This window comes from Gadus chalcogrammus, chromosome 12 (assembly GCF_026213295.1).
Source record: "Gadus chalcogrammus isolate NIFS_2021 chromosome 12, NIFS_Gcha_1.0, whole genome shotgun sequence".
NCBI lineage: Eukaryota > Metazoa > Chordata > Actinopteri > Gadiformes > Gadidae > Gadus > Gadus chalcogrammus.
In genome coordinates this window covers 26,925,298-27,066,841 of record NC_079423.1, presented here as the reverse complement: position 1 = coordinate 27,066,841, position 141,544 = coordinate 26,925,298, and the positions used below count along the sequence as shown (strand labels likewise).

At 44.4% G+C, this 141,544-nt stretch overlaps 10 protein-coding genes across 19 annotated transcripts in view; 6 read left to right on the top strand and 4 right to left on the bottom strand.

The window, feature by feature from the left end:
- LOC130393534 (salivary glue protein Sgs-3-like) overlaps positions 1-29,711 on the bottom strand; it is a 40,725-nt gene extending 11,014 nt beyond the window's left edge. For 2 of the 5 annotated variants that reach the window (XM_056604206.1, XM_056604205.1), the window contains exons 1-5: positions 29,382-29,706; positions 28,930-29,136; positions 28,677-28,825; positions 28,439-28,533; positions 27,256-28,040 (exon numbers count right to left, since the gene is read on the bottom strand). In XM_056604206.1, the coding sequence (XP_056460181.1) occupies positions 27,256-28,040; positions 28,439-28,533; positions 28,677-28,825; positions 28,930-29,136; positions 29,382-29,490 (1,345 nt within the window). In that variant the 5' untranslated portion in view covers positions 29,491-29,706. The other 3 variants (XM_056604211.1, XM_056604207.1, XM_056604208.1) reach the window with 3 other exon arrangements.
- A 1,593-nt stretch (positions 29,712-31,304) lies between these two features.
- Positions 31,305-33,563, top strand: LOC130392787 (uncharacterized). Its single transcript, XM_056603284.1, has 3 exons — positions 31,305-31,337; positions 31,597-31,695; positions 32,274-33,563. The coding sequence occupies exon 3, from the start codon at positions 32,442-32,444 to the stop codon at positions 33,561-33,563; it is 1,122 nt and encodes a 373-aa protein (XP_056459259.1). The 5' UTR covers positions 31,305-31,337; positions 31,597-31,695; positions 32,274-32,441.
- A 3,602-nt stretch (positions 33,564-37,165) lies between these two features.
- Positions 37,166-51,311, bottom strand: LOC130393392 (salivary glue protein Sgs-3-like). 3 transcript variants are annotated; one of them, XM_056604073.1, is made up of 6 exons: positions 48,805-50,420; positions 48,552-48,700; positions 48,314-48,408; positions 47,279-47,913; positions 38,063-38,151; positions 37,166-37,657 (listed from the first exon to the last, which is right to left on the bottom strand). In XM_056604073.1, the coding sequence occupies exons 1-6, from the start codon at positions 49,052-49,054 to the stop codon at positions 37,583-37,585; spliced, it is 1,293 nt and encodes a 430-aa protein (XP_056460048.1). In that variant the 5' UTR covers positions 49,055-50,420; the 3' UTR covers positions 37,166-37,582. The 3 variants fall into 3 exon arrangements, with proteins under 3 accessions (XP_056460048.1, XP_056460047.1, XP_056460046.1); XM_056604072.1 differs by lacking the exons at positions 37,166-37,657; positions 38,063-38,151 and adding an exon at positions 50,427-51,311 and having other exon boundaries at positions 44,300-47,913; positions 48,805-49,023; XM_056604071.1 differs by lacking the exons at positions 37,166-37,657; positions 38,063-38,151 and having other exon boundaries at positions 44,300-47,913.
- A 415-nt stretch (positions 51,312-51,726) lies between these two features.
- On the bottom strand, positions 51,727-54,091 carry xcr1a.1 (chemokine (C motif) receptor 1a, duplicate 1). The gene is given in 2 exon segments (XM_056603956.1): positions 51,727-53,905; positions 53,994-54,091. A coding segment is annotated over 1 exon segment (984 nt). The 5' UTR covers positions 53,898-53,905; positions 53,994-54,091; the 3' UTR covers positions 51,727-52,913.
- A 1,781-nt stretch (positions 54,092-55,872) lies between these two features.
- fyco1a (FYVE and coiled-coil domain autophagy adaptor 1a) lies at positions 55,873-71,486 on the top strand. Of its 2 annotated transcripts, none has more exons than XM_056603612.1 (18): positions 55,873-55,947; positions 56,996-57,111; positions 58,172-58,278; positions 58,415-58,540; positions 58,906-59,012; positions 59,419-59,562; positions 60,128-60,221; positions 60,735-63,209; positions 63,326-63,418; positions 63,505-63,623; positions 63,704-63,871; positions 64,835-64,987; positions 65,745-65,977; positions 66,898-67,051; positions 67,982-68,074; positions 68,347-68,557; positions 69,100-69,209; positions 69,865-71,486. In XM_056603612.1, the coding sequence occupies exons 2-18, from the start codon at positions 57,051-57,053 to the stop codon at positions 69,938-69,940; spliced, it is 4,524 nt and encodes a 1,507-aa protein (XP_056459587.1). In that variant the 5' UTR covers positions 55,873-55,947; positions 56,996-57,050; the 3' UTR covers positions 69,941-71,486. The 2 variants fall into 2 exon arrangements, with proteins under 2 accessions (XP_056459587.1, XP_056459588.1); XM_056603613.1 differs by lacking the exon at positions 55,873-55,947 and adding an exon at positions 55,954-56,062.
- A 215-nt stretch (positions 71,487-71,701) lies between these two features.
- ghrhrl (growth hormone releasing hormone receptor, like) lies at positions 71,702-84,322 on the top strand. The gene is made up of 13 exons (XM_056603614.1): positions 71,702-71,792; positions 76,379-76,484; positions 76,963-77,070; positions 77,749-77,840; positions 78,752-78,855; positions 79,485-79,617; positions 80,231-80,384; positions 81,548-81,608; positions 81,779-81,848; positions 82,320-82,411; positions 82,686-82,815; positions 83,772-83,813; positions 84,209-84,322. Exons 1-13 carry the CDS (start codon positions 71,739-71,741, stop codon positions 84,308-84,310), a joined length of 1,248 nt encoding a protein of 415 aa, XP_056459589.1. The 5' UTR covers positions 71,702-71,738; the 3' UTR covers positions 84,311-84,322.
- Positions 84,323-85,385: 1,063 nt separating this feature from the next.
- Positions 85,386-99,505, top strand: si:ch211-221n20.8 (neurogenic locus notch homolog protein 1). Of its 3 annotated transcripts, none has more exons than XM_056603930.1 (22): positions 85,386-85,582; positions 86,374-86,536; positions 87,052-87,340; positions 87,484-87,612; positions 87,999-88,133; positions 88,501-88,626; positions 89,004-89,036; positions 89,332-89,454; positions 90,209-90,331; positions 90,704-90,826; positions 91,148-91,270; positions 91,679-91,801; positions 92,087-92,212; positions 92,778-92,906; positions 93,573-93,665; positions 93,886-93,981; positions 94,255-94,350; positions 94,528-94,623; positions 94,887-94,988; positions 97,645-97,750; positions 98,060-98,176; positions 98,762-99,505. In XM_056603930.1, exons 2-22 carry the CDS (start codon positions 86,396-86,398, stop codon positions 98,841-98,843), a joined length of 2,511 nt encoding a protein of 836 aa, XP_056459905.1. In that variant the 5' UTR covers positions 85,386-85,582; positions 86,374-86,395; the 3' UTR covers positions 98,844-99,505. The 3 variants fall into 3 exon arrangements, with proteins under 3 accessions (XP_056459905.1, XP_056459907.1, XP_056459906.1); XM_056603931.1 differs by lacking the exon at positions 85,386-85,582 and adding an exon at positions 85,656-85,685; XM_056603932.1 differs by lacking the exon at positions 90,209-90,331.
- Positions 99,506-99,662: 157 nt separating this feature from the next.
- On the top strand, positions 99,663-103,197 carry LOC130393297 (cytochrome b-c1 complex subunit 6, mitochondrial). The gene is made up of 4 exons (XM_056603947.1): positions 99,663-99,815; positions 100,149-100,181; positions 100,435-100,596; positions 102,152-103,197. Exons 1-4 carry the CDS (start codon positions 99,771-99,773, stop codon positions 102,182-102,184), a joined length of 273 nt encoding a protein of 90 aa, XP_056459922.1. The 5' UTR covers positions 99,663-99,770; the 3' UTR covers positions 102,185-103,197.
- A 1,484-nt stretch (positions 103,198-104,681) lies between these two features.
- LOC130393296 (vitamin D3 hydroxylase-associated protein) lies at positions 104,682-116,900 on the top strand. The gene is made up of 16 exons (XM_056603946.1): positions 104,682-104,879; positions 105,105-106,475; positions 106,562-106,675; positions 106,860-107,000; positions 107,383-107,516; positions 107,614-107,820; positions 110,909-110,949; positions 112,171-112,295; positions 112,552-112,677; positions 113,000-113,097; positions 113,740-113,839; positions 114,268-114,311; positions 114,405-114,444; positions 114,764-114,872; positions 115,195-115,340; positions 116,760-116,900. The coding sequence occupies exons 2-16, from the start codon at positions 106,242-106,244 to the stop codon at positions 116,880-116,882; spliced, it is 1,782 nt and encodes a 593-aa protein (XP_056459921.1). The 5' UTR covers positions 104,682-104,879; positions 105,105-106,241; the 3' UTR covers positions 116,883-116,900.
- An 8,346-nt stretch (positions 116,901-125,246) lies between these two features.
- On the bottom strand, positions 125,247-127,861 carry LOC130393677 (diencephalon/mesencephalon homeobox protein 1-A-like). Its single transcript, XM_056604388.1, has 4 exons — positions 127,708-127,861; positions 127,373-127,551; positions 126,455-126,935; positions 125,247-125,725 (listed from the first exon to the last, which is right to left on the bottom strand). The coding sequence occupies exons 1-4, from the start codon at positions 127,859-127,861 to the stop codon at positions 125,247-125,249; spliced, it is 1,293 nt and encodes a 430-aa protein (XP_056460363.1).
- Between the last annotated feature and the right edge of the window lie 13,683 nt (positions 127,862-141,544).

The window sequence follows — 141,544 nt, the reverse complement described above, 5'->3', positions numbered from 1 at the left end:
TTCCCCATCCTGATCTCGTGTGGTATTTAAAGGGCGCACATACCACCGTCTATCTCTGCGCTTCATCACTCTTCTTCCGTAGCCACTTTGATCGGAACGTCACCCGCGAAAACACCGGTGACTCTGCTGCCCACCATGGCGTGAGTGGTCATGCATTGCCCGCGACGTTCGCGTATGCTGTGTAGACTATGAAAGGAAGCGCGTCGCTCGCGTCACTCGCGTCACTCGCGTCACTCGCGTCGTTTACGCGCGTTGCTCGCGTCGACTATGTAAGGGCCCTTAGTTCTCTTTCAAGCAATCGTGAGGTATCTCACATATGGGATATGTTTACTCCCATATTGCCGGACAGGCCAACCTCAACGATACGTGACCATTCCAATCATGACAGAGCATCCTGCGCTCCCCCTGAGGTCACACTCAAATCAGCGTGAGCCAAGCGAGGCGCAGTAACGTCAAGTCGGTAAAACCTCATGAACGTAGTGGGTGAAGCCCAAGAAGCGGATTCGCACACCTCCTGCAACGAAACCCCTTTAAACAAGGCCCACGACGTGGCAACGCCCCTTGTTGAATGCGCATGCAAACCAACAGGCGCCTCCAGCCCTTTTGCTGAATAAGCCAAAGCTATAGCCTCAACAACCCAGCGTGATAAACGCTGCTTTGGAATAGGCTTACCCTTGTGAGGGCCAGACCATGAAACGAACAATTGATCCGCCTTCCTCAACGATAGAGTCCTTGACACATAAGCTCTCAGAGCGCGCACAGGACACAACGTATACAGCCGCCGTTGCTCCTCGGAGGTGAATGGTGGAGGGTAGAAAGCACTAAACTCCATGGAAAGGCACGAGTAGGACGTGTCCATGACTTTAGGAACATACGCCGGATTCGGCCGCAGCGACACCTTGGAGTCCCCAGAGCCAAACTGCATTCACGACGAATGCACCGATAAAGCGTGTAGATCACCAACTCGTTTTGCTGAAACTAACGCCATGAGCAACGCCGTCTTAAGGGAAAGCGTTTTTGCGTCCACTTCTGACAATGGTTCAAAAGGAGGCCCCGATAAAGCCCCCAACACCAGTGGCAAATCCAACCCAGGTGATAGAGGCTTTGACACAGGGCGCAAACAACGTGCTCCCCGTAGGAAACGACAGACCAAGGGATGCTGTCCCACCGTCTTACCGTTAATACCCACGTGACATGCTGATATGGCAGCGAGATACACCTTCAGCATAGAAAACGCCCTCCCCTTGTCAAGGAGAGACCGTAGAAATATCAACACAGTATCAACAGAACACTGGAAGGGGACTTCATCAGTACACCAATCCTCAAAGACACGCCACTTAGCCTCATACACAGTACGCGTCGAAGGCGCCCTCACGCTTTGGATGGTCATTATAACATTCTGTGGCAGGCCACATGATGTAAGATTCATCCTTTCACGGACCAAGCCCAGAGAGCCAGACGTTCTGGGTGGGGTTGAAAGATTTCCCCCCGAGCCTGGGACAACAGATCCCTGCGCAGCGGGAGTCGCAGCGGTTGTGAATAAAGCATTTGCGTTATCTCCGCCAACCACTGTTTCTGAGGCCAATTTGGCGCTACCAGAATAGCAATTAGACCCTCGGTCCTTACTCTGTCTAATGTGGGGGTTATCAGAGCCAACGGGGGAAATGCGTAAAGGAGTGTGCGCGGCCACGCGTGCGCCAATGCGTTCACCCCGAGCGGAGCCTCTGGATCGTTCAGAGAGAAGAACAGGGGACATTGTGTGTTCTCCCTGGAGGCAAACAGGTCTACTGACGGGCACCCGTAGCGGTTCCGAATCAGTTCCATCACCTCCCGGTGAAGTCTCCACTCTCCATAACGAGGGTGCCCTCGTGAGAGTAAATCCGCGCCGTGGTTCATCACTCCAGGCACATGCGTTGCCCTGAGTGAGAGTAGATTGGCGCTGCTCCAGAGGATCAGTTTGTGTGCCAGTCTGTGTAGTTGAGGGGAGCGCAAACCTCCCTGCTTGTTGATGTAGGCCAATACCGTCGTATTTTCTGTCCTTACCAGAACATGAGCGCCTGTTACATACGGCAGAAAATGTCTCAGCGACAGGAACACTGCCATAAGTTCGAGAACATTGATGTGAACAGAGCGCAGTTCCGATCTCCATCGGCCGTTCATCGATCGCCCTTCGTGGGTGGCACCCCACCCCCATAGAGACGCGTCGGTGGTAACCACCTTCCTCGCACATATCGTGCCAAGTTGCACGCCTTGTGCAAGGAAATACGGATGTTTCCACTGACGAAGCGCCAGCGTGCAGTCTACTGGAACACATATGCGGCGGTGTGCATGAACTCGTGGGTCCAGACCGAGACTCGACACCCAGCGTTGAAAACCCCTCATATGCAGCCTGCCAAGGGGAACCGCCATCAGAGCTGATGCCATCAGACCCAATAATCTGTGGCAATCCCTCAGTGTGACATAATTTCCCCTGCGAAACAAAGCGAGACATGCATGCATCGCCTTCACTCTGTCTGGAGTAAGTTGAGCACTCATTGTGACATTAAGTCCAGAGACAGCCCGATGAAAGTTATTGACTGGGAAGGGGTCAGTACACTTTTCTTCAAGTTGAACCTGAACCCCAGCGATGACAAGTGTGCCATCGTGTGTTCCGTATGAGCAACTGACCTCTGTGCTGAACTCGCAGCCAGGAGGAAGTTGTCTATAAAGGTTGCCAGACGAATCCCTTTCGTACTGAGTGGACCTAACGCGGCCTCTGTGCATTTCACAAAGACTCGCGGGCTTAGTGACAGGCCGAAAGGAAGAACCGAAAACTCGTAAATCATCCCTTGAAAGGCAAATCTGAGATACTTTCTGTCCGGGGGCAGATTTGGATATGGTAATATGCGTCGGCCAGGTCCAGGGTGGTGAACCAATCGCCTGGATGTACGAACCTCAGCAGTGCTGAATGTGTCAACATCCGAAATCTGTATCGTCTGAGATGCGTATTCAACGCCCTCAGATCCAATATAGGTCTCATGCCCCCTCCCCTTTTCTTTATTATGAAATATCTTGAGTAGAACCCGCTCATTGCTTGAGCTGGTGGAACCACTCAAATCGCGCGTTTCTTCAGTAGAGAATTTATCTCTGCTGCAAGAAAGTGAGCCGCTTCCCCCACTGCCTGCGAGTGTATTATTCTCGAGAAACTCGGAGTGGAATGCATAAACTGGATTCTGTACCCTTTTTCTATGGTTTTCAGAATCCATTCTGATTTCACAATTGGCCACCAGTGCTGCATTCGCTGTGTGAGTGAGCCCACTGCCGGCGCCAGCGCCACAGGTGGAGCAACGCCGCCCGCTTGTGGCAGGGAGCGTTGCGTCCCCCTGTTTATAGCCTGCTCCGACAAAGAGCTCATATGGCTTATGTTTTGTCTTTTTTTCAAAAGCAGTGCCCTCGGCCCTTGGCCTGGATGCACTAGGGGGTACAATTTTATTGATGAAACATGTTTGTGCTTTCGACAGTGGAGGGGTTCTGGAACTGTAAACCGTCCTGAGTCGCAACGGCAGACCCTTCGGACATACCCCTTTGCTGTGGGAGAGGAGCGTGCGTCTGGCAGACACGTTTTCCCTCTCCCGACAGCGAGCTAGGCGGACTGCTTAGGCCTCTTGCCCGGGCGTGGGCGAAGTGGTGCTGGCTTGCCTCCACGCTGATCCACCGGTGCAGCTGGTTTGTTGGCCCACGCAGTCCCAGCCTCAGTCTTGGGTTGAGGTGGAGGTCTGGGGTGCGAACCGGGGTGTCTCGGAATCCTGTAGTTCGGCGGAGGCCTCGCCACCGCCTGTGCAAAGGATGGCCGGGCAGTCGGAGCGGGAGGAGGCTGCGTCTTCCTGGGCATGCAGGTCTGCAGAGCCTCCCCCTCCCGTTTCTTTTCCTCACAGCGGCGTTGCATGGTGGTCATAGCGGGGCCAAACAAGCCCTTTGGATCCACCGCGACGTCGAGGAGCTGGACTTTCTCGCGGTGACAGAGGCTGGATAAATTGAGCCAACGTGCTCTCTGCTGCGCCACCATGGTGCCCATAGCCCTTCCAGAAGCCTGCACGGCGCACCGGTGAAGACGGAGGCATAGGTCGGTCACGACACACATCTCGTCCCAGAGTTTGCGGTCCATGTCACCCGATCCTGACATCTCGTCCTGTAGCTCCGCCTGATACGCCATCAGCATGGACGACACATTCAGGGCCCGCACACCAAGAGCAACAGACTTGTATGCCTTGTCGGTCATAGAAGACTGGAAACCGTCCGTCTTCGACGGGAAGCTCGGTGCGGACGATGTGGACAGGGCCTTCTGACCCGGGGGGAGATGTTGAGCGACCAGCGGTTCCACAAGTGGTAGCTTGAACAGACCTCTTTCCTCCATGTCCACACATTCCAGCGCGGCTCCCCACTGGATCGGGCTCTTCGATGAGAACGGCTGCGATCTGGTGCGGGTAGCCTCTTCCACACACTCGGGGAACAAGGGGAGAAGTTGCCTCTCCGCGCTTTTCACCTGGGGTAAACGCTTGCCTTCTTACCGGAAACCGGTCCTTTCGGGCGGAGCGTTGGGCCATGGGATTTCCAGCTTGGCGGCAGCGCACCTGCACACATCATGTAGGCTCGTGCCGATAGTCGGGGAACTGCTGTCATCGCCTCTCGCACCCTCTGTGTGCAGGTCAAGCAGGGTTCCTCGCAATCCAGCCTCTTCGACCGGCTGGACCGGGTCGGCGTCGTCCTTTTCAAATAGGACCGCGTCGTCCGAGCCATCGACCGAAACCAGTTCATCGTGGGCCTCGCAGCCATCAATGCATTCGGACTCGGTCATCGCCCTTAGGTCCTCTTGCTCCATCCTTTCACCCCAGTCGGTGCTCGCGCCCGCTGTGGCTACTTGGATATGGTCGCTAGGAAGGGGGGCCCACGACAGCAACGGGTCATCGTCTGTCAGGCTAACATGGCGAGCTAGCCGACGTCTGAGACTTTTCATAGGGAGCCGTGCGCAGTGGTCGCAGGTACCCATAGGAGCTAGTGCTTCTCGGGCATGTCTCAGCCCGAGGCACTCATTGCAGGTGAGGTGGGTATCTCTCTCCGAGATATGGTTCCCGCAAACGCACACCCGTCCAGGCTTCCCAACCACCGTGTCAGGAGGGGGAGAAGCCATGGCTTAACTGCAGTTTGGAGACTGGCCAGTTATATTTTTATTTATTGCAGCTTTGCAGCTGATTTGGTTTAGCTTCCCAGCAAAACGTGTCAGCTTTCCAGCTAGACGGAGTTAGCTTTGCAGCTAGACGTTCCCAATGACTAATGTTTGGATACTAGCTAGTCACTGTAGAAGCGAGTAACCACTGTTTGGAAACAGGCTGGTTAAAGATAGATGTTTGGTGACAAGCCTATCTGTCGACAACCGCTTAGTAGGCACTAGCGCCCGGCAAGCGAGTGGTAAGCTCACTCTGTGGACAGTAGCATATAACCTCGGCACTTCTCGTCAACATTTACTTCTGAGCGAGAAGAGGTAATTGAATGACGCTGTACGCACGGTCAGATACTTATATAGGGGGCTGTCCCGGGGTGTGTCAGACGTAGCCAGCCAATCATAGCTGGCGTAGTGATAAAGTGCTTCTGAGGGATACGCGGGGAGGCGTACCCATATGTGAGATACCTCACGATTGCTTGAAAGAGAACTACATGTCCCTTTTCAGATATCTTAAATTAAGTTTTGACTAGGCGAAATGACGTTGTAGATATCTCTAACTGGAGTTACGACTAGTCAAAATGACGTTTTAGATATCTCTAACTGGAGTTACGACTAGTCAAAATGACGTTGTAGATATCTATTATGAAGTTATAGATATCTTGAAAGGAATTTTGATTAGAGATATCTAGAATTGTAGATATCACTTGAGTTTTGACGTTTGAGATATCTTTAACTTTCATTCTGCCTAGTCAAAACTGAATTACAGATATCTGCAATTGTCATTTAAGATGTGTGACGAGTTGAATGTCTTTTTCCGTGTCGTCATTAAAGATATCTGTAATTCAGTTTTGCCTAGTCAAAACGATAGTTATGTTATTATAACTCTAGTTCTATGATTGTAGGCGTAGCCGTCTAGGCTTTGCCTTATGGGCTTGTCCCGTGCGCGCAATGAACATTTCATCTATGCACCTATCAGCGTGGGCACCGCCCACATTTCCCACGGTATCGTGTCTATATAATCTACAATCATAGAACTATAATTCTACAATCATAGAACTAGAATTATAATAAAATCTATCGTTCTATTTCATGTAGGCTACGCCGTCTAGGCTTCGCCTTATGGGCTAGGTGAAGCTTCGAGCAGAGCCCGATCAATGTACTCCTGCTGGACCCCATTCAAAACGACTTAAGTCACCAGAGCACATTAAGACTCAAAAAGCCAAGGATGTGTAAAACACAACAGCTTAATAAAAAACGAATTCATCCTAGATCAAACACAGCAATGATCAAGAGAGAAAAAGTGAGTCTGTAAAGACTCTGGCTCTAATCCGTGCTTCATGGAACCCATGAAAAGGAAAAGAAAAACCAGAGTAATACGGTTTCCATTAGGTCCGCTACCCCCGGGGGCAGAGCTACGGAATCCGGCTCTTCAATAAGGGGTCTCTCTCAGCCGTTTCTTATTTGAAAGAAACGGCGGGAGTGCCATACTGGCAAACACAACCACCTGACAATCGGCGGGCTAATAGAAAAGAAAACCCTAGCCTGTTTTTCATTTGAAAAAACGGTGGGAGAGTAGTCAAGTCCAACTCGCCAGCCGGCGAGAGGAAATCCAACCACGCCGCTTTAAAGAACATGTCTATATTCTTAAGCCGTAAAAGGGGGGAAGACCAAGACGCAGCCGTGCAGATGTCTTCCACCGAAACGCCCTTGAGTAGAGCCGTTGAAGCGGCCATGCTCCGTGTTGAGTGAGCTTTAACGCCCAACGGTGGCGCCAAGCCCTGCCGAGAGTAGGCTAAGCAAACACCCTCACATATCCAGCGAGAAACCGCTGCTTAGAGAGAGCGCGGCCCCTGCTAGTGTCGTTATAACACACAAACAACTGTTGTGTGGAGCGGAACGCGGCCGAGCAATTCACGTACATAGCCAATGCCCGCACCGGGCACAGGAGATGCAACTCCGCCTCCGCCACACTAGAATGAGGCGGGGGGTGAAAAGCCTTAAGCACAATATCCCTCGACCGAAAATAACTATTAATGTTCTTCGGGAGGGACGCAGGATTAGGTCTGAGCAACGCGAAGGAGCTGTCCTCGTTTAGCAACAAGCAACTGGGGCTGACAGACAGAGCGGTTAGCTCACCGGCCCGCCTGGCAGAAACCAAGGCCAACAAGAGCGCCGTCTTAAAGGACAGGGCATCCAAAGGGGCCTGAGAAAGAGGCTCGAATGGATCCCTGGACAATCCGCGCAACACGGTGGGGAGATCCCAGCGTGGTGTAAGCACGCGTGAAACAGGCCTAACCCGTCTAGCCCCATGCAAGAATCTCTTGACCAGTGGATGGCTGAAGATCGGTCCACCATCACAGCCTGCATGGCCAGCCGAAACGGCTGCCGCATAGACCTTGATAGTGGAGAAGGCCAAACCTTTCTCCAATAAGTTTTGCAGAAACGAAAGCACGCTTCCCAACTCGCTTTGAGATGGGACAGCGTGGTTCCTGTCACACCAATTAGAGAAGGCGCACCACTTCGCCGCATAGAGGGAAGAAGTCGAAGCACGAGCACTCTGAATAGTGTTGATAACCGTCTCAGGCAAACCTTTGCCCTGCAGGATCAACCTCTCAGGAGCCAAACCAACAGCCGTCCCGAGACATCGGGCGGGTGGTGCACCGTCCCGTGGGCCTGTGAAAGCGCATCCAGCCTGAACAGTACCGGCCACGGCGCCGACCGCGAGAACGCAGCCAGCTCTGGAAACCACAGAGCTGAGCGGTTCTCCGGGGCCACTATTATCAGGGACAATCTCTCCTGCCTGACCCGTTCCAGAAGAGGAAGGATCAGCTGGAGCGGGGGAAACGCATATAAGAGAGCCCGCGGCCAAGGTGTGTGTCGCATCTACCCCCAACGGGGGAAGATCCCGAGGGCTGAGGGAGAACCACCACCTGCAGTGCGTGTTCTCCCTGGATGCGAAGAGGTCCACCTGCGCCATCCCGAACCTCTGCCAGATCAGTCTGACAATGTCGGGATGTAACCGCCACTCGTCTCGGCGGGGACCGCCGCGAAACATGAGGTCCGCCCCAATGTTCTGGGCGCCCGCGATATGCAGGGCTCTCAGACTGAGGAGATACTGATGAGCCCAAAGCCAGAGCTCGACCGCCTTTCGGTGGAGAGCAGGGGAGCGTACTCCCCCCTGTCTGTTGATGTACACCGCCGCCGACACGCTGTCTGTCCTGATCACAACGTGGCGGCCGCGCACCAGGTGAAAGAAATGCAACAGCACTTTCCTCACAGCGGCAAGCTCCAACACATTTATGTGTGCTGCAGGGGGCGTGCGCCACTCGCCTCCGACCGGGTGAGAGAGGCACGTTCCTCCCTAACCCGTCAACGAGGCGTCCGTGAAGACCACTACGTAGGACGCCACCCTGCCCAGGGGAACACCCCTGAGAAGGGCGGGGGGGTTTTCCCAATATTCCAGGTCTGGGGACACTGAACGGGGAAAGAGGAGCACCCTGAGCTTGTGTCGCCTGGGGTCCAACCGTTGGCGAGCAAACCACCGCTGGAGTCTGCGCATAACGTGGTCCCCCCCTGTGGTCCCCCCGTGGTCCCCCACCCAGGGGGACCACGGGGTGGGCAGCTGCCATCAGCCCTAACAGGCGCATGGTGGACAGTGCGGTTACGTTTCTGCGAACGCGAAAAAGGGAGAGCGCCGACAGGATGGTGTCTCGCCGAGGAGGCGAAAGCATCGCAGTCATGGTGGCTGAGTCTAGGCAAAGCCCAAAGTAGACTGTCTGCCGGCTGGGGAGCGGGGAGCTCTTTTCCCAGTTGATGGCAAAACCCAGGAAGGAGAGATGGTTTATCACCGTCATGGTGTCCCTTCTCGCGGTCTCCTCTGAGTTGCTCGGAATAAGTAGGTCGTCTAGGTAGAAGAGAATCCTCTTTCCCTGACGCCTGAGCGGTTCCAACGCCGTCTCCACACACTTTGAGAAGGTGCGCGGAGCCAGGGAGTAGCCAAACGGCAGACTCTGGAACTCGTACGCCATCCCCATAAAGGCAAAGCGGAGAAACCTCCTGTGCGCCTGCCGAACAGGGACGTGGAAGTAAGCATCCTTCAGATCCAGGGATGTGAACCAATCGCCCTCTCCAACACACCGGAGCAACGCTCCGACAGTGAGCATTCTGAGTTTCCTCACGGCAACGAATCTGTTGAACACACGAAGATCCAGAATAGGTCTCTTTTCCCCTGACTTCTTGGAAACCAGGAAGTAGCGTGAAAAAACCCCTAGGTGAGACTTGTGGGGGGGAACGACAGTGATGGCCCCCTTCACCAAGAGACGGGCCACCTCTGATGCCAGAACCGTGCTCGCAGCCGGGTCCCGTAGCGTGGTCTCCACCAACCCGGGTGGGGGACAACGCTTGAACTGTATGGGATGGCCCCATCTCAACGTGTTGTCCAACCACGATGGTAGAACGCACCGCTCTTGCAAACACGCATAGCGGTCGGAGAGAGGGCGAGCCGACAGCTGAGGAAGACCGTCCAGGAATAACCCGTATTCCTCGGCCCCAACCGCCTCCACACTATGTGTGAACCAAGGGGGACTTCCCTTGAAAGGGAGGAGGGGGCCGCCATAGCAGCCGCGGCGTGGTCGGCGCCGAGGCACCAAAAGCACGCCAAGTGCCCGTCACTCGGTGCCAGGGAGGCGGGACAGGAGGTGCATAGGGGCCCTGAAAAGGGCCTAGCTCTAGGAGCGCTCTCAGGTGGCCCTGAAAAGGGCCGTTTGTCCATGGCCTCGCCCGAGCCGCTGCCACCGGCTTGGGGGATCCGTGTCGAAGTCATCTTAATGTTCTCGATTTTCCGCTGATAAGCACAAGGGCTGAAAGAAAAGGGAGGATGAGCGACGGTATACACCGCCTTATATACACACGAAACCGTGGGAAATGTGGGCGGTGCCCACGCAGATTGGTGCATAGTTGAAATTTTCAGTGCGCGCACTGAGGGACGGGACGGGACAAGCCCATAAGGCGAAGCCTAGATGGCGTAGCCTGCATGAAATAGAACTGAATTACAGATATCTCTATCTGTAGTTTCGACTAGTCACAATTACGTTACAGATATCTTGAATCAAAATTCCAACTATTCAAAATGTAATTACGACTAGTCAGAAAGAAGTTGTTGATATCTGCAATGTTAATTCCGGATTGGTTCAGAGTATCTGTAACGGCAGGCAGTGTTTTCCTGCTCTGTGGGGTATTATATGTAATTCGGTCTTTGACCTCAAGGTGGACTCGTGTTATTTCTCGTAAATGTGTCTGTTTTATTTCTTGTTCATTGGTTTGTCGTGAAGCTTCGAGAAGCTGGTGTAGCAGCTTCAGACAAGTCAGGTTCTATATACGTTCTAAGGTTTTATGTTTCAAGCAGGCAACAAGAGATATTTAAGTTAACCCCGTTGGCTACAAGCAGGCAAAGTGGTTAGTGTTGTGTTTTTGTTTCCTTTTTGTTTGCCGTGGAGGATTTGTGTGTTCTTTGGTAATTGTTTGTGTGTTAAACTAATTCCATGTCTGTATTGTATTGTAGTTCTACGGTGTGACTAAACTATCAGTAAAAGGAGCCGGTGCCTCGAGTATTTCTATTGGCGTTACAGTAGAACACTACAATGCATCGTGAAGACTCCAAGATGGACGTAACACGGAGCTGCGCGCGGATGGACGTAACACGCCTTGCGTGCGGACAGAAGACGACGTCACCGCACACTATTAAAAGGAGGTACCGCAATAAGAACTTATGGAAGCATATATGTAGCAAAATTCAAATGGCAATGCAATTTGCAATTTGCAATTCAATATGTCATTAAATTATGCAATTGACAATTCATTATGCAATTTTATAATGTGATTTGTAAATACGTTATTCTAAAGCCGCTTTTCCACCGCACATGTAGCTCGACTCGACACGACACGACTCGACACGACTCGACACGGTAGCAGCGCGGGTGCTTTTCCACCGCAAATAGTACCTCCGGGACGTGGGCGGGGTCGTCTGCGCAAAAGGGCCGTGACGTATTTTTGTACGCGACGCAAACAACACCTACGTAACTCACACATGGACAGAACCCACATAACAACAATGGAGAACATCGATGCGATGGTATTCGTGTTCGTATTATTAGCTGGCATGTTGAAGAAGTGGAATATGTTGGCTGCGGCGCTACTATGGCTGTTCTATCGTTACCAGCATGGTTGCCATGTCGCTCTCGTGACTTTGTCACACTCTCTGGCCAATCAGTGGCCGGCCGTCTGCCGACGTCACCTTTTAGCATCGGCTCAGCCGCTTGGAACCTAGAGCGAGGCGGTACTAGAAAAAGCAGCCACTTGAGGTACTAGATCGCGGTGGAAACGCAAAAAAGGCGAGCTGAGTCGAGTCGAGTCGAGTCGTGTCGAGCTGGTACCATGCAGTGGAAAAGCGGCTTAAGTGTATTTTAATATGCAAAGTGACAATGCAATCCTCAATTAAATTTTGCAAAAGTTATAACAATAAAAATAGAATAACATTTAGTCAAATTCTTTGAGTTCCTTTATTCAAATTGAAAAGCTATAGCGTCCCCGTGATTGCAATCCACTTCGCCATGCTCCGTGTGTTGCGATATTCAATTGACATTTCAATCCGCAAAAGATTTGGCAAAACGTTTTCCAAAACGTAATCCAAAACGTTTTCCAAATAGTCAATATGCAAAGTGGCAAACGTATCGGCCAATTAGCGTATGGGCGGGAATTACGTCACTTTCTATTGCCTCCAAGGGTATCTCCACCATGATCTCCACGGTGGGTCTCTGTTTACCACACTGGCGTCAAAACGTACCAGTGAGGATAAGTCGTCTATCCTATCTCCCAGAACACGCCCTCTATCAACTGCATCTGTGTCTTCAACACGATTGTTCTCCACATCATCGGCCAAACTTCGGAGCGTATCAATAATCTCCTCCATTGGTGACCATTGACCTGACACATACAAACGTTTTTTTTTTTTTTTAATACATTTTATTGACAATTAGCAATACAACAACAGCCAAGGGGTACAGATATGGCAGACATACAAAATACAGACACAAAAAATACAAAATGCAGCATTAAATTAAATAAAAAGATTATAAAGAGCACACACACTAAGGGCCCTTTTTTAACGGTCTGAAACGCAAGTGGGAAGCGCAAAGCGCAAGTAGCTTTGTGGCGGTTCTACGGCGCTATCGCTATTTTACAGGCGGATAAATGACACTTGCGTCGCGGCGCAAATGTCAAAAGGGTTGGTCTGAAGCAGCCTAGTTACCCGTAGATGTGGTTTGGGCGTAACGTCCAACAAACCAATGAGAGTGCCAGCTCCCATCCCCTTTAAGAGCCATGAGCGCATTTGAATCGGACAAGTTGATATTTTGACAGCGCGTCTGCAGTCTCCGATGAGACAGATGCACATGAATTTCAAACTGCAAATGGCTCAGTTTATTGCCAAATAATATGGCCTAATTCACACATGGAATAAGGGGTTTTCTTCCACAACTTTAGAAATACTGAGTCCTCAAATAAATTTTGGCAAAGAAAACGTATATGATATAACATATGATATGCGGTAACTGTGGTTCTATTTAATGATATACGCAATACATTATAAACATTGTTTCTTATCAGTATTGTATGCTATCCTAATATGCATGTGTCCCCGCGGTAATAGACATTGCCATTGATTGTACTATGCGTTACGTGTTTAGTTTGCGTGTGTTTAAACAGAGCACACACGCGCCCGCATTCATTCATTCTTTTTAACACTCACTCGCGGTAAAACAATGTTTTTCACGATCAAATACTCATCAATCCTAAAAGTTATGGGCATGTAGGCCTACACGATGTCTCTGTCAAGAAAATATGTGTTTTCTGTACGGTGTTTGCAGATGCATTGATTTAAAAGTACAACTTATTACCGCTGCATCAGCTGCTCTTTCCCAAATAATTTACCAAGAATGTGCGGCTAGGTAGATGGGAGAAGCAAAGTGTATGCGCGAGGTGCACAAGAAATCCGTATGCATCGCACGCGCATGTATGCATGCGCCCTTAAAATAGCATCTGAACAACGCGCCACTGACTTTAAACCACGTATTTCCTGGTCAGTAGCGCAATGGTATTCAGAAACGGCAAAATACCGTTTGCGCCAGAACACGCCTCCTCCTTCCGCCGAACCGCCCCTTGGGGCGCATGATCAATCCCTAATTTACCGGCGAGTGGTGGTGGTGGGCAAAGAACGCTCTGCGCCAGTTGTAAACTAGCAACGACACATGCGCCAGTGACTAAGTCCCTTACGCCGGATGCAAGATAGGGCCCTAAGTGTTTTAATAGCTGTCCCATTCCTATTGCCTGGTTTCATTCTCAAACACAACAAAAAGCGGTTTCTGATTCGAGTATTTACATTTATGAATACGCCATTTAGCTAATAAAATAATAAGGTTTATAATAAAATATTGGTTTGCTTGACTAGAGGTGTAATTGAAGAAACCAAACAATACATGTTCAATACAACAAACTAGTGACTACATTATAGGTTCGTGTTCCCCTCTTATGGATCGAGTGGGAGGGAACTGGTTAGGAGTCACGGGGCTAGGGGGACGCTTTAGAGTGTTGCACTAGAGTACAAACCATGCACTGTGACTGATCGTTCTGTTCTGCTTTATTGGAATAAACAGTTATAATTAGGTTGCCTACGTCCTCCTTTTCCTCCGGCACTACACTGGTGACCCCGACGTTCGTTTTTGTTATTTATTTGTTTACCAAAACAAAGAACACTGCGATTCTCAACATGTCCGCCCGAGGAAGACGTTCACGGCGGCAGACATCACCGTCCCCTGTCGGGATGACGCAGGCCGTGCGCACCCCCACTCTTAAACTGCCGGAGTTCTGGGACTCAACGCCTGCTGCATGGTTCGCTATAGTGGAGGCACATTTCAATAAAAGCGACGTTACCGACGATGACGACCGGTACAACCATGCTGTGGCTATGTTGGGCCGCTCCACCGCAGCACGTGTGGTGGGGTTTCTCTCCACCCCCCCGACGACCAACAAATATGAGCGCCTCAAGGCCCTGCTCCTGGAGACATTTGAGCTTTCCACCGCAGAGAGGGTGCGCCGCTTATTTGACGTGTCGGACTTGGGTGATGAGAGGCCCTCGGCACGTATGGAGAGGATGCTAAACCTGCTCGGTGCAGAAGACCCCATGATCCTTTTCACGGAGCTATTTATGCGCACGCTGCCAGCTCAGGTCAGGATGGCGCTGGCTAACACCACCATCATTGGATCACGCGCCCTGGCCAGGGAGGCGGGGCGGTTCGTCTTGGCCATGCCTCAACGGTCCCCCGACCTGCTTGCTCCCGCGGCTGCCCCGCCACCGGACCGTCGCAGGAGGGCGAAGGACGACGCCGGACCCTCTGGCCAGCCGGGTAACGCTGCGGGCCATTGTTTCTACCACGCCAATTTTGGCGCCACGGCCAAACGTTGCCGCTCGCCCTGCTCCTTTGGACGGACGGGAAACGGCAGGGCCGGCGCTCAGTAGTAGCCCTGAGCGCTGGTGGCACCAACAGGCTGCTCTTCATCCAAGACACCGTCTCCGGTCGCAGATTCCTCTGCGACACAGGTGCCCAGTGGAGCATCATTCCGTCAGGGGGATCGGAGGTGGCGAAGGGGGAGCACGGCCCGCAGTTGGTGGGTGCGGACGGCACGCCTATCCGTTCCTATGGCACTAGAGCGGTGGACGTGTGCTTCGGAGGGCAACGCTTTACCTGGGATTTTGTCGTCGCAGCTGTTACATTTCCCCTCCTTGGCGCAGTTTTTCTGTGCGCCCATAACCTTTTAGTGGACGTGGGGAACAGGCGCCTGGTGAACTCACAGACTTTCGCTTCCTTCGCCTGTACGCAGGGGGAGGCGGTCTACAACGGGTTGTCCAACACGCTCGCTGAAAGTGACCAGTACCTTCGGCTGCTGGCACAATTCCCTGACCTTACTAGGCCCACCTTCTCCGCGCCCACGGTGAAGCACGGAGTGGAGCACCACATCGAGACCAATGGGCCTCCCCTCCACGCCAGAGCCAGGCGCCTCAACCCGGAGAAGCTGTCCGTCGCCAGGGCAGAGTTTGCGCACATGGAGCAGGTGGGCATCGTTCGACGCTCGAACAGCCCCTGGGCGTCTCCCCTGCACATCGTCCCTAAGCCGGACGGTGGGTGGCGCCCATGTGGGGACTACCGCCGCCTCAACGACGCGTCCAAGCCTGACCGCTACCCGGTCCCGCATATCCAGGACTTTTCAGCGCACCTGGCGGGCAAACGCATCTTCTCCAAGGTAGACCTGGTACGAGGGTACCATCAGGTCCCGGTGCACCCAGAGGACGTCCCTAAGACAGCCGTCGTCACCCCCTTCGGTCTCTTCGAGTTTTTGCGGATGCCCTTCGGCCTGAGGAACGCGGCACAGACCTTCCAACGCCTCATGCGCTCGGTGCTCCAGGACCTGCCCTTCCTCTTCGTCTACTTGGATGACATCCTCGTCGCGAGCACCACGGAAGAGGATCACCTGTCCCACCTCCGGACCCTCTTCACACGGCTCAGCCAACATGGGCTGATTGTCAATCCGGCAAAGTGTGAGTTCGGAAGGGACACCCTTAACTTTCTCGGGCATCAGGTCTCCGCGGAGGGTGTGATCCCCCTCCCCTCGAAGGTGGAAGCGGTTGCAGCCTTCCCACGCCCCTGCACGGTCAGTGAGCTCAAGGGGTTCATCGGGATGGTGACCTTCTACTACCGTTTCCTCCACCACATAGCTCACATCCTGCAGCCGCTGTACGAGGCCCAGAAGGGCAATGCTCTTAAACAACAGGTTGACTGGACGGCGGAACGTGTCAAGGCCTTCCAGGACACCAAGGCGGCCCTGGCCCGCGCGGCCATGGTGGCCCACCCCTCACCCTCTGCTCCCACTGCTCTCACCACGGACGCGTCAGACTTTGCCGTGGGCGCAGTGTATGAGCAGTGGGTTGGGGATGCCTGGCAGCCACTCGCGTTCTTCAGCCGCCAGCTGTCTCCCAGAGAGCGTAAGTACAGCACCTTCGACAGGGAGCTCCTCGGGCTGTGGCTCGCGGTCAGACACTTCCGTTTTTTATTGGAAGGCCGTGAGTTTACTGCCTACGTGGACCACAAGCCGCTCACACACGCCATGTCCAAGGCAGCGGAGCCGTGGTCCGACCGCTAGCAGCGCCAACTCTCCTACATTTCCGAGTTCACCACAGACATCCAGCACGTGGCTGGGGAGTCCAACGTGGTCGCGGATTGTCTCTCCAGGGCGGTGGTCGGTGCAGTCCAGCTGAACCTGGACTACTCCCGCATGGCTGTGGATCAGGCCGCCGACCCCTCCGTCCAAGCTCTGAGGTCGTCGGACACGGGGCTGCGTCTGGAGGAGGTGCTCTTCAGTGATGCAGGGGCCAAGCTCCTGTGCGACGTTTCCATGGATCAGCCAAGGCCTGTAGTCCCCGCCAACTGGAGACGCCCAGTCTTCGAGGCGGTACACAGCTTGTCTCACCTAGGTCGGAAACCGTCCTCGCGGCTGGTGTCAGAGAAGTTCGTCTGGCACGGATTCAAGAGAGATGTGAGGGCCTGGGTCGACACTTGCACTGCCTGTCAACGCGCCAAGGTGCATCGCCATGTCAAGGCCCCCCTGGAACACTTCTCGGTGCCAGAGCGGAGGTTCGACCATGTCAACGTGGACCTGGTGGGACCCCTACCCCCCTCGCATGGCTTCACTTACCTCTTCACCATGGTGGACAGGACGACACGCTGGCCGGAGGCAGTCCCGCTCTCCTCAACGACAGCCCCCGACCTGGCCCGGGCGTTCATCGCGGTGTGGGTCTCCCGCTACGGCACTCCTGCTGACCTCTCCTCTGACCGTGGCCCGCAGTTTACTTCGGGGCTGTGGGCGGCAGTGGCGGAGAATCTGGGGGTCAAGCTACACCGCACTACCGCCTACCACCCGCAGGCTAACGGACTTGTTGAGCGCTTTCATCGCTCCATGAAGGCCGCCCTTCGAGCCAGCCTCACGGACAGCAACTGGCTCGACAAATGGGTCATGGCTCGACAAATGGGCCCAAGCATGCCGTGGGTCATGCTTGGGCTCAGGACAGCGCCCAAGGAGGACCTCCGGTCGTAGTCGGCCGAGCTGGTGTTCGGACAGCCGCTGCGGGTCCCTGGTGACTTCATCCCCAAGTCGACGGAGCCCTGGTCCGCCTCCGCTCAGCGCGCCTCCCTGCTCGACGGCGCCAGGACCTTCGCCCCGGTCCCAACCACGCAGCATGGTGTACCGGCTTCGCGAGTGCCCCCGGAGCTGCAGTCTGCGGGTTATGTTTTCATTCGCCACGACGGCCACAGAGCTCCGCTACGACCTCCCTATGACGGAGCTTTCCGTGTCATCGAGGCAGGAGCCAAGAGCTTCATGGTTGACATGGGGGGTAAGCCTGAGTGTGTGTCGGTTGATCGCCTCAAACCGGCTCACTTGGACCTTGAACTGCCCTCGGATTTGGCTTTGCCACCGCGCAGGGGCCGCCCTCCTGTCCTGCCCCCCCTGCCAAGTCGTGGCCATTCCCCCCTACAAGCCCCCACAGCTTGCGGCCCTCCAGTCGTCGCAGCCCCCCGCCCCGCCCAACATGGGGATGTGATGGACGATGTCACGCCTCCTCCCGCACCTCCTGACTATGCCTACAGTCGGGGGGGCCGGGCCATACGCCCTCCTCGCCTCTGGGATTTTGAGTATTGAGGTGAACACTGGGGGGGCTGGTGTAGTGACTACATTATAGGTTTGTGTTCCCCTCTTACGGATCGAGTGGGAGGGAACTGGTTAGGAGTCACGGGGCTAGGGGGATGCTTTAGAGTGTTGCACTAGAGTACGAACCATGCACTGTGACTGATCGTTCTGTTCTGCTTTATTGGAATAAACAGTTATAATTAAGTTGCCTACGTCCTCCTTTTCCTCCGGCACTACAAAACAATACATGTTCAATACAACAAACAATTCATGTTCAATACAAAAACAATACATGTTCAATACAAGACACATACGAACGTGTACAAGGAAATGATGAGCAAGTGACGTAGTTCCCGCCCAGACGCTGATTGGCTTATACGTTTGCCACTTTGGATATTGACTTTTTGGAAAACGTTTTGGATTCCGTTTTGCCAAATCTTTTGCATGGCGTTCGTTTTGCGGATTGAAATGTCATTTGAATATCGCAAGACACGGAGCGTGGCGAAATGGATTGCAATCACGGGGACGCTATAGCTATTCAATTTGAATAAAGGAACTCAAAGAATTTGACAAATGCAAATCTAATTGAGGATTGCATTGTCACTTTGCATATTAAAATACACTTTGAATAACGTATTTACAAATTACAGTATAAAATTGCATAATGAATTCTCAATTGCATAATGTAATTGCAAATTGCATTGCGATTTGAATTTTGCTACATATATGCTTCCATAAGAACTGTCGCGCTTGAATGCACAAGGAGAAGACGTTAAAGGCTACAAAAGCAAGAATGCTGAAGATCGCATCTTGAAAGTAGCACAAGTAATCTGCCATTTAAGCTGCGTTGTGGACATTTCATTTGTGTGCTGCCTTAATGTGACAGAGGACATTTTATATGCGGTTGGTTGTAAGAATCAAAGTGACTTAGTAAATACAGTGTTTTGAAGTGAGTTAAGTGTAAGATGTTTTAAGTTTAACATTGAATTATTGCATGTGATTTCATACAAGTGGGTTTTTCATATTAAGACTGTACCTAAGGTTTCATAGCAATTATTGTTTGCCTTCCATTGCAATTCTAAACAGGTTTTACAGCAGTGTGATGCCTTGATGTGTAGTTAAACAATTTGAAGCTAAGGCAATCCCAAAGGCCTTATACAGTTAAACATATTGCCTATTTTAATTCAGATTGTGCATTTAGAAAGGGAAACATTTATTTTGGGTTTCATATTTTATTTCATATCTGCACATTTGAGAAGTACATTTCATTTAAATGTCAACACATTCCAGGGGTTTTTCTAGAAAAAATTCACAAGGGGGAAAACATCAATGGCGAGGGAGCAAAGCGACCGAGCGGGGGCGAAGGTGTGGAAGGGGGGGGAACCCCCCCTTCCGCGGTGCGGAGCTTTTGAAAATTTGAGGTAGAAATGTGATCATTCTGAGGCTTGTGAAGGACCAGTATGTTGACTCGTATAGTAAGGCCAAATTACTCAAAATGGCTAAGTTACCATAGATGCAGAACATTACATACAGTAATGTATATAGAAAAAAAAACACGTATATATACGCTATATTTTCTTTCTTCTCAGACACTCTCAGATTCACTGAACTGATAAATTTGGTTCGGGAGAAGAGATAAAAGCCTGCCTACACTGTAAACTGATTGGTTGACTTACCGATCCAGGCCAATCAGGAGGCGCCTGAGGCTCACGTGCACACTGCCTCATGCACAGTTTCTAGATCCCTCTCTGTTGTGCTGCGCGCTCGCTACACAGATGCGAACGCGGTTAGGAGCACGTCTGTCTCCTGTGCGCGGTCTTGCTCGCTCGCTCTCCATTCCCGGAGATTTTAAGTCATTTTTTATTTATTTTTTTATTTATTTTTTTATTTTTTTATTTTTTTCACTGTACATTGATTTTTTTTTTTTTTTCGACAAGGAGGCGCTGGGTTGAAACAAGGAGGCGCAGCGCCCCTCTTTCCCGGTTTAGATTAACCCCTGCATTCATAAACATGTAACGTGTCACAAACAAGCGTAAGTGCTACACAGGCAACTAAAGAAGCCAAGCATGGAGACCCACAAGAAGATGGTGAAAATACCCCAGCTCAAGCTGACTGGTGAGCAGGCTGAAGCGACAGCACAAGACGCACAATCCCAGGTTGGTGCATATATCACACAACAGCCTCCAGACATGAGAAGACGCGAACGTCCACGAACGCTAACTGAAAAAAGAAAAGGCTCAGCTGGATGAAAGGTGTGAACTGAATGCACATTTTGTGAAACTATATGGAAAGTGGAAATATCACATTAATGGCTTAAGACGAACCATTAGGGAAAATGATGCTGTGGATCTGATTGAGGATGTTGTAAGCACAATCAACTCTATCTAAGATCAGATTGATGAAACTTACCTCAAAATAAGAGATATTGCAACTCCTGAACCTGAAATCTGGAGAATAAATGACACATGTAATGCACTCACTGTGACTGCAAATAAAGGGCTCAACAATACCTCAGTGGTAATGGAGATTCAGAAGTTGTACCCTGGCCTGAAGCTGAGTCAGTGTTTGACAACACAGTATCCAGTGCAAGTTCGCTTAAACCCAGCTGTAAGTCAAACAACTCTTCCAGTCTGTCACGATAAACTACAAGCAGCGGCCGAAGTTGCAGCTACACAAGAAGTTCTCAAAATAATGAAAGAACAACGTCAACAAGAAGAAGAGATTCGGAAACTTGAGGTGGAGGAACAAATGTTAACGGCTCAAAGAAAAGCTGAAGAAAAGGAAATTGAAGCAGAGAATGCTAGAAAACGAACGTTTATTTCAGAAAGCGCTGCTAGAAAAACGGAGCTGGAAAAGAAAAGGCGAGAAGTGGAACGGTTGGAGGTAATAAAAAAGCACAATGCAGCACAAGCCAGGCTGAATATTTTCTCAGAAGATCATTATGACGAGGTAGCGCACCAGTCAGCCATTTTGACTGAACAGAGTCAAGACATCTATCCATCCTCACTAGGTTCCAGTTTCCCCCTACCAACCATCCGCACTCAACCCTGTAAGCAACCCCTTCTATCCTGCTCAACAAGCACCGCCTCCCCAAGCTAGACCTGCTCAGCAAACCATACCTGATCCATCTTTGAAGGAGCTATTGAAGGACATTTTCTCGTAGCAACAGAAAAGGTTTACAAAACCACCTGGGACAAACTTGAGGACGGATACGGCAATCAGTTTTTTATTGGTAAGGCATACCGCGACAAGATACACGCATGGCATAAAATTGGTCACAAGGACAGCGAAGATCTTCGTGAGTTTGCGATTTTTCGAAGCAGTGTTGAATCAGCCATGCCTTATGTTCAGGGTTTACAAGCTCTTAACGACTGTGTGGAAAACCAAAAAATAGCTGCCAAATTACCTGATTGGTTAAGCGCAAGTTGGAACAGAAAAGTCTCTATGTACCAAGATGAACACAAACTGTTCCCTGATTTCAGTTGCTTCATGCAGTTTCTCAACCTTGAGACTCGAATTGCATGCAACCCAGTCACATCCTTTTCAGCCATACATGTAATAGAACAAGAAGCTAAGCAACATGTAAGGGAATATCCACAAAGTCAGAAACCCAGTGCTAGGGCTTTCACCACTAGGTCAAGTGAGAAGATGAGCATCATGTGCATTTTCTGGAAGAGGCAAGTTCATACTCTCCATACATGTTTAAAAATGATGGAAAGGACAGTTGAAGAAAGGGTTACATTTGTACAACTGGAGAAGTTGTGTTTTGGCTGCCTTAAGACTGGCCACAACTCCAAAGACTGTACATCTAGGAGCATATGTGACTCATGTGGACGAAACCACCCTACATGCTTGCATCAGGATCGATGGGTGTATAACCAAGGAGAAAGAAGAGAAACCGAACGTGGACAATCTAACGAAACCAAGGAAGCTAAAATTAGTCCACATGAGTCCACACTGTCACGTACCCAAGAGTCAAAGCAAGCTACCTCCAACAGAGTCGTTCAAGAGAAAGGTACCACTCATACATCTACTGTCGTCCAAGTTTATGTCTCCACATCAGCTGAACCAGACAAAGAAGTTCTAGTGTATGCCTTGCTCGACACTCAGAGTGACATCACCTTCATATTAAAGGATACAGCGGAGGCATTGAATGTCAAGAAGGAGCCTGTGAAACTGACAGTTTCAACAATAACATCAATCACAAAGGTCGTGTCCAGCCAAAGGGTGAGCGGTCTACGAGTAAGAGGCATTAACTCTGAACATATAATCAAACTCCCAACAACTTATACCAGGGATTATATACCAGCAAATATATCTATACCCACAAGTACAACTGCAAAGTTATGGCCTCAATTAGAACATCTAGAGCATGAAATGTCTCCAGAGCTTGACTGTGAAGTAGGATTGTTGATAGGCTATAACTGCCCCCAAGTCCTTCTTCCCAGAGACGTCATTAGTGGCAGTGAGGACCAGCCATGCGCGCTCAAGTCTACGTTGGGTTGGCGCATCATTGGCTACAGCAATGCTGGCCTTGAACAGAAGGACTCATCTGACAGTGAGGATGACAAGAAGAAGAAGAAGCAGAAGAAGAAGGACTCCAGTTCAAGTTCATCTGATAGCGACAAGGATAAAAAGAAGAAGGATAAGAAGAAAGATAAGAAGAAAGACAAGAAGGAGGATAATAAAAAGGGGGAGAAGGAGGGCGGTCACCAGGAGGACGAGGAGAATGTCGCTGTTGTTTCTGTTGCTGGTGACGAGGTTGCAGGAACAAGTGGTTATGGAGACAAGGACAAGAAGGAGAACAAGCCGAAAGGGGATCGCCCGGTGGCACACAACCTCTTTGCTGAGGGTGTCCAGGCACAGCCAAGGGATCAGGATCCTGGCAACATGAGTTCTGGAACAGGTGGTGAAAGGAGTATTTGCTGAGTCTGCAACAGAGAAGTAAATAGAACAAGGACAGGAGAAATGCTAAAGTGAATGACATAGTCCTTCTGCAAGATGATGCTACATCCAGAAATCAGTGGAAGATGGCAAAGGTTACCGAAGTCTTCCCAGGAGTTGATGGGAAAGTCAGAAAGATCAAACTACTGCTTAGTGACACAACACGAGACAGTAAAGGCACATACACAACTAGACCATTTTATTTGGAAAGGTCCGTACATTAAACTGTACTTTTGCTTGAAGCTGAGTAAAAGGTCAATTAATTTGTGAAAGTGATGTAACCACATTTTCTGAATATACAATGTTTTGTTTTGGGAAGGACGCTGTTCACCATGTTAAGTCTGTTAGAAATCATACATTGTCTGATGGTGGGAGTGTATGTGCAGGCAGTGTTTTCCTGCTCTGTGGGGTATTATATGTAATTTGGTCTTTGATCTCATGGTGGACTTGTGTTATTTCTCGTAAATGTATCTGTTTTATTTCTTGTTCGTTGGTTTGTCGGGAAGCTTCGAGAAGCTAGTGTCGCAGCTGCAGACAAGTCACGTTCTATATACGTTCTAAGGTTTTATGTTTTGTGGCAACCAGTAGAGGGCGTGTACCGGCGCCACCCACGTGCCAGGGACAGGGAGCGTTCTCCAGCTGATCAGGATCAGCTGGATGGGAAACAGCCGGCGAGAGGAAAGCGTGGAGGGGATAAAGCAGAGCGGAGGACTGACTGCAGGAAGGCGACCCCCCGACAACGGAGTAGGAGACGCATACCCCCACGACGGCTACGAGGCTCACGGAGACCCTAGCCTAGAGACTTGATGCTCGTATTATACTCATTGTTAAATAAACGCCGTGACCGGCTTTATACCCGCCTCAACCGTGCCTACTTGCCGTGTAAACCAGCCTCTCCGCCAACCGGGGAGCCACAGTTTCAAGCAGGCAGCAAGAGAGATTTAAGTTAACCCCATTGGCTACAAGCAGGCAAAGTTGTTAGTGTTGTGTTTTTGTTTCCTTTTTGTTTGCCGTGGAGGATTTGTGTGCTCTTGGGTAATTGTTTGTGTGTTCAACTAATTTCATGTCTGTATTGTATTGTAGTTCTACGGTGTGATTAAACCATCAGTAAAAGGAGCCGGTGCCTCGAGTATTTCAATGGGCGTTACAGTATCCAACTCACCTGTCAATCAATTTTTTGAATTAAATGCCTGCAAACAGTGCGTAATCAAAGCTCCCCCACAGGGGTGTGTACCCAACACTCTCCAGTGGTGGATAAATGAGCAGGGAGGGAGCACTAGTTACGAGGCAACCCATATGTCATGTACCGGCGGGAATAGAGAACAATGAGAGATTTAAAGTTTGTTAAAACAAATATAAGTTTGTATAAGAAAGTAGTACATTGCTGAAAAATCAATAGGCATTTCACAATGGTTTTACTAAGAGCAAAAATGCTAAAATCGTATGAAATAAAAAGATGTCCCATGTGACATGGACGCTATTCGATGACAAAAAAGCCATCAAGTATACTCCATGAACAAATAATCAAGCTCACATAATAGATAGGCCTAAATAGCATGCTTAAGGTTGTTCCACCTGATATCGCGCTTCAGAAACGGCCAATCATAGGAAAGCCCGCCCTGCCTTGGTTCCCTCTGGCTGTTACGCGCGAGAGGCTGTTATGCGCTCGCTGAGGTAATTTGTGCGCGCGAGAGGCTGTTTTACGCGCGCAGAGGTAATTTGCGCGCACGCAGAGATCATTTGCGCGCTCGCAGTTAATATCTTCGCGTGTGGAATAATATAATACGCCCGAATGCATCTTTTATCACATTAGTGAATTATGGCACTAATGTGTCGCCATAGGCGCGAGACTTGTATCCTGTTTAATAATATGTTCAAACATCCCATGCAGTATATAAAGCAAATGAAAGTCACTATTAATATTAATAATAACAATAATAATAATACATTCAACTTATATAGCGCTTATCTAAATCCTCAAAGTCGCTCAAAGATCCCATGGCAGGAAAATTTTACTTTCTGAGGTTTCCTAACATTATTATAAGTTCCGCTAGCCTACCTATGCTCCCCCAGTAGCTAGAAATTTCGTTGGGTGTAAAACTAGCACTATGCATTCTGATCCACCTTGGAAAAAACAATGTTCAGACTAGCCGTTTTTGAGTATTCCCTGTATGTCGTCATATTAATTATTATTTTTATTGCCGGAAAAACTGATATTATTGAAGGTAAAAGAGTAGAGATTTGTTCAACACTGACAATCATCAACATTTAATAGAGCAGAGCCCACTACAGCTATATTTCCTTTCAACATGATACCTATAATTTTCACAATGACAGCAGTCTCTGTATAAAGAAAGCATATATGTTCCAACAATTGTAATCATCTGTTATTACTGGTGGCAAATTCTAATTAATCATTTATTATTAAATATATGAAAGGTCCAGTTGTGTAATAACCTCAAACCATCCATTAGTAATCCTTAGAAGTCTTCAAGTATGTAAATGGAAGGTTTTATTTTTGGTTGGGCTAATAAGTGCCCTTATAGCCTGCAACAAATGAACATAGAGAAAATGTAATTAGACAGGAAAGAGACAAATTTACTGTCATGTACAGTGAAATTACTAAATGTTCCTGCTTGAACAAACCACTGATATATTCTGATATTCTGAAAACACTGAAGAAACTGTGACGCCGTTAAATTTGGTTTGCGTTAACGCCGTTAATAACGCGTTTAACTGACAGCTCTAGTTAAAATGCAATGATTGACGTGAAATTAATGATTTTATTCAGTTTAAATAGTTAGTAGATAGTTAATAGTTTGTTATTTTGTAGATTTAAGAGCTAGGTATATATTTTGAGTGTCACTTTTAGAAATACATCAGTGATCCATCCATCCATATTATAATGCTCTGTGAGAATATGAGTTCTGGTTGACTACATATGTCTCTTTACATTTCTTAACATGAGACACACTTGATGTTGACCTCTCCCTTCTAATTTCTGACCTTACAGGGCCTCTCTTCCCTCATTGGTTCAGAGTATCCATCTGACATGTCAATCAAATTTTGGAATACAAACAGTGCGTAGGCCTAATCAAAGCTCCCCCACAGGGGCGTGTACCCAACACTCTCCAGTAGCGGATAAATGAGCAGGGAGGGAGCACCAGGTACGAGGCAACCCATATGTCATGTACCGGCGGGAATAGAGAACAATGAGAGCTTAAAAGTTTGTAAAACACATATAAGAATGTGAGGGACCGGCGTGGTCGCCCCACGTATCTGGCCAACTGGGAATTTCGAATGTGGGCAAAAATGAGGGCAATGGACTGAGGACTAAGAAAAAGTGAAGTTTTAATGTCTCCAAAACATTCACAAAAAATAGAGCAACGTTTCAAATGAAAAGGAAATGACTCCATCTGTCAGCAAACATAAACTCAGGTAGCCTAGCCTAGCCTAACCTAACCTAACCTAACCTAACCTAACCTAACCTAACCTAACCTAACCTAACCTAACCTAACCTAACGTCTCTCGTACTGGCCTCACGTCAAGCCAGCACCACCTTCAGCCCCAAACACCAAATGAGAAAGCCCTTAAATAGGAAAATCGCAATTGGACCAATCACGGCCGTATGGGCCAGACCATTAGTTGGGGGAACATTATTTACCTAAAGCTAACAATCCAACATAACTGAACAGAAAGTACATTGTGTGAATACTAAATAAACATGATACTAAATAAACAATCACCAAATACATATATACCCACACCCTGTGCACAACCTAAAGATATAAAACAGCTGTTTCTATCAACACCCCCCTGGGCTATTCCCTGATACTCTGATCCTAAGCTCCCTTAGCATACTGCCCCCTACCTGGACGGAAGACCAATTTTACACCAGCCCAATATAATATATACACACACAATATAATAATAATAATAATAATTTCTCTAATGCGGGACAGTGAGAAGGGGGAGGATTTCACCTTCTCACAGTTTGGATAAGAAAGTAGTAGATGGTTGAAAAAACAATAGGCATTTCACAATGGTTTTACTAAGAGCAAAAATGCGAAAACCTTATGAAATAAAAACAGGTCCCTTGTGACATTGGCGCTATTTGATGACAAAAAAGCCATCAAGTATACTCCATGAACAAATAATCAAGCTCACATAATAGATAGGCCTACATAGCGTGCTTAAGGTTGTTCCACCTGATGATACATAAAATATATTAAATATATTTTGTATTTTGACAATACACGATTTTTGTGTATAACTTGGTTGTGTAGTATCTGTAGTAATTTGTTGTATAGCACTAGTACTTGGATTTGTAGTACTTGTTTGTTCTGTACTTGGTTGTTCTGTTATTGTTTGTTCTGTAGTTGGTTGTTCTGTACTTTGTTGGTTGGTACTTGGTAACTCTGTACTTGGTTGTTCGGTACTTGGTTGTTCTGTACTTGGTTGTTCTGTTATTGTTTGTTCTGTAGTTGGTTGTTCTGTACTTTGTTGGTTGGTACTTGGTTGTTCGGTACTTGGTTGTTCTGTACTTGGTTGTTCTGTACTTGTTTGTTCTGTAGTTGGTTGTTCTGTTATTGTTTGTTCTGTAGTTGGTTGTTCTGTACTTTGTTGGTTGGTACTTGGTTGTTCTGTACTTGGTTGTTCTGTACTTGTTTGTTCTGTAGTTGGTTGTTCTGTTATTGTTTGTTCTGTAGTTGGTTGTTCTGTACTTTGTTGGTTGGTACTTGGTTGTTCGGTACTTGGTTGTTCTGTACTTGGTTGTTCTGTACTTGTTTGTTCTGTAGTTGGTTGTTCTGTTATTGTTTGTTCTGTAGTTGGTTGTTCTGTACTTTGTTGGTTGGTACTTGGTTGTTCGGTACTTGGTTGTTCTGTACTTGGTTGTTCTGTACTTGTTTGTTCTGTAGTTGGTTGTTCTGTTATTGTTTGTTGTGTAGTTGGTTGTTCTGTATTTGGTTGGTCTGTACTTGGTTGTTCTGTACTGGGCTTGGAAGTTAGTGTTGTAGTTGGTGGCTGTGTTGTTGAAGCTGGTGTCTGTATAGTGACAATCACTGGACTCCAAAATGTTTTGAAATCTTGAACAAATGTGGCTCTGAAAAACACCCCCCCCCCCCCACACACACACACACACACACACACACACACACACACACACACACACACACACACACACACACACACACACACACACACACACACACACACACACACACACACACACACACACACACACACACAGATAAACCAATAAATACATGCATAGTTAATGTAGGCCATATAATAACCAAGAATATAACCATTTCACTAATTGGAAAATTGTAAGGGGAAATTATGGATTGTTTTATTGCATGTTCCTGATGTACTTTTTCTAAATTTTTCCTATGGGTAGGCCTGAGGTAAAAAACTGATTGAATGAAGCTTAAACATTCATACATTATTGGGGTAGTCTTAATTAATTAAGGTGTATGAAATAACAGAATGGACATTTACCGCACAAAGAATGAAGAGGATCCATTTTCCTGTGCTTGCCATTTAACTTGAACAAAAGTCTTTGGATTGTTTGAGTTTTGAGTAACAGCAGAATCCTAAACAAAGATAAACTATGTCAAACAAAAGTTCAAACCAGGTCTATATAAAGTCACTGCAGTAATTATATGACCTATACATGTAGACATTATTTTATTTTCAGTAAAGATGATTTAATAGTTAGTTGGTAGTAGCAGCTTACCTGAATGCCATTGCACGTCAAGCCAGTACTTCCAGGACCAAACTCAACGAAACTTCCTTTGGCTGGATCTATTTCTGACTTCCGGACATCCACCATGAACCCTGTAAATGGTGGAATTGGTCCAGGAGACACCCTGATTCCTAGACTCACTAAACAAATACAGATTGAAGAGATCAGATACGTTGAGAAAAAATGATATGTAGGCTACATATTCCCTATTAAAAAAAAATGAACAGTATTCATATAGGCCTACCGATAATTGACTCCCCCTCACCGGCGATGGCATTGACCTCAAAAGGTATATCGCTGTTCTGTGGGGTAAAATCTGAATGGTCAGGCAACAGGGAAGTGCAAGACTGAACAAATCCCCCACTACTAAAGCCCATTGCAAGTGTGACGATCTGAAGGCCAAAAAAAAGGCCAACGAACCCGTGGAGGGTACCCATCAAGAAAGGAAAACCTGAAACAAAAGAAACCTGGACTGGCATCATGATGATTTAAACAGTTGTATATCTCAGGCATCCGTTAAGGAAAATAGTAATATTAGCCACGGATTAAGACTCATGTTTAAAAAAGAACAGAAGCAGTAGTATAGCCCTAATTATAGCCTATCACTTTATTTCTATATCCCCTTCCCAAAGCAGGTTACAAAGTACTTAACGGAACACAATAAAACCCCAAAAAATAAAAAAGATTCTGCCTTACCTGAAGCAGTAAAATGTAAATGAGCTGACTGTAACAGATAGCCTTTATGACAGCCGCTTGTTATCAACCCAATGAGACGATCAACAAGATGACCGGTATTAGATGGCATTTGTAATGAAATGAAACACCTGGTTTTTGTTCCACCTTTGTACTGTTTCACCCAGGTGTGGCGTTGCCACACCTTGTTTCCAAAGATTGTCTGGTATGATGGAGAATCAATTGTGACATGCCACTGTCCTCAGTGGCAAATTAGGAACTTTAATAGGAACAGGGTCACCCTTAAAATGTAATCTGCAATCTTCATGGATACCTATAAAGCAAATTAGGGTAAATTATTCTGCTCACAATATAGCCAATACATATTTATTGATAGAGTGAAACTCTCCATCAATCAAAATAATGATCAAAATGCAGACATGTTCCAAATGAACAACACAATAAAGACATTGTTACAACCCCACTGTCTAGGGGTACTGGGGGAGGAAACGGATGTTAGCTGGCCGGGTTATGGATGATAGATGAGCAAAGTGTTTGCCAATAAGATAGGACTGGAAACAACAGATGATGGTAACAAGGGGCTAACTGGCATTGGTGAACATAAAACAGAAAAATAAGCCTTGTGTATGTAAGTGGATAGTATCAAGTATAAAGCAGTGAGAGACGGAGAAGATTCATAGCATGCTTTTAATCCACTCCTGTGTATCGTTCTACCTCCACTCTGGTGCATGCGTATTATATGAACAACTCTGGTGGCATAGTGCCACTACCTGGGCAGAATGGGCATGCACTATACCACAAAGCCCAAAACCACTATGCAACTGGGTCATGGGCAGCAGCTAACCCAACAGGTAAAACAGGAATTCAAAGCCTACCAGCTGCCAAGTGGACCACAAGACTACTTCCCTGACCTAAACTAACCCAAAAATACAGTGGGAAGTGTATTATGTCATCAGCGTAGCAGTGACAGGAAAAATCGTGCGATAATGATTACAGAGCCCAATGATCTACTATATAGAGGGATTATCAGTCTACGTCGCTCTGCGTCACTCCCCGCTCTACGCGCATGTCATTTGCAGAAAGTGACGAGAGTGACAAGAGCCGCCATCATATGGGGTCAGAACAGTCTCATTAATAATGCATATTAATGAGAAAATGTGTGAGAAAATTTGTGTGTGGATCAAAAATGCGTTTGTGAAACTTATTTTTGTTTATGGATTTATTTTACATTTATACATACCGATATCCATTTGTGTGTGCATTGAAATGTTTTTGTGAGAAGAGAGTAATTTATATATAAATCACAAAATACATTTGTGAATCCTTCTCTGTGCATTTATTATTAATGAGACTGTTCTGACCTCATACAATCATGTCTTGTTGTGCGGTTGGTTGCACAAACCCTTTTAATAAGACTGATTATCCCATATATTCTACCTCTCACCTGCCAACACAATAAAATATTTCAAATGCTTTGATAATTAAGCTTTTTCTTATTCGTATTGCATGCTTATTAAATGCATACTCTGTTTGAGTTCATCTCCCTCAAAAAGTAGTCCCCTTTAATAACGATCGATCAAATTGGTTTTTGACACCTCGAAGGGCATTATCCCGCTTATACCATGGTCACTTGCCAAAGAAAAGAAATTAAGATCATTCATTTATATTTTCATGCGTTTTACAATCCAAATATAAAGTTTTTCACTTAAATAGGACAACGGGAGGTATTCTAGTCCACTGAGCTATGAGCCAGAGAGTTAACGTTATGGATTCTACATATTTATAATTCGAAATTCGTCCCAGCCTTTATACCACAGTTACTCTAGAGTCTATAGCATAACCGCGTTGTCTGATTACAGTTTCATTCAATTTTTACAATTTACCAGCTCTCGTTTTGAAGAATAATCACCACGCCATCGTTTCAATGGGAATCGCGACGGTCTATACTTTCAACATAAGGTGTACATATTTATAATTCGAAATTTGTCCCAGCCTTTATACCACAGATACTATTGGGTCTATAGCATATAACCACATTTTCTGATTACAGTTGAATGTAACAGTAAGCTGACAAAATTGCTAATTAACACCGCAACTGCAAATTAACCACGATGGCAACCGGTCAAACAAATTAAATTTTATTATTATTATTATTTTTTAATTCTGCGCTCGCATCCGCCGTGTTGATAAACAAATATTCCCCCTATATGAAAAACAGAAGGGGCCCCAGTACAGAGCCATGATGAACACCAGTGTCGAGAGTGCAGGGTTTGGACCAGGAGCCAATCCATGTGACCTGAAAGGTGCGATTCTTCAGGTAGGATATGAACCAAGATAGCACAGAGCAGGAAATTGCGGGCTGTTGATTTTCTGCTGTGAGGAAATCTGTAGCCCGCAATCGCAGCTACTTTGATGTGAACGTGCACAGAGCGCAAAGCTCAGAGCCGGACAATGACCACCGTCGTCATACCAGTTAACTCTGACCGGGGCTTTAGTTTTTGTTGAGCCGGATTATGAACACTAGAGCCTGGATATGTTGAGCCTCCGTCGTAGTCAAGCCCTCAGGTCTACTCTTCATGTCATAACTGCGCCACCTTGGCTAAACTGCACTGATGTCATCATAACTTCATAAGTTTTCATTTTCAAATGATTATGAATACTGTGGCGACTCCTACCCCCGGGGAGTCTGGGTATTCATAATGTTTGGGGAAAAGGGGTTTTATTGTCTTTGTATAACTTGTTGTGTTATTAGGTTAAGTGGGGTTAACGGGTTTGGGTTCTTTATTGTTTGTGATTTAATTGTGATGTGTGGTGTGATCGGGACCATTAGTGAGAGTGTTGTGTGTGTTGGTCAGTTGTGCCGTGTTTTCTGTTATTTTGGGTGTTTGAATAAAGGCAGCTCTCGGGGTCGTGCGGTGTACTGAGGCACGAGAGTTGCGTCAACGGTTAAACCTGGGCTCCCGTCTCGTCCTTCCCGCGCTGCTCGCCACATTGGTGTCAGAAGTGGGATGTGGCCTGCGCATGCGCGGGGGGATTTGAGTTTCGCGGTTTAGCCCATGGACAATGCACCCTCGGGGGGATTTGAGTTTCGCGGTCGAGCCCATGGACAACGCACCCTGCGCTATGGGAGCGCAGCGCCCCCCTGTGGACACGACCGGAAGGCCCGGAGGACCGGCAGCTGCCCACCGTCCCAGGACAGCGGTTAGGCTGCCGAAGTTCACCGGGGTAACGCAGTTGGAACCATACCTGGCCCAGTTCCGGCTTGCAGCATGGCACAACGGCTGGGGTGCCGAGGAGGCGGTTGTCCACCTTGCCCTGGCGTTGGAGGGGACGGCAGCACGGGTGCTGCTCGACCTGGACCAAGCGGACCAGCGAGACCTTCAGGCCCTGATCCAAGCATTGGAGAGACGGTTGGGTGAACGGGTCTCCAGCAACGAGAGCAAGCAGTTGCTGGCTTCTCACCGCCGCAGGGAGGAGGAGAGCCTGGGGGTCCACGCTGCGGATGTCCAGCTTTTGACCCGACGCAGCTACCCGGAATTTTCCGCGGCTACACGGGAGGCCCTGGCGCTCCACGCTTTCCTGCGGGGACTGCAGCCGGAGAGTCTGGGGCAGCATGTCCGCCTCACCGCGCCCCAGACCCTCGATGCGGCTCTGGACCAGGCCGAACGGGCTGAGGTGGAGCTCTGCCGCCGTCGCGGTGGTGGATCCGTGGACGCGGCTGGGGCAGCCCTCCCCCCCGGCACCAAGAACGTGGGGGTCAAGTCCAGGCAACGGAAGGGCCGGATCCGGACGGCCACCGCCACCGAGACGGCTGAGGCTTCCCTTGCGCAGTGTCGGCAGCTGGGGCTGGTCGAGGACTGCGGGTGGACGTGGCAGCGTGCCACTCATCCTCGTCGCAGCCGCCGGCGTGGCCGTCGGAAGGCCAGACGTCGGAGGGCGGCGGAGGATGGGGTGCCCGAACGGCGCTCCAGAGGCCCCCTACAGCGGAACCTGGTGGGGGCCCCGATGGAGGTGGTCCCCGACCACAACCCCAGGACCGCTACTGACTGTTGGAGACAGGCGTCCCAACCCGAGGGGAAGGCTGCACCGCAACGGGGCCGCTACTGGCCGGGGCCAAGGCGGCGGCGCCGGCCCCCTGAACAATCGGGACTGTGCAGTGGGTGTTGGGGTCGTCGGGACGTCTGACCCCTAAGGTGGGGGCTGTGTGGCGACTCCTACCCCCGGGGAGTCTGGGTATTCATAATGTTTGGGGAAAAGGGGTTTTATTGTCTTTGTATAACTTGTTGTGTTATTAGGTTAAGTGGGGTTAACGGGTTTGGGTTCTTTATTGTTTGTGTGTTAATTGTGATGTGTGGTGTGATCGGGACCATTAGTGAGAGTGTTGTGTGTGTTGGTCAGTTGTGCCGTGTTTTCTGTTATGTGGGGTGTTTGAATAAAGGCAGCTCTCGGGGTCGTTCGGTGTACTGAGGCACGAGAGTTGCGTCAACGTTTAAACCTGGGCTCCCGTCTCGTCCTTCCCGCGCTGCTCGCCACAATACCATTATTGTTATTTGAACCCGTGTCAGTATTGACTGTGGGCGATGGGGTTCTCTGTGTCTGCTAGTGTCTATAATACAGTAATATTTTTGTCGACATTATCAAACGGAAGAACTTTTAATTTGAAGAGCACAGGGCAACGAAGGACACTACCCAATTTTTTTGAGTTATTTTATTCAAATTGAAATGCTATAGCGTCTCCGTGATTGCAATGCAATACGCAACGCTCTGTGTGTTTCGAAATTCGAATTACATTTCAATTCGCAAAACTCTTTGCAAAAAATGTTGCAAAACGTTTTGCGAAAGATTTTGCAAAACGTTTTGCAAAAGATTATGCAAAACGCATTGCAAAAACGTATCAGCCAATCGCGTCTGGGCGGGAATTACGTCACTTCCTCGTCAGACCAGCTGATCATCCACGACCTAGTACTTGGCACTTTATTTTCTATGCCTAGCATTGTGCCAGGTTTGACTGGGTTGACGACACGTATAGTAATAATGTGAAAATGGCAGAAAAGACGATTGCGGAGCTGCTGCGGGAGGCCGCTGCAGCTCTAGAGGAGCAGCGGGATGCGGGGTACGAAAGAGCGACCAACATGCCTGCACCGGATCGCACCGGAGAAGGGCGTGCAAACCGCATGTGCCACTTTTCTGCTCGTATAGGCTACTTTTCTGAAATAACGGGAGCGTGTCTATGTTCCCGGGTCCTATGTTCCCCGCTTTGTATGTGACCGGGGAACATAGGACCCTGTGAGCAAATCTTTTTTTCGTAGGATGGTAGGGGCAAGTACCGCCTTTTTCGCCTCTGATTCGCCTGTGATTGGTTAGAATGTCTCACCTCCGATTGGTTATGGTTAGGGTTAGGGTTAACCCTCACCCTAAACCTGACCCTAACCCTTTGCGCCCGGGGAACATAGGGATGACCCCGAAATAACTAGTCAGGTGCATTATCTCCCTTGGATGATCTGTAGGTATGTTTTGTTGATCTGAATAAACGTTGTGTCTGGAGTGATACTGCCTAGCGTCACATACATTGATTGATTCTCAAGCTCGCTGCTTTGCTTAGAAACGATCCAGAGCAAGAGACTACACCACATCAGGTGACCAAAATGATAGCGAAAGAGCGAATAACATACTTTTTGGCTGGGTTGTAGGCAGTGGAGGGAAACGCAACTTTAGGTTTTGAATAACTGGTGTAATGGCCTCTTCTTTTTGGAAACGAGACAAATACCATGGTCTATAATAACATGGACAGTCGGGTCACAAGTTTATCTGGCTGCCTCCTGCTCTTAGGAAGTCTAGTTGTGCTTTTTAGTACTGCAGATGATCAAGTTTCTGTGGCTCAACGGCACAATGGAATGGAATCTCAGCTTGAAATATTCCCCCCAAAAAATGGTATGAGTTCGAATCCCGTATTTATCATAAAGAAAAGACATTTTCCATGTATTTTGGCTTAAAATTTCCTCCAATTAGAATCCAAATACGAATGAGATGGGTATGTTTCTGACATTTTATTGAAACAAATCAAAGAGGCATTGCAAGGACAGCTACGAGTCTTTTCCCGAATTCCAACCATGGACCTATTCCATATTGCATTTTAATAAAATGCAATATGAAATTCCATTATGCCCATGTACTTTCACCATACATAACTATATAAAAAATAAAAGGGCCTGCAGGAAAATATAAATACAGTAAGCAAAAAATTAACTTTGACGGAATGTTTCTGATCGTGCTTCAGGCTCTTCGTAGACGGGCTCTGCAAGTACTAGCAGAGCCCGTCTACGAAGAGCCTGGGCACTTCCTATACGCCCCATTGTACCGATCTTGGTTGTAGTTCTATTAGACATCCACTGGGTGTGATCGCGGGCGAGTCCAGAATGAATGGGAGTCTATGGGGCTAGACGGCTAAATATGTCTCTTTCACCTGCTTGTCGTTGAAATATCGCAAATTTTATTGTACATTCCGCAAGTTCAATATAGATTATAGTTCAAAAGACGAATGAATGAGTACTTATGTCCTTTCGATTTCTTACAGTTTGGGCCGTTGTTGGCCGTACACGCTAGCATTCTGCTAATGAATGCTGATTGGTCAGGGACGGATTTGCGACTGATTACGACCAGAGACCCCTCTTGACGGCATCTGAAACTGAAGCATGATCAGAAACATTCCGTCGAAGTTAATTTTTTGCGTACTGTATTTATATTTTCCTGCAGGCCCTTTTATTTTTTATATAGTTATGTATGGTGAAAGTACATGGGCATAATGGAATTTCTTCCATTTCATGTGTTCAATGTTCAATGTGTTATATACGTGGTAGGTACGGTGCACCAGATGTTATAAACATTAAACGGTCACATAAATCATTACTATTTTTAGAAAATGTATGTTTGTTTCATATAATTGTATTGGAAGTCCTGGTTTTCACTAGGGTTGCCGCGGCGTGGACATTTTCACACCGAGTAATACACTCGTCTCAACACCGGTATTACCGAGTATAAACGGTATAAACTTTGAAACTAGGTCAACCGCCACACAAGCATCGGTTTTTAGACCCTTCTCGTCCTTCAGTTGCCGCCAACGTTCGAAAGCAGCGCCTAGGATTATTCTTGATTTCAGTTTTTCTCTTTCAGCGTTTTATTATCAATTACTCTCTGAAAAAGAGTTTTCCTTCTCTTTGCTGGTGGTGGTGGTGGTGGTGGGGATGGTGGCGTCTTGTCTGCCATGGAAATTGTCTTCTACTGCTAGGTCCAAATGTGGATTAACTAGTTCCAGTAGCTACCGCAGGATAACAACAAACAGGAGCTTGCTCTGGGTCACGAGTACTGCACGAAGGGGTCGGGCGCGGGGGAGGGCAGTACGACCGTTTGATTGACGTACTTACTGTCCAATGCAACTCGGTGGCGCTGGAAATGATTGGCTGGAGTTTTTCGAGCCCTGCCCGTTCCACAGATGATTGACTTGTTTAATTTTCATGTCAGTACTTCTAACTCAGTGGCTGTAAGCGGGTTATGATAAGGATTTCAAGTAATTTTGCAAAAATGGCCAAAAAAGCGAATTCCATACCCAACCTTTAATAATAACAATAATAATAATACATTGAACTTATATAGCGCTTATCTAAATCCTCAAAGTCGCTCAAAGATCCCATGGCAGGAAAATTTCACTTTCTGAGGTTTCCTAACATTATTATAAGTTCCGCTAGCCTACCTGTGATGTGTGGTGCCTACCTAGCTAGAAATTTCGTTGGTTGTAAAACTAGCACTAGGTATTCTGCTCCACCTTGGAAAAAACAAGGTTCAGACTAGCCGTTTTTGAGTATTCCCTGTATGTCGTCATATTAATTATTATTTTTATTGCCGGAAAAACAGATATTATTGAAGGTACAAGTGTAGAGATTTGTTCAACACTGACAACACAATCATCAACATTTAATAGAGCAGAGCCCACTACAGCTATATTTCCTTTCAACATGATACCTATAATTTTCACAATGACAGCAGTCTCTGTATAAAGAAAGCATATATGTTCCAATAATTTTAATCATCTGTTATTACTGGTGGCAAATTCTAATTAATCATTTATTATTAAATATATGAAAGGTCCAGTTGTGTAATAACCTCAAACCATCCATTAGTAATACTTAGAAGTCTTCAATTTTTGGTTCTTATTTGATTTTAAACGTTAGGACCTTGTAGGAAAGGTCACTACCCATGGTCTCATTAATAAGTGCCCTTATAGCCTGCAACAAATGAACATAGAGAAAATGTAATTAGACAGGAAAGAGACAAATTTACAACACATTAACACAAAATATATCCATTTTTAGATAGTGTTAGGAAAATTTGGTATCATTGAATTTGCTGTCATGTACAGTGAAATTACTAAATGTTCCTGCTTGAACAAACCAATGATATATTCTGATATTCTGAAAACACTGAAGAAACTGTGAGGCCAAGGAAAATTGTTCTGTGTGCAGATAAGCCTTGCTGTGAGAGATGTGGTTAGATTAGTCATCTCACTTGGGTTGCGCATTAAGATAAACTAAATTTAAATTTCAGCAAATACATACAAATTTTCAATGTAGGTATCACAAAATATTGTATTTGAAGCACACACACGCACACACACACACACGTTTTTATACCTTTTCAATAGCCGTCTGTATCGTCAAATTATTCAAACTGGTTGGAGCCAGAGAAGAAATGGACAGGGCAAAGATCAACTTCTGAGGATCTGAAAAGATTCAAAGACACAACAAGGTGTTGTGTCGAAGATTATCACTCTTGCAGTCCAGTGATTTCAATGTAGGTCAATAATGTAGGATATACCAGTTTGCAGCTTTCAAAATATTGTATGTCAACACACAAACGAGTTTATTGAGTGTGCCTCGAGTTCTGGTCGGCCTGTGCGATATGTAAGGGATAATGCCCAACGAAGAGTCCATTATCAGGAATTAATGGACGATGCGGAGGCCTTAGAACCGTCTGACGCACAGCGAAGGACGGTAGCCCCCGCAAAGTCCAAGACCATTCATTTATATTTTCATGCGTTTTACAATCCAAATATAGTTTTTCACAAGCCATAACTTTGTCTCCATGGTAATGCCTGAGGGTTTGACTTATACCTGGAACAATCATTACCCTCCCGTAAGGTTCTTATGCAACGGACATGTTGTTCACTCCTCCAGTAAATAGGACGGACCTTAGCTACGATTTGGCAACAGGAGGTATTCTAGTCCGCTCAGCTATGAGCCAGAGAGCTAACATTATGCATTGTACATATTTATAATACGAAATTTGTCTATGTATTCGTCTACGTAATATGCTATAGACTCTATAGAGTCTATAGCATATAACCGCGTTGTCTGATTAGAGTTAAATAAATTTTTCACATTTTACCAGCTCTCGTTTTGAAGGCTGAACAGACAATTTGACTGGAAATACTTAGCAGGTGTCCGTATATCAGGGGTTAATGCACACACTGCAGCAAATCAGAATCAAGTATTCCCCAGACCATGGTATAAGGATAAAATATTCTATTCCGATTTTGGTAACTTCAGAAATCGACAACGATCTGTATCGCGATATAGTACATCTTTTGTTGATTCTTTGAAAAATATGTACCGATCTAATGCTGGTTGAGTTTTTTTTTTTTTTTAAAGAGTGTGCTTCGTCACTTGAGGGATACTGCTGTTGCCCTGCAACAACCTTTGATACATGGCGTTAAAATGCAATGATTGACGTGAAATTAATGATTTTATTCAGTTTAAATAGTTAGTAGATAGTTAATAGTTTGTTATTTTGTAGATTTAAGAGCTAGGTATATATTTTGAGTGTCACTTTTAGAAATACATCAGTGATCCATCAGTTATTATAATGCTCTGTGAGAATATGAGTTCTGGTTGACTACATATGTCTCTTTACATTTCTTAACATGAGACACACTTGATGTTGACCTCTCCCTTCTCATTTCTGACCTTACAGGGCCTCTCTTCCCTCATTGGTTCAGAGTATCCATCTGACATGTCAATCAAATTTTGGAATGCAAACAGTGCGTAGGCCTAATCAAAGCTCCCCCACAGGGGCGTGTACCCAACACTCTCCAGTGGCGGATAAATGAGCAGGGAGGGAGCACCAGGTACGAGGCAACCCATATGTCATGTACCGGCGGGAATAGAGAACAATGAGAGCTTAAAAGTTTGTAAAACAAATATAAGAATGTGAGGGACCGGCGTGGTCGCCCCACGTATCTGGCCAACTGGGAATTTCGAGTGTGGGCAAAAATGAGGGCAATGGACTGAGGACTAAGAAAAAGTGAAGTTTTAATGTCTCCAAAACATTCACAAAAAATAGAGCAACGTTTCAAATGAAAAGGAAATGACTCCATCTGTCAGCAAACATAAACTCAGGTAACATAGCCTAACCTAACCTACACAGCAAATTTGAAATCGCAAATTTAACACTTTCAGAGTTAAAATTAACACTGACCCAGGGTTTATATGGGAACCACTGTAAGTGTTAAATTAACACTTTTGAAAGAGTTGAAATTATAAACACTATGATAGTGTTATTTTAAAAACTCTTAGTGTTAATTACCAAGATTATAAACACTTTGATAGTGTTACTTTAAAAACGCTTAGTGTTAATTACTAAAATTATAAACAATGTTAGTGTTACTTAAAAATCTCTTAGTGTTATTTATCAACACTATAATGAACAATATTAACACATGTCAGTGTTATTTAATGACTATCATAGTGTAAATTATTTACTCTGCACCACTGTTAATAAACTAACTCTTATGGTGTAAATTATTAACATTGTAATAGATGACAATAACACTGGCTAGTGTTGTTTAATAACTACTGTAGTGTACATTAACACTGTTTAGTTTTATTTAATAGCTTATAACACTTAACAGTGTTACATAGTTACATACACATACACACTATAAATAAAATATACTACACGAATTTACACAATTATACTTGGATTGTACGATAAAGGTCTAGCCCTCCCACCATGCATTTACAGTAAACACTCAAAATACAGTTACTGTCATGAAAAGATTTTATTTTGCCCATGCTTTCAGAAAAAACAAGGCACAAAAAGACAGCAGTGACCTTGTACAAAAATATATTTAAGACATGAGGCAGCTCTGCTGCTTACCTTAGACAATGCAGCCATCTGGTACAACATAGAAAAATTTGTCTGTACCATAAGACATTTGGACATCAAAGGGCTTAAAGTATCGTAGCTCCTGAGGTCTAACAATTAACATTATGCACTTTATCAACACGAAAAGCATGACAATGTTCTACAAATGTAGCCTCCATTTGTAGAACTCCAACTCAATGCATTTCCTGCGGTTTTCATACTGCACTTTAAGGAGAATGTTTCCATCTGTAACAGACAGCAGCTGAAAAGGGAGACATGAAATTAGTTAACACATCCTTGCAATGTTGTTTTGATTATTAATGTTCTCTTTTTATTGCCTGAAAGACGAACCCTTGACGTTGCAGGGCATTTAGCCCGGTGGCCCAAGTTCCGATGGAGCCCTTGGGCTCGCTACCACGAGGCTAACCGGTTAGCGCGAGGGGGCTCCGCGGGCGGCACGAGCTCTGTAACCGCGAGGCCCGAGGCGGCTCTACCGGGGCCCTTGGGCGCGAAACCGGCGGAGCTACCTCGCGCTAACCGGTTAGCCTCGCAGTGGCAGAGCTCGCGCCGCCCGCGGAGCTCCCTCGCGCTAATTGTTTAGCCTCGCGGTACCAGAGCTCGCGCCGCCCGCGGCGCTGCCTCCGGTTAGCGGAGCTCGCGCAGCCATCGGAGCCGCCTCGCGCCAAGTGTTCTGCTACGCGGTAGCGGAGTTCGCGCCCAATTGCTCGGCTAAGCTAAGCTAACCGCAAAAAAAAAAAAAAAAATTTGATAAAACACTTTAAGAATATTCGTAGTCCGGTAAATAAACTTTATCTTACATTGTTCTAAATAAATTTTATAATATTGAGCTAAAACATGGAATTTGAGAGAGTTTAACTTACCTCAATACAAAGCAGTGCGATACATGACCCACAGTCGCTGATTGACACACCACTGCACCAACCACATTTGTTATGCTAAATGTATGATTTATTTTTTATTTTTTTGCTGATGCATCTTAATCAATTAATGTACATTTGTAGACATTTTTAAAGTGCTTTATTGGTCTTCTGCATGGAGTATCACAGGCACATTTTAAGTACATTTTAAGCTTTTTACCTTAGCTAATAGCATTAGCTAAAGCTATTGTTTTTAGCTTTAGCATTAGCCAGCTCCTGGTAACTTTCCACACCATGCCAATTGAGGATGATCCGCGGCTTACAATAGCAAATAATAAAATTGCTAACCTCAAGAAGGACATCAGACAGCTCTCGGACGAGCTGCGCAACAAAGAGTCCCTGTTGGCCAGCGTTATGGATTTAGCTGCAGACCAGAGCAAGCAGATTGCATCGCTAAGCGCAGCTTTCCAGGACACTGTTGTCTGGGACCCCCTCACCTCCACCTGTCATCGGCCTTCCTCCTGCTCCCCCCCCAACCGTCAGTCCTCCTGGACCGAAGTGGTAATCCGAGGGTGCAAGAGTGGCCCGGACGGGGCCCCAACTCCTCCCCTGGGCCTATCCAACCGGTATGCAGCGCTGTCTGGTGACAGTCCTGCTCCATCAGCTGATGCTCCTGCCGTTCCAGCTCGCTCCAAAGCGGACCGTTCCCAAAATTCAACGCCTGCTACTCTACAGCCACTGGTGGCTAACAATGCCGCAGGATCCCGCCACAGGATCCTCAGGGAGGCCGTGTTGAGACGCTCCGGAGTTCTTCCTCGCCCTCAGCCGGTGAGTCCCGCTCCCCGTGCTGACATCGCTGCTCCGCGTCCTCTCTCTCCTGTTAGGCCCTGTTGCGTGGACACCGCGATTCCACTCTCTGGCTCCGAGGTTCCACGGCTGTCAGCCCCTCGGCCCCTTTTCCTTCCGACCACATTAATAGTCGGAGACTCCATTATAAGGAACACACGCTTTTTCAACGCTGCAACTCACTCGTTCCCCGGAGCCACGGTCCCTGTCATCATCAGCAAACTTCCGGGGCTTCTGCGCTCGCTTCCGTCCTCAATTAGACGTGTGATTGTCCATGTCGGAACATACGACACTGCTCGTGAGCAGTCTGAGCTCATCAAAAAGATTTTTACAACCTCTTTCATTTTTTAAGTTCATGTGACAAGAGTGTCTACTTTTCTGGTCCCATCCCCTCTCTGGGCCGTGGAGTGGGTCGTTTTAGCAGACTTCTCAGCCTCCACACCTGGCTCCAGTCCACCTGCACAGCTCTAAAATTTGGTTTTATTAATAATTTCGATCTGTTTTGGGACCGTTCACATTTATTCAGGCCAGACGGTATTCACCCTAACTGGTGGGGTAACAAAATGCTAACGGCTAACCTACAGCACACTGTTCAATCAACCTCACATGCATGACTGTTTATCCCCTTCTCCCCGAAACATCCGCCCACTCAGATCACTGTTACCCCCGTCAGTTCCCCCCGCCAGTCACATCTGTCGCTGACACTCGCACCGGAAAGCCTCCTTATACAATGGGACAGCCACCATGCTATTGCATCAAACATACCGGTCATCATAAACACCAAATGGCATGGTAAAATGCATGGCTATAAACCCGAAACTCGTCCTAGAAGGTTGAAAACTATCCACGTTCTTCCTACAAATATATCTCCCCCAGTTTTACCTGTTAAAACCCCACAGATGAAACTGGCCCTTCTAAATGTCAGATCACTAAATAACAAAACCTTTCTGGTCAACGAGCTGATTAAAGAAAACAACTTAGATTGTATCTGTCTAACAGAAACTTGGCTAAACGATGACACGGCAACAGCAACTTTGATAGAAGCATGTCCGCCTGATTACAGCTTCCACCAAGTTTCTAGGAAATCAAAAAGAGGTGGAGGAGTTGCAGCTATTTTCTCATCTAAACTGTTGTTCAAAATCACTGAGCTAGGTGAATTTACGTCAATTGAATATCTTGCTATAGAGCTCAAAACTGAATCAGTATTGTTTGTTATTATATATCGGCCACCCAAGCACTCACCAATATTCATACAAGAATTCTCTGAACTATTATCACTATGTGTCACAAGATATGACAAAATAGTCCTGAATGGAGACCTTAATATCCACGTTAATAAAAAAGCAGACCAAAGAACTATTGAACTTCTAAATCTCCTCACCAGTTTCGATCTAACTCAGCACATAACGGATCCAACACACCAGCACGGAAACACACTAGATCTAGTAATAACAACTGGATTAAACATCAATAATATTTCAATAAATGATCTACCGCTCTCCGACCATCATTGTATACTTTTGATGTGGAAATCATCTTACCTAAAACCACAAAAGAATTCTTAGTCCATAAAAGACATCTAGACGATGAAGCTACGGAGAGATTTTCTGAGCAGATTGCTCTATATGAGCCAACTAATCATGACTGCTCTCTAAATGAAATGGTAGAGAACCTAAATGAAGCATTATCATCTGTGTTAGACGCTGTAGCCCCACTTAAAACTAAAAGAAGTTTAAAAGTAGGACCTCCCCATGGCTAAGAAATAAAAATGTTAGTGAAATAAAAAGAAAATGTCGCGTAGCAGAGAGAAAATGGAGAAAAACAAAGACCACTATCCACCACGGTATCTACAAAGATGCACTAACTACCTATAACAAAACCATCCGTCTAGCAAGGAAAGGTTATTTTTTCCCACATTATTACAGAAAATGCCGGAAATTCCAGAGTTCTGTTCTCCACCATTAACCGGCTGCTAAACACTGTCCCTGCCCCCCCACTATCCTCAGCAGCGAAATGTGAAGAGTTTGCTCAGTTCTTCAAGAACAAAATAACATCGATCAGATCTAGTATCACTACTACTGGAGGTGAAATTGACATCCGATCTTGCAACTTAACCATGAGCAGTTTTACATGTATCACACTAAGTGAACTCCCCAAAATCATCATTGAATGTAAATCTACAACCTCAGATATTGATCCTATTCCCACTGCATTCTTTAAGCGAGTGTTTGATAGTGTCTCAGGTCCGGTCCTTGACATCATAAACACATCCCTGAGAACTGGCGTTTTCCCAGATGCCTTCAAAACAGCTGTTGTAAAGCCCCTATTAAAGAAACCCAAATTGGATACCAGTACACTAGCAAACTATAGGCCGATATCAAATCTTCCCTTTATTAGTAAAGTCCTTGAAAAGATAGTATTAGTCCAAATAAATTCCTTTCTGGAACAAAATAACATATTGGAAGTCCTTCAGTCAGGTTTCAGAAAATATCACAGTACTGAAACCGCTCTCACCAAAATAATTAGCGACCTCAGACAAAACTCTGATGCAAATAAAGTTTCTATCCTTATCCTATTAGATCTTACTGCAGCATTTGATACCATTGATCACGACATCCTAATCAATAGACTTGAAAATCTTATTGGGTTCTCTGACTGTGTATTGAACTGGATCACAACATATATTAGAGGTAGGAAGTTTTGCGTTAGTCTAGGAGACCATATGTCAGAGAAACATGAAAGCTGCTACGGGGTTGCACAAGGGAGCTGTTTAGGTCCATTACTATTTTCTCTTTATATGTTACCACTCAGTGACATCATCAGAGAATACAGTATAGATTTTCATAGCTACGCAGATGACACCCAACTGTATATTTCCGCTGAACCTAATGATGCGAAGGCCATAAACTCCATTACCAACTGTTTATTGGCAATAAACAAATGGATGAACAATAACTTTCTAAAACTAAATGAGGACAAAACTGAAGTCCTACTTATCGGCCCCAAATTAAAAAGAGAGATGCTAATCAAGAATCTAGGAGGTTTAACCCGGTGGATTAAACCCGAGGTGATAAGTCTCGGTGTCATCCTGGACTCGGATTTGAATTTCAACTCCCACATTAACAAAGTGACCAAAACAGCTTTCTTTCACCTCAGGAACATAGCAAAGGTACGACCATTCATAAACCAAAACGATGCAGAGAAGCTTATACATGCTTTCATATCGAGCCGGCTAGATTACTGTAATTCACTTTTCGCTGGTCTTCCCAAGAAAACAACTGAAAGACTCCAGCTCATTCAAAACTCTGCAGCTAGACTATTAACCAAAACTAAAAGGAGAGAACACATTAGTCCTGTCCTAGCCACTTTACACTGGCTTCCTGTTACCTTTAGAATTGACTTCAAGGTCCTCCTCCTCACATACAAAGCTCTAAATGGACAAGGCCCTAGCTACATTGCTACCTCTCTTACCAACTACACACCAGCTAGAACACTGCGATCATCAGATACAGGTCTGTTACAGGTCACCAGAAGCAGTCATAAGAAGATTGGTGACGCAGCCTTTGTCAACTACGCCCCAAAATTGTGGAACACATTACCCATTAATATTAGGGAAGCAAATACGCTAGACACCTTTAAAAAGCAGCTTAAAACCTTTCTTTTTACCAAAGCATTTTATTAATTTTATCTGGCACTATTTATTTCTCTGTAACTTGCACTATTTTTACTATTTCTCTTTTAACCTGTTTTAAGGGTTTTATATTTCTTTTATCATGATTTTAGTAAGCCTATCAGAACACCAGGTTCTGATACGATGTTGGTCATTTTGTATTTGTCTTTTGCTCCATGTATTGCTCCTGCTGCTTGCTTTTATTGATTTTATGTAAAGCACTTTGAATTGCAAATCTTGTACGAAATGTGCTATATAAATAAAGTCTTACTTACTTACTCAATGAGGGAAAAATGGTGACTGCAAAAATCCAGAGCTGCATTTCTTAACCGTCAATGGGGGCGTGGTCAAAGGCTAGCGCTCTGAGTGTGAAACTGTAACTCCCAAAATCTACACCAACACTGACTCTGCAAGTGTTAGTTATTATTTGGTAAGTGTTAAAATAACTCTGATTTGTGTTAATTTCATGTTACACTGGAATTTTAACACCGGCGAATTTGCTGTGTAACCTAACGTCTCTCATACTGGCCTCACGTCAAGCCAGCACCACCTTCAGCCCCAAACACCAAATGAGAAAGCCCTTAAATAGGGAAATCGCAATTGGACCAATCACGGCCGTATGGGCCAGACCATTAGTTGGGGGAACATTATTGACCTAAAGCTAACAATCCAACATAACTGAACAGAAAGTACATTGTGTGAATACTAAATAAACATGATACTAAATAAACAATCACCAAATACATATATACCCACACCCTGTGCACAACCTAAAGATATAAAACAGCTGTTTTTATCAACACCCCCCTGGGCTATTCCCTGATACTCTGATCCTAAGCTCCCTTAGCATACTGCCCCCTACCTGGACGGAAGACCAATTTTACACCAGCCCAATATAATATATACACACACAATATAATAATAATAATAATAATTTCTCTAATGCGGGACAGTGAGAAGGGGGAGGATTTCACCTTCTCACAGTTTGGATAAGAAAGTAGTAGATGGTTGAAAAAACAATAGGCATTTCACAATGGTTTTACTAAGAGCAAAAATGCGAAAACCTTATGAAATAAAAACACGTCCCCTGTGACATTGGCGCTATTTGATGACAAAAAAGCCATCAAGTATACTCCATGAACAAATAATCAAGCTCACATAATAGATAGGCCTACATAGCGTGCTTAAGGTTGTTCCACCTGATGATACATAAAATATATAAAATATATTTTGTATTTTGACAATACACGATTTTTGTGTATAACTTGGTTGTGTAGTATCTGTAGTAATTTGTTGTATAGCACTAGTACTTGGATTTGTAGTACTTGTTTGTTCTGTACTTGGTTGGTTGGTACTTGGTAACTCTGTACTTGGTTGTTCGGTACTTGGTTGTTCTGTACTTGGTTGTTCTGTTATTGTTTGTTCTGTAGTTGGTTGTTCTGTACTTTGTTGGTTAGTACTTGGTTGTTCGGTACTTGGTTGTTCTGTACTTGGTTGTTCTGTACTTGTTTGTTCTGTAGTTGGTTGTTCTGTTATTGTTTGTTCTGTAGTTGGTTGTTCTGTACTTTGTTGGTTGGTACTTGGTTGTTCGGTACTTGGTTGTTCTGTACTTGGTTGTTCTGTACTTGTTTGTTCTGTAGTTGGTTGTTCTGTTATTGTTTGTTCTGTACTTGGTTGTTCTGTACTTTGTTGGTTGGTACTTGGTTGTTCGGTACTTGGTTGTTCTGTACTTGGTTGTTCTGTACTTGTTTGTTCTGTAGTTGGTTGTTCTGTTATTGTTTGTTGTGTAGTTGGTTGTTCTGTATTTGGTTGGTCTGTACTTGGTTGTTCTGTACTGGGCTTGGAAGTTAGTGTTGTAGTTGGTGGCTGTGTTGTTGAAGCTGGTGTCTGTATAGTGACATTCACTGGACTCCAAAATGTGGTGAAATCTTGAACAAATGTGGCTCTGAAAAACACCCCCCCCACACACACACACACACACACACACACACACACACACACACACACCACACACACACACACACACACACACACACACACACACACACACACACACACACACACACACACACACACACACACACACACACACAGATAAACCAATAAATACATGCATAGTTAATGTAGGCCATATAATAACCAAGAATATAACCATTTCACTAATTGGAAAATTGTAAGGGGAAATTATGGATTGTTTTATTGCATGTTCCTGATGTACTTTTTCTAAATTTTTCCTATGGGTAGGCCTGAGGTAAAAAACTGATTGAATGAAGCTTAAACATTCATACATTATTGGGGTAGTCTTAATTAATTAAGGTGTATGAAATAACAGAATGGACATTTACCGCACAAAGAATGAAGAGGATCCATTTTCCTGTGCTTGCCATTTAACTTGAACAAAAGTCTTTGGAATGTTTGAGTTTTGAGTAACAGCAGAATCCTAAACAAAGATAAACTATGTCAAACAAAAGTTCAAACCAGGTCTATATAAAGTCACTGCAGTAATTATATGACCTATACATGTAGACATTATTTTATTTTCAGTAAAGATGATTTAATAGTTAGTTGGTAGTAGCAGCTTACCTGAATGCCATTGCACGTCAAGCCAGTACTTCTAGGACCCAACTCAACGAAACTTCCTTTGGCTGGATCTATTTCTGACTTCCGGACATCCACCATGAACCCTGTAAATGGTGGAATTGGTCCAGGAGACACCCTGATTCCGAGACTCACTAAACAAATACAGATTGAAGAGATCAGATACGTTGAGAAAAAATGATATGTAGGCTACATATTCCCTATTAAAAAAAAATGAACAGTATTCATATAGGCCTACCGATAATTGACTCCCCCTCACCGGCGATGGCATTGACCTCAAAAGGTATATCGCTGTTCTGTGGGGGAAAATCTACACCATTGAATGAATGGTCAGGCAACAGGGAAGTGCAAGACTGAACAAATCCCCCACTACTAAAGCCCATTGCAAGTGTGACGATCTGAAGGCCAAAAAAAAGGCCAACGAACCCGTGGAGGGTACCCATCAAGAAAGGAAAACCTGAAACAAAAGAAACCTGGACTGGCATCATGATGATTTAAACAGTTGTATATCTCAGGCATCCGTAAAGGAAAATAGTAATATTAGCCACGGATTACAGTTTTTTCCTATCGTTTTCGGTCATGTACCCATACTATGGTCACTTTTCCCTATCACTTAACACAGTGGGCTTTAGAGACACACACCTCTGCATATCTGTTAACCTTTGGTGCAAAATGCACTACAACAACCACACCACAAACAATGCTGCCATAACTTAACACATGTTTCCTCTCAGAACACTATGACCTAAAAAACACTAACATCTTGAAGCATTGCCAATTGCATATATAAAATGTTGCTGTGTCCTCCAGTTTGGCATAGATTTCCTGTAGTGTTGCATTGAAAAAAAGAGAAAAAACACAGACAAACACTTCTTTGGACTACAGTAATAAAGTTTGTAATATTACAGTATGACAATCCAAGCCAAGTATCTGCTGACAGTGTTCATATGTTGGTTTACCTCCCACAAAAGATGTCACAATTGAGTGTGGTAAATGTACTGTAATTGTAAATACAGTAAATACTGTAAGTGTTTTATGAGAAACTGAGAATAACAATTTTCAGTTTTTGTAATGCAAATTACATACAGTAAGTACGTAATATATGATCCAGAAACAAATCACAAACACAACAGTTTTTTTCACTGTGCTTTACTTTTTGGAGATTTAGCTGAAATGACCACCAGGTGTTTTGCATTGCAAAACTTATCCTCTGTGTTTTGTACAGATCATTGTATGTAGTGTTACTTTTACGTAAAAAAAGTAATTCCATGCCAATTCACCAAGAACTATGGTGCACAGGGGGAAAAAAATCTAAATTACTGTAAAATAAAATAAATAAACTATAAACTAAATATTTTTTCTTATTCAAACATGTAACTTCATTTGTCTGTCCAAATGCAGCATCTTTCCATCTACAGTGATCTAAATTACTGTTAGGTTTTGAACAGAAAGTTCACTGTTTTGAACAGAGTATCTAAACATTGGTAAAATATGCTGTAGTTCCACAGCGTTTTGCCGGTAGTGAACATTGACTGGGGCAGGTATCCATGAAAATTGGAAGAAGGCGTCATTGCCAGCATTTGTATCTTAGCATAGGGGCAAGTAACCACAGTTTGGTTCACATGGTCTACTGGTATGCTCACTGTGTTAAGTGTTTAGGGAATGTGAACATGGTTTAGGTAAATTGCCTAAAACGATAGGAAAAAACTGTAAGACTCATGTTTAAAAAAGAACAGAAGCAGTAGTATAGCCCTAATTATAGCCTATCACTTTATTTGTATGTCCCCTTCCCAAAGCAGGTTACAAAGTACTTAACGGAACACAATAAAACCCCCAAAAATAAAAAAGATTCTGCCTTACCTTAAGCAGTAAAATGTAAATGAGCAGTAAAATGTAAAAAAATAGCCTTTATGACAGCCGCTAGTTATCAACCCAACGAGACGATCAACAAGATGATCGTATTTGATGGCATTTGTAATGAAATGAAACACCTGGTTTTTGTTTCCACCTTTGTACTGTTTCACCCATCTGTGGCGTTGCCACACCTTGTTTCCAAAGATTGTCTGGTATGATGGAGAATCAATTGTGACATGCCACTGTCCTCTGTGGCAAATTAGGAACTTTAAAAGGAACAGGGTCACCCTTAAAATGTAATCTGCAATCTTCATGGATACCTAAAAAGCTAATCAAGGTAAATAATTCTGCTCACAATATAGCCAATACATATTTATTTATTTATAGAGTGAAACTCTCCATCAATCCAAATAATGTTCTAAATGCAGACAAATTCCAAATGAACAACACAATAAAGACATTGTTACAACCCCACTGTCTAGGGGTACTGGGGGAGGTAACGGATGTAAACTGACCGGGTTATGGATGATAGATTAGCAAAGTGTTGGTCAATGAGAAAGGACTGGAAACAAAAGATTAGGGTAATCAGAGGCTTACTGGGGCATTTGTGAACAAAAAAAGGAAAACAAGCCCAACACCCCTATGCAACCGGGTCTCGGGACAGCAGCTAACCCAACAGGTTAAACATGAAGGCAAAGCTTAGCAGCTGCCAAGTAGACCACACGCCTACTTCCCTGACCTAAACGAACACAAAAATATAGTGGGAAGCGTATTATGTCATCAGTGTAGCGTAGCAGTGACAGGAAAAATTGTGTGATGTGATTACAGAGCCCAATAGTGTATAGGGAGGACAGAAGGGGCCCCATTAGACCCCACAGCGCCTTGAGGGACACAAGTGTCGAGAGTGCGGGGTTTGGAGCAGGAGCCATTCCATGTGACCTGTCACCTGATAGGTGCGATTCTTCGGGTACGATATGAACCAAGATAGCACATAGCAGGCACGTAGCTGTGGGTGGGCCTGGACGGGCCCACCCTGATTGACAGCTGGCCCGCCCAATTAGAAATTCACAAAAATAATAAGAAAAATGTCTGTATGGTTAAATATGGATATTAGTACTATTACTGTATGTGTTGTATCTTATCTATAACATGTTAAAAAATATAAATTATAAGTAATCCTGATTACTTATAAACTATTATGATTTATTAGCAACATAGATTAAGCCGTAAGAAACGTTAAATGCTTTAAAATCAAGTGAAGGGATTTGAACAAAAGTCCAAAAGTCTAAATGGAGTAAACAATGTAAACATGCACACTATTTAAGAAATTGTAAATGGCTGGAAATAAATAAAGTGACAGCTGAAGGAAATGCGCAAGGCATTGCTAAAAATGCAGAAATGTCAAATGAATTGAACTGAAGAATCTGAAAGGTCAAATGTATTGCCCTGCACAGCTGGTGTGTGTGTGTGTGTGTGTGTGTGTGTGTGTGTGTGTGTGTGTGTGTGTGTGTGTGTGTGTGTGTGTGTGTGTGTGTGTGTGTGTGTGTGTGTGTGTGTGTGTGTGTCTTTAAGAGAATAGTGAGCAGGTGCGTGATTAAAAATAGTCAAATAAAGCGGGGAAAACCATAGAGGGGAAAACCGCCCAATCTGCCAACACTGCCTGAACGTCTTTCAAAGGTAGCCCAATCTGGCGGGAAAAACCGCCCAATCTGGCAACACTGCTGAACGCCCTCACGCTCCAGCATCAACGTAAATCTAACCCTGAGACCAACTGAAAACGAAGCCGGTATGAAACTAAAACTGTGATTCTGAATAAAGTATAAATGATATCGAAGTTCCGTTTGGATATCATTGAAGATTCGATTTTATATTTTAGTGTTTGGATTTGTTAAATGGTTTGAACGAAGATAAACGGTTGAAAATTGATTTTGTTAAGTCTTAAACAGTTTGAAGTACTCCCATTGACTCCCATGTTAAAAAATATATAATATTTTAAAAGTAGAATATCTTAAAAAGTCTCTAGGTGACAAATTGAGGAAGGAAATAGGTCCCAAAGTTTGTAGAGAATAATAAAGAAAGAAAGAAAGTATAAAACTTTTGAAGAACAATAGTTGAGCGCTGCATGCAGCACTCAGCTAATGATCGAAAATATATGACGTGTTTATTATTAGATTAAACCCCTCTTACAATCCAATTAATCTTCAAAATGCAGGCAACATGAATTGCAAATGTATAACACAATATAGCCATGAGAAATTGTAAATATTATCATTGGAAACAAAAGCAAATGCCTGTATCAAATTCAAGGAAAATCTACAATGAACAATGCATTTTGATTTATCGTAATTGTATGACTGATGCGTATTTAGTTTCATTAAAGTTTCATTATTTTCTCGAACAGTATTAGTTTTCATAAATTAATATTAATCAGTGAGATTGAAATCAACATTTATCCAACAGTATTTAAAAAGCAGCTTATGTCCATTTATCTAATTAAATGAATGGATTGGATGCCTCTTCTACCTTACTTTTGTCACAGGACTTACGATACAAGAGGGATTTTAGATGCGTCCTAAACTTTACGCCGACAAATGCGTAAAACACTGGGTTGAGACAACAATGGGAGTACGCAATAAGTCGGCACACAAAGAATGCATAATCAAGCCTAGTGCTCACATCGCAATCATCGAATGGTGGAACCAAGTGATGAGATAACCTTCTCAGAAAAATGACGACATTGTATGGTATCCAACCAAGGAAGAACACAGCCACAATACCAAAAATCAATTTCAAAGTCCTGTTTTTCCTGTTGGACCTTGTTCTCCTGATCGTCCTCACTATCCTTACAGATCGAAACTCAGACTGGTGAAAAGCGCGAAAAGATCAATTCTGTTGATAGTTCCTCACATTGGTCCATGCTGCGTCTTTGTATTGGCAGGCATTTGTTGTCCCGTTTCTGTGGGGGAGAGGGACGACAGTGCTGAAGAGCATCGAAGGCATGGCTGCCCCTATGCTGACCAACCACACAGTTATCGATACAGCAACCGCATAGCCGGCTTTCTGACTGCCTTGCTTGGACAAAGGGTGGACCACGGCCCGATACCGGTGGAGGGTTATAACGGTCAGCAATAGAACACTGCTGTAAAATCCAGTGTAGAAGATGAAGCTCACAATGTTGCAGAGCATGTCTGCCAGGAACCAACCCCAGATGTGGTAGATTGCCCAGAACGGCAGTCCGGCAGTGAATAATAGGTCAGAGATTGCAAGATTGAGTATCAAGATGTTGTTAAGAGTCTTGAGGTTTTCATACAAGGCCAAAATGACCATAACTAGAATGTTGCCAATGAGACTCAGTATGATCACAACAGAAAAAAAGACAGGAACTGCTATTGATCCAAATTTGACCAACTCTCCTTTCTCACAAACCTCATCTTCATAATCATCGCCATCTGCTATGTTGTAATCAGAGGCATTCATGGTTGTTTCTGGAAAGAAAGAATTGTTTTTGCTTGGATAATAAAACAATGATGCCGTTTTAAATCAAAATGTTGACATGGAGTAATGGTTACATACCTGAAGCCTCCTCTGTGCTGCATAACACCTTTAAAGGAAGTGGTATATTACTTTCATGACAACAGATGGGGATTCTTGGTTCCTTTTTCAATACACAGAACATACCTCACATACCTGAAGACTCCTCTCTGTGCTGCAGCACACCTTTAAAGGAAGTGGTCTTACTTTCATGACAACAGATGGTGATTCTTGGTTCCTTTTTTAATAGACAGAATTGTTCAAACTTTACAACTATTTCCTATGGAGTTAGATAGGACTCTATCCTGATTCCTGAGATGAGCATCTCAACGAATGGAGAACAAGGGGCTATTGTGGTGGGAAAACACTTAAAAAAAACTAAGAGAGTCAGAGAAAGCTGAAGTTTGAAACATTAAGACTTTATTATCACTGTTAAACAAGTTAAAAAAAACTGTTCTGGAATCGGGCTTCAGATTATATTCCCAAAATGTTTGAATTCCTCCTATATGCATTGGCCAAACTGCACAACATCCTATGCATCGGGCCTAGAAAATAGACACCTCCCTTGTCCTCCTTCCCAGTTGCCCATTAACCTCCATGCATTTCCTCCTTCTCCGAATTCTCAATAGATAATACAGCGTTAATAATTTACGTCTTAGACATTATAGTTATTTCATATGTAGAGCAGTGAACTACTCATTGAATCAACTTGTCAATTTATTAATTTAACAGATTTAAAACAGACATAATAACATTATACACATTATAGCTTATGATATGAGCCATGTGCAAACAAATCCCTATAAAACTCATGGGTTAACATAGAGATTTGACATGCATGAGCACAATCGCAATCACTTCTACTCTTTTACATTAATGTGTTGGTGCTGCATGTTTGTGCTTTATGCTGCTTTATATGTTTATGCTGCATGTTTGTGCTTTATGCTGCTGTATATGGGCTTTTATTGTATGTGTTCTGCTCTAATCTATTGCAGTTTGCACTTTCCTATGATGTTTTATGTACGCTGCGTTTTATTGTCTGCATATTTTATTGTCTGTTTGCAATTGTCGACTCGTTCTTACCATGCGTTACTATATCTTCGGAGTCATCTTTATTGTTTTTTTAATCTTTGTTTTATGCATACATTCTATTTCTGTAATTTTAGGCTGCCTTTTGAATATCTGGCTGGGGACAACGGATATAAACTAGCCTCTTAGGCTAACTCTGGCTCACTTACAGTTTGACTGTTGATTAGTGTGCAATGTCCAGGAAATAAACCAATAGATAAATAAATACTCAGACAGTAAGCATCCATTAAAACATTTGACAGCAAGACCACTGTATGTGATTGTGGAATGCATTCATGAAGCAGGCAGTGTTTGACTGTAGTGTTAACTAGTTGACTTTAACATGTAAGTCAGTATGGGTAACTTTACTTAGCCTAGCATGAGCTTTGGTTTGTAATGTTACTATTCATTTATTATGTTTTTCTTTCATTATTATTATAATATATGTATTATTTTTTATTTCAGTTATTATAATCATCACCATCATTAACAATAACAATATTTTGTTTATTCAAATTAATATTAGTATAGTATTAGCAGGAGTTGTAGAAGGCCTACTAGTAATGCTTTGTATTTTCGTTTTGTATTATTTATTACTTATATTATATTATTTTGGATTCTTATGTTCTATGAAACCCAATAGAACTAAAGAACTATGTTTCAAAAATATATTTCATGTTACATGTTTCTGACCCCCTTTTTAAGAAGTAAAGTCACGTGACTCTAGTGTTTACCGTGCATCTACAACCACACTATGCCCCCCTACATCAGTCGTCCCGCCTCCCAACCTCAATACGATTGGAAGTCAAATGAAGTTGCGCTTCCTTAGTGGATGGCATAATGTCAATCAGTACATTTCTGAGACAAATAAACAGCACGTTAATATGAGCATAATATATGGGTTGTTATGGATGAGTCGTTCTTAAAAGTATGTCAAAGTTGTTGTTTAACTTTATATTGTAACCAAATTAACTTGAATTAGTAGCCTCTGTATCTAACAAATAACCCAATTCAAGCCTGTCATGTTGGTCTAACTTTGATAAGTATGTAGCGCTAATGTTGTAAGACGTTTTGCTATGTTTTGTTTTACTTCCGAATGCTGAAAGGTTATGATTTGACAATGCTATTGATTCAATGCTACGACCACTCTAGAAAAAATGTCTTTATCGTTAGTTAACCGTGTATTCCAGAGTAACCCCTACACTAATCTTTCCTTTGCGGAGCCTTTAACTAGTAGCCTACCTCACTATTCTCAAGAAGTGGTAATAAAGGCTATCCCTATGTACCCAAAAAGCATCGTCCATAGAGAACAATGTGATAGGAGAGCTTTTAAAGTTTGTTAAAGAAAATGTTTCCCTCAGTGTTAGATCGTATATAAAGGCCTCAAGTGGCCCTACTTCCAAATCTACAAAATGAGTTTGTAAAGCCAGAAAGGGAACACTGTTGGCCATATTACCTACAAATAATCAATGAAATACGTGAGTAGTTCAGAGAAGTAGTATAAAAACATGGTTTTCTTAAACAAAAAGAGACTACAAGGTTAAGTGAGGAGCCTTGATTTTAAATAATGATGACCAAGCATGTACTACGTCGGCTAGTTTATGACAAAGTATCATAATCCTTAAGGATTCATTGCTGCCTCATAACCCTCAGTTCTCCATGTAAACTGAAGAAGATCATAACCGAACATTATATTTAGTTATCTAATGCTATATCGCCATACCTTTCAGCTGCACCACCTATATCCTAACTTCCTTCTTTTTTTTTTTAAACAACCAAGGTGAATGAACACAATATTGTATTGCCATGACACAAAATGCTGTGTAGAGCATGGTTAGAACCGCTAATCAGAGTCACCCAAGGGTGCATGCTCAGAAAGCGCACTCATTTTGTGGCCAACAAGTACGCAGGATATACAGTTTGACCATTCATACCACTCCTTTGTCCCTGTCCCCCCCTTTGATTCTCTGATTCAGCACAGTGTCCAGTGACCCTGTGACCCCCTGTTGCCGCGGATACAGCGGTGAGGCCATGGCTGCCGGGGCGGTGGTCGGGGAGAATCAGCTACAGAGGATTATCAGAGATCTGCATGGTACGCCAGCTTTGACCTGTGTGTGTGTGTGTGTGTGTGTGTGTGTGTGTGTGTGTGTGTGTGTGTGTGTGTGTGTGTGTTGTGTGTGTGTGTGTGTGTGTGTGTGTGGTGTGTGTGTGTGTGTGTGTGTGTGTGCGTGATGCATACAACAATGCGTAGAGTGAGAGTGAATGGGGTGGGCTGGTGGTAGATTGTAGTCTGCTGCAGCCATGATGTGACAGAGGGGAATGATTGTCAAGAGTCGTAGAGGTTTGCCATGGGGCTACAACGATGTTAGCCGTGCTCTACAGAGAATTAGCACTCTGCTTGACCTGCCTGCCTGGGCTTCCTGATAGCTGGATCTGACTCCCAAGCAGCCTTGAGCTTGCCAGCTTGTGGCCAGATAGATTCTTTAGCGATGCAACAAGACTCAAGGTTGACCTTTAGGACGCGCCCAGGCTATGTGTCCTTCCAGCTTTTACGTTGGATAAGAGGCAAGTGACTCATGCGTAGGTTTTCTGTAAATCCTTCTGATAATGTGATATGTGTGGCTATCTTTGTGTTGATTGAACTATATGTAGTAAGGCAAGGCAAGTTTATTTATGAAGCACCATTTAAACACAAGGCTGGCTATTCATAGTGCTTTGCAAAGGGAGAGATGTTAAAACATCAATAGGACAATCATTAAAATATAGAAGAAAGGAGAACGGAAAATACCAGGGATAAATAATAAAATAATTCAATAGATGTATGATCCAGGCTTTTAGAAACAAAATGATCTGGACATTATACAAATCTTATTAAATTAACATTTGCACTGCAAACACTGCAAAGTTAGTGGTTTACAAAAATTCCTTTCATTTCTGACATGTCATTAGCCATGAGTTAATGCATTAAACCTTTTCTTAGTTTTTTTCTTAACTACTAACCTTTTTTAAGTGGCTCTTGATATAAGTGTTTGCTAAATGCCCTCAATGTAACTGTAAGCCTATTCAACTATCAATTTGGTTGATAAGTCCACACTCCTGAGTACCTTGGCTTTCAGAATTCATGTTTTGTCCTTGTGTTTCCTAAAAAACAGAGGCTGTGGCAGAGCTTGCCAAGGAGTACCGAGAAACTGGAGAGCCAATCACAGACGACAGTACCAACCTGCACAAATTCTCCTACAAACTAGAATATTTGTTGCAGGTTAGATTTATGCGTCGTACATAACGGACTCCTGTGCAATATTTAATCAGACACCATTAAAAAAAAAATAAAAATTTTGATTTGTGTCTGAAAGAATGTTTGATGTATGAGCTTCCCCTGAATGTCTGCCCTTCAGTTTGATCAGAAAGAGAAGACTACGTTACTGGGCACCAGAAAGGACTACTGGGACTTCTTCATCGACTGTCTCGCTAAGATCAAAGGAGCTAATGATGGCATCCGCTTTGTCAAATCCATCTCTGAGGTATTTAGTTGATGTTGTCCATCTGATTGTTTGTTTTCTTGTTCACAAAGACGCATCACTGTTTATTTTGTTTTTCTGTTTATAATGTACTGCCATTCCACCATCACTATTTCAATCATATTTTCTGCTATTACAGTCGATGTTCTTGAAAGGTATGGGCCACTTTGATATATTTTTCAGGGAATGTCCTCAGCTTAAGCTTTTAAGTCCACATTTTCGTCAGAAGATATGATGTGCCCAGGGCAAACTGTTAACAAATGAAATCTTTAAAATCTTTTTTCAATATGATATTCCAAGAAACACATAGAAATTAGTGTTTTCGATAAATGGATAAAAAACTGTTATCCTGACTGTTCTCCTGACAGCTGAAGACATCTCTGGGTAAGGGAAGAGCCTTTATCCGCTACTCTCTTGTACATCAACGCCTGGCCGACACGCTGCAACAGTGCTTAATGAACCAGAGGACCACCAGGTAGACCATGAAGTTATGCCATGCTCAGAAAGTATTCCTTTAATGAAATAGGGCTTAATGCTTTGTACGTTCATGGGGACACTGTAAGAGATGAAACTAACTGAATAACTAAATTACCAATGACCGAAATTTTAAAATAATATAAATAATCTTACTTGTGTTTCTGGGAAAGGTAATTTCCCTTTTTATACTTTCGATATACATAGATTGTCTTCTGCTCTGGTGTTTTACATAAATTCCCCTTTCTGCTCCTCAGACAAGTCAGTACTATAATTACGTGACAGTGTTATACAGTTAGTGGAGCTAATTTTCTGAGATGAATATACACTTCACACAATTCACGGGCGTATATTCATGTTCTGTCCAGCTTGCCTTGGCCAATGTCTGTCTTTCATTTCCTCCATAGTGACTGGTACTATGCCCGCAGTCCTCTTGTAAAGCCTCACCTTAGTGTCGATATCATCAGCCACCTGTACGAGCTCAATGAAGTCCAGTTTGACGTGGCATCGAGGGGTCATGACCTCGATGCATCATGGCCCACCTTTGCAAGGTTTGGTTTCTAATAAACACTTAATGTGTACTACACTCTCAACACCATGTAACAAATTCCAAACACTTCTTGTCGAAACTTCTATTATACTATTATAATCATGATTGTTGGTAACACTTTATAATAAGGTGCCATAATAAATAGCAAACTAGTCATTACCTAACCCTTTGTTAATATTTGTTAACAAAGTTAATATTTTTTTTTCACTGACCACAGAGTGTTGCTGGTTTGGGTTAGGGTTAGTGTCGTGTGTTACGGTTAGGGTTAGGGTCGTGTGTTAGCGTTAGGGCCCTGTGTTATGATTAGGGTTAGGGTTAGAGCCGTGTGTTAGGGTTAGGGCCGTGTGTTAGGGTTAGACAAACAACTAATCAATCAATATTTGATTAATGATGAAAAAACAATTAACTTCTGCCAATTAGATATTTTAGTAACAATTAACAAAAAATAGCAAACGGTTAGGTAATGACTAGTTTGCTATTTATTATGGCAACTTATTATAAAGTTTTACCTGAGTGTGCACACGGCGTCTGTTTAAAACCACTTGTTTCTGTGACCATCTAATTAGGAGGACACTCGGCAGTCCAAACTCACCAGGCCACATGTGGAAGCCGCCAAGCCGAAGCTCCAGCATTAACAGTCTGGCCAGCACCTACTCACAGGTAACCCACATCGGATCTCATGGAGGAAGCACTTGTATGCACAGATTTAAACTAGGTTACATCGCCCACGCTTAGTCGGCGATGCCAATACTGATGCAGTTCTTTATCGATTTCCGAAGGTAGGACTTAGAGCTCTACACTCGTTGTTCTTGGCCAGGTGCCATTTTGATGGAATGTTGCTTCTGCATTAATGGTGCTGAACAGCTCCTAATATTCCGGTTTTGGAGCATGGTTCATGCTACTTTAGATTCTCATGACCGCCCATGTGTTGTCTTACTTGCCACACTCGTATGAGTTGTATGTACGAAACAAAATAACGATCAAGTTAAGAGAAACATACGCGTGTGTGTTCTTGAATTGATTCCTATTGTCTGTTCCATGCTTTCAGCAACCCGCTATTGTTATTCTTATGATTTTACTGATCAAGCACTTTTCTCCTATGTGTATTTCTCGTTCTCTCACTCCGGTGTGTATATTTCCTTCCCCCATCCGATGCATCTCGCCACCATTCAGCAAGCACACGAGCTCCCCTTGAGCCCTGATTATGGCCAGAGCCTGCTGAGTGAGCTGGATGAGTCTCTGGCTTCTTGCGGCGAAGACGTGAGTGCAGTGGAGCACCTTCGCCTGGAGCTGGACCAGTCGGAGCTGAGGCAGCAAGGGCTCTTGAGCAGAGTGCAGCAGCTAGGGGAAGAGGCTGGGGAGCTCAGGGGGGTTGTGGCGGAGCTCCAGAGGCAGCTCGATGTGTCTCTAGGGGCACAGGAGGACCACCAGAACCTGCAGGCAGCACTCAAGGCTCTGGAGGGTAGAGAGGAGACCCTTTCCAGAGAGCTGGAGGTACTCAGGAGTGTGGAGCGAGCCAGAGAAACCGAGCAACGCCTCCTCCTGGATAAATTAGCAGCTGCAGAGGGAAAGAGCATGGAGCTTCTGGCCAAGTTGGATGGCGTGCTTAATGAGAAGGGCCAGCAGGCGTCCAGTCACTTTGATTCGGCGCAAAAGATACACGAACTGCTGGACAGATTAAAAGAGGCTGAGAGCGGGAAGATGGAGGCTGTCTCTGATATGGAGGACAAGAAAAGGCAGGTAGAAAGATTAGAAGAGGAGCTAAAAGTCAAAGATGTAGCCCTGAAAGACAGAGAGGTTCAACTCGGAGAGTTAGTCACAACTACGTCTGAGGAGACAGCTCAATTAAAGGCAAGCGTGCTGGAAGAGTGCAATACCAAAGAAAACTTGGCAGAAAAGTTAGCCATGAAAGATAACGAGGCCTGCAACTTGCAAAGAAAACTTGAAGATCTCCAAAGATTGTTTGAGGAGAAAGATAGGCAGGTAGTGGAAGTCAAAGAAAAAGCAAGAGCTGATGAGCAGAGCACAATTGTCCTAAAGGAGTCTTTGGAAGGAGAGGTCGATGCAATAAAGGAACTGCTAATGATTAAAGAGGCAGAACTGACTTCCAGCAGCAAAACTCTTCAACGGCTGGAATCCGAGAAGGACAGCCTAACCCTGGAGAGAGACAGCCTAACCACAGGCAACTCTGAACTGGAGACAAGTGTGAAGGAGCATTCCAAGAAGACGGAAGACTACAAGACACAGTGCACTAATCTCATGGAGATCAACGAGAACCTCCTGTCCACAGTGAAGAGGAACGAGGAGTTCAAAAAGGAAATGGTGGCAAACAGGGGGGCACTGGAGGCCGAGTTGGCTTCTTTAAGGGCCTCCGATAAACAACTCAGAAGCCAGCTGGATGACGCCAAGGTGAGTGTGGACGATAAAGAGAAGAGGTTGCGTCAGGAAAATCGCTCGCTGGACGAGAGTCTGCAGCGGGCTGCCATGGCGGCGCAGCTCTCTGAGACGACCTCCAAGCGCCTGGAGCAGGAGAACCAAGCTCTCCGAGAGGACCGGGCCACTGTGAGCGCAGCCCTCAGCTCCATGCAGGCAGAGCTGAAGTCATTCAGTGGGCAGATGGGAGAGTTGGAGAAGAGCCTCGGAACGTCACGCAAGAACGAAGCCGCTCTCCAAGAGCAGGGGAGGGCCAAGGAGGCCCAGCTGGAGAGTAAGGAGAGTGAACTTAAAGAGCTCCACGCCAAAGTGAAAACGAAGGAGAACAGGGAGAAGGAGCTGAAGAAAGCGAAAGCAAAAGCAGAAGCAGCCCTAGCGAGACAAAGTGAAGTGATCGAGAGACTCAGCACAGAGAAACTGGCGGTGGAGGAATCCCAGCTGGAAAGATCCAGCCGGCATGCCAGGGAGAACCAGGGCGTGGTGGAGAAACTGGTGTTGGCCGAGGGCCAGCTTGAAGTGAACATGAAAGACGTGGCCAGGCTCCAATCAGAGGTCCTCGATCTGAGGGTACAGCTGCAGCGGGCCGGAGAAGAGAACCTCAAGTGTCAAACCAAACTGGAGGTGACGGAGGGCCAAAGAGGCGAGTTCATGAGCCTCACTGAGCAGCTCCAAGCTCACACGGAGGCCCTAAATCAGAGCCACGTGGCTGAGCTGCTCGGCTGCAAACAGAAGGAAGAGGTGCTGATCGAAGAGCAGGTCCGCCAGGCCGCTGGCCACGCACAAGAGCTCGCCACGCTCAAGGCGGAGAACGCGAGGCTGGGCCTGGAGAGCGGCGAGACACGGGAAGGCGTCTACAGGGCCAACACCGAGATGGCGGAGCTGGGGATGACCATCTGTAGGCTGACCGCCGAGAAGGAGGAGGCCAGGGAGCGCTGGACCAAGGAGGCGGTCAAGATCGAAGAGCTGCAGGACGGAGCCACCAGAGAGGTGGAGAGGCTGGAGGCCTGCCTGGCTGCCCTGCGCCAGGAGAACGCGAGCCTGAGGGAAAGGCTGAGCCAGGTGGAGAGCCTGCCGCGGGCCGTCGTCGAGCTCCAGCAGCAGCTGGGGAAGGCCGAGGGTCACGTGCAGACGCTTCAGCACGCCAGCCGAGAGGAGATGGACGCCGTCAGGTTCCAGATCAGCTCTGAGAGCATGAGTCACCAGAATCAACTGAAGGTGAGTGAGGCTGAGCTGCGATACAAACATGCATGCGGGTCAGCTTCCCGGTCCGGTTTACATGGATCCATTGTGCATCGGTTGTGACTGTGAGTTTTTGGGGTCTTTTCATTCAGAGTGTGAATGAACAGCTGACTACTGTCAAAGCCCAGTTACACTCAGAGTCGGAGACAGTGTCCAGGCTGCAGGGACAAGTGTCTGAACTAGAGGTCAGTGTATTCCACGATACTTATCTACAACAACCCCTAATTAAATTCCGTCTGAAATGCTTCAATGTGTTTTTCTTTCAACGAAGGCTGTGAACGAGAAACATGCTCACCTCATGGTGGAGAAGGATTCCCACATCACCAAGTGTGAGGCCACCATGCGCCACAACGAGTGCGAGATGCAGCAGCTGAAGGAGGCGGTGAGCAGGTGGGTGTTCACCCGTCCGTCGACCACACACCCCGATTGTCACCGGCAGTTCCCTAACCCTCCCGCGTCTCCCACGGCAGCACTGAGGAGGCGCTCACGGCCTTGCGCACCGTCTCGGAGGAGCTAAGGGAGCGGCTGGAGAAGACGGAGGCTGAGAAGCAGAGCGATCACCAGAAGATGACCGCTGAGATTGAGGACCTCAGCGGAACCAAGACCACCCTAGAGGAGCGCCTCATCGAACTCCTGAGGTGCGGGATGAAACCAGCAAATATAGTCCTATAGATAAGACTGTAGATCACGTCTGAGATTTGTAAAGAGAGCAAGGTGAGATGGCTTCCCCAAACCAATCGCAAAAGAGCTGCCATAGACAGTCAGGAATAATAATTGACTTAAAGTGAGGCAGCTGCAGTCTCTGGGGATATTCCCTAACGTTTCACAATCACTCATCGCTAACGGATGGCGAAGCCTTTTCAAACATCATGCAATCCAATTATCCTTCTTGAATAATCTTGAATCTGATCAGAACAATTAAACCACATGGGTGCCGATCATTTGTTTTGTATATCCCCTTCAAAGGTTGCTGATTGGTTTGGTGTGGCAGGCCCGGCAGACCTGCAGGCCTTTATTCGCCTCTTGATTGCTCATAGGGAGAGGGATGTCTGGTGTTCTTTTAAAATGCCCTGGCACTGCTGGGAGCTCCACTTGACAAAGTGGTAGGGAGGAGAGGGTCGTTAGAAAAGACAGGCTTCAAAGAGAGAGAGAGAGAGAGAGAGAGAGAGAGAGAGAGAGAGAGAGAGAGAGAGAGAGAGAGAGAGAGAGAGAGAGAGAGAGAGAGAGAGAGAGAGAGAGAGAGAGAGAGAGAGAGAGAGAGAGAGAGAGAGAGAGAGAGAGAGAGAGAGAGAGAGAGAGAGAGAGAGAGAGAGAGAGAGAGAGAGAGAGAGAGAGAGAGAGAACAATAGGTTTGTGGTAGAACCGAATATTTTACCCAATTCAACTTATGAGGAAAGTTATAAAACACATAATTAAAGCATTTTGGGTTTAGTCTTATGGCATCTAGACTAGCACTACTAATATATACATATATATATATTTGTATATATATATATAAAAAAAAAAAAAAAGATATATTTTCTTTTAGATCAACCAAAAGGGTTTTGCCTTACTTAAAACCATATCATAAACAGGTTCCTCTGCCCTCTTCTTTGGTGCAGGGACAAGGACGCTCTGTGGCAGAAGTCTGACGCGCTGGAGTTTGAGCAGAAGCTGCGGGCGGAGGAGCGCTGGTGGCTGGTGGACAAAGAGGCCACCAACTGTCTGGACTGCCGGGGCCACTTCACCTGGTACCTGCGCAGACACCACTGCAGGTGGGCACCGGGCGGGGTCCCCCCAGGGGTCACTTTGGTAGAAGCCACCCGATGCTCTGGGCAACCGTGTGCGGAGTCAATGCTGGAGTCGCTTGTGTCGCTGCTGCTCTGCAGAGATCGGCGAGAGATTCTGAGTGTAGGTTAGGTTGTACCAGCGCGCCCCGGCTACCCTGAACAACGCTACTCGCATCAGAAAGATCTGTTGTTCAGGGTAGCCGGGATGTGGTGTTCAGGGTAGATGGGATAAATGTACAGTTAAATTGTTGTCCTTTTGAAAGATAAATTGCATAAAGGTCTTGGCTAGTATTGAGCATCGAGCTGTTTCAAGCTCAATACATAAAGTTAAATGAACCCATGCTAGGCAAATCGTTGAGACGGTTTAGCACATACAGTATGTACTATTTTTCAGGAAATGTTGCTGCTCCGATTGACCGTAAAGGTCATGATAAACAGAAACGGAGACAGAGATTTGTTCCCTAATAGCCTTCGTAGGAGCCTTATCTAACTCCTTTACCAGACCTAATCTGTCCCACGGTGCAGAGTTGATCATTAAGTAACAAAGTCCGCACTGAGTCTGACTCAGTGTATCAATATAGGGCGCTGTGCCAAACCACCGCGAGCAGAGTTGATCTTTAAGTAACAAAGTCCGCACTGAGTCTGACTCAGTGTATCAATATATACTGAGTCTGACGCAGTGTATCAATGTGGGGCGCTGTGCCAAACCACCGCAAGCCTCAACGGTGAACTCGTTCTGCAGGTTGTGCGGCCGCATCTTCTGCTACTACTGCAGCAACAACTTCGTGACGACCAAGCACAGCGGGAAGAAGGAGCGCTGCTGCAGGGAATGCTACAGCCAGCACGGGGACGTGGTGGAGCGCTTCACCCGGGCAGAGCTGGGCCCGGCCGAGGCCCAGACACCACCCGACGCCGGGGCCGGGCCGGAGTCGCACCCGCAGCCCGCCCCGTACAAACCCACCCCCAGGGTGACAGGTGACTGGGCACGCTGTGTGCACGCAACGCACCGTTCACCCGTGTGTGCTGTGTATACCACACACACTGTTCGCCCGCGTGTACTGTGTCTTCACTTTTCACTATTCTCTACTGTGCATGCAATTTTTTTTTATGTCTTTATTTATTTCACATATTTATATTTTTATATGCCATCCACTATTCAATGTTATATTCCCTAATATATATTAATATACCTTTCACTGTTATATTCACTATATTCATATTAGAATCACTATTGTTTATACTTTATACACTATATACTAGAATAGTCACTATTTTAAACTGTTAACACTATATGCCAATCATTCCCGTACCCGAGCAAGCAACAACATTAGCTTTAGCTGTGATTTATGACCGCTCCACTCCAGGATGTGTTCCTTGTTTGTGTATCCGTTTCACTTTCCTCAGTTTTATTCCTCTGTTTTTTTTTTTTTAATGTTCCTCTAAAGCTGATGTACAGTCATTTCGAATCCCCTACACCCAAAACACATTTCCTAAACACAACCCACCGTCAACCGCTTTTCTAATCACAAACCGAGGAAAACAACTGAGACGCTGTATGGAGGAACGTTGCTACAGAAAGGGGGAGAAATTCTTAATTCCAATTCCTCTTTCTGCTATAATTGATGTTCCAGTTGTGCTCTTGTTTTCGAAAGAAAGGGGAAATGGCAAAACAATCCAATGTCGTTCAATTCCCTTATTGTAACTGACTGTGCTGTAAAGAGTATCAGTGTATAGCACTTCTCCAAAAAAAGGCTTCTTCCAAAGGCTGCGTCCATCTACCTCCTGACCAGTAGAATAAGGGTATAACATGCTTACATTGCATATGTTTGCATATGTTTTCTCTCTCAGGAGAACAATGTTTCACTCAGTCCCCTCACTCTTCACCTAATGTGTAGTGTCGGAGCCGGCTTCCCGACCGGAGGAGGGGGCGTTCGACATCATCACGGAGGAGGAGGTGAACGGGGTCTACGACAGCGACACGGTCTCCCAGACCACCGGAGGCTCCCCGGAGAGCGACCAGGACAGGAGACCCCCAGGGCCGGTGGACATGTCAGTATGCTTCATGGAGACCGTGGCTTGATTCATAGCGAAACTCTAGATAGATACGGGCATGGTTATCTCAGTCAGAATGCTATGTGGACGGACTGAAATTTGCATACTTTTTTGTAGAGGCTCACATAAATTCACACACACACACACACACACACACACACACACACACACACACACACACACACACACACACACACACACACACACACACACACACACACACACACAAGGAACTCACACAGACGTGTGTGTGTGTTCCTTGTTCCTCATTTGAACTGTGCTTTGGGAAACCATAAATCACATGCTGCAATGTCTGCGTTGACAGTAAATAAAAAACGAATTCCCCCGATGCAATCAGACACATGACAGTGATAAGACATTTTTTAATGATGACAACAATAAGGTTATCGCCCTGGAACTGGTTTTCCATGAGAGACTTCGGAGGAATCGGGGCATTCATCATGTGGTTGACGCCAAAGATTAATCCTTCATCACACATTTATGAAATGTGACACATACAGTCCTGTTCATTGTTCTATTATGAGACAGCATTCAATCCAAAATATGTCAGTCTTTGGCCCCTGGCCAGGGATCAGGGTCAACCAACAACGAATGAGAAGACCTGACCGAATGTCCAGCAACGGAGTGGCTGGACATGAATTTGGCAGTCAAAGGATGATAGTTTATTCAGAAACTAAAACAATCAGAGCTCCGCTCTCTTTGTTTCAGTTTTGACGATTGAAAATGTTTCAGCGTCTGTTGCGACGCTCTTCTTTATCATTTGCTTCTGGAAATTTGTTTGTCGAAACTGAGAGCAAAAAACAATTATGATTATTTCTTTCTCCCGAAAAATGTGGATGTTATTCCATAACAGTCACACAGAGAACGTGCGGGTCGCTGATGATGACATTGTGACTCTCTTCCTAGTGGCACCGGGGACATGACCCCAGACGACCCTGAAGACCGCGTGGCCACGGTTCAGGACTCCGAGATCAACCTCCTCAGATCGGGAGAAGTCACGTGAGTCTGTCACGCACACGTGCTGTTGGTTTTCCATCTGTCTCATCTGTCTGACTCATCTGTCACGCACACGCACATAAAAAACAACAACCAACGGCCTTATTCCTATTCCTCATCTATATACCATCTTGGTTTGCACGCCAGTTTGGTGCGGGTAACTGAATGTGGCGTTAAGACCAAAAGATGCACCCAAGATGGCCACTGGTTGAGTGAGACACACGGTAGGGTCGACGTGGCGCTGAGTCTGTTCCATGACCGCGTGCGTTCCCCAGGGCGGCGGTGGCCCTCGGCATCGACGACATCGCCCACTTCGGGGACAGCTCCAGGGAGCTCTTTGTCAAGGGGAGCTGCTACAGCCTGATCAGCATCGCCGTGGGCGACCGCGGGCCCAGCATCGGCTGGGTCTTCTCCTCGGATCCCAAGAGCATCTCCTTCAGCGTGGTGTACCGAGAGGGCCCCGACACGCCCGTGGAGCAGGCCAAGGTAAACATGTGGGTGTGTAGGGGAAACCAACGAGAAAAACAATGACGTGGCAGGGGAACTTTGATGCCCTTTTGTAAAAGCAAATAAACTGACTCATAGGGGAACTAGTATCGGACCTTAGAATGAATGAATCACATGTTCTAGAAATGTGTAAATGGTTCAAGAGTGCCCCCTACAGAGCACACACACAAACCATGGTGAACGTTTTTCAGAGGTTGAAATTCCTATTCAGTGGAATCAACACACAGGTCAAAGACCACTTTGTGTTGCCTGAGAGCAAGGCATTAACAGACATGGCATCAAGACTGACAGGCTTAGAGGTTCGATCCGAACATGGACCACCCATGCTAAGAAAGTATTTGTAGGCAGGATTGTCGACACTTTGTGATTGAAGCATTCACCAAATGCCCTGTATTTATGAAGCGTGTAGCGACAGCAGGTTGCGATGCTACTCACTAGGTAGCAGGAGGAAGGGGGATTGCTGAGGATGACGGCCCCTGTTGAGGGGGTGTCTGTAAACGCTCTTGCTTTGCCCTGCCCAGGTTCTGATCCCGCTGACCCGCTGCAACTCTCACAGGGAGACCATCCAGGGGCAGCTGAAGGTGAGGAACCCAGGCCTCTACACCCTGGTGTTCGACAACTCCTTCTCAAGGTGAGACCCCTGCGCCCCACCCACGGTCCACACACACTCACAGTCCACACTAGGGTTGCCGTGGTGTGGACATTTTCACACCGAGTAATACACATGTGTCAACACCGGTATAACCGAGTATAAACGGTTTAAACTTTGGCACGAGGTCTACCGCCATCTTCTCCGTCAACTCTCCTCTCACACTCGGTGACAGCGGCTTATAGAAAGTCTTATAGCGTTCTATATATAATAGTATAATATAATTGTATGTATAATATCACGGCCAAAAGCTCTGTGTGCCTCCGGATGGCCGTGGCGCGGGGAGCTCTCGTAAGGATTGGGCTTCGCAGGGTTTGTTTACCGGCGTTGCTATGGTTACCGGTCTTGTAAGGAAGCGCGCCAATTCTCGGCGCGCCAATTCTCTTCCGCACAGAGCAGAACTGTGGCCTATTCTACACATTTTAATTTTCTTATTTATAATTATATTATTCATTTTTACTGAATTTTCTTTTTATTACTGAAAAACAAAACAAAAAAAAAACGGTGTTGCCGGTGTGCAACACCGAGTAATCGGTGTTGGCCTCAACACCGGAGCAGATGTTCTGTTGTGGGGCCGTGCCTTGTTGCAAGCGTCTGATTGACAGGCCTTTCATCGGCACGACTACTCTCCCAACAGGTTCATCGGCAAGAAGGTCCTCTACCACCTCACCATCGAGAAGCCTGTGATCTACGACGGCAGCGACTTCCCCTGACCCCGCGGACCCCTCTCCGGGACACCGGGTTTGAAGTTTCAGCACGCTGTTTCTTTAGCTATAATCATTTACGATCTGCTTTTAAGGAGTAGTTTGTGTTCTTTTAAAGAAATTATCCATTTCATGGAGGCCCTGTTACGTTTTTTTTGTCGTCTGCCGAATGAATTGACTTAATAGGAACGTGGAAATTATGAATGCTGATTTTATAGGTTTTTAAAAGGTACACCAAGTAGTTCTCCTCGACCACTTTGGTCATCTATTCTATTGATGAATAAGGATCCCCTAGGTGGTAACTTGCTTTCTCTTCTCAGGGATTTCTCCTGAATGCAAATGATTACTTTATAATACTAATAACAAAAACAACAAACCCTGATAGAATGTCACACTCCCTACACTACAGTTTTCCCCCATGACGGCAGAGTTAACGTGTTGCTTTGCATTAATGCCATGTGGATAGTTGTCTCAAGAGAAGCAGGATGAAGTCAGATGTGTAGCATCGTGGAATGAGCACACAAGCTCTGATAATCATATTATAATATCTGAACCTGATAATATCCCAAAAAGCCGTTGAGTGGCTGTTGGCACGACGGAGTGCAACAGGAAAGGCTGTCACAAAACATTGAGTCAGTCCACAGGAGGAGGGGTTTTAACATTTTTATCAATGGTGTGTCGCACAAGATACTTTGACTCTCTGGTGGCGCTTAACAGCTCTTCAGTTGGCAGTAATTGTTGTTCTGACTTGCAAACACTCTAAAGACTCTAAAGGTTAGATAATATTTTCTGGAAATATAATTGGGATTTTTAGTAGTAGTATTTTTATAAGTACTCATTGCAGTTGATAGGGTCATAAATGGGCTGATGACGATGGAGCATTTGCCAAATCATTTAAATGATGAGATTTTTCTATTTATAGCTATAATACAGAGCAGGTAATCTAACCAAAGTATTACAATACAATAAGCCATTTTATTATTGCAAAGACGATGCCTTAATAAAAGAGACTTAATACTGTCCACAATATCTTTATTAAGCAACATCTTGAGGTCCTGAACCTCACTACAGGTTGTTGCTTCTTTTGATTTTTTGTATTTGATGTGTACAATTATTTTGGACATCTTTCATATACTTTTTACACACAGGGATCACAATGCATTTTATGTTGATTACTATTTCTAAGCAATAGGAAAATTGTGGAAAACAGAGCTTATTTTTTAACTGTTTTTGTAACTTATGTCTTATACTCCGTTTGGTGTGATTTAGTAGAAATGTATACCAAGTTTAATAATTGTGCATGAAGGAATTAAAAAAAAGGTTTTGTCTTATAAAATTACATGAAAATTATGATATTTTACGATAAAGCAGATTTTCTATTTTTGTTTTTGACTATAAGATGTAGGCTACATGATCCATGTTCCCTTTTACTGATCTATGCAACTGTAAAATGTACTACAACGATCCAAAAACGAACTGTGTAAACCAATAAAAGGGAGGAAAATATGTGCTCTTGTTTGACCTTTTAAGAATAATGAATGAAATAAATGCTTGTGAATATTTACTACCAGTTTTCTCGTGACCTTTTGGTCTCCCAACGCCACTGAAACCCCACCACCTCTCGGCTTCAGAGAGGGGTAAACAGGTTACCAACCAATAGGTAGCCTATCTACCGTTGAGGTTTGGATAGCTCTGATTCGAAATCGTGTGTCGGTTCCATCGCGCAGCATCTCTAGACCTACTGTTAAGTGGCTGTTAATGCTCGTGGTACCTCTGGCTGAGGTTGGTGCGCTCATAAACTGATAAGATGTGTTCCTTTTACATCGTACGGATCCTCGCTGCGTTGGCTTTTGCTAGAAATGTGAGTAACTTGCATTAAGACTCATTGCATGTGGCCTATTAACATAGGAGGGTATATTTGTTCGTGCATTTGATGCTACGGAATTACTATCAGCCTACTACCTGACAGCTGACAATGTGGTTTTGCGCACAGGGTGGAACGCAAAGTAACGAATACAGACCTCCCTGCTACAAAGCTAGTCTTTGCTTTTCGTTTTACTTTATTATAGGAAAATATGTGGACGGCTCTTATGTTGTATATAGCCTATTATCTTCAATATAGGCTACAACGTTGTCTGCCCCATGCGTGCGCGCATGTTTTATGCGCGTAAACGTGGCGTTTGCTCTGCTACAAAGACGGCGCACTTTTGGTAACATTCAGATGTTGAACTCTTGGAGCCGTTAGTTATTAGCGTGATGCACAATTGTTGACCAGTTTAATAAGTTCCAGTTCCATTTTGGTTGTAGACCAGCGCCAACAACAGTTGGTAGTGCATGGCATGTGAGTATGCACATCAAGCTATTGAGATATGATATTGCATGAGCCTATAGAGCTTATCTTTTGGTTTGGCAGGTAGGTCTTTCGCAAATTCAGCCAACATATTTTATTGTGTAAGTGATTGTATGCCTAACATGTGAGTGATGAAAGACCACCATTTTCAAAAATGTAGAATTGAACTATCTTCTTACTGAATCAGACTGCCGGTATTTTCTATTGTCCTGGTAATAATCCATCAAAACAACACTGCATGCATATGTTATTAATACATTTACAGTCTCGGCTGTTATAAACCAAGTTTGTTTTTTCACAGTCACAGGTTAGAATTAAACATGGTGTTCAAGTATCATTAACCAATGATTTAGGGGTGCTTCCAATAATTGATGCACACATCGAAAATGTATATACATGGCAGGTATAAACCAGCAGATTGACGCATATGTCATCAGAGTTTGGTTTAATATTGTTGTATATATATAGCATTCAAATGGTTGGCTTGATGAACAACTACCCAGGGAGCGGAGACAGAGAGAGAGGACCACAAATCAGAATCTACCACTTCATTTTAAACCTCTTCCCTGCAGGAGCCTTGCTGAATTCTAATGAGAAATTGTACAATCTAAGAATAACGTACTATCTCTAACTCTCTGAAGTTATCTGTCTCTATTTCACCTTATCATTATGTCTCCCTCGTCTTTTCGAGGTCCCTCCCTCTCTCCATTACATGTCTCTCCCTCTCTGGGACTCAATGTACTCTCTCACTTGCTCTCCCTCTTTCTCACCTCTCTTTCCATCTCTACCTTTGATTGATAGAGAGGGACTAACCTCTGAATTGCAGTACTTTTCTATAAATGTCCTCTAAAAGAGGACTTTTTGTCTTCATCAGGACAGACTGGAAAACAACTGCCTTGGGTTTGGGCAGCAGGAATATTGGACTTGCTTATCTTCTGTTGATGCGTTGAGAACTGGTACTCACTAGCTGTCTCCTAGTGGAATGTATTTCTAAACACTGGTTAAAAACTCACAAACAGTTTTTCCCAGACCGATAAGTGACATTGTATGTACGTTTATATTATTAAGTATGAGATCACTCATGTGTTACATGGTGTACGATCCGCGTCGTGTCATACGTGTATCCGGCCTCCGACCCCCTATTACCTTGGCAACGGTATAGCAAACAGACCTCGCTCCCTTTTTGAAAATGGATCTAACATCTGCAAATTGAACTCAATCCGATTGGCACCTTTTTGGAGATGGTAAGCCGTCAATGGCTCCCGAGGACAGTTTTCTTTTTTTTTTTTATTCTTGCTGACCACTCCACCAGTGTGTTGCACTGCTCATGTCCCCTCTCTCCCACCAGCAGGTCTGTAATTCAGTCCTGTTATGCTATTAAAATCCATTGGCCTCCTACCATCCAATACCGCCCACTACCCATCGTCCCATTCAACTAATACCCCTTTTTTAGTCTTTGGTTTAAAAATGAATCAATAGATAATGGCTCCACCAAACAAGGGCTGGAGAGCCAGATCAACACTTCATAGGCCACTGGAAAGGCCACACAAATATATGCATAAAGGCGTCCTAGTTCACTTTGGAAGATGTCTATGTATATACAATATGTACATTATCTTCTTACCCAACTGATGTAATACAGCAGTACTCTTACCACATTTAGGGCATTTTGTGCACAGAAGCCTCTATAGAAAGCACCACTATAGTGGGAGTGCATGCGTGGGTGTCCCCGGTGGGAATCAACCCCCTAACCCCTCATAGAGTTGTGCTCTAGTCCCCCTCTACGATATTTGTTCAGCTGAGTACCCCCTTCCCCAACACAAAATTATTTTGGGATGTTATGCACATACATTTCTTAAGTAATGTGTGTGCGTTCTATTTGCCAATCATTAAAAGGGTTCAAAGACTCACAATTTAGAGAGAAACCTGGGCCTGTGCTTCATGCAACTGTTGGCTAATTCCTCCCCCTCCCCTAAAAAGAAGCACAACGCCAGGGAGGATCAGAGCATGTAGAGGTGAATCCCCGTCAAATATATATTCGTCCTGAAACTGACGACATTTTGGTGTTTCTGGATGCGCCGTGTGAAAGATGTGTGCTGAACGGTGACATGTTTGTGTGTTAAAATCATTATAATATAAGCATATCCACATTACATATAGGAGAGCGGATATTGGCTTGGTTCCTTTAGTCTGTTTTAGCACTAACTCGTCCTCCATTTCTGTCTGACGGAACAGGAACAAAATAATGACTTTGGGGATGTTCCCGGTGTGTGTGTGTGTGGGTGCATTACCAATGATTTGTCTTTTTCGAACTGCCCTGTAGCCTATTTGTAGGTCGATATTGTTATACCTTTGCTGAAGAGTACAGTAAAATAGCTGGGGATGGCAACTTACTATTTTAGCGTGTAGGAATCCCAGTGTGTCGTGTATGTGTAGGTATGGGAAGTGTTTGCTCAAAGTTATTGAAATGCATTTGTAGAGCCTTTGCTAGCTCTCAATCTTCCAACACATCGACTTTCGTGACAGAACCCAACCCTCACAGTCATCATGTCTGTGATCTGTAAATGGCACCATCATAACAAATACCCCATATTATGCAAATTGATGTTGGTGATTTTGATGGAATGGCTCCAGGTGTGTTTTGTTTGGGTGCTGGTTTTGCTTTATCCTATTATCAACAACAAATAAAAAACAAAAACCCACAAAGGTATTTTTTACTGAAGCACTTCAGACATGTTCGCGCATACTTATGTCCCAATCATCGGAGGAGTTTCAAAGCCCCAGGCTAAAACCAGAATGCCGATCTCTGATGTTATTGGATTCAAAAGTTTTGTTTTCTTTTTTGTCATTAGTGTAGTGGAAAAACAAACTGAATATCTTTAATAAACATCATCTAGTGGAGGCTGGAGTGCGGATGATGTGCTCGTCTTTCAGGGATCTGCAGCTGTCGTTCTTTCTGTTTGAAATGCAAGCGATGTGGGAAGCCACACCGCTGGAGTGGGTTTCAGAATGAACAATTCACAAAGGAAGAGCCAGTCCACTCTCATTCCTCTTCCACAATCAGCCCCACATCATGTATTCATTCACATATCATCTCTTTTGAATCTAAACAGGTGATAATCGATGTCAAAGTCCAAGTCAAATATTGCCAATTCTGTCAATTCCAGAATATGTGCCGGGCAAACAGTGGAACCAAAATTAGGTTTGTTTCCGCGGTGCAATGCGGAGTGAAGGATACAATTAGGTAAAATAAAATAAGTAATATTTACAATAAATAAATTCTAATTAGTGAAAAATAATTCGCAATAGTGCAAAGGTAAGGCAAAACATTACGGTATACATATAATAAAGTTAAAAAAAGTAAATAGATTGAAATGTGCAATATGAGGAACATCATGGGTTCGAAGTCCAGAGTTCTTTGGGTCAAATGGGAGGGGTTTTCAAAGTCAAGAGTTCGTGGGGGCAGAGGGGAGGGAAGGGTGAGAGGAGAGAGTTGAGCTTCCTGACAGCCTGGTGGAGAAAGCTGTTTCCATGCAGTATGGTGGAGGCTGGCTGCGGTACCGTCTCCCAGATGACAGTAGCGTCTCTCAGATAGAACAAATTTCAAAAATTACACTAATTTACAGTCACAAATTTTGGAGGTGTCCAATTTGTTTTTTCTTGCCATCCTTTTCCTGATTACATGGACAGTTGGGAGCCAATTCCACAGAACTGAAGCGTTTTTCTTCCTAAGAACTGTATTTTATTTCATTGGGACGTTTTCTTAAATCTTCTGGCTCTTTTGTTCTGTCTTTCTCTCTTTCTTTGATTTTTTCTTTCTTTCGTTTGTTCTTTTCGTCGTTGAATCTTTCAATTTTTTGCTTGTCCTTGATTTCTTTCATTTTTTCCTTTTTTCCCCTTTGGTTTATTCTTTTGTTCATATATTCTTCCGCTCTTTCTCTTTAATTTCTCTCTGTTAATTCATCCTCTTTCTTTCTTCAATTGATCTTTCTTTGGTTCCTTATTTTGTTCATTCTTTACTTGTTTTTTCTTTCTTATGTTTGTTTGTTCTCTCCTTCTTCCTTTCTTTCCCTCGTCCCCTCCCTTCCGCCCAACAGGGGGAGTCAAGCCTTCATCCAGAATGTGAGTACATTTTTCAGTTGGCGCGGGAGGAGCATCGATGTCTTCAGCACATTGCAGAGCAGGCCAACCACAGTCTACAGGGTATTATCTAAACTACACTATGTCTACTAGAACATATCCTTTATATTACTGTCTAGCATATCTACTATACATCCCATCCTATTTACACTATGTATCCCTTTCCTACATCCATATCTACCCCTATCCAATAAACTTTAACATATACTATATCAACTCTTTTTCCCCCTTTATCTTTGCTAAATCACCTCATCCACTATCTATTAGCGTCTTTGCTAATTCTGATACATCAAGTGTGAACTCAAATGTTGATTGATATGTACTGTCCCCTGCCAAATAAATATTATATAAAGAAAGAAAGAAACTCCTATATCCTCCATCTAACCCTTTTATAACTATTATGAACCCCTTCCTTTAGCCACTATCGACCCCATCTTGTTTCAACGATATTGCCTATATTCTACATCATCTGCTAAACGTAAATGTAATGCCTATCCCTATCCTAAACAAACAGCAAACATTTTCAATATCCTGTCTCAAGGCTGTCAGCCATTTTGGGATGCAGTTCTCTGCTGGCCCAATGCTGGGGAAGGGGAGACCATCCACAAGGCCTGTCCGGCGGTCTTCTCCCTGTTCGGGAACAACACAGGTGTGTGTTGACCCTGATGTCGGCGCATCCATTAGTGAAATGTCAGGGTGAAAAACACACAAACTATTGTGGGATGCGGGCAAAATTTAGTTTTGTTCTGCTTAGCTACACTTAAAGCCATGGTAGGTAATGCAGGGAAACCAGCCAAAGCTAGGTTTTAAAGGTATCCTACTGAATTAATCCCCTCCAAACCTTAATACATTACTAGCTTGCTAGCTTGAGCATTCTTCCTAGCCTTATGGAAGACGTAATGAGAGCACGGACAGAGAGCTTGCAGGTAGCCAGGTAGGTAGGTAGACAGGTGGACGATCCAAACAGTTTAATTCGGGATGAATGCTATGTTTGGATGCGCTTTCCGGAGAATTACTTGCTGGAAAACGGAATTTCTACATAAATGACAGACGGAAATTCTAAAATAAATAGCCTACCCTAGTTTTAAATCTAGCAAATTGTCTGAATAACAACACCCAGGAGAGACAGGAGAGATCATGAACAGGGTAATATGTATCCTAATAACGATTTTTCTTTGTGTGAATGGAAATCACGATGGAATGTCATCAAATGCTAAATCAATTGTCATTATTTCAATATATTTGTATGTTAGAAAATGAAGTCAAAATAAAGTTTAGATAGTGACATAATAATAACAATAATAATACTGAGGTTCCCTCTTCCTAGGGTCTGTGAGCCGGAACTGTACCGATCAGGGCTGGTCCATCCCTTTCCCCCAGTACCATATCGCCTGCAGCGTGGATGACGACATACCAGAGGTTCCAGCGTCCTGTGTGTGTGTGTGTGTGTGTGTGTGTGTGTGTGTGTGTGTGTGTGTGTGTGTGTGTGTGTGTGTGTGTGTGTGTGTGTGTGTGTGTGTGTGTGTGTGTGTTTCTGTCTGTCTGTCTGTCTGTCTGTCTGTCTGTCTGTCTGTGTGTGTGTGTGTGTGTGTGTGTGTGTGTGTGTGTGTGTGTGTGTGTGTGTGTGTGTGTGTGTGTGTGTGTGTGTGTGTGTGTGTGTGTGTGTGTGTGTGTGTTCAGGCATACACAGACATACCAAGACAGGGGGACCATGGAGACACAAACGTCGGTGACAGCAGCAGATCGAAAGGAGGCAGGCCTAAAAAGATGAGTTAGAGCTGATAGAGAAGCCATCTGGTGGTCCTCTGAGCTAAAGGCCAGGGACCAATCCCTGGAGAGCCATCAGTTACATGAGAGGCTCGTGTTGGGCAAGGAAGTGGAGAGGCTGTTTTCGGAGTCGTAAACACAGAACACATGTCGTTGAAGGTCACCGAGGCGGGAGTGATTCCATAGGTGGCAGGTTCAACTGGTCAAGGTAACATCTTATCGAGCCTCAAATGTTTCTGGGTCTGGAGTGGTTGCACTTGGATCGCGTTAACCCCTGTACCTTTCAAGTATTCACAGTGCTAAATGAAAAATCGTTTATTGAGTACGTAACAGCACTGCTGTGCCGCAATGATGTTTGACAGTGAAAACCAGCATTTCTAACCTAGGGATAAATGGAACTTATTACTTCCTTAACTGTTTACTTTGTGTGCCGAATACAAATGTAGCTTATAGTTGGCTCATTGCCTCTGCTCTGTCTGACAAATCCAATATTTTAGAGATCCCCGTGATTTTTCATCATTGCTGTTGTTGTTGTTGTTGTTGTTGTTGTTGTTGTGTTTAAGACAGAGCAGGCGTATTTCACCACGGTGAAGCTCATCTACACCGTCGGCTATGGGACATCTCTTGCATCTCTTTCAATTGCAGTCCTAATCCTGCTCCTCTTCAGGTATATTGGCCCAGGATATATAATCAAATTCATGTTGAAGGTACCTATTAGAATTCCTTTTTTCCAGTTAATTCATCATATTTTATCTTACCATATCCTATCATATCCACATTTTTCATATCCTCCCCATTATCCTACCTTATCTTATATATATATATATATATATATATATATATATATATATATATCTACACATATACAGCCAGTAATATATGTGTAATCAAAATCCTCATTATGCATTAATCCATGCCAACAATCAAATTTGTCAACACAATCAACTGATTTGATCAGATAGTCGCTACCCTTTGAAATAATGTATGATTCCTTATAATTATAATCATTGATTTTATTTGAAGGCGCCTTTCTCGGCAATCAAGGACACTGTACAAAGGCACACAAAAGTCTTTAAAAAAACAATAAGATAACGAGAAAAAAATTATTATAATTCAATGGTAAGAGAAACAGTAATTGGCATCAGGTGAAACAGGCAGTTTTGAACAGATGTGTTTTGAGTTGTGATTTTTAAATTGAGGATTAAATCGATGTTTCTGAGTTAGGGTGGAAATGAATTCCATGATTCCTTATGAACCCATGTTGACTGGGTCTGTGTTTACCGTGGTTACGTACAGGAGGCTGCACTGTGCCAGGAATTTCATTCACATCCAGCTGTTCACTACCTTCATCCTGAAGGCAGCGGCGGTGTTCATCAAGGACACCACTCTATTCTCCAGTGAAGACACTGACCACTGCAACCTCTCCACGGTGAGCCGGCCCTCAATACCTATTTTTCTGCAAGTAATGAACTGTATTTGTATCTGTCCCTGTATCTACTCCCATCCCCTTTACTAAGTGCTAATTCAGACCAAAGCAACTAACAACACAGTTTAGATTTGTGTTTTCGCAAAGGAGCAGGTGGAAATTAGGCTTCTTGCGTAGACATTTGGTTTTGACCCTGAACTTTCCGGCTGGGATTCAAACACAATTGGACTATCCTATCCCTAATCCCTTTTATTTTCCCTGTTTTTTTTTTCTTTCTCTCTCTCTCTCTCTCTCTCTCTCTCACACTTGGTCTCTCTCCCCCCTATCTCTCTCTCTCTCTCTCTCTCTCTCTCTCTCTCTCTCTCTCTCTCTCTCTCTCTCTCTCTCTCTCTCTCCCCTCTCTCGCTCGCTCTCTCTCTCTCTCTCTCTCTCTCTCTCTCTCTCTCTCTCTCTCTCTCTCTTATCTCTCTCTCTCTCTCTCTTTCTCTCTCTCTCTCTCTCTCTCTCTCTCTCTCTCTCTTTCTCTGTGTCTTTCTCTCTCTCTCTCTCTCTCTCTCTCTCTCTCTCTCTCTCTCTCTCTCTCTCTCTCTCTCTCTCTCTCTCTCTGGCCCTCCAGTTCTACTGTAAGGCTGCTGTGGTGTTCTGTCACTACTGTGCTATGACCAACTTCTTCTGGCTGCTGGCGGAGGCTCTTTTCCTCAACTCCCTGCTGCTCTCCTCTTTCTACCACAGTCGTCGCTGTCTCTGGGGCTACGGCCTCCTGGGCTGGGGTGAGACCCTCACCACCCCCTAACTTTACTAGTTAATCAGTAGTCAACATAGTCCATTCTGCTCACCGTTACTTTGTTATTGTTCAGATGTTCTCCTTAATGCCCACTGAAGCCAGTGTCCATACTCTAGCTAACTACAGCCGCTGTTAGCTGGAGAAGTAGCTTACAATGCGAGTCAAAGCAGCTTCAGAAAGAGGATAGGATTTTAGCCACATTTTTGATTGATATTTATGAAAAACACAGCACTTGTTCGCAGTGGATTCGCAGTCTGAGAACTGGGGCTAGGCCGACAGACGCCTGCCACCATCCCCAGGTTATTATGTTGATATTCATTACTGCCCAGCAACTCTCTTGGCTGGGCTGTAATGAACCATAATTAACAAACAAATTGAGTTTAGAGTCATAGTTAGCTTCCCCCCTTGGCAGCATACCACACTTTGATGAACTTGATTACAATTTGAATTTGTGTTCAACCCCAAAATATGCCGGCAGTTTTTCCTTGGATGGGATGGGAATTCGGAGTAGCTTTAAATTAGCGGGAGGAATATGTTGTTCAATCACCTTTTGTCATTTGAGTATACACACCGAGGCATTTGAGGATGTCATTAGCAACAGAACTCACAAGCAGTGTCTACACATGCAATGTTTTACATCCAACTCCACATGCAGAATCTCTTACTCAGACCCTTACCCATTGTCTTTCAGTTTGCTAGTCGTTGCACGGATGGATGATGAAACCCCCTTCTTAAATCTGCCGTTATTTCACCGTCCATAGAATACTAACCAGTGTTGCTATTGGAATTTTTTGTGACTCTTTGCCATTTGAATGTGTGGTCTGCTTAGCTCAGGAGGTAGATGAGTTGTCTTGTAACCGAAAGGTTGCTAATTCGATCCCCGGCTCCTCCGCTGAGTGTTGATGTGTCCCTGAACAAGACACTTAACCCTAACTCCTAGCTCCTGACGAGCTGGCTGTCGCCTTGCATGATTGACTCTGCCGTCGGTGTGTCAATATGTGTATTAACTGATGTAAGCCGCTCTGGGTAAAAGTGTCTGCTCAAATGCCCTAAATGTAAATGAATGCTGGTTTGAATAGTCTGTGTTGATCACAGTGTTGATCTTCATGTGGTCATGTGACCTGTTGTTTGCCCCCCCAACCCCCCCAGGTGTCCCTGTCCTCTTCATAATGCCGTGGATGGTGTCCAGGGTGTACTTTGAGGATACAGAGTTAGTGAGATTCACTCTTACTGCTTGAAAGTAATTAGCAACTGTCTTCATTAAGTTTTGAGGAGGTTGTCCAGTGAGACACAAACTCATTGAATCCACTCATTGAATCCATCACTTGTGTATCTGCTTTTCTCTAAGGTTGATTAATTGAGATTCTTCTCTGCATACAGATGCTGGGACATTAATGACAACTCTCCCTATTGGTGGTTCATCAAAGGTCCAATTGTGGTCTCCATTGGGGTAAATACGCAGGGTGGATCATCTCCATTGAAAGATATTCATGAGATGTTGTGTTATTTGGATAGATTTTTGGTTAACAAGACAATCAAATTTACGTTGATTGGCTGCCTATTGAAGCAGCCCTGTTGTGAAGATAATTTGTTTAAATCACTTGGTTTTGCTAATTCTAGCAATACAGCACTTTGGTCTTTCTCCTTTCAAAGCCATTCAGCCATTTCAAAGCACTTGAATGGTGACTCACTCTTACTTTTTTCCCAAACTCTGTAGAATTTGACACACATTGATTACAAAAGAGGAAAGTGCTATATTGCCATTGTTCTGCCAACTTGTGGCATGCTCGACAAATTCTATTAGTGGCGGATGTAACTTTGTGTGACGCTTCAAACAGGCCTGCATGCCCTCAAGCCCAACTGCCTACCATTAAGTTATTACCATGCGTGGTTTGTTGTTTGTTTGGTTTTGTTTTTCCAGGTCAATTTCTTGCTCTTCCTGAACATCATTAGAATACTGATGCAGAAGCTGAACCCACGCCTCATCCAGTTCAACAACTCATCCCAGTACAGGTAGAGACACCGAGCCCTTGGCACCGCATGTAGGCATAGCACTGTGTGCCTGGCCAAATGAATAAATACTTACTGAGTCTCTTTCACAGTGAGTGTGGAATGTTCTGCAGTCTATAACTTTGATTGGACCCAAACTGTATTCTCACAATAATAATGATGGTAACATATATACAATAACTACACATAATCACAATGAGAAGGATTTTTAAAAATGCATTTGAATGGCCATTTATTGACATAATGATTTATGTTGTGTGTTATTCTTTCCACCAAGGCGCTTGACTAAGTCGACCCTGCTGCTGATACCTCTCTTCGGGTCCCACTACATGGTCTTTAACTTCCTGCCCGACTACTTCAACGTCAACATGCGCCTGTGTGTGGAGCTCTGCGTGGGCTCCTTTCAGGTACGCAGCGCGGCTCGTCTCTTTAGCATCCAGCGAACAAAACCTTTGGATGGAATGGAAACACTGAGGGGTGGTCCGCCAATTAAACAGCACAGAGTGCTGCTCATGTATTTCTCCCAATTTGATATTAACCGCACATTGTCCTTGGCATAATGAATCATAGATACCGATAAAGCCTCAATACAGTTAACTTTTCAGCCATCGCGAACTTTGATGCTGAGGCAAAAGTATTCCACTTTTTTTTTGGTGTTGCCACAAAGCAACAGCAGTGCTGTGGCACTAGGTTTTAATGATATTTCACTAAATCAGTGTTGCCTTGATTATTCATAACTCAGTGACAATACCCTCTGTGGGTCTGACAGCGCACAATAATGGCTGTTTACCATGCAAGCCATCAGGGGATATGCAACCATGGGTGTGTGTCCATGCGTGTGTGTGTGTGTATTTGTGCGAGTGCATGGGTGCGTGCGTTCGCGCGTGCATGCGTGTGTGTGCAAGAAACTTTATTGACAGATAATAAAACCAACCCAGCCTGCACCAATCCTAATTAACTACAATCACTCGAGAAGATTCTCTGATACAAAAGTGCCTCATTATGGACGGAAAGTCCTTGAACATCAATGATAGCTAATTCCACTTTACATGCCCAGTTTATGCCGTTGAGATCAAACGAACGAGAGATATTTATGTTCTTGTCGGTGCAGTTAACTGATCATTGCCATCATCATCCAACTATATTGAAAGTTGCTTTATTATGCGAATTTAGGATCCTGCTGCGAGGCTCTTCAGCCTCGCAGCGCATGGACCGACTAATGAGCTCCCTTTATGAGTGCTATGTTGTATATTTGTATCTATATATATTCAGGCTATATATCTATATATATTACTACAAATCTTTGATTGTTCTGCCGTCTATGCGTTATTGTGAATGTCAGCTGACAACATGTCTCCCACAGGGTCTGGTTGTGGCCGTTCTCTATTGCTTTCTCAACCAGGAGGTCAGTACACTCACATTCATCAGTCTGAAAGACCGCGCTGCAGATCTTACCATGACTTGCTGTCGAGGATGACATTGGCATAACATGTTTTCCTTTTCTAGCCTTGCCCCATCGGAAACACAGATAATCGGACTTTAGTCGATTTTTGTAGAGTATTTGTGTATCGATAAATATTATTCCATTTGTGTGAATTCCAGTGAGGTCCAAGGTACTACATCAGAATAATGGTATCATAAGTATTCATATTTGAGTCAATATATTTTTATATTATATAGTTTGCACTTGAATATCTAAATGAACGGTTTGTTGCTAAATTTCTCCACCATGTATAACATGAATATGGATACATGAGATCCATAAGTGTTGAGGCTGGACTGTCTGGTTCCTCCCCACAGGTCCAGAAGGAGCTGCAGGTGCGATGGCTGAAGTGGCAGGAGAACACCTATGGAGTGGTCTCTCCTGGGCCCAAGGGCAGCCAGATGGACACGCCCTTCTAGTGGTGGAACACCTCCAACACCTCCTCCACATCCAACACCAACTCCACCAACTCCACCACCTCAAACACTCATTCCACAGCCTACACCGACACCACATCCATCATCACATCCACCTCCCCCACAAACACAACCATCTCCGCCACCAACTCCACCACCACAAGCTCCACCACCACCACCAACTCTATCAACTCCAACACTCACTCCACCACCTCCAACACTAGCTCCACATCCACCTCCACCACCAACTCCACCATCGCAAGCTCCACCACCTCCGCCACATAACTCAATCCCCACAAGCACCACCAACACCACATCCACCACCACATCAACCACCGCCTCCACCTCCACCACCACCACCACCACATCAACCACCGCCTCAACCTCCAGCACCACCTCCAACAATAACTCCACATCCACAACCAACACCCCCACCACCAAACTGTTCCTTCCCTGAAGACGTTGATCGCTGCATGGCCTCTTGAGTTCCTCTCACAGACACAGGGCGGGTCGTGCGGAGTAATCAATCAGTGATGTGCCTCATCCTGATCTTGCTCATCAGAACACTCCTGGACCTTACGGAGATCAGTCCTTCTTTATATTGAATGTATGGCAACATGTTTTAACTTTGTCAATGCATGGGTTGTGTTGTAGCGCCTCTTTCTGTGTTGCTTGAACTGCCTTAATTGTGCTATTGTAACGAGTGCATTTATTTATGAATGTATTTATCTTTTGGGCTTTGTTCTAAAATCAGAACGATGACAGCAGCGGAATTTCGAAGAACAAAATAACTTATTGTGTCTTATTAAAGCTAGAGTGCCTCTTAAAGTTATATTGACTACAAATGGGTATCCTTTGGGGGTAAAGGGCATTTAAGTCGTTTGCTGTTTCTTATTATCGAGCGTCTTTGTTATTGTCTCGTTCTCTTTTTTTCTCCAAAGGAGCATTCCTTGCTTGAACGACCCCAATTACCCACGACTAATTTATGACCTCACCGTGAGCAGGGTTCAGTGCGCGGGCACGTTCGGCCTTGCACCCAACTACTGGGGGGGGGGGGGGGGTTTGAGGGTTAGGACGGTTAGGACTCTTTGGTGTGGCTTGCGAGGGAATGGGAAGTGCAAAATTCCTGAACAGGATATTGAGTCATCGCAGTACAGCCCCCCTTTAAGCGACCACAAGCTTGGTGTTGATGAGCCTTAAAGCAGTGCATCTGGAGACTGGACGAAAGACGAGCCGTTTTGGTAACTGCAGAACGTTTGTGTGTGTTTTTCACCGGTGAGTTTTTTTTTTTTCTTTCTAAGGCAGTTGTAGGCATTGGATGAACCTTATAAAAACAAGGCAGAATGATGAAGATGTGGCGTTTACGTCATTTAAGATGGTAATGAATGTAGAACGCATCACTTTAATTGCTGTAGTCTTTTCTATAGCGTGTAGTTCATGGGCTTTGCGCATACACCTCGAATGAAGCACAAGGCTTGAAGTTGTGCGTTCATAACGATTCGAAATAGTCTCATACATGCATGTTATATGTTCAGTTTACTTTGCACCGAAATGTTTTACATTGTTCTACGTATGGGGATTTCATGAAACGCACAATCTGTCTAGACTGCCCAGGGGGGGTGCAGAGGGGGGCGTTTGTTTTAATAACCGGGTGCCCTCATCAGCCTTTGCTTGTGTGTCTCCTACGTGTCCAGACATGAACGATGTGACTGATGTGGAACACATCACACACACAAACGAAGCGGTCACACACACAAACGAAGCGGCCACACACAAACGGCCACACAAGCGCTCACGCACACGCACAAACACAAACACACGCACACGCACACGCACACGCACACACACACACACACACACACACACACACACACACACACACACACACACACACACACACACACACACACACACACACACACACACACACTAGAAAACATGTAAGTGACCGCCTGCCTTGAGTGTGTAGGCCCATCAACCGCACGTCCTATATTTCATGCAGCATTCTCTATACAGAAACGTGTGCTTTATCGTTCTTTCCATTATTTTCCATTATTGCCGCTTAGTTAATCCGATTACTCGGGGGTGATGACACCCCTTATTCCGACTCTTTTGTCCCTTGTGCTGGTGGCTTGGAGTGTGAGGACCGAGCCGCTGGCCGGCTCCGGGGACGGGGCCAACGAAGTCCTCAAACACTCCCCACCAGAGCCGCAGCTCGACGGGTACCAGGTGAGACCTCCACCCAAAGGACCCTCCTTTACGTCATGGTTCAAAAACGCATTGTCCTCCCCGCCTGAAATGTCTGCAGGAATCGCATCTGCCTTCAATGAATCGAAGCCCACCCAACCGCTTAAAACATTGGCTAGCTATAGCCTGAAAGCCAAAATATTTACACAAAATGCTTGCAAAAAAAGAGTTTATGTAATCATCAGCCAGTCGCCAACCTTACAATGTGCTACTTTGTTGCTTTAATCGTAGGCCTATCCAATGTTTAATTTAATGAAGGGAGATACTTTTAACAGCATGACTGGAGGTTTAAGATTTTCGGCCAGAACGCGACCCTCGGTGTCGAAATAAAACTTTATAATGCACTATTTATCCTCCCCTACGGTATAATTTTTGGATAGCACAAATGCAACTAATTCCAACTTTTTGGGGGTGGGGTGACGAGGACGACATGTCTAAAAGTGGCTATAGACATTTTGTTTTTCAATCTCTTCGTTATTCTCTTTGTTCTGTTTTAGAACGAACTGATTGAGAACGCTATCGGGAGTCTGATCGCAGCAACACCCAGTCCTGAACCCACTGGTGTCTCCCTAGTGGGGGTCACATCTCAAACAGCGCCCCAACTCACAGACGCCACAACTCCGTGTGGGCCCACCACTGCACCACCACCATGTCCTGGGAACCAGGTGGTGCTGCCGCAGGGGACCGGGGAAGGCTGTGGCTGTCCCGCCGCCGGAATGGTGAGGGATGGGGACAACTGTAGCTGCATTGCAGGCTTTGCACTGCAGGGGGCAGCAGAGTGTCAAGGTGAGGTTACACCTACACAGGTCTTTAGCAGTTAAAGGTGCTATAGGTGATTCGAGAGTCATAAAGAGAGATAGTTTAGTTTGTTGTAGGCCTATTGCATCACTTGTCTGCCTATAATTGTGTTCCTGGTTGCCGCCCATTAGATGTAGACGAGTGTGTGGCTGAGCTGGGAGGAGCATGCGGTCCGAATGCCAACTGCGTCAACATCCCTGGGTCCCACATGTGCAGTTGTCACCATGGTTACCTAATGATGGATGCCGGGAGATGCCAGGGTAAGTCAGTCTCCTCATGGTAGTCGTGTATTGGTCTGTGTGTGTTTATGTTTTTATGTATGTGTGTGTGTGTGTGTGTGTGCGCGTGTGTGTGTGCGTGCATGCGTGTTTGTGTGGCAGTTCAAGTATGGGCTCCGCTATATTTTCAAAAAATATGTTTCTGAGAAAAACAATAACAATCACTAAATCGTAAATGAGGTTGATTCAGTGAGGTTGAATCAGTGAATCAGTGAATCACTGAGGTTTCAGTGATTCACTGATTAATTTTTACAAATTAATCAGTTGATAATTTGTAAAAAAAAAAAACAGAAATGTGTATACAATGCGCACCACAGCACTAAAACCCATGATGTGACCACGTGTCTGTGTGTGTTTGTACGTTGCAGACATAGATGAGTGTGCGCTGGCTGCGGTGTCAGGCCTGCAGGCGTGTCGGGGGGTGGCAGAGTGCCAGAACTCCCCTGGTGCCTTCTCCTGCTCCTGCCCCCAGGGGTACGCCATGGAAGGGAAGGTCTGCGTAGGTGAGTGTTGTGATGGCTCAGGGAAGGCTGCATCGTAAACGGACCGTCCAGCGAAGTTATACTATTTACAGGTTGAAGTCTAAACTGTTCTCGGCTCTGGTCTGCATGCATTTAAAAGATACTGCTCCCATCGTTGTGTGTCCTGTCCACTCCTCATGATTTGACCATCAGCAGCTGACGATAGACACACACTAACTGAATAACATTGTCGGGCTTACATGAAGACATAGGCCTAGTGGTTTCCAGCATCGTTTCCTTTTGAATTTCACAATAATCAAGTCGTTTTTGATGACAAAAATTTGATGAAACACATGTCTGTCGACCCGCCCACTCAAATACAATTCTTGTTTTTGTCGGTTCTCTCAAGACGTGGACGAGTGTGCCTTTGAGACAGGCTGTGGAACGGCGTTGGGGAATGCTTGCATCAACACCCCCGGCAGCTTCAGGTGTCTCTGTCTCCTTGGTTTCAGGGCACAACCCCTAGCCTGTGTTGGTGAGTAGGGTTAGGGCTAACCCAGATGGATTAGTGAAGAACGACCCAAAGGCTCTGTTTGGCGTAATTATAGCATTCCTGCTGTTTGTTAGCATTTTAGCTACCAACACTGTTTACTGTCATCTCTTTCTCTATAGGGGAATTAAAATGTTCTGTTTATATATGTTTATATAATTGTATTAAATTTGTTATTGTACTTTCATGGGCTGGATCACTTGTTTGTGAGCATCTGAGCAAAAAAAAAAAAAAGGACTGCTTTGTTTTGTACATTTACTGTTATTGTTAAATTTTCTCTACCCAGGAATCTTTTGTTATTATTCATCTTTAATCCCCTGAAAACATTCTCTTCTTCTCCTCTCTTTTTGGCGTGCTCTCAGGACCAGTGTGTGCAGATTCGACTGTGTGTCAAGGTAGAGTTGCTCTGCAATGTCTTCCTAAATCGATTGAAAGTGCTGATTAAGTCAAAGTAAATGGCGTGGACCTATTTTTAATTGACACAGACGTCAAATTGAAATGCACTTGACGCAACAAGAGTACTCAACCTCATAGATCATTTCTCAATGAACCGCTCACCTCAGCCAGCCTCCAATCCAATCAGCAAGTTAATCAAACCTGCCGGTATAAATACCCCTTGTCAGTTAGTAGTAATCAAAAGTTTGTTAAAAGTGTGTTTTCTCCTTCCTCCCCCCATCGCATTTGTTCCAGATGTTGACGAATGCAAAGAGAAGGGGGCGGTGTGCGGGGACCAGGGTGTGTGTGTTAACACACTCGGCAGCTACACATGCGCTTGCCAGCCTGGTTACCGGGGCAACGGCACGCACTGTGAAGGTAAGCAATTAGCGGTTGTTTTTCATGGAACTCAGATGGCGGCCCCGCCGACGCCATTAAGGGTCCATCAGAGAGTAGGCTGGCCGCGTTCGGGGGGGTTCTGTTGTTCCCCAGGACCCGGGTCACATGAGCTGCCGGCCACACATATTTTTCTATCCTGTTCCATTTGTGGTTATCGCAACGTGGATGAACAATCTATGTGCGCAAACATGTGATTTGCTTGTTTTGAAGCCTCCCGGCGGATAATAACCCCGAAAAGTAGAGGATCAAACAAAAAAAAGCCATCAAACTTACCATCACCATCTCATCTTTCTCTCTCTATGTGTGACCCTCACACTTTTTTCAATCTATCTCTCACTTTCTCTCTCTCTTTCTTTCTCTCTCTCTCTCTCTCTCTTGCTGTCCTTCCTACTCTATCTCTCATTCTCTTCTTTTTCATTCTATTCTTTCACTAACGTTCTCTCTCTCTCTCTGTGTGTGTGTCTCTCTCACTCTCTCTTACTCTCTCTCTCTTTCTCTCTCTCTCTCTCTCTCTCTCTCTCTCTCTCTCTCTCTCTCTCTCTCTCTCTCTCTCTCTCTCTCTCTCTCTGTCTCTTTATATCTCTCTCTCTCTCTCTCTCTCTCTCTCTCTCTCTCTCTCTCTCTCTCTCTCTCTCTCTCTCTCTCTCTCTCTCTCTCTCTCTCTCTCTCTGTCTCTCTCTGTCTCTCTCTCTCTCTCTCTCTCTCTCTCTCGCTCTCTGTGTCTCTCTACCAGATGAGAACGAATGTGCTTTAGGGGGCCATGGATGTGACGGTAATGCCCGCTGTGGGAACATAATTGGCTCATACTTCTGCCAGTGTTACCAAGGCTTCAATGGGGACGGTCACTCCTGCTATGGTGCGTGTGTGTGTTTGTGTGCACGTGTTATGTTTTTGTGTATGACTATGTATGTGTGTGCATGTTTAATGTGTGTTTGCGTGTGGTGTGTTATGTGTATGTGTAATTTGTATGTGTGTGCACGTGGGATGTGTATGTGTGTGCATGTGTAATGTAGATGTGTGCATGTGTATGTGTGTGCATGTGTAATGTGTATGTGTGTGCACGTGTGTGCATGTGTGATGTGTATGTGTGTGCACGTGTGACGTGTATGTGTATGCATGTGTGATGTGTATGTCTGTGCACGTGTGACGTGCATGTGTATGCATGTGTCATGCGTCTGTGAAAGCCTGCCTTGCATGATCTACATGATCCTTCCTGTTTGGTTCTCAGACGTCGACGAGTGTGCGGTGAACAACGGCCATTGTCACCAGAATTGCACCAATGCACTTGGAACGTACCAATGTCAGTGTAGGGCTGGGTATCTGCTGGCCCAGGACGGACACACCTGCAAAGGTTTGAGAAAAAAACTCCTTTTTAAAGGATTGAAGAATGGAAATAGAGGCAACTGATGGAGGATCAATACAATTCAGCTACATTATAATCTAACAGAATACGAAACAATAAAGAATTATACAATTTATTACAATACAATTACTCTTTTATAATGGTTATACTTGCATGCATAACCATTTATACTATATCTAAGAATTTAACACAATTGTTAATTGTGTTGATGTATGGTGTCTGGTTCAATTTCTAAACGGAGGTATGATGTGTATTGGCATCTCACCGTCGCTGTTTCTCTAAGTCGCTGTTTTCTCCTTCCTTCCTCAGACTTCGATGAGTGCTCGGATCTGAAGAGCAGGTGTGAGCATGTGTGCACCAACACTCAGGGCTCCTTCCTGTGCTCCTGCAGGCCTGGCTACGAACTGCACATCGACGGCCACCGCTGTGTAGGTCAGTGACCCAAATCCACCCTCGACCAGTCAGTCTAGGATGAGCTCTCGATGCCCACCTTAAGACTGCCACCAGTGAAATATCATTTCTTACAAAGGCCGGCCAGCACTTAAAATAAGTTATCATCCTCTGTTCTCTCATCTCATCTCTCTGTGTCATCTTTGGTTTTAAAATAAATATTGGGTTTTGAACAAAAGCTCAGTACCTTGGAATACCAATTCAATGTGCTTATGGTGACAACTTATAGCTCTCCAAATCATCCACCATGTATGTTTTTCTTTCCCCCTACTTGCTCTCTCTTTCTCTCTCTCTCTCTCTCTCTCTCTCTCTCTCTCTCTCTCTCTCTCTCTCTCTCTCTCTCTCTCTCTCTCTCTCTCTCTCTCTCTCTCTCTCTCTCTCTCTCTCCAGATATTGACGAATGCAAGATACAAAATGGCGGCTGTTCCAACAGCTGCACTAACACTGTGGGAGGGCGGACGTGTCACTGTGCCGCTCCGCTGCTGTTACACACCGACAACCTCAGCTGCGTCAGTACGTCCCCAGCAGTCCAGTTAGTGTGCAAGGGCTTTGTGTTTGTGTGGGTGTGTGTGTGTTTGTGTGTGTGTGCGTGTGTGTGTGTGTGTTTGTGTTTTTGTGTGTGGTTTTTTGCCTAATACACAAATCTCAATCATTAAATGTATTTTCTTTCTAAACAGAATAAAAATAATTCATGCATAGTTATTGTAACGTTTTCCTTGTGTGTTCAAACACATAACACTCACATTATAAATATCTGAATCTTTTTCTATCGATGTTTGACGACCCCGTTCTGCACAGACGTCACAACTTGTGGGCGGCGTAACGGAGGCTGTGACCACACCTGCACCATGGGGGCTGAGGGACGCCTGCACTGCAGCTGCCGAGCCGGCTGGAGGCTGGCCCCCGACCTGAGGAGCTGCCTGGGTCGGGCCGGATATTCCCTCTTATGTATCTCCGTCTGTCTGTCTGTCTGCGTGTCTGACAGTCTCTGTGTATGTGTGTGTGTGTGTGTGTGTGTGTGTGTGTGTGTGTGTGTGTGTGTGTGTGTGTGTGTGTGTGTGTGTGTGTGTGTGTGTGTGTGTGTGTGTGTGTGTGTGTGTGTGTGTGTGTGTGTGTGTGTGTGTGTGTGTGTGTGTGTGTGTGTGTGTGTGTGTTTATGGGTCTGTCTGTCAGTCTGTCTCTCTCTCTGTCCGTGTTTTCTCTCTGTGTATGTGCATGCTCATTCCGGGTATTTAAAAAATGATTCAAGTTGCCTCCAAGGTAGCGTTCAATACAGGATATAACTTAGCATAATAATGATTATGCTAAGTTATATCCTGGATGTGGCCTTTACCTTGGCAGTAAAAGATTCCTGTGTGCTTGCACATTTGACTTAAGTTCTATGCTAAATGTCTGTAAGTTAAATTTAATTACCTGACCATGTTCAATGTTTATGGAAACAAAACAACTGCCGAACATGAACTCATGTCGGTTTTATTTTTGTGTGCAGATGTTAATGAATGCGGGGACTTCACAAATGGCGGTTGTCAGCAGGTGTGTGGGAACCATCCAGGGGCATTCAACTGCAGCTGCAAGGAAGGCTACCAAGTGCGGACCGACGACCTCGCCAAGTGCCAGCGTTAGTATAGAGTGGAGCCTTCTCAATGTAGCCTACTAAGCTCTCATTCCCACCATGGGGGTTTCAGTGCTAATACTATGATACTACTATATGGGCAGCGTTTTCTATTGTGCTTGTACTTCAAAATTACTTTAATCTGATTTTAGTAACGCAGCTCCTAAAGTAGCCTGGTCCTACCAGACTCTCGTACTTCATTTAATTGGCAAAGAGTCTCGACTCAATTGTCAAACGTTGGGTGTCTGTTGAAGTCTGAAACTATTGGATCTGCCCAGTGCCACTCTGGATCTGCCATAACCAATCGTTAACGTTTGGCCGGGAATCACGTTGCGCACAGGCTGTAAACAAACCAAACACCGTGCGTGAAGATGTCCGTCAACAAGATCTGACTTGAACGTCATTGTTCTCAGCCACTCCCTCTGTTCGCTGATTGGACGCAGACATTTTGGATGCAGAAAACCCACTAAGTTACCGCAGACCCAGACGTAGTACTGAAGGGAAATTAAAATTGAGCGGAAGTACTTAGGTGGGCGGAGCCAGGCTACTCCCAAAGCACCCAAAATCGACACTGTAAATGAACGTTTTCCAGTGTCCCGTCTCCCTCTCTCTCACTCTTATCCTCTCTCACTCAAATGTACTCTCTCTCCACCTGCTCTTCTTCCTCCACAGCCGTATGTGCACCTCCATGTCAGAACTATGGAGTGTGTGTCTCTCCTAACAACTGTGACTGTCCGCCTGGCTACCCCGGTCTGGGCTGTTTAGGTACACACACACACACACACACCGATGCATGGAACCAATTGCTTCGTTACACCAACTTGAATATATGTCGTTGATATTTTAAGTTGTACACCTACTTTAAAGCACTTTTAAGAAAAACAAGGACAGATAGCTAAAGGGGTGATTCTATCACATGTTTGTTGCAGGTCATGTATCAGAGAATCTATTTTGTCATTGTGATTCTTTTCTAACTATTATATAGCCATGTGCACGCCCCCCTGTGCCCACGGAGGCACCTGCATGCGCTGGAATATCTGTCAGTGTCCTTCCGGCTGGACGGGTGTCGGCTGTCATACAGGTACACCCACCACAGAACATAGCATAACACGACGCATAACATGAGCTATATTCTCTTCACCTAGGTAAAATTACCCTATCTTGTGGAAAATGATGCTTCTTAGTTGAATTGGTTACCTCATGGAAAGGCAAATATACCCCTGAATTTAGCTTATTTTTTTACAACCTACTTAGTAGTGTCTAATTTTCCTCCCTTTGCTCTCGTTTTTATTCTTTGATGTTTGTTCTGCTCATTTACTTTTCTCTTGCATCCTGTTATTGTTGTTTTCCTCAGCGGTGTGTGAGCTGCCTTGTGCGAACGGCGGTCGCTGTGTGGGACCCAACACCTGCCAATGTCCCTCCGACTACACCGGCCCCCAGTGCCTCTTACGTGAGTCAAACAGTCTCACAGAAACACTGAACTTGTTCATTATGTTACGTATTATATAGTCTCAATGAATTGTATATTAAGACGTATGAATGCTGCTATAACAATGGGGCTATATTGCGGTACTGGTTTTACTGTTTGACATTAGTTGTATATGTGTGACCCTCTTTGTGTTTCCAGCACTTTGCACGCCGGCATGTCAGCATGGAGGACGATGTGTGGATGTCAACAAATGTACCTGTGTCGGAGGGTGGCAGGGAGCCCGGTGCCAGATAGGTGAGCGGCCCCGGGACACGGATCACTAGTTTGTGGGTAACTGATACCACACAGATGCAGACGGATTCTAGCAGGTCACATGGTAGAGTCTATTGGTACTCAAGCATGGAGGAAGTATAGAAAATAAAAGTCTTCCCCAAAGTTTTATATAATCTACTGGGTTGGGTAGCACGTGGTAAAGAGAGGAAGCACAACGGGACTTTTACTTTTCAGCCTTTATCTGTTTGCTCTTGAACGTACATGTACTGCTCTCTTCCCCTCAGAGCCGGTACAGTGCCGGAAACCCTGTCTGAACGGGGGGGTGTGTGCAGGCCTCAACCGATGCCGATGTGCTGGCGGGTTTACAGGGAATCACTGTGAAACAGGTTTGTGTGTGACTGTTTGTGTGTGTGTTGGTGTGAGTGTGTGTGTTGATGTGAATGTGGGAATTTGGAAAATAAAAAGCCATTGAATTCTAAGCACTAAATATTTATGCATTGAATTAACGTATCTGGATTTTTATTTCAACGTAATCAACGTCCCCACGTTGAAGTTTTTGACGTTGAATCTTTGATTTTGAATTTTTAACATTGAAAAATAAAGCTGAATAGGAGTTCAATTCAAATCGAAATACGTTATTTCAATGCATAAATATTCAGTGCTTAGAGTTCAATGGCTTTTTATTTTCAAAATCAAATGGCACAGATTTACTTCCATAGAATTTACACAAACATTTTTTTGGTTGAGAGGGCGTATCGGTTTCCACCATAGCTGGTTTCTACAGGAAAAAATCTGTGGGGGTGGGGGAATCTTGAGCGGTTCTCCACATGACGAAATATTCCGTTTCTATTGTCATACCAAATGGATATGTTCAACAAAAAAACAAGGAATTGAAAGCTACTTACAATAGGCCTAGGCTACATTCATTTCCCCTGATGGCAGCAATGTTCTAGCCTGGTCCTACCAGACCATCGTACTTCATTTCATTTGTACAGAAGGTCTGGAACTGCTCAATTGACAAACGTTCACTCACTTGGAGGCGGGTGTCTGTAGAAGTTTTAAAATGATTGGATCTGCCCAGTGCCACACTGGATCTGCCATAACCAATTGCATAGCGTTTGGTCATGATGTATGTCATGCGACGGGACCGGCTCCTTCACCACTAACGGAGCCAGCTGGAAGATTAAACTTTTCCCGCACCCGGTGGGGAGAAGCGCCACAACATCATGGCCACCAACAAAACTCTGCATAGCTTGTTCTTGCTGTAGTTGAGCGATTTTCGGCAGCGATCCCACAACAGACCGAGTAGCTTCTCTCGTATCCTTCTCCATTGTCTACCTCTGACTACAACTGAAACTGGTGCGCGACCTAGGCGTCATCGTTCTCAGCCACTCCCTTTGTTCGCTGATTGGACCGCCAGAAATCTGGTTTCCATGGAACGCATTCATATTAAGCAGACCCAGACCTAGTACTGAAGTGAAATGAAAATTGAGCGGAAGTAGGTAGGTGGGCGGTGCCAGGCTAGCAATGATCCACTTTAAGCTGGAATTCACCGGTACATCAAAACCACGTGTCTTCTTTAGATTTCAGTTCCCTTTATTTATTCACACAGTTCAGCAGCGAAATTCATTCTGAATCAGAGCCCACATTAAAGCTGCGTTTAGGGCGACTATCACTACCCAGCCGAAAAATAGATGCGCTATAAATGTTTTTGTATATAGCAGTCAGGAACATGGGCATAGTTGTGGAAGTGCTGGTGTTAGAAAAAAAAGTTGACGTAATTAAAGTGCTGCACATCGACTGTACAAATGTAGATTATTCATCACAAGAATTTTTATTCAGAAATCGAATAGGCTAATAAAGTCCGAATTGTGAGATAAAATTCAGCATTCTGATAATAAAGTCAGAATAATAAGAAGGTTCTCACCAGTCATTTGTCGCCTGGCCGCGGTGTCAATTTTTTTTTTTATAGTAGTTCACTAGTCGTAGCGCGCAATAATTTGCAGTGTCGGAATTCTGAGAATTTAGTCAGCATTCAGATTTCTCAGAATTCTCTGACACTGCAAGTTAAAGCGCAACTACTTTCAGCGTGACTGGAGAGAACTTCCTTAAATTAACCTTTAATGCTAGATTTGCATGTATGCTATTGTGTGAATTAGTTTGATTCTCTTTCATGGAAGCCAGAAGTGGGAGATTCCTTATTTTTTTACCATTATTGTTTTATAGGGACAAACATTAACAAATTTCTCCTAGAGGGGATTGATAACGTCTCCAGACAATTGGACAAAAAGAAACACTTGGTCATACTTTACACACTTTACCACAGCATTGGCCTACTGAATGCCACCGATATATTTTCAGCATTGGACTGAATGTCACATAAATATATAATTATGATTTTGCACGTTTGCAACGTTGAGGGTATAAAGTTCAAGTATATGCCTCTACTTGTATTGCTGAAGCCAATAGCCTTTTGAGGCAGTGTTTTTTCTGAATATTAGTGTTAAGGGCCAATAATGCTTACTATCATATGTTAGTTACTATGTCTGTGGACACATTTGTACTATGCAGTCGCATGTAAATATAAAAAAACAAATTGACTTATGATGGTGTAGCCATGTATGTTGTTTTATTGTTAATATGTCAATTTGTTTTTTATTGAAAATACTTTGTATAGATGAATTATCCCCAGACTTGTCATCGTAACACCTTTGAAATAAACATAAACATTAGCATGGCAGATACCTGTGTATTGTCTATCATATGCGGTAAGAGTGTAACGTTTTCAACTCAGTTCCTTGGTAGAACCCACTTACAGTAAAAATCACTCCTGATGGAAAAAAAGATGCGTATGAAAAACACTTTTCTTATCTATTCTTACTATTATATTGTTTAAAATTTACGCATATATAAAAAATATATATAGCGTATAAAAAGTGGCTGGTAAAAAAAGATGAGTAGCTGGTAGATTTTTAAATCTACCTGCCACAGTGGCTGGTGGGCAAAAAAGTTAATTTCCATCCCTGGTGTGTGCCTTTTCAGCGGTGACCACGCCCTGTGTTCCCCCCTGTCAGCATGGAGCCACCTGTAGCCCCCGTAACACCTGCACCTGCCCAGAAGGTACCGCAGGACTGCGGTGTGAGAAGCTGTGAGTCAGAGCCTCGCAAACACAGTGGCCTGCTGCCCATGCAGCTGCTTCTAACACATTGTCAGTTACAAGTCCTTTGTACTTCATGCCTTCACATGCCAATTGGTTACCCGTCTATCCTTATGTTGTGCCGTGTGAGTGTGTGTGTTTGTGCGTTTGTGTATCAATGCATCTGCGTGTGCATGTGTATTTGCATACGCGTATGTGTGTGGTGTATGTGTGTGTGTGTGTGTGTGTGTGTGAGTGCATGTGTATGTGCATTCATGCGTCTGAGTGTGTGTGTATTTATGTGCACGTGTGTGTCTCCAGGACATGTCCTGTGGTCACCACAGTGGTCAGCATGTCGCGCGCAGTGAGGAAGGGCTTCAGGGAGAGTTACGTGGACCGATGCGGACCGCTGGGTGTCCGGATCTGCACTAAATACAGGTGATGATCAATTCAACACACTGACGCTTTGTAGCATGGGCGCTCTGTATCCCTCTGTGTGTCCACATCCCTTCATGTGATCCCCTTGTTGATGTAGTTGTGTAATCCTTTTGAAATAGTACGATCGTATAGTCTTTGTACCCGTCACACCTTGTTTATCTGCCACTGGATCCTTGGATCCTTATGCGTTTATTGTTCATGTTCTCCAATAGGTTCCGCCATGTTTCTAGGTCTCGAGCAAACTAAGAGAATTATCCTACTTCTTCTTCTTCTTCTTCTTTCAAACTAAAAGCATTGTTGCCGTATCATGTCGGAGCCCTCGTGGCGAGATGTGTATGGAATCATGCTTGAAAGGAGAGATGCACATGCCAACCTTTTAGTGTCCAACATAGTTTAATTGCCATGCCTCACCTTTATAATAATCATCTCTTGTTGTGTTGTAAGAGGCCGATCACACGCCTCATTCACCTTAGTCATGAAAAAATGAAGTAACAAAGTAGAAAGGTGAGGACGCAATTTGAACCAATTATAAAATTGTACCAAGTATTCACGCACAAATTCCTCTACGTTTGGCTCTCCTTTCAGGATAAACCAGGCACGGGTGTACGTTCAGGCTTACAGAGTTGGCTACAAGATCCATTGTGTACAGAAGAAGAAGGGGAGATGAGTACAGATATTTAAAGGAGTTATATTATCTGTCTTGCCAAGAGGACATCCCTCCAGAATTGAGAATTCCTGCTGGTACAAATGGAAGGAGCTGGAATGAACAAAACGTATAATGCCTCTTCTTTGTTGAACCCTGTTATGATAAATACTGAACCGTCACGGTCTTTGTGGGTCAATGTTTAGAATAACCAATGGATTCACCCATTGGGCAGACTCCTGATATTTGATGTTGTTACACATTGCATATCAGAATTTAAACAAAAAGCAGATCTATTTGGTTTTGCGTGAACGATACTTTCGTTACTTAATCAATTAGTATTTTTGTTCAACACTTAATTTGTGTGACTATAATGTTGATTATATAAAATTATGTCAAAAGTATTAACAGGATTATCAGTCCAGTAAGTAAAATTAATCAGTTATAAGAATGATGTCCATGGGATTTTTCTCGTATCTCGTGTAACCACTGTCAGAGATATATTAAATGAATCAATGTGATAAATATGTGTTCTCAGTAAGATATGAATAATGTATTTCTGGGTAAACAGACATGTAGGCCTATTTGAATTTCTTTGCTCAGATTTATAATACAACTGGCTGCCTATCCAAATCAAATACTAAATCTTGAACATTAAAACAGTCCTTGTGAACCCAATAAAAAACTTGTGGTAACTATTTATTTGGTCTTTAGATTGAGATATAGACTTTAAAAACATTCAAGTATAAGGGACTTGTCACAGGTGAAAACGTGTTGTCTTCCCCCAGTCCACTAGGGGGAGGTAATACGCTGCAATTGTAATAATGCGCAACCTAGTTGCCAGAAAAAAAGAAGAAGTGTCGTGACAAGCCGACTGAGCTGAGCAGTGACCTGTACTGTGTCCTCCACAAATCCATCAGCTGTTTACATTAAGCTAAGAGTATTGAAATCATGGTTTTTGAGGAGAAAATGATCATGAACGGTGAACCAGATGAGGTAAGTACATTCCGCCCCAGTTGTTTGCAGGTCCTATTCGTTTTCTACCTTAAGTGGCTAGGTTATCTCTTTGCTATTCAAATAGCACTTAGCTTAGGATAGCTAGTTATTGTTAACAGGCTATTTTGTACTTGTATGTATTTATTGATTTAGCAGTTTATGACGCTATTTTATGATTTTAAACAATGCAATGTTACATACAATGTACCATACTAAGGTCTGTGTCTGTGATGATGGGCACGTACTAGCCAGTTGCGTCATCACTGAGTAGCAGAGGATGATCTGATTGCTCCAGAGGCGCATATGAACCTGCATTTATTTGCCTTCCCCTAGGAAGAAGAGGAGGAGGAGGAAGAGGAAATGGTGGTAGGTTGTTGTAATTTTTGTCTTGTATTTGTATCTTAATAATGATTGATTGTTTTGAGATTATTTTTATGAAATGTAGGGATTGTCTGCTTCATCATCACAATGTAGAAATGCAGGTCCATGTTCATCTTAATAAGATATAATAATTAATTAATTAAGTCAGACATCATCCACTGAACGACTATTCATTGACAGCTTATTCGTTGTATATTAAAAAAAATCGGTGTGCTGACAAATCCATGGTGTGTTTTAGGATCCCCTTGAATCAGTGCGGCAGAAGTGTGAGGATGTGGAGCATTGTGTCCACACCAAGGAGCGCCTGGAGCAGTGTGAGACCAGGGTCGGCTCTCGCTCTGCCACAGAGGAGGACTGCACTGAAGAGCTCTTTGATTTCCTTCATGCACGGGACCATTGTGTAAGTCTGACGTCCTTCCTGTTTTAACCTTGCATCATCAGTAATGACCACATAATTGTTCACAATGCAAATGCCCAATATAGATTGCATAAATAGTTGTATGCAAGTGTATATATATATCATATATAATGTATAACACATATATAAATAGCACAGAAAGGGTGTAGAAAAGACTTATTAAATGTATACATTCGCCAACCCACCCCACAATGCAATTTTATTAGCTATTTATTAAATTTAGCTAAACATCTCCCTCCTTTGATGCAAGGGTAATGCTGCGTTTTATTATCCATCCGTCTCGGAGGTCCGAGGACGTTGCCTAGCGACACACACAAACACGCCCCTTTTCCTCGGACGGCGAACTCGCCATCTCGGTTGAACTCAGCGGTGACCGAGCAAAATTCCGAGACAGAATTCAAGATTGCTGCTCCCAGTGTGACTTGAAGCATAAACTGTTTTCATTGTACTTGGACCGCTTTGGTGGTTTAAATGGCAATTTCAATCACTCGTATTACTGCAATACCTAACTGCGTCCGTATCTCTGCCTATGGCCTATAGCCTACCTATTTTGGAGCACCTGGTACTCTGCCAATGCTACTGCGACAACAGTTTTCCGGGTGGCGTCCATGTTTTCCTCCAACGACCGAGCGAAACAATAAAACGCTTGAAGTGTGGGCGTGGCGTCTGATCCGAGATCCGAGTCGGTTCGCAGAGAATAGATAACTTGCATCAAAGGAGGGAGATGTTTAGCTAAAGGCCTCAGACCCCTGCATTGCCAGTATGTGCAAACTATTACAGTTCTAAGACAGTTAGGACCAGTATGTATTGACCAGCAGTTACAGAGCCTACCCCACTTTTTTTTAACTTCTGTTTACTTCAGGCCATATGGGGAAACCTACAGTTGTGCTAGATAATACAACGTAGTAAACCACCTAATAATGTCTTGAAAAACACAAAATAGTGAACAACTTACAAGGTATACATTTCCCACTACACAACCGATATGATCTTGGTTGATGACTAATGTCCAATAGTTGGACATCTCACAAACACCTCAGGACAGCTATTGTGTTTTGAAATGTTCATCTAATGTTTAATGACTAAACTCTGGAATCCTTATTCTTAAAAAAAGAATAGAACAAATATAAAATATCATGAAGGTGTGCGTTATCTATTCAGACCCATCCCCTTCTGCAAACAAATAGCTTTTAAAGGATTTAAAGCTCTAGAACTTGAATGTTTGTAGATTAAGCTGCATTATGGTTAAAATGTATATGCACTCCTTACAGATGCAAGTTAGAACAATATGATTAACTCATTGACCAGCAGAGTTTTCCCTTTCCAAGAGGTTAAAAAAATATCAATAATGTATTTTCCCGTCCGCCAAATCTTGACTGCAGCTCAAATTACTGCAGATATGAATCCTTTAGGAATTCAACTGGTTTCACATGTATTAACCATTAGATGCTTCAAATCAGTTGAATCATTTTATTCAGTTGTTTCGTTTTATCTGTGGTAATGTTCTCATATTGCCCTGTTTTCCATTTTTCTCTAGGTAGCGCACAAACTCTTTCATTCAGTCAAATGAAGTCCATTTGAAGATCTCGGCAGTCTACTATAGCAGAAAGACCCCGGGCTTTATGTCCTTACGTGCATATTGTATTTGATTGTGTGAATAAATTGTAAATTAAGTATTAAAAGTGTATTTTCATTTCATGATCAAGTAGAAACGTAGGTAAGGGGCAACATTTTGTAAATGTACAAAAGCACCTAGCTCTATAGAATTTAGAGTATTTTCAAAATACTGTCAGTTCTATTTAGCTTGAAATAGCTACAACTATACCTCCAGTTAATCAACACTGTTTATTTGGGAGTTTGACATAGAATGGTCATGTCCCTTGCTACAACGAAAGAGTAACAAAAGAGACTTCAAATCTAGGCAAAACTAGAAAGTGTGAAACCGTCTGTCATATGGTTTGGACTATCATAAGTAATCTCTGTAACTGAAATAATTTGATGCACCGTAGTGATTGATGTATTATATTTGAAGGACACCTTGTTAGAATGGTTTGCTTATCTGCCCTTGAGCTTTTTATGAAAGTTAATTTTTACCCACACCTTACGTGCATTGTAAACAATCTGAGCCATTTGTCCAAGAACCCTGGTCATTAAAAATGACCAGGGTAAAAAACGACTGATAAAAAACGACAGTGTTAAAAAGGTGTTCTTTGGTCGTCATAAAAAAACCATAAGGGGTAACACTGTCAAAAAAAACTTTTCGACATTAAAAATAAATGTCAAAGTTTTGCCCAAAATATTTAACTGATATGCTCCATTAATAAGTTAATAAGCCTTCTAGAACACTAAGATCTTCTGAAACCAATCTGTTAATTATCCCCACAGTAAACACGGAACATGGGAAAGCAGGATTTAGTTACTATGCAACAAATAGCTGGAATAAACTCCCTGAGGATTTTAGACTTGCCCCAACTCTGAGCACCTTTAAAACAAGATTGAAGACTTTTATGTTTGCTTTAGCTTTCTGCTAAATCTTAAATACTTTGCCTTTATTTTACTAAAATGCCTTTTTAACTTTCCCTTCATTTTCTATTTTTACCAGAAAGATACATGATCTGATACCAGAGAGAAAGGATAAGGGTTTGAGACCCAAGTTCTGTCTGGGTTAGAGTCCTAGAATCTGGGTTGGAGTCCCAGAGAAAGGACCAAGTTCCTTAGGTCGGGTTGGAGTCCCAGAGAAAGGACCTAGTTCCTTTAGGTCGGGTTGGAGTCCCAGAGAAAGGACCAAGTTCCTTTAGGTCGGGTTGGAGTCCCAGAGAAAGGACCTAGTTCCTTTAGGTCGGGTTGGAGTCCCAGAGAAAGGACCAAGTTCCTTTAGGTCGGGTTGGAGTCCCAGAGAAAGGACCAAGTTCCTTTAGGTCGGGTTGGAGTCCCAGAGAAAGGACCTAGTTCCTTTAGGTCGGGTTGGAGTCCCAGAGAAAGGACCAAGTTCCTTTAGGTCGGGTTGGAGTCCCGACGTGGGTTCCTTTGGTTTGTGGTTAGAGTTATGTTGTTTTGATTCCCGCTGTGGAATCACAGATATTGGTTGTGTTGAATCTGAGAGGAAAAAAAAGTGAGCCATCATCTGGTGTTGGCATACCGAGCTCCGTGGGAGACGTTTCCAAGTTCTGTCTGGGTTAGAGTCCTAGAATCTGGATTGGAGTCCCAGAGAAAGGACCAAGTTCCTTTGGGTCGGGTTGGAGTCCCGACTTGGGTTCCAGAGAGACTGTTGATCTGATCTTAAATACATTGCACTTTCAATTTTACTTTTTTTTACGATTATTATTATTATTTTTTATACAAAATCTAGGTTTGCCTAGATTTGAAGGTTAAAGTCCCACTTTTTTACGTTAAAAATAAATGTCGAAACGTTTTGCTCCATTAATTCTGACAGTGGCTGAAATATTTTATATCAGCAGAATTCTTAACTATGGACTTAGCCAAAGTCCAGCATTTTTACTATAATAATGAATAGATATAAGCATTTGAGTTACCGAAGACTTACAAAAACTTGCACATGCCTTTATCACTAGTAAGCTTGATAACTGCAATGGTCTCCTTACAGGTCTCCCAAAACAAACTCTAAGGAAGCTTCAGCTTGTTCAGAATGCTGCTGCTAGAGTTTTAACAAAGACCAAAAAATTTGAACACATTACACCAATTCTTAAATCGTTACATTGGCTTCCTGTAGGTCAGAGAATTTATTTTAAAATCATGTTGCTAACCTATAAATCCCTACATGGTTTAGGCCCAAAATATTTAACTGATATGCTTCCACTACATAAGCCTTCTAGAACACTAAGATCTTCTAAAACCAATCTGTTAATTATCCCCAGAGTAAACACGAAACATGGGAAAGCAGGATTTAGTTACTATGCAACAACTAGCTGGAATAAACTTTGCTTTAGCTTTCTGCTAAATCTTAAATACTTTGCCTTTATTTTACTAAAATGCCTTTTTAACTTTCCCTTTATTTTCTATTTTTACCAGAAAGATACATGATCTGATACCAGAGAGAAAGGATAAGGGTATGGGACCCAAGTTCTGTCTGGGTTAGAGTCCTAGAATCTGGGTTGGAGTCCCAGAGAAAGGACCAAGTTCCTTAGGTCGGGTTGGAGTCCCAGAGAAAGGACCAAGTTCCTTTAGGTCGGGTTGGAGTCCCAGAGAAAGGACCTAGTTCCTTTAGGTCGGGTTGGAGTCCCAGAGAAAGGACCAAGTTCCTTTAGGTCGGGTTGGAGTCCCGACGTGGGTTCCTTTGGTTCGTGGTTAGAGTTATGTTGGTTTGATTCCCGCTGTGGAATCACAGATATTGGTTGTGTTGAATCTGAGAGGAACAAAAAGTGAGCCATCATCTGGTGTTGGCATACCGAGCTCCGTGGGAGACGTTTCCAAGTTCTGTCTGGGTTAGAGTCCTAGAATCTGGATTGGAGTCCCAGAGAAATTACCTTTAGGTCGGGTTGGAGTCCCGACTTGGGTTCCAGAGAGACTGTTGATCTGATCTTAAATACATTGCACTTTCAATTTTACTTACTAAAAAGCCTTTTTAACTTTCAATTTAATTGTCTATTTTTACCAGAAAGATACATGATCTGATACCAGAGAGAAAGGATAAGGGTTACTAGAATCCGGGTTCGAGTCCCAGAGAAAGTACCAAGTTCCTTTAGGTCGGGTTGGAGTCCCGACGCGTATACCAGAGAGACTGTTGATCTGATCTTAAATACATTGCACTTTCTATTTTACTCATTTCTTTGCATTTGTTTTCTTTTACTTATCTATTATTTTATTTTATTGTATGACAATGTTTATATGTGAAGCACTTTTAGTCTGCCTTGTGTATGAAAAGTGCTATATAAATAAAGTTGCCTTGCCTTGCCTTACTAGTAGCCAAACATTAACTTGACTTAACACCAAAATCAAATTGATCAGCCACTGTCAGAATTGATGGATACGAAAATTGAATTTTTTTATACAAAATCTAGGTTTGCTTTCACTTTGACCTTCAAATGACCAACTCCTATGACTTGCTGCTCATCTTAATGTTTCCATTAAATCGTTTATGGACGCGAAGCAATTGGCACATACAAACAATTATCACCTATGATAGCATGTTAGCCTGTTTTTCACTGATTTGGTTGCTAGCTAATGTAAATTTCATTTCCATTTGCTAAACTTCATTGCGTAATGAAAGTAGACATGTCTCTGAATATCCATCCCAGGTTTTGCGGGCTACAACTAAACCGTTGTGGTTGCTCCCCTGACCCGACTACGCAACTACTATCTACTGCCGGAGACAGGCAGGCAATATGAAATATAATATTAGATTAGAAAAAAAGTCGGGACCAAACCAAGATTTTGTCATGTTTGAAGTTTGTTTCGGTAAACTGATGGCCAACAGTTTACCGTAAGTAATCCTAAAATGCGCAGATGAATATGAACAGTGAAAATGTCCCACATTTACGGTAGCCTGGATTGAATAAAACCCTTGTGCTTGTGGACGATGCTGTGCAGTGACGGACATAGTGTAGGCCTACTGTTCATTGCGCTGTCCAATCGCTAATACACAGTGTTATCTTCAGACTTTATTGTGTATGGCCAACGGGGTTGTTTCGGCCACAATGGAAAGTAAAGTACAATATATTTTAGATCTTAAGCCAAATTGGACGAGGGTTGTGATTTCAACTCTTTGCGGAACTTGTTCGATAGGCTTACTCGTAAAATGGATACATCGTGTGCGGGCGGACAGCTTGATTCTGAAGGCAAGAAACCGTCGAGAAACCAATCTTCTGCAGGCGGAACAAGTTGTGCGCGACTACAATGATTCGGTAAGGCTACCATAACTGTGAACAGTGAAGCTATAGTGCTGTCAGACATGTCCGCATCTTCATCGTGTTTTCAATGTGTGTTACAGCATCCCGGTGCGGACGACTGCCTCATTCACTCACTTTCTGCACGTCAGCTGACGCTGAGTCTAAAGAAGGGATCCTTGGTCCCTGAAGACGTGTTATTCTCATATATGTCAAAGGTGGAAGTTTTCAAAAGTCATTACACTTGCCCACAAGGACCTCTTTAACGTAACGATTCCGTAGTCCTCAAGTTGATCTTCTGAGGGTCAAATGTGTTTTTATCTTTTATAAACAATGACAGCTGCTTTCACATTGTATTTTTCATTTCTTAATACATTTCTGGTCCTGTTGCTTTCCCCATAGGCACTAGAAGCCAATAAAAGACTTAACTGCTGTACAGAGATTATGATGGAGAGTTTGAACCACTCGAAATCTATGGACTCTTATAAAGACGGACTGCTGTACGGTGTTCCTGTAAGCATCAAGGACAACGTAGGATGCAAGGTAATTTGTCAAAGCAGCACTCTGATAAAAAAAATGGATTGATGCAAAACTAGGACATATTATAAACTTGATTTGGGCCTCATTGAAAACAATATCCCTTTTATATTTCTTTCCTTATTAACTTTAAATCAATCTGAAGTTAATTTAATGCAAAGAAAAAAATTATTTACATTTTCCTCAATAATGCAAACAGAGTCAACAGAAGTCAAACTGTAAATAAACATTGGCTCATGTGAAGTAGGCCTACAGTGTTTCTATGGTTTAGTTTGCCCTTGTTAAATACGTACATATATAAATATTTAAATATTAATCTTGTCATAAGTGGAGTACAGGTCAAACAGCTCTGTCTACGTCAGTGAGTCATGCCTGTTTGCGTACCCAGGGCTATGACTCCACCTGTGGGCTGCTCTGCAGACTGAACCAGCCGGCTCTGGAGGACAGCGTCATTGTTGAGGTGTTGAGAAGACAAGGAGCCATCCCTTTCGTGAAGACTAACGTGCCTCAAAGCCTCATGAGGTTAACCTGGACACGTCCTATTGGCTATTTCAACACGCTGTAATGCTTTTTAAAACACATGATCTCACTTACATTGGTTTTCTCCTGGTGTCCGCAGTTATGAGTGCAGCAACCCCATCTATGGGACGTGTGTGAACCCCCACAACCCTAAGAAGACCCCGGGGGGCTCTTCTGGTGGGGAGGGGGCCCTCATCAAGGGAGGTGGATCGTTGCTGGGCATAGGCACTGATATCGGGGGCAGTATACGAATACCCTGCTCCTTCTCAGGGATCTGTGGGCTCAAGCCCACCTGCAATAGACTGAGGCAAGTGGTGTTGGTTTTTGGGTGTTTTTTATTTCCAGGTTCGATTCCCAAATACGCAGTCTACCTGTGGGTATTCTTATTTTCTTTTTATTCTTTTTATTTTATGTGTCATCAGAGTGTATATATATATATATAGGGTTCTATATTCTCTTTTATAAAAGTACCTAATTTTTTTTGCATAAAACATTGCTAACTCACGTAACCGCTTATAAATACTGACATTACTAAAATAACACAATCAACAAGCACAAAAAATAAGAAGAAAATATGACTTTCTCAGCTTATAATAAAGCGTTTCAGGAATATAAGTAAGTAAGTATTTTTTTTTTTATTGTCCCTCACAAGAGAAATTTGCTTTGGGAAAACAGAGAGCATCGGCGACGCATACATAAATATTTGACATAGTCAAACATAAAAACATGAAACATGAAACAAATTGCATTACCCAAACACATGGCCTCACCCCCACCTTGAAACCCATTATAAAAAACATAGTCAAGGCACTACCCAAGCGCGTTCAAGTATCCATAAGGATGATGCACTTCCCACGAGTTATTGCACTATTTCTCAACCAGTTATTGCACTGTTCAATCACAGAAAGCTCCTTCCATTAAGTAGCTTAATTGATAGCGGAACTAGGGAGAACTTTAATCCATTTAACCTACAAAATGGGAGCCAGTATGTTTTGCCCAGAGGCAACAGCTCATACTCCATGTTTAGGACATGGTTTGGGTCTGCGGCTATCTTCGAACCTTGCTTCCTAACTGTTTCCTCAAAAATCTTCTTTAAGGAGGATGGGGGCTGGGTCCCCATTATTTTCCCTGCCCTCTTAACAAGGTTCTGGAGTTGTGCTTTGGCTCTTACGGTCAGGTTACCGAACCATGTTGTGATGCCATAGCGTATTATGGACTCAATGGTAGCTCTGTAAAACAACATCATTACTTACTTTCCCACACCATGGACCCTTAGTCTACGCAAAAAATATAGCCGCTGAAAGATCTTTGAACAAACATACTCCACTTGAAAGCTCCACTGTAACTTGCAATCCAAAGTAATACCCAAGTATTTGAATTGAGTGACTTGCTTCACTACCTGTCCTTTAATGGACACGGGCTTATGAGCCACCATGCCCCTGGGATCAAAGACCATCTCTTTTGACTTTGTAGCATTTAAAATAAGGTTGTGACCGTCACACCATGGTACTATGCGCTGCAACTCTGTATGATATACAGTTGTGTCTGAATGAGTATACAGAAGGCTCAATAGAGCCGTATCATCAGAAAACTTAATTACGTAATGCTCACTGCTTACTTTTACAGCTATTAGTATACGATGTAAAAATAATTGGAGAACTTACACATCCCTGTTGAGCCCCCATGTTGATATCCTTTACACTAGAGAGAGTAGAATTGACCCTAACCTGTTGCTGCCTTCCCGTGAGGAAAGCAAAGTACCACTTAATAACAATGGGGTTCACCTCCATTTGTTTGGGCTTTTTTAAGAGTATCTAGGGAAGAATCATATTAAAAGCTGAACTAAAATCCATGAACAATAGTCTGGCATAAGCCTTGGGGTTTTCAGTATGTTTTAAAACAAGATGAGTTTCTGTGTTTAGAGCATCATCAGTGCTCCTGCTGTCCTGATAAATTGGTAAGGATCCAGGAGATGTTTTACCACATGCTTTAAAATGCCCACCATTATACGCTCAAAAACTTTCATTATTATCGAAGTCAGAGCCACAGGTCTAAAATCATTATTATCCTTTGGGCAAGGTTTCTTAGGGACTGGAATAATAATAGCTTTCTTCCAGCTTTTTAGAATTGTATAAGTGTCAATGGAAAGTTAAGAGAGGGCTCGATGCTGGAGTTAACTCCTGGGAAAAAGATTTAAGGAGGAAGGCAGAGATGCCATCCAGCCCACTGGCCTTTTTTATATGTAGCCCCCTGAAAACCCTTGCAACCTCCTCAGGGTTAATTACAATTCTACTCACATGTTATGCTCTGTCACATGTTACTGAGTTCAACACACTGTTACACTCCTCCAAAACCGCATTAGCATCACAATCAAATCGCAGATAAAATCAAGTCTCCATCTGATTTAAAACATGCAATGCTTCCCCCTTCTTAAAGTTCAAAATGCCTTTCACTGAATCCCAGAGCTGTTTACAGTTCTTGTTGGAGGAGGCCTCCCTGACGCGTAGCCTGTGCTGCTCCGTGCGTTCCTCAGCATCAACCGTAGCTCCTTTTGCAAGGATTTAAGTTCATAACATTGTTACTCCTGAATGCCTGCTGCTTCCATCGTAAACCCCGTTTAATTTCAGGCGTGATGTTATCCTTGTTATTCGGGTCTGATTTAATCGTTCTCTTTGTAGTCACGGTATCAACGCAGAAATCAATACATCCGGTGATGGCCTCAGCTGTATTGTCTATGTCATCGGGCCAGCCTGTGGCAAAGAAACATTCACTTAACTCCTCTTTGCTACCATCTAGCCAGACACTGACAGTCTTTATAGTGGGCTTATTGCGTTTAAGGATAGATTTATACGTCAGAATAAGTCGGACTGTGTTGTGGTCCGAGTTCGCCATCCATAGCTTGAAATGAAGCTATCGGGCTTCATTTCAAGCTATGGATGGACACAGTCGGCTATGCGTGAGGCTGCTTTGGACGCGTTGGCACGAGGTGGAATATACACAATGCAGATGAAAATGTTTCCGTACTCCCTAGGTAGATGAAAAGGTCTTAGACTCAGACGCAACAGTTCAAGATCGGGAGTGCAAAGCGAGTCCTTTACGGTGTAGTCTCGGCCCAAGAGTCATTGATATACGCGCAGATTCCACCTCCCCTCGTTGTCCCGGAGTTACTATTCCTGTCTTTACGGACATTTAGAAAGTATATCATTGTGTAATAAACACAATAACGATACCCCTTTTTAATCAAATCGAGACCCCAAGGATGAACTGAAAGTGTCAATCCCCCACAAACCACGACCTGCCCTGTTTCGACTTGCTTTGGAACTTAACAATGAAATCTTATTATGGTTAAAAGTGGATTTGATACGTGTTGTGTTTTTTGTTTATGCCTTGTACAGTACAAAGGGGATCTCCAGCAGTGTCAAAGGACAAACTTCAGGTATGGAATAATCCTCTAGGCATACACCAATGTCACAGGGGTACTATGTGTCGTTGTTTTTTTTGCTCACTTATACCTGCTATTGGTTCAATCCGTTTGCCGAATTTGACCAACTATAGCATTGGTCAAATTGGTCAAAATGGAAAACATCCCTAACACCCCTGATGTTGTGTTTTTAGCCAGAGACCGAAGGGAAGTGCTGTTACTTGAAATAGGCTGTGTGTATGATCTCTACATGGACATTGCCTTTAACGACAAAATCATGATATGTACCAGCCCATTCTGGCAGAACTAAGTGACCTAGGCTATCAGTGCAAGCTATCGGGGTGGATTTTTGGCAGGTTTGGGCATGTCCAGAATCTAGTTTTCAGTGGGTTAAGGCTGGAAGGGCTCTCGTTCAGAAAATCAAAACAACTAGCAAAGTTTTGCCCCATGTCAGCAGTGATAGGCAGCCTTGCAGTGTGGCACAGGGTATGTTTTTTGTACCCTTGAACAAAGCCCTATCTCATCTCTGAAAATATTTGAATCCTGTCTGTTGCAATTTGATTGGTGGATTCAGATAAAGAATTAAAGTGTGTGTGTGTGTGTGTGTGTGTGTGTGTGTGTGTGTGTGTGTGTGTGTGTGTGTGTGTGTGTGTGTGTGTGTGTGTGTGTGTGTGTGTGTGTGTGTGTGTGTGTGTGTGTGTGTGTGTGTGTGTGTGTGCCAGCAACATATTCATTTTAATTTCTGATTTTTAATGTCAAAATCACCTTCGAATTGAAATTACAGGCCTGATAGAGTTCAGGAGTGGTGCCTGAATTCAGACTTGAGCTCGGCCATGTATGTTGTCAAGAATAGTGAAAATAGGTGAGCGGTGCCTTTTAAAATGTCTAGTCAACACGTCACCCTACCTGACCTTTTGATTGACATGTCTGCCAACAACTAGGCGTAGTCTATATAAGGAAGTCTTTTAGTATGTTTGCACTGAGGAAGGTCTGATGGGACTGAAAACGTTTTGCACGCACTTTGGGTAGCACTTTACACTTTTATGCAATAAAAACGTATTGTTGCATCGGCTACATGGTGTGCGAGTTCCGCTCCTTTTATTGTTGTCAAGAAAGGCAATTCTCTATGGTGTCTTCGAATGTATTTGATAATTTCAGGCACAGATAATTTCACTTCCTATCAGCCCTGAAATTATATTCAGCATTATACAACCTTTATTGTGTATTTCCTCCTAGTGAAATCCAGTGTGGGACCCATGGCCAGAGATGTTGACAGCCTGGCACTTTGCATGCAGGCCCTGCTGTCTGATCACATGTTTACGCTGGACCCTACTGTTCCACCCATCCCATTTAACACAAAGGTGATTCTACTGCCCCTACAGGTCATCAACGTGCAGTACAGAATCCGTTCATAATGTAGATAATTTCATGTTTAAAACAGTGTACTATGAGAACTTGGTCAATTATTTTCGAAATGTCTCTATGTTCGACTCGCATGATGTGCTGTCTGTCTCTCACCGCCTAAGGTATTCTCTAGGCTGATTACTTAAACTGCAGACAAATCAAGTTCTTCTTCAGTTGTTCGTATGCTATTTGAATGTCGCTCTTTATCCCAAGGTGTACCAGAGCTCCAAGCCACTGAGAATAGGCTATTACGAAAACGACGGCTACCAGCATCCATCTCCCAGCATGCTGCGGGGGGTCAGAGAGGTCAAGGCTCTGCTGGAGCGTGCTGGCCACACTGTAAGAGTGACACGCTATTCAGAACCTAATCTCTGATCCAGCAGTCCCACTATGTGCTACTGCGCTGCCCTGGCACAGAACCTGGGCTGGAATCCAAAACACTGAAAGGGGCGGAGTTACACCCAGTGTTTTGGTTTTGTTTTTAGATCTAAAGTCTGATTTGTAAGAGAAGTACCCACGTACCACTTCACAGTGAATTTAGATTTTGTCATATTTCCCAACATTAAATCAACATGAGAGCAAAATAGTATTTCCAACTGCTTTGCACCCTCAACTCTGTTCTTCCAGATTATCTTCATATGCTATTTCTGTGTCTCCCCAGTTTGTGGCCTTCAAGCCGTTGAAGATGGAATACGCCATGAATGACCTCATCATTAAAGCCTTTTTTTCCGATGGATCTTCCACTTTGCTAAAAGCCTTGTGAGTTCATCCCATAAAGCAGGGCTACCAACAGCTTGTGCAAAACTGGCCAATCATTGTGATTCAAAAGATTTAATAATGAATCACAGCCCTTGATTTTCTTTGGGTTTAGTCAAAGGGGTAAACCACCTCAAAAAGAAACAAAAGATGATAGGATCTCTTCCTTCAGCTTTCCAGCCGTATATTTTAAATCTTAATCTCTTCAAACGAAGCTGCTATCTTGATCATGGTATTCCACATGGATCAGCCATGTGCCAAGTATGCGCTTTAGATATTCTATTCAGAGTGGTACCGTGATATAACCATCAGTTCGACATGAAAACCTTCCTAAATATATATTCTTAAATAGTATAAAATACCAATACAATTTATCTACAAATATGAGAGAGAGAGAGAGAGAGAGAGAGAGAGAGAGAGAGAGAGAGAGAGAGAGAGAGAGAGAGAGAGAGAGAGAGAGAGAGAGAGAGAGAGAGAGAGAGAGAGAGAGAGAGAGAGAGAGAGAGAGAGAGAGAGAGAGAGAGAGAGAGAGAGAGAGAGAGAGAGAGAGAGAGAGAGAGAGAGAGAGAGAGAGATGCAGCAGATGGTAGTTCAACATGTTCTCCAAAATGTGTAATTGTGAAGGTTTGTTTTCATTTGTTATAGCGAGCGGAGCCCACTGGACCCTACGATTGCCTTCCCGATCCAAGTGTGCAGATTGCCTTACGTACTAAAGAAAATCCTCTCAGTTCTTCTGAAACCTCTGGTGAGTTTCTGTACAACAAATTTTAGAAAGGCAGTTCCTGTAGGCCAGCGAACAGGAATATTTACATACCCCACCTTTTTTTTGAATGGTTATACTTATATAGAGCTTCCCAATCTACACAGAGGTACTAATAAATCTATGAATGTTCATATCAGTGTTTCATTTCTAAAGCACTGTTATCAAAGTTGACTAAATATAACAAACCTATAGGAAAGCCCGTTTCCGGTCTTAAGCTTCTTATCTCTGTGATGAGCTACAGCAAAATATTGAACTAAAATACCTAATTGTTAATAGTATTGCTCTCTTGTAACATTAGACATTGATCGTAAACTATATCCAATATGCACTATTCATTCTTGCAATGTAGGCACCTTTTGGATGACGTGTCGCGTTTGTTAACTTATATTTTCCTCCTTATCCGGATTTAGTTTCCCCGCGTTGCGAAGAACCTCGGCCTTCTCTGTGGACTCGGGTGAGAAAGGTGTTGGTGTCCTCAATGGGACACTTGTTACATTTTAGCATAGCGTCATGTGGTTCTGATTGGTGACCCTCTGCTGTTTCACAGGTCGGTCCAACAGCAGTGGGAACTGGATGTTGCAATTCAGGTTTGTACCTCTTCTCTTCATTTGCACTAATCTGATGTACACACAAATATGGGATTAAATAAAATAGAATAATAATGATAACATAGGGAGAACGTTCCTTCCTTCCTTCCTTTTCCATCTGTCTGTCTGTCTGTCTGTCTCTCTGTCTCTCTCTGTCTCTCTGTGTCTGTGTGTGTGTGTGTGTGTGTGTGTGTGTGTGTGTGTGTGTGTGTGTGTGTGTGTGTGTGTGTGTGTGTGTGTGTGTGTGTGTGTGTGTGTGTGTGTGTGTGTGTGTGTGTGTGTGTGTGTGTGTGTGTGTCCATCTGTGTGTCTTCACTAGGAATACATTCGGGAGACCATTGAAGAGTGGAAGAGGTGTGACCTTGACGTGCTGTTGTGCCCTGTGATTGGTCCAGCCTTCAACCACAACTACAGTGCCAAGCTCGTCTGTACACTGCACATCTATTATGCTCGATTTATTTGTGTCATTTATCTCCAAATGCGCTTTTCCAAGTTTTTTCCAAAGAAAAGGGGGTTTTCTTGAATTTTCAAACAAACAAAGGTTGTGTTGCATAAGAAAAAGAGAACGCAAGATAGACCTCACAGCTAGGCTTCTATAAACCAATTAAAATGTCCCTTAGTGTACATCGTTCTACGCTTATTGATGCAATGATGAAACAATGTATCGTCGAGACGTGTAAAGTACTCAATAAGCATAAATCGAATGGCCGTCCGCCTGGGTGATGAATTGAATCGTTATCCCCTGTGCAGGCGCCCTCAGCAGCACCCTCCCCTTCAACCTGCTGAGCTTCCCCGCGGGCGTGGTCCCGGTCAGCAGCGTTACCCCGGCGGACGAGATCCTGCTGAAACAATTCAAGGGGAATTTCCAGGACCTTTGGGACAGGGAGTTTGTGCAGGTGGGTCTTCCGTCTCAAGGGTGTTATTAAGGCTTTATGAGGCCTTGTAGCCGGGGACTGTTGAATAGTCGTTTTTTACGGGAGACTTGTCTTACCCGACGGACGATGAAAGAAGGCAGTTGAAGAAATGGATTGATTGATTAAGGGTTTGTTTTGTTGGAACGACCTATCGACTAGAGCACGTTGGACCTGTTTGTGTCATAAGAGGATGAGGCTGAGCTTAACGACATAACATGATATGCTAGAAATGTTGTGAAAGTATCATACTTTCGCAACATTTCTGGTTGCACAAGATACAAATAATGATTATTTTGAGTTAACAGAACAAGTAGAAAAAATAGTTAATGATAGTGTTACATGTTTGCGCAATAATTGAATTATTCAATGGTAGTATGAATAATTCTGAAACATAAAAAAACCTTTTCTAACCACACATTGAACAGTGGATTAGATGCTATTTGAAGAGGCTCTGGACTGGACTAGTTCAAACACATAACCGTATGCAATCAGATGACTCGTGGTTCATGAATGATATTTAACAAGGAGTGATTGTCCTGGGCTACCACCCTTTATTGCACACACTAGAATAAAAATGCCGCCTTCAGTCACTAGGGGGCACTCCTGATCATACCAGAGAGCTGAAACACAGATGTGTGTGTGTTCTTACCACATGGACAAATACAACCCATTTGAAATGGGCAGTGAACCAAAAGTCGTTTATTATGTTGTTATAAACGTGGCAATAAGTCCTGTATGATCTACAGCGTGTTTTAGTTTTTTCATAGTGGGGCTATTTGAGCTGAAACAGGGGGTTTATTTACCCTTCAAAGATGTATGTTTGCCACTACCCCTGATATTCAGATTGGCATTTTACAATGAATATCAGTCAGGCCTTGGGTGGGAAAATTTACAGCTCTCCAATACAAACAGATCTGTTTAAGACCTTTTAATGTTCAGGGTTGTATATTTAGAAAACAAAGTGTATTTGGGAAGCTTCTGTGAACCTGCCCTATGTCAAGTTATGTGCAACATAAAACAATATCTGAACTACAAAGTTCATCAAGAATAAAACCCGCCCATCCAAGGGTCATTCCATCCAGGGATTTTTCTTTATAACTCATGGTATTCTGGTACTAATTATGTCACATAGAATCTTATGGCATACATTTCCCACCTTTAAAACAACAGGTCAAAGTCAGTTTAAATAAGGTCATGTGAAATTCGCAATCCGGGAGACATGTTTGCAGGATTCAGAAGCCTTGGTTTCCCTGGTAAATAACATGAGCTTTGACTTCATTGGGAACCGACAAAAGGTTTAGCTGCAGCTCATGCCACTAGTTGCTAAGGGAGCTGATGTGACCGGTGTTTGTGTTTACTGACTGGCTGTCTGGCTGGCTGGCCGGGGTTTGTGTTCTGTAGGCGGTGAAGGGGGGTGAGGGCCTGCCTGTAGCGGTGCAGTGTGTGGCCTTACCCTGGCAGGAGGAGCTGTGTCTGCGCTTCATGAAGGAGGTGGAGACCCTGGTCGGAGAGAGCAGGCCGTGAGGAGGGAGAGGGAGAGGGAGAGGGAGAGGGAGAGGGAGAGGGAGAGGAAGAATGAGGGAGGATGCAAATGATCCACCAGTGGACCTTTGGTAGCCTTGAAGACACATAGGATTTGTGTTGAATTGTGCTTTTAGACTGACTGCTGCTTTGCACTGTACTGTAGATTAATAATTTGATGACTCATTTGATGTAGGATCTATTCGATAGATGCTTCGATGTTATGCCTTTCAGAATCATGTTCTTTTTGCGCCTTATGATTATTAGGTCTGTTTGTAAGGGTTTTGAGCTCTGTACTTTTAACTTTTTTGGGGGGTTTCGTTTAAAGTGTGGTCTGATTCAATTTCACAAGTTAACTTGTCATTAGAAGTACTACTAATCTGCTGTGGTTGGCTCAGCTTTAATCATGTCTCCAATTCTGGACTTAAAAGATGTTCAAACCCAAGTAATAATGTCAATTCTTGAAGATTGTGTTTGGAAAGCTTGAGATTTTTCAATCATCGTAATGATGATTGAAATGATAAACGTAATGCACATTAAGTTTGAATCAAGTGAAGGTAAATGGCTTGTTTGTTCTGTGGTTTCTAAATATTTTTTAACAGATAAATAATGCAATAAAAGCATAAACATAAGCAATAATACAAAGTCTTGTTTTTTATTTGTGGTACATTAAGGTATTGAATACATTATTTACCATAATGTTGGGATCGGTTTTTAATTAAACATTTCGAGAAAAAACAAAAGTAATATTGTTTTCCCACGCTTTAAACCTTCATTATTTAAACTGAAAATATGCGTTGGATAATTTGACATTATTCACAATTACATATGATGATATGTAATTAACTTGGTGCATGGATATTATTATCATTTGCTTTATCGTGTGCGGGTGTGTATGTGTGCGAGTGTGTGTGTGTGTGTGTGCACTTCAAGAAGAAGCGCAAGCTGTTGTGCTGTTGCATTTGAGTGATTACTGCGTCGAATCTGCGACCCGAAATGGAAATGAGATGAGGAAGAGTAATGGCACGTATTCATCTCCCCCGACCAGCGCACACCATGTCCTCGTTGTGATTACCCTCAACTATTGTAAATATGTTGTTTCTTGTTTGGTTTACATAAATATACATGTGTTCCAACCACTCCCATGGGATATGAAATTGCCATTAGGGACAATGCAACGTGTTTCCCATTACATTCATCCACGCTTTACTGCCATCTCATTGAAATGAAATGGCTCGGCACGGTTGACTAAGGAAGGCACATTAGACTAGTGGGAGAGCTGAAATTGAGAGGTTGTTTCTGGCATTATCTGTGGCACATATTGAGAGTGTCTGGGACTGGCTGTGCCGCTCAGTCAGGGAGCATTAAGCTTTAAGAGCCAGTGAAGAGAGACTCGGGTCTTCAGAGGGAACTTGACATTGTTCGTAAATCCCCGGGATCTGAGACGGTACCGACAGCAGCACACACGCACGCCACATGCGAACAAACGCGCACACACACACACACACACACACACACACACACACACACACACACACACACACACACACACACACACACACACACACACACACACACGTGGACACACACACACACACACACCCGTGGACACAGACACACACAAAAACAAATAGTTTCCATTAATGTCACCAATCCCAGTTCTCCGAACCCATCGATAGAACCATCGAGATATAGCTCAATTTGGTTTTTAATTTGGTTCCTCATTTCCGTCTCGTATGCGGTAAAAGGCTTTTCCTTTCGTTTTTAGCTTCACAAATACGTAGCATTAAAAGAAGATATGTTGAGAACATAAAAACAAACATCCACTTTAATGTTGCATTGAATAAAAAAAGAACCGTTGGCCATCAAAAGTTAGGCACTGATGTGATGCAGCAATACACCCGGACAATTATTGATCTCCCAACACCGGCGCCATCCTAACAGCGGCGTCCTCATCTCTCGGGACGTCTCATTGATAAAAGCGGGCAAACACCTCATTCACAGCAACCTCAGGCTATAAGCACCTTGAAAAGCCATCCGAACACACTCAGGCGCCGCGTGTGTTCCCGCAGATAAAACAACTCGCTATGGCCCCAACTAAACTCGGATGATTCTGTCTTAATGTCCCATTTCAGGGGCCAAAGAGCACCATAGGACCCCCGGTGCCGTGGAATTGCAGGTAGTAATGTGTGACCCAGCGGGGGGCTCCGCCTTCTCCCCGATGGGCAGAGCGACTGCCGGTGACTTTGCGGGGCCGAGAGCCACTTTCAGGCAGCACATCCGTGGCGGAGAGATTGGCAGCTTTTAGGTCTTTGGTCCATTTCTCCCGAGCCATCTCGCCGGCAGGGACGGCATGCTGTGGGGAGATGGAGTGAGAGGAGGAAGTGGAGGAGCAGGAGGAGGAGGAGAAGGAGGAGGAGGAGGACAAACAGCTTATCAGAGAGCTGATACAGGTGTACAGGCGGCATCAAACAGCAATGCTTGTCAATGCAGCCTTGACCAGAGAAAAGGCAGGGCTCTCCCAGCTTCCCTTTTCTGTGAAAATGTGATGTGTGCAGCACACATGACTGGAGACTCCCCCATTCTCCCTCCCCTCTGAAAAAGTAGGCCCACAAATTTACAGGATTAGCCAGTAGCTCTGTCTGATTTTCGCAGATTCTGTGACTCAACAATTCGGTGATCCACAAGCTATCGGCTTTGAACGGAACCCTACCCCAAGTTCCAGAGGCTTACCTCCGCGGACAAGGCGCTCTCTCCCTCTCTCTCCTTTTTTTGTTCATCCCTCACGGTTCCACTTCCTTTTCTGCTGCATACAGCCGTTCGTCAGACCCATCCCAGCGCTGCAGTCTTCCCCCCCCTTTCACTAAACATCTGCTGGGTTGGAGTTTTCCTTTCTTCCCCCTGAAGCCTCGCTTAGCCCGTGGCCCTTATAGCCAAATTGGTTTACATTGGGGAGATAAATGCACTGCAAATGCGCTTAAACGCGTTGTGAAGAAGAAGAAAAAAAATGCAGACAGTGCGTGTCAGGATTATCACCCAAGTTGGAGAGGGAGGGAGGGAGGGTGCATGGGGGGTGGGGGTGGCAGGAGGGGGGGGGGAGAAGGGAGAAGCGCCTCTGGAGCACAAATCTAGGAAGCTCGAGTGAAGCCTGCAGATATAGTCCGTCTCATCCACCTCTCAGGGAGAAAGAGAGACGGATTTAGCATTTGCATGCCCGTCAGTAATTCCTGGAATGATATAACTTGTCGCCAACAATCACAAACTCCTGTGTGCATTGTGAAAGTATTGTTTCGCGTGGGTGAGCAGTGTGTGGAGTGCACACTTGGAAACTATCAGGGGAAGTGGTGTGTTGGAGCTGCGCTGCCCGTTGAGAAGATGCAGTCGGTGCAGAAGGGGGTTTCTCACAACCATCCATTGAAGACCCCGCATACAAGACGATGAATGTGTTCTGCAACATAATCTGGGGACGTGTTTAAAGGAGAACTCCCTTCTTAAAGTAATCTCAAGTAATCTTGTTGTCCAAATTAATTTGCACACACACAGAATAAGTTGAATGCAGATTAAACATTCATCGCCTGTTCCTTAGCTGTGAGAATAATTACCTCCTGAAGGAAGGGGCAGCGCAGTGTGGTGGATGGAGAGCAGAAAGGTGCTGGGTTAGATCCCCTATGTGTGTGCACACATAGCAGTAGTCATCCTTGAGCAAGATCCCTAATCCATAACTGCTCCTTGAAGAGGAGCAGTTATGGATTAGGGATCTTGCTGATATAATCGTGGCTGCTAAAATGATAAAAATTATACGATACAGAAATACTGAACCATTGGCTATCGAAGCTTTTTCAACATTTCTCAATCACTGAGTTTGTATGTGAGCTGTAGTAGTCTTAGACAGGTACCGGCAGGTGACACCATATGGGTCTAAGTGAAGCCCTGAGGGGTGCACCTGCTACTCTCCAATGAGTGTTGCCCTCACTGTGCACTGACATTGCATCGTTTAAACAACCGCGCACTTCCTGTTGCTGAGCCATGAGAACGTGGTTATCGAGCGCAAGAAAAGGCTTCAACGATCCATCACCCCCGAAGCTCGCCTCCATGACCCCTCCTGCCCCCTACACCTTCTACCCCCTCCCCCTCCTACCCACTATTACCCCTACTACCCCCTCCTGCCGCTTACTACCCCAACTACCCCTACTAACCCCTCCTGCCACCCACTACCCATTACTACCCCTCTGAGCACCTCACTACCCTCCACTACCCCCTGCTACCCCTTCTACGCACTACTACCCCCTTCTACCCGTCCTACCAGCTCACTACCCTCCACTACCCCCTGCTACCCCTTCTACGCACTACTACCCCCTTCTGCCCCTCACTACCCCTCCTACCACATCACTACCCTCCACTACCCCTTACTACCCCTCCTAACCCCTCCTTTCCCCTACTGCCCCCAACTACCCACTCCTACCCCGCCTAACCCCTCTTACCCTCTACTACCTCTTACTGCCCCTACTACCCCCTCACCTCCTACCCTCTACAACCACCTACTTACCGTACTGCCCCTACTACCCCTTCACCTCCTACCCTCTACAACCGCCTACTTTCCGTACTGCCCCTACTAACCCCTTCACCTCTTACCCCTCCTACCCTCTACTACCCCCTACTGCCCCATACTACCCCCTCCCCCTCCTACCCCCTACTCCTCCCTAATACCCAAGTGGATCCACCCCCCTCCCCGGGAGACCTCCCAACACAAAGCCCATGGGAGCAAGCCTTGATGCAGAAATCACAGGCCACCATTATATCATTGCCCCCCCCCCCCCCCCATCCAAACACCCCAACAACCCACTCTCACCCTCTCTATGGCCCCACTGAAGGGTTGGAACCGGGCTGAGAAGGAGGGCTGTCACTGAGGAAACCTTAGCCCATTGATGAGGTGACAGGCGCTGCCAGAATATGATCCTAATCCGGTCTCCAGCATTCTCTTAGCCTCCTGGCATCGCAATTCCTCCACACATTCTCCAAGCTGTCAACTAGCGAAAATCCCTCTTAATAGCGCATTGCCCAGATAGACATCAAAGAGCTCCTGGAAACCTTTAGCAGCTTAGCTGCCATAGACACACACACATGCACGAATGCACACACACACACACACACACACACACACACACACACACATGCACACAACCGCATGCACACACGCACGCACACACACACACACACACGCACACACGCACAGGCACACGCACATGCACACGCACACGCACACACAGACACAGACACACAATCTTGCTTGCTAATCACCATTGAACAAATATCTGATCTGGTGTATTGACATGGGTTATCATGATGGCTGTGGTCTAAGCACAAGCATCCATGCAATCCAAAACCCATCCAAATTCGAACCATAAACCACAAGTTTGTTTTTCCTCCTCATTGTGATCATTTGGACGGATTGCACTGTACCAATCTCTGCACTTGTGTCATAAAAGGCAGCCAGTAGGACTTCTGTCCCCCGTGAAGACTACGCAGGCATCATAGAGGGTTCGGGGGGCAGGAGACCGGAGGAGAAGAAGAACAGGTGTCTGAACTTCGGCGGGAGTCCCTCGGTTTTCATTTCATCTCATTCTATTCTCACTTAATCCATCGATATCCCAACCAAAGGTAATCTCCTTATGGCAAAGCGTTTGGTTTCGGTGCAACCAAAACCCTGACGGGGTTGAGTGGGGGATGGTGGAACCGTGATGGGAGGAATGGGGCGGGGATGGTGGTGGAAGTGGGAGGGTAAAGTGAACACAGGGTACTTGGGGGGTGGCAGGGGTGTGTCTTCCAGCTTGACGCTGCTTTAGTCATTCCATTTAGGATTAGTTACTCTGTGAACAAGTGGCAGGCTCCTGGCTCTTTCTCTCTCTCTCTCTCTCTCTCTCTCTCTCTCTCTCTCTCTCTCTCTCTCTCTCTCTCTCTCTCTCTCTCTCTCTCTCTCTCTCTCTCTCTCTCCCCCCTCTCTCTCTCTTTCTCTTACACTCTATCTCTGTATGTTTCTCTATCTATCTCTATCTTTTATTGTCTCTCTGTCTTTCTTTCTGTTTCTCTCTCTCTCTTTCTGATTCTCTATCTATCTCTATCTCTTACTGTCTCTCACCATCTCTCTCTCTTTCAGTTTCTCTCTCTCTTTATGTATCACACTCTCCCTCTGTGTGTCTGCGTGTGTGAACATTTGTCTTTGTGTTTTGTTTATAATGTATGGGTTATCTTATATCCTGTGTGGCCAATCCTTCTAAATATCATTGGTGACACTTTCCAATAAGGGTAAATTAATAATACATTAAGTAACATTAGTTAATGCAGTGACAAGCATTAGCGAACAATTAATTAATAGTAAAACAATAGTCTAGTAAAATTCTACAAATAGTCTTCATGTTTACTAATTGTATAAGTGGTACATTAATAAACTTAAGTATTAAGCCTCACCCTTAGTCTTCTTAGGATTGGAGATGGTGGGCCAATCTTCTTGACTTTAAGGCAGGACGTCTGTGAGCGTTCAGTCACTTCAGACAATGACAAATGGAGGTCTTGACATAAAGTTGCTCAAACATGACACTTAGTTTTTTGTGAAACAAAAGGCATCCGGATATAAAGAAGATGACCCCTGCTATCCATAGATGGTAAAATATTGGTGAGTGGAAAGCCAATAAATGGACTATGATGTATTTGCTGAATTTCGTGTGTAGGGCATTCCACAGAGGGAATTGTGACTCATAGGTTGCAGTATGTTGCAAACGTTGTGCTTCGGTGCACCCAAACATTAGCAGACAATGAAAATGACTCCAGGTTCAGATGCTGTCAAGTTTCAGGGTTCAGAGGTCATTAAGGAAGATCATTATAGTCCCATAACTTCCCTTTTCCTTGATTGGTTGCTGTCTGAATTGCATTGTGGTTGTTTGCAATTTGAAACACCTGAAGCTGGGCATGGCTATTTGGCTTTCTGTCTCTCTACCCCAGCCTTGCTGTCCATATACCAGCTCTCTCTCTCTCTCTCTCTCTCTTTCTTTTCCCTCAGCCATCCTCAGCAGCATGGCATACATTTGGCCATATGTTTTTTTGCTTAGTTTGATCAACTTATTTAATAAACACTGTTTTTAAGACACCATGGCTACCTTTCAGACATACTTGTCTTATCTAAACAAACAACATCCTAAACCATTTACTGGAACCCATATTTCTTTACACCTTTCCAGAAATCTGGTTCGTGAAATAAGATATAACGTTGGACAACAGGTTCACCGGTTACCAGCCAAACAGGCTTTTGGACAGATATTTGACCCTTTATTTGAAGACTAAATATTTACAAAAAGATATTTACTTACTTCTCAAGTCATTTTTATTCATTTGAGTTTCAACAGATAAATTACTCACATTTAGGTAAATTAATAATACATGTCTTGAATCTACAGAAGTATATTACATAACATACAAAGCCTGGGCTGTATATTTTGTTTCTGCTTCCACCACAGGCTTAACAAAAACGGAACTGACTGAACGTTTATTTCTGGCACTTAAGCAAAAGAAAAGAGGACTGTTGGTCAGTTTTACCCCAAACATTCGCTTCCACATATCCCTTTCCATCCTGCACGTTAAGATGAGTCCTTTAAATATTTGTTTGTTTCAGCATTATATATTTCACTTATTCCTTTCGAATCCTGACAGAGATAACGTCTTCCTTCTGCAATCAGCCCAAGGCTACAACTGAAATATGTACAAAGCGCTCTAGATACTGCAGGCCATACCCTGGGTCAGTGGCCTGTTTTTGTCCCTATTTCTGATGTGTAAATCAGTGCCCAAAAAACATATGTGTTGCTATTGATCCCGTGACCTACAGTGGTGCATGCAGAATTCATACTCAACCATTCCTTTAAGAGTACATTTAATGATATATCTGTGGGAGGAGGGGTCTGATGCTGGGGTAAGGAGTTGGGACATGGTTGGCTGTTTGTTTGTTTCCTGACTTCTCCGTATGCCATGACTTTTCAGGGGGGGGGGGGCAAATACTGGTCATCGTATATACTTGCATTCAACGTTTAACTAAGAGGAGGGAGTCATACATATGCATGATCCACCGGAGTAACACGAATGGTTAGACTGTTCGATCCATCCTTCCATGGGTCGATCCTTCCTCCTCCCTCGTGCTCCTCCTTTGAGTCCACGGGGTTCGGAGTCTCCTTCTTCGTGTCTTGTGTGCTCTATTGGGGGGCGGAGGCGTGCTCTACCTGATGCGTTGGGGGCCACAGCAGAGGGGGTCGAAGCGGACGGACGGATGGGTGTAGGCGGGGGGGGGGGGGGGGGGGGTTAAACGTGGAGTCCCCCTCCCAGCATTCAGTTGGGCAGCACGTCCAGCCCCAGCGAGGCGGCGTGCTGCTTGGCCCGCAGGCGCAGGTTCTCGATGCTGGTGGTCTTGCTGTTGAGGCTCCCTGGAGGTTGGGGCTGGGGGGGTGGCGGTGGTGGTGGGGGCTGTTGGTGGGAGAGTCCCGGGGGTGCCTGGTGGAGCAAGGGGCTGTTCCACACCTGCTGGGCCTGCGACAGGGACTGGTAGTAAGGCTGGCAGGGCAGCGAGCCCAGCGAGGGCGGCAGACCCCCTCCCATGTTCATGCCCAGGTAGGGCAGCGAGGAGGGCGGGGCCACCATGTCGAAGGGCGGGTAGTGCACCATGCTGCTGGTGGCCGCCATGTGCTGGCGGAACTGCTCCTGCAGGCGGAAGAGGCTGAGCGGGGACGAGGCGTACGAGTTGCCGTGGGTGACCAGGCCTCCGCTCGCGCTGCTGCTGGACTGGAGTCCGGGGGAGCCCAGCGGGGAGTCTGGGGGGGGAGACCTTTGTTATTATGGGATAGGTAACAACACAGAATAACAACTTCATGGAAAGGGTTATCCATATCATTACGTCTAAGTCGTATGTGAGTATCCCCAGAACTAATCCCTCAAGTGATAGCACTATACACCTCTGAGCTGTATGTGTATATATATATATATATATATATAGATAATGGAGAAAACTTGCAATATCGTGATATAGTTTACGAGAAATTAAATGACCTACATTGAGATATATATCAGGAAACATATCGCTATCTGGATATCAATTAGCTTTATCGGGATGTGTACATCGTTATCAGTATATTAAACGAGGACCTTTATATATATATATCGTGATTGAGATGTGAAATTAGCTGTATCGTGTTATGCATCGTGATATATTGCGTTATCAAGATATTTAAAGACCTATATCCAGATATATATCATTAACGAGATACTCAACCTGTACCGTGATATATATATCGTTATCAGGATACTATAAAATCTGTATCGTGACATGTATATACGTCATTATCGAGATACTAAACGACTTGTATCATGATATATACATCGTTATCGGGACACTAAATTACCTGTATCGCGATATATATATTGTTATCAGGATGCTAAATGACCTGTATCATGATATACATCGTTATCGGGATACTAAACGAGCTACATCAGGACAGAAGGTGTGGGCCGCATCGGCCCGCCCTATCGGAGAGTAGCCTCACCTGGGGAGGGGCTGAAGCGTTTACAGGACGGCCCGCCGTGGTTCCCCGGCTGAATCCCCTGGACGTCCCGCAGCATCATCCTCCGATCTCCCTCCATCGCCCCCCGCGCCTCCTCCTCCTCCTCCGCCTCCTCCTCCCGCTCCTCCGCCGCGGAGTCGCAGTCGGAGGGCTCCGGGGAGGTGACGTTGACCTCCACGCTGGCCTCCTCCGCCTGGGCCTGCATGGCCCCCAGCCGGCCCGCCTCGGAGGGGGAGGAGAGGGAGGAGGAGGAGCCGGTGGAGGAGGGAGAGGAGGAGGAGTGCGGAGGTGGGGAGTGGGTCGTGGTGGTGTTGGTGGTGGTGTTGGTGTTGCCGGGGGCGGGGTCGGCTTTGTGCTCCTCCTCGCTGGGATCCGAGGTCTCCTCCTTCTGTTTCTGGAGCTGCTCCTTCTGCAGGCTGCGCTGCTTCTTGCGGAACTTGGCGCGGCGGTTTTTGAACCACACCTGGAGGAGGGAGACGCAGGAGAACACGGCGGTCAGGGTCCACGTCAAGCTACATGCAGGTGGATCATTATGCGTATCCATACGAGAAAGAAATGCAGGCTAACAGTCAACATTATCTTACATTGGTATAAATTTAGTAGCCCATGTATTCAAACAATCCCTAGTGACATTCCCTAGGTTAGCCGTTAGTTTTTTCGTTGATTGTGACATTTTGAGTCATTTCATACGTCACTTGCTTGCCAATAAATTGTTATTCTCTGTTTAAAAATGCAAATAGGTTGATATTCATTATGTTGCCTTCTATTATCAAGTTTATACCATGACATTATTATGGCATTATTTGAGGCCCTGTAAGAAAGCTCATTTTACACAATTTGCTGTGCCAGGTTAAACTTCAGCCATAGCCTATACACGACAGCCGGATGCGATGCCCTCACCTGTACACGAGCCTCGGGCAGGTTGGTGCACATGGCGAGGCGTTCCCGCATCACCACGTCGGGGTAGTGGGTCTTCTGGAAGGTCTTCTCCAGGGCCTCGAGCTGCTGGGCGGTGAACGCAGTGCGACTGCGCCGTTGCTTGCGGTGCTGGGAGCCATATCGGGCCTCGAGGATAATGTCTTGAAATGTGCAACCGTTGAGAAAAAACCAACAGGACCACTTTAATTGAATTATGGACACGCGCACCGGTGCACAGAACAGTTGATCATCAGTGATTCTGTATGTTTAGGAGTGATAAGTGTATATTGAGATGACTATGATTAACTATGTCTTACCAGCTAGTCTCTCGGCGAGAGTTAGTGCGTGCACCGACGGCCTGTAGTCGGGTGCTTGCTGGGCCTGTTGCGCCGCCTGCTGGTGTAGATTGTACATTGCACTCAGCGAGTTCATGGCGTGGAGGGAGTACCCGTTTACTCCGTAGTGCTGCATGGCTGGAGCACTATCTAAAGGGGAGAGGAGAGTGTTATTTATTACAGCAAGTTTTTTCAAAACGACCACCAAATACGCACTTGCAAATTGTTAAGTCGTCCCAGGAAAAGGCTTGCCCCGTTAAATGAAAATGTAGGCCTATTTTAATTTCTGAATACTTACAAGATTAACCTATTATTATTATTAATGGACTATAATTAAATTGTTGATCCATTATTAATAGACTATTATAATAATAATAATTATTATTATTATTATATTGCTTTATTATTAATGCTAATACACTCAAGTAGCAGTAGGCGTCGTACATGCTACAGTATTACTATTAATATAGCTGCAGGCCCTCGTGTGTCATGTTATACTATTCACAATTAAATTAAATTATGTTTCATATAGTATTGTTTTTACATTTGGTCCAAAAACATAGAGAGGCTTTTTTTTTGCATCCAACATAAAGCACTCTTTTTGCGTATGGCCTACTTAACTTATCATTTTTAAACGCAGGCTAATTGAACAACATAGGTAGGCTATTATCATTTACACGATATCAATAATATGAATGAGCTACATAATAATATATATAAATACCATATAATAACAATAATGATATTTATTATCATTATAACAATAATAATTTGCAATTACAAACTTGTTTGATTTGTTTTGTTGGATGTTTTTTAATTAATTGGAGTTGGGTTTATTATAATAAACCCAAGATTCGCAATATTTTTAAGTAAAGGGTATCAACACCACGGTAGTTCTATTTGTACAAATGAAGTATAAATGCATGACCGATAAGGTCGTGAAATCATTCATGCCTTGCCCTAGCAGTCGTTCAGGAACAATATTGCTTCTCTAGGCAATATCAGCCGTGACAGAGGTTAAAAAACATTTGCTTTTTGCCCCCGGAGAATTTAATTTGAATAGGGGGCCGTTTATATCAATCTGCGTGGAGTCCCGGGCCGGTCCGAGGCGCCTGCGGGCTCACCAGGCGGAGTTGGAGAAGTATGGGGTCAAATATGCCTAGGGATCCCCAGTTGGATTCCTGTCTAATGTCGGTGGAATAGATCTCCGTTATACCATTTATCAACGATGCTGCTTTGTGAATGTTGCTCATGCGAGGAGGCTAAACGCAGTTCATATTTTCTTATGCACAGGTATCTTTGTTGTATTACGCGTACACTTTACGTTTGATATCGTGTTGTTGTTGTTTGATTGACGCCAACGCAGTGTTGAGTGATTGCGTGTAATTGTGTATAGCCTGGAACCTTCAAGCCAATGGACCCATACGTTATAAACATTACATTAGACCATCATAGGGGGCCTATTTTGGGTGTCAAAAACAACGTGCAATACGAAAAGTAAACCCAAAGTGAGGACTTGAGCCTGCCTTAGGGTAATTCGAGCCTGCCTTAGGTCTATTCATTAAAAATAGAAAAATAGAAGAGAAAAAATAGAGAAAATAAGTAGGCCTAAGGGTAAACTGTAGCAATGTTGCGATAAGCAGATCAAAACAGCATTTAAAAAACAAAACCAACAACGCAATGTCAAATCAATTCAACTTTCCAAGTGTGTATCCGCAGGAGTCCTTACCTCTTAAATCCCGGCTGATACAGGACCTAGGGGTGTGCGGTGATATCCACAATATTGAATGTGAACCTTTAGTTAGAAAATGTTGTTTTAAGTCTTCCGTGACGCAGGGCTCCTTCTAGTTATTCAGTCTTGTTCCTAAAGTCCATGGGACGCCGTAGTCCGCTGGTCTGCTCTGCTCCGCGTGTCCGCTCCTCTGCGCTGTTCTCTCCGAATGAGCGGGGACGCGCAGCTGCCATCTATAGCGGTCGTGCACGAGGCAGGACTTTAAAGCGCTCCCGGTGAGGTCATGCATCATTTCGAATGCCCCCTTTTCTGTGCCAATCAAATGCTTTTCTTCCACCACCCGCCTCCCACAGTTTATCCTAATACCCTGAATAGATCATATTGGAAGGCAGAACTACCCCTCCGGGTTAATTAGCCCACGGCAATGTTAGTGTGCATGTTTCACCTTATCTGTTCTTGATAATAGAAGAAAAAAAATACAAATACCCATTTTACAATGGCTATTTTGGGGGTTTGACAATGCTTAAAGGGATGTTTCATGTTTACTAAAGTAAAAATAGGATTAGTAATTAGAGGTCAATTGGTTTAAGGCGTATTTGGATATCTAAATGTTTCATAATTTCGCACGGTTTATATGCTTGCTATTGATGGCAAAACAATTTTCCACATGTGCTATTCATTGAGTACGCACAATGGCTAGAAAACAGGCCATAGGCTTACGAACCTAACACTCATTGTGTGTGTGTGTGTGTGTGTGTGTGTGTGTGTGTGTGTGTGTGTGTGTGTGTGTGTGTGTGTGTGTGTGTGTGTGTGTGTGTGTGTGTGTGTGTGTGTGTGTGTGTGTGTGTGTGTGTGTGTGTGTGTGTGTGTGCGTGTGTGCGTGCGTGCGTGTATGTATATGTCAAATACAAATAACAAATCATCGAATACAAATAATTTTGGAAAAATCTTTAAAACTGCCAAACGACGTCTTTGAAAATTATTTTCTAACGAAAATAACCAAATACTGTTAAATATCAAATGCATGTTTGTTCTTTAGGTCGGTCATTTTTGACAAATGTATATGCAAATAATTAGTGGCCTGCAGGTTGTTTAATTTGCGGTGTCCCGAATAGCATATATCCTTGCTGGTTTGAACACTAATTTCATGCTTTAATTTCATTTGCTTTTACTTTGTCTATTATGCGATTGTGGTGGTGAGAGGGAAAGATGCAAGGTGGGAATAGGTCTGATGCCTTTCCCGGCCCCAAGGGATTTAGGTTAGGATTGGGAAGGCAAGACGCCATTTCAGCCTCCAAAAACTGTCTTAAAATGACTGCTGCTAAGAGGATTAAAACAATAATGCCTCTCTCTTCTTCAAGGTTTTAGAAAAGATTTCTTCTGCCGGAGAAAACCCGTTTAGGGTGGAATTAAGGGCATCGAAAAGTAGCCTTTTAATGTAAAGCTTGCATATTTTGTAGAGGTTCTCATTGAAGGTTGTGGGAAGGGCCAACATCCTAAACTCAATTTGATCTTTGTCGACATTCTTACCTCAGTGACACAACTCTTCAGCTATGTGAATAGGCTGAAATTCTTCACGAACCTTACAATGCACTTGAGATTTTATTATTTTTTCAGGAAAGACAACCAATGATGAAAAGAAGACACGACATTTTACTCGATAATTGTTATTTTACAGGCCGATGTATTTGCGGAAGCATTTCGAGTTCATATATGCAACAAGTGTTTGACTACAACCATCGAAATAATTACAATTAGAATAATATTAATAATAATCATGATAACTTGCTCATAATGATAATAATAATTAATATTCATATCGACTATAGGCCTAGTAGGCCTATAGGCTATTTTATGTTATTATTTGTATAATCATGTCTCTAACGCTATTTTTTCCCTGAATCCCATTCCCGAGGCACTGAGTAGCCCAATAGTTGGGTCTAGCAAAAATGGGATTAACTTGTGAACCGATGGAAATAAGAACTTAAACTGCGGGTAAATCTGCCCACTGTCTCTTTGTGGGAACCGTTTCTAAAGCAATTAAAGCGAGAAGGAATTCCTCTTAGCTGCTCTTTCTTAAATCAGCTTTCTGCGGAACCTAATGCGACCTAATGTCCAGGCTGCTTTAAGGGGCTTTAAGGGAAGTGTCAGGAGCGATGCCCTGCCCGGACCCTTCGGCTTGGCGAGGGTCTTCGTCATGGTCCCCGCTGTCATCGGGAACAATCCGCTGTCCTTGTTTGTCTAGGGATAGATTGGGATCAGGACTATCGTCGCCATGATCCAAGATACCGAAACTATATTGGCCAACTTTCTAAACCCATCTTTACGCATTCATCTCGAATTTCCATGGATTTGTTTTACGCACGCATTGTTCTCCACGCGTCGCGCCTGGGCTGATGCTTCGTGGTGTTAAAGCCTCTTCCGATCGTTCGTTATCTTCTTTTCTCTCCGTCATCCTCCTTGAAATCCCGTCTGACCGTCCGCCTTCGCGATAATATCCCGCATGGAGACTGGCGATGCCATCTGAAACGGAACGTTGTTCTGCTTCTAATCTCATTTATAACGTGGGCAACTCAAAACGACCTAAACTCCCTTCGGAAAAATCCCCCTGCATTTTGCATCAACATCGAGTAGTCGATTTCTTCCGATTTCAGATCATAATAAACAATGCAAACGTGATTTAGGCCTACTTTGTGAAATGTTGAAAGGTCTACCCATTTGAATAGATTCGTAAAGGTTATGCACAGTCTATGTCCTGGATTCCCCCTTATCACCCATTTTATATATTGCATGCATAATATATATTTTTATATTTTGCAGACCGCAGCCTTATGTTTAACTATATATTAAATAACAAGAGTAGGAAATTAAGAGCATTGTTTAAGAGTAAACAGTACCTCAGGGTAATTTGTAATGATCAATGCATACTAATCAATGTTGACGTGGGTGAGTTCCAATACACCTGCATCAGACGCTGGTGGCCCAATGCGGTGGATTTCCAACATTCCTATTTGGTTGTGAAGGTCCTCTGAATCCCCGCCTATAGCAGCCAGCCAGCGAGCGGGCCGGTCTCACTGAGACTTGACGTATCCAGGCTGGCAGGTTGGGTTCCTCCCTCTTTCTCAGAGCTGGTCTTTGGTTGTGGGCCCTCAGGCAGCAGCCTCGCACAAGGGCCCCTATTGTCAGGCCCTAATCCTGGGGCTACACAGCTTTAGCAACATGGTGGGATAAAAGCCCATCAAACCACTACTTTACGGGGGCAAATCTTTCCTAATCCCTCGCTTTATCTAAACAAAAGGAGTGAAACAAGAGGATAGAAAGAAATTGTGCAGACACAGGGCAAGACCCAGGGCTAAGATGCAAAGAAGTAGTTTCACCGGAGAAGCTAACTATTTTTGACAGGCTTTCACTAGAGCAAGGACATAAAACACATCAGGGTTTACAGAAATGCCATTCAATTTTCTTTTTTTTCTTTTCCAAAGTTAAGCTTTAAAATCCCTGGATGAGATGTATAGAAATTAACAAGATTAAAATTCAGAAACATACATGTGGGCAATTGCCACCTGTCAAGCTACCATTTAAAATTGCTTAGTTGTTGTAAACAGCGATGTGATCTTGTGATCTGAACCTGCCTGCTCCTCTCAGAGGCTTGTGAGAGAGTATGGGAATTTCACACATGAACACAGCAATGTCTCCCCAAAATGGGGAGTGAACTCAATGCAACAAGCATACCATGTGTAACAAAAAACGTTGAAAGGAAAGTGACGGTATTCATTTTTTTTGGTGTCGGCATTCATGACCATAAAGCCATTGAATAAATACACACACAAAAAATGGTATGGGAGCCAATGTGAAACACGACGAAGCACTTATCACACAATAACCCCCGTCCTCTATAGAAATGCCTTGAAGGAGAGCGATAAAACTAGGACATTTTCCCATCGCACTCCTCAAGCACGTAACCTGTTACAGCGTTTTGCCGTTGACTCTGGGCTAGGAACGGGCCGCAGAATGCTGCCGGGGCCACTGATTCATGACATCGGTGTCGTGACATTAAAATACACAAAAATAAATGCAGAATCAATCCTCCAAGTGACAGGCAGTTATAGACAGACCAACGAAACAACAGGCTATGATCACGTTTCTGGTCCCCTGATACAGAGCGGCCATGGGCAGTGAATATGACAGACTTTTAGCTCTGGCACAGGAAGTGAGAGCGGTCGAGGCGAGATGAAAAGAAGGCAGGTGGACTTTCTTCTCTCACCCGATGAAACACAACGCACACCTTGCTAGTGTGTCCTTGTGTCGAGCTTACACCGACCTATTGAGATTAGGAACCAATTGTCCCCTCTTCTCGACACCACTTGGATGTAATTAATACACACAGGATGGACCAATCAAACAGATTTCACTTGAGCCATGAGTGCTGTTGTGCTACAGTGCTTCACGGTGGTGCCACCCCCTAATGGACCGCCCCCCTCCCCCTCCCCCACACACACACTCTTGTAAATCAGAGAGAGTTGTTCTCTCTCTCACATATGTTCCGTCTGTGTGGTAGGTGACAAATCCCCTGACCCCATTTCATGTCGGCTGCCAATTCCAATTTGGGTCTCTGCTCCGCGGCGACTCGCTGGGTCCCCAGGTGATGTGTCCGCAGAATGACTCCGGCGTTAGAGGCCATTTTCTGGCACTGGCTAAATGTGGCCCAGGAGGACCGTTTGGCTCCGTGGTGGTAGACATAGCGCCCAGCAGAGACCCGGCTCACGCCAGTTCACTCTGGTTTTGTGTCCATAAACCACCACTGCCGGGGGGCTTTCAATACCCCCCCCCCCCCCCCCCCCTCCTTCCCCTTCGTCCTATACACCCCCCTTTCAGGAGAGGATTCCAAAGACGTAGAATACATGGCAGCGTACTTATTTCGACAGTAACATGCGGTTTTCCCTCCCCCTTACAAAATGTTAACGAGATGCACCAACAAAAAGGGACAAGGTGATTGAAATCAGCATTGAGTTGACAAATGGTGCGAATCCTTGTTCTTTCTGTTCCTCTAGAGTCTGCCCCCTACTGGCCGCTGTGTGATTTCCATGCAGTACATGGAGGGTAATTAAGAGATGATAGGCCGGGCTGGCTCGTCATTAGTGATTCATTACACCAGCTTAGGACCCGGAAGGATGGAGGTGAGGATGGGCGGGGGTTTGTAGAGGGAGGGGAGTTAGGGGTGGAAGGGAGGGAGTGGTGGGAGTGGTGGGAGGGAGGGAGGGGGAGGTGAGACAGCCATGGATATACTGAAAAATTGCCAGTGGATTTATCTGGGGTGATTAACTACCACCCGAGGGGGAAAGGCCCAGAAACGTAAGTATGGCTACACCGCGTAGCCCCTCCCCCATTACCCCCCACCCGCCACCCAGAAAGTGAGGGAGGGGGTGTTAATGATTTAACACCACCAGAGACATCCATGCAAGGCACCTACTGGATGGGCAAATCATGATGTTGATCTTAAATTGATACTTCAGCCTATTTCTGTTTTTGGGTGATTCTTAAATTGTCTCTTTTTTTTCCCTCAATGAGGCAATTAAAAACGATCACTATTCAAGTAGACCGGATGTTGAAATAGAAGTAAGAAGGAATGAGAAGAGGACTAATTTGAAGGCCAAAAGGTACGGGCAGGTTTGTCAAAGCCAGCCGGGTAGGCCTACTCCACATTCACAATCCTGTATACCTGCTCCATACCTTGTGTTCAGCAAAACGACACGTTAAGAACACAGGTAAAGTGAATACCAACACAACCCGTGTGTCCTGAAGTATGGTGTAGGAAAGTATAGTTAATCTCAATTGGTAGGGGATCCTTCAGCTCAGCCGTTAGCCTGGTATTAACAGGGGCGGTCAGGGTTGGGGGTTCGATTTCCACACCTATGCTTAGTATGTATGCACTCAGAGTTTTGTGCAAAACGTTTTTGGATGTATATTTGATGCCATATATTTATGTAGGCCTATTTATTTATTTATTTACACGGCGTTTATGTTAAAATCCTTGGTGGTTCCCCTTTTAAAGCACCTCATGCACACCACAAACGAAACGATTATATCCACCATTTGACTCGTATGATCCGTTAAAGCGGCCGAGTCTGTATTCCCATCTCCTGCCTAGTCCCTCCTAAACCGGCCTCTCCATGCCAGAATAATCCCCTCTGCCCCGTATCAGCGGCACACGGAGCGGCACACGGTGAACACGGGGAAGTTGATTTCCTCCGCCTGTTCCATCGCATCGGAGCGTTCCGCGCCAGCTGTTTGCGGCGCTCCTCGATGAACCGGATGGAGTTCAATCCAAGTGGGGAGTAGAAACTTTATGCGATCGATCCCCGTCCGCGCCATGCTGATCCTTATGTGACCCCCAGTCCCCCGGCCCTCATAACATCTGTCGGTTATTGTTCCATCCGATTTTGCAGCCGCGACGTTTAGAAGAGTCGTGTTGCTCTTCCTCTGCTTTGGCGCTGTACAACGCGATCTCCAACGTAAACAACAGAATAGGTCGTTTGTCAACATGACCCTCAATGACCCCTATGATAGTCGGCTGCACCAGCGGACTCTCATAGGAGTCCTTGTCGGGGGTCAGATTGACCTATTCTGTCTGCGCCATACTTTCAATCTTTTTTTTCAGAAATCCATTTTCACTGTGATCATTTGGATAAATAATGTACCTACGATAAGCAATCAATGATTTTGGTAGATCATTGTCCACTTATTAATGTTGAATCCCCCACCATGGACCATGTCGTTTAGCTGCTCTAAATTCCCAGAAGATGCCAATCAGAGTGAATCCTCTTGTAGCGTACAGCAGCCCCCAGGATATGATGAGCCCTCCTCTCGGCTCCTCTTTCTTCCTTCCGCTGCTGGGTTTTATGGAATGAGCATAAGCTATTGTTCTACTGTTGTTCCATAATCTGGGCTTCATGCCTCGCTCTGCTAAGAGCCTTTCGAGACAGGCTGTAGCTGGCAGGTGTACAGTATGTAGTGTCAACCCACTGACCACTGGCCAGGGGTGTCTCCCACTCACAGAGAGGAGGCCCCGACACTGATAGGGGGCTGTCACTAGGTGGGACCTATTGCACTTCTGAGGGGTTCAGGGCTAAAATCCATCATAGACCCTAAGTTTCTTTTGAGGAACAAGTTTGTGATTTAGATCCCAAGGTGTTTAACATAACTTTACGCTACATGACATTAATTTAGCTGACACTTTTGTCCAGAGAGACTTACAATAAGTGCATTCAACAATGAAGATATAACCCAGAAAAGTGGGATATAATACCCTTTGAGTAAATACAATTCATCAAAAATATTGCTCCATCAGTTCCCATCCTGTCTTTTAATAGGATTTAATATATTCAATCTTATTTTGTCACATTCTGTAATATTGTGTCTTAGTCTAAATTGGAGAAAGCATGACTGCAATGTATATTCAGTGACATTATGTGACACTGTTCAGTGAGTTGAACGTTAAGTGTACAACGTTTGCATTGACCTTGTATTTAGTCCGTCCGTCTTGGGTAAAATGTGGAATGAATTCAATGTAGTGGTTCATTTGAATATTAACAACGTATCCTAATGACCTTAACGGGGGGGGGGGGCACACTCCTGCTCCCTGCTGATTAACAGGTAACCCATTTATACCGAGCCTCTAATTACAGCGCTAGGCAGGCCCTATGAGGAGCCAGGCCACTCTAGGAGCACTGAAGAAACGAGTGTGTTTGGGTGTGCGCGTGTGTGTGCGTGTGCATGTGTGCATGCATGTGTGTGTGCTTGTGCATGTGTGTGTGTGTGTGTGTGTGTGTGTGTGTGTGTGTGTGTGTGTGTGTGTGTGTGCGTGCGCGTGTGCGTGTGCGTGCGCGTGTGCGTGTGTGTTTGTGTGTGTGTGTGTGTGAGGAAAGCCTGCAGGGCTGAAGACCCGCTCCGTAGAGATGAGGTTGGTTCACCCAATTAACACACCTGATCACAGCGCATCCCCAGAGCCGATTAGTGGATGTTTGATCATCTGGTACAAATGATTACCAGAATGACATCACACACTTAATACACACATACTACCTCATCCTGATAAAGTGGGGGCGGGAGGTTAACGATAATCATGCCCCCTTAACGAGCACCAAAATCAACCAGTTGATTAATTAAGTCTGGCGAGCCTTGGATAACCATTGATGGATAACATCCTACCCAGCAGCTAGACACCAGGACCCCAACTCCTCCTCCTCCTCGATGGTCAACACCCCACACGTGGTGGCGATCCCGGGGGGAGTTAGGGTCAGAGGCAGAGAGAGAGGAGAGAGAGAGGACTTGAGACTGAATGGAAGTCCTGCTGGGCCCAACTGACCGCGTTAAGGGGCAGTGGGGGGGGGTCTGGTTCTGTCAGACGGCAGCGGGCCGGGGTGGACTCTGCTGGGAGGGGAGGGCGTCCTCCACGTTTAGATAATCCCTCCGGCACACAGAGACAGCAGGGGGGCTGCAGCCAGGGAGGGAGGGAGAGAGGGGGGAGGGAGAGAGGGGGAGGGAGAGAGAGAGAGAGAGAGAGAGAGAGAGAGAGAGAGAGAGAGAGAGAGAGAGAGAGAGAGAGAGAGAGAGAGAGAGAGAGAGAGAGAGAGAGAGAGAGAGAGAGAGAGAGAGAGAGAGAGAGAGAGAGAGAGAGAGAGAGAGAGAGAGAGAGAGAGACGCTCGCTAAACAGAGAGGACGGGAGAGAAAGCTGATGGATATCTGTTTGTATTTATCTCGTCTTAATGGGCCTCTGATTAGCTCCATGCTGGGAGTGGACATAGAGGCGGGAGGAGGAGGAGATGGAGGAGGAGATGGAGGAGGAGGAGGAGGAGGAGGAGGAGGAGGAGGAGGAGGAGGAGGAAGGGGGGCTAGAACAAAACACATCACAGAGTTTGTGTTTTTTCTCATCGTTTGAGGTTTACTCTAATTTTTCTCTCAAGTGTGATTATCATTGTAATTATAATCAATAAAAGATCATCATGATTTACAGATGATTCCCGGGTACATGGATTTAAAAATAAATATTGTAGTAAATAGACAATACTACTTATTGTAGTAAGTATTATTGTCAATTGTGTATTCTCAAATTAAATCGTACTGACTTTATCGTGAGATATGCTGAAATGAGACATTTGTGATTAATGGCAGCACTGCCCTGTTGTAGTAATGTGACTGCACATGAATATGAGTGCAGGGGTGACTTACATGGAAGAGGCAACAGCAAGTGATGACAGTGCAGGAAATAAACACAAGGATGTATTGCTCAGCCATTTCTATGACAGCATACAATAGTTTGCCTGCATGTTAAGTAGGAGTGTGTGTGTGTGTGTGTGTGTGTGTGTGTGTGTGTGTGTGTGTGTGTGTGTGTGTGTGTGTGTGTGTGTGTGTGTGTGTGTACGTGTGTGCGTGTGCGTGTGCGTGTGCGTGTGCGTGTGCGTGTGCGTGTGTGTGTGTGTGTGTGTGTGTGTGTGTTTGTAGGTGGGTAGGTGTATGTGGGTGGACACATGAATTAAATGTGTATACATTCAGGATAATGAATAATGCATTATTAATTATTAATGGCTGTAGGCCCCTGTGGTGGCTCATATAAACTAGCATCTGTGTGTGTGTGTGTGTGTGTGTGTGTGTGTGTGTGTGTGTGTGTGTGTGTGTGTGTGTGTGTGTGTGTGTGTGTGTGTGTGTGTGTGTGTGTGTGTGTGTGTGTGCGCGTGTCAATGTGTGTGTGTGTGTGTGTGTGTGTGTGTGTATGTGTGTGTCTATGTGCAGCCTACCCAGCTGGCACGGTCACAGGGGAAGCACACACACACACACCCACACACACACACACTTTATGCCATGGTCCCAGGAGAGCCGTGCGTGCATGTTCTCCTATTCATCATCAATCAAGGGAGCGAACTGTTTAACACCAACAATGAGACAGCTAAGAGGCCCCCTGACTCCCTGCCAGAAGTGGTGATAATTACCTAAACATGAAGTTGTCATGCGTCCCTCCAGACTCCCCTGCAGGTCCAGGGCATCTGCCCCGGTCTGATCCCAATCCCGGCTCCTCTGACGCAGCCGTGAATCACACCCGGAGCCAGACAGCCATCGGGGTATTTGATTGCTGATTTTACTTGTGTGTTTTTGTTGAGTATGACATGAAGGAATTTGTGAACCTAAAAGTGTTTATTTCTATGGTTGAATTATTTCATTAAACTAACGTCACTTTAGTTTGTCACTCTTTTATACGCCCATGTCGGCACTGCAGACAATACTTTGCTGGAGATTGCAACCTGCATAGTTTTGTGTTTAGCCCTGACTAGCCTCTGCCAGAGTTTATCACGGCTTTCCAAGACTTTGCTTATGTGTGCTTTGAATTGATTTCTGCTCTCTTGCCCCTTAGTGCAGTTTGCATTGCCAGCAATACACAGCGTTTCCTACTTTTCACCATCAACGTGGAGGCATGGAAATGAAGCCAAGGGGCATTCCCCCTAGCGCCAAAGTCCACTCAATAACTCAAGAGGGAAAATCCCATGAGTCTGCTAACCAGATCTTCAAGCAAAGACCCATCTTAAACTATACTTCAAAAGGACAACCATTTTTTAAATACATTTATCCATAATTTGGTTATAATTGTCAAAGTACACCGTTGTTATCTGGAAGGTTCCCTTATTAAAACCACAGTTAACTCACAGAAGGCGTCCTTCAATGCATTGCATATAGAGTACTGTGAACACACACACAAAGCCTGATCCATGGTATTGATCAGTCTGTGTTTTCATGTTGGCCCCTGTAATCCATCACTCCAGAGGTGTGGGATAGGTCTAATTTATATCATGTGAAAGGTCTAATCAAAGATGAATGAACCTTAGCACCAGAGAAATGTGCACAGGGCCATAATTTCTTCTTCTGTGAGTAATGGTGGCCGTGGTTAACCGCAACAGCCACTGCTGAAAGGGATACAACTAAATACATGGCTCCCAACGCCAGTTAGCACCCGTCTGTATGTATGTGTGTGTGTGTGTTTGTATGTGTCTGTGCATGTGTGCGCCGTCTGTGTTTGTGTGTGTCTGTTTGTGTGTTCGTTTACGTGTATGCGTTTTTCTGTGTGTGTGTGTGTGTGAATGCAGGTGTGTGTGTGTGTGTATGTGTGTTTGCGGTTTGTGTGTGTGTATGTGTGTGCTCATGTGTCTGTGTTTGTCTGCGTGTGTGCGTGCACTTGTAGCATTCAACACTGCTGCTAACGTGTACTACGATGTACTACAGCTATCCTACTTTGACATATATTTTACAGCATCATTCAGAATCACAGAAACATAACTGAACCAAAATGGAGAATTCATTTAAAGTTAAATGTTTTCATATACATTTCTAGAAATATCTTCTCCATTCCCTCATTTAATAAAACCAAACTTCATCCATGAAAAATAGTATTAATTACATGAACTGAACCTGTGCAATTATGATCGATTGCTTCCATAACTGAAAATGAATAGATAGATTTCATTGACAGTTAGTGAAATGAACATACAAACCACATATTGCATACAAGATGATGCAGACTCTACTTAGGCTCTAAATGGCACCCATGGAGAAATATCTTCTCCATGGGTGCCATTTAAAGCCCTAATAGTAGGGTTACCGTTTTCTCACCCCACTTAGGTCTGAAACACTGCCCTGAGCCATACAACATGCTAATCTCTTTAACAAATGGAGGACTATCTTGTAACATGACAGTAGAGCATGCCCAGAGGGGAACGGATGCTGGTGGAGGAGCAGAGGGTAGACCTTTTCATGGTATATAAAATATGTATGTATAATATATGTCTATATATAAATACATATAAATATCTCTCTCCTCTTTAAAAAAGCCACTTACAAACTCAGGCTGTTTTAAATGCGGCCAGAAATAATCTGTTTCCTACGTGGTGGAAGATCCGGTGGGGATTTGCGGGAACATTCGGCGGTGACACAGATCTACATAATCATTTTAAGTTTCTACCCGCTCCATCCTGTGATTCTCTAGCTGTCACTTTAGATACTGCTAAAACTGATTTGGGCTCCCTAATCTCCCAGTATTTCTT

Bases quoted from the DNA above. Each gene is read 5' to 3' on its own strand.
- LOC130392787 (XM_056603284.1), top strand. From the start codon at position 32,442: ATGCACCCTCGGGGGGATTTGAGTTTCGCGGTCGAGCCCATGGACAAC.
- LOC130393392 (XM_056604071.1), bottom strand. From the start codon at position 49,054: ATGATGCCAGTCCAGGTTTCTTTTGTTTCAGGTTTTCCTTTCTTGATG. The intron at 48,701-48,804 runs GTAGGCCTATAT...GTATTTGTTTAG, and splicing joins TGAGGGGGAGTCAATTATCG to TGAGTCTCGGAATCAGGGTG. The intron at 48,409-48,551 runs GTAAGCTGCTAC...ATCTTTGTTTAG, and splicing joins TGACGTGCAATGGCATTCAG to GATTCTGCTGTTACTCAAAA.
- fyco1a (XM_056603612.1), top strand. From the start codon at position 57,051: ATGGCTGCCGGGGCGGTGGTCGGGGAGAATCAGCTACAGAGGATTATC. The intron at 58,541-58,905 runs GTATTTAGTTGA...TTCTCCTGACAG, and splicing joins TTGTCAAATCCATCTCTGAG to CTGAAGACATCTCTGGGTAA. The intron at 60,222-60,734 runs GTAACCCACATC...GCCACCATTCAG, and splicing joins TGGCCAGCACCTACTCACAG to CAAGCACACGAGCTCCCCTT.
- ghrhrl (XM_056603614.1), top strand. From the start codon at position 71,739: ATGTGTTCCTTTTACATCGTACGGATCCTCGCTGCGTTGGCTTTTGCT. The intron at 76,485-76,962 runs GTATTATCTAAA...TCCTGTCTCAAG, and splicing joins GGCCAACCACAGTCTACAGG to GCTGTCAGCCATTTTGGGAT. The intron at 82,816-83,771 runs GTACGCAGCGCG...TGTCTCCCACAG, and splicing joins TCTGCGTGGGCTCCTTTCAG to GGTCTGGTTGTGGCCGTTCT.
- si:ch211-221n20.8 (XM_056603930.1), top strand. From the start codon at position 86,396: ATGACACCCCTTATTCCGACTCTTTTGTCCCTTGTGCTGGTGGCTTGG. The intron at 88,627-89,003 runs GTGAGTAGGGTT...GCGTGCTCTCAG, and splicing joins ACAACCCCTAGCCTGTGTTG to GACCAGTGTGTGCAGATTCG. The intron at 91,271-91,678 runs GTCAGTGACCCA...CTCTCTCTCCAG, and splicing joins CGACGGCCACCGCTGTGTAG to ATATTGACGAATGCAAGATA.
- LOC130393297 (XM_056603947.1), top strand. From the start codon at position 99,771: ATGGTTTTTGAGGAGAAAATGATCATGAACGGTGAACCAGATGAG. The intron at 99,816-100,148 runs GTAAGTACATTC...GCCTTCCCCTAG, and splicing joins TGAACGGTGAACCAGATGAG to GAAGAAGAGGAGGAGGAGGA. The intron at 100,597-102,151 runs GTAAGTCTGACG...ATTTTTCTCTAG, and splicing joins TTCATGCACGGGACCATTGT to GTAGCGCACAAACTCTTTCA.
- LOC130393296 (XM_056603946.1), top strand. From the start codon at position 106,242: ATGGCCAACGGGGTTGTTTCGGCCACAATGGAAAGTAAAGTACAATAT. The intron at 113,098-113,739 runs GTGAGTTCATCC...CATTTGTTATAG, and splicing joins TCCACTTTGCTAAAAGCCTT to CGAGCGGAGCCCACTGGACC. The intron at 115,341-116,759 runs GTGGGTCTTCCG...TGTGTTCTGTAG, and splicing joins GGGACAGGGAGTTTGTGCAG to GCGGTGAAGGGGGGTGAGGG.
- LOC130393677 (XM_056604388.1), bottom strand. From the start codon at position 127,861: ATGCAGCACTACGGAGTAAACGGGTACTCCCTCCACGCCATGAACTCG. The intron at 127,552-127,707 runs GTAAGACATAGT...GCACATTTCAAG, and splicing joins TCTCGCCGAGAGACTAGCTG to ACATTATCCTCGAGGCCCGA. The intron at 125,726-126,454 runs GTGAGGCTACTC...CTCCCCCCCCAG, and splicing joins ACGCTTCAGCCCCTCCCCAG to ACTCCCCGCTGGGCTCCCCC.